Here is a 142,191-nt window from a genome sequence, read left to right as displayed (position 1 = left end):
GCAAAAAGCTAGGCACTGGGAAGGTTGACAAAGGAGGATCCCGGGACCTGGCTGGGTAGTCAGTCCAGCTGGATCAGGTTCTGTCTGAAAACATGGAGTGGAAGGCAAGAGCCAAGGCTCAGCAGTAAAAGTGTCTGCCGTCCAGTCTAATGCACTGAGTCCATCCCCGGGAGTTCATCCTCGGGAACCACAGGGTGAAAGGGGAAAACTGATTTCTGTAAGCTGTCAGTGGCATCCGTGTGCCCACACTCTTGCACACGAACACGCACGCGCCCCCCCCACACAAATAAAAAAATAAATAATAAAGTGCAATTTATTAAAACAGGTGGAGCGAGAGTCTTTGTCATGCATGTGTAACCCCATGCACACTTGTACACACATATGGACATAATCAAAAAGGAGGCTGGACAGAGACAATAGCATTTAGAGATGGCGGTTAGTCTGACAGAGGCACCAGGCACTGGGTGGATGTTGAGAGTGTTCCAAGGTGCCTGCCGACCCGCCGACCACAGCAATTTACCTTCCCTGCCAAGTTACCTTTCTCAAACCTCCCTGGGTTACAGCTTACATTCCAGTGGGGCATATGAAAACAATAACAAGATTATTTCTTTTGTTTCTAGTCTTCCCTCCCCCACCCTGTTTTGTCTTATGCTCACCCCTTATCCCATTATAAATGGGACAGTTAAAAACAGCCCCGTTTCCTGTCTTGAAGAATTTAAGAATTAAGCGATAGAAAAGTACTAGACACCTATAGGTGACATATCTACTTGTTTGGAAACTGATGTGGGATGACCGTCTGTATATGTGCTGCTTTTATTGATTGATGAATAAAGCTGTTTCGGCCAATGGCTTAGCAGAGTAAAGCTATGTAGGAAATCTGAAGAGATATAGAGAGAGTAGGTAGAGTCAAGGGGACGCCATGTAGTTCCCTGCCAAGGAAAAAGACGCCTGCTAGACCCCTATCAGTAAGCCACTGCCTTGTGCTGAAATATAGATTAATAGAAATGGGTTAATTTAAGATGTAAGAGTTAGTTAATAAGAAGCCTGAGCTAATAGGCCAAGCAGTGTTGTAATTAATATGGTTTCTGTGTGGTTATTTGGGTCTGAGCAGTCAGGAAACAAAAGAGCAGTCTCTGCTTACAGAAACCATCATATGCTATTTCTGACACATGCCCTGTAACATTCATGCTCTTTCGACAAAAGAACATATGTACTCTTGCTTTTGCTATGGCCACATCCTGTCCCACCAAGGTCACGTGTTGGAAATTTAAAGCAGTGTCGAGAGGGTGGTCACAGGGTAGGCAGGGGATGATTGAGATGGCAGGGAGTCTGCCCTCACGAATGCATTGATGCCACCATTAGTTGGTGGGTTCCACATAGACAGGTGAACTTGGCCCTTCTCTTTTTCTCTTGTCATGTGATATGTTCAACCACGTTAGGAGAAGGTTCTTGTCAGATTCTGATTCCTCAATCTTGGACTCTCAGAGAGATAAATCTCCCTCCCATCCCTCCCACTTTTTTTCTTTCAAATTACCTGTTTCAGGTATTCTGTTATAGAGGCATGAAGCAGTCATCTTCTCTAATCTGAGAAAAAGTATCCCTTGGATGATTAAAAACAAAAAAATCTTTCATTATTAGTGGGAGAAAGGCAAATCCTTGAGTCAGGAACGAAGCCCTCTGTAGCCTTGAGCTGGGCAGTGTTGCCCTGCCCACCCTGGTGGAGAAGCCTCTGTAGCCTTGAGCTGGGCAGTGTTGCCCTGCCCACCCTGGTGGAGAAGCCTCTGTAGCCTTGAGCTGGGCAGTGTTGCCCTGCCCACCCTGGTGGAGAAGCCTCTGTAGCCTTGAGCTGGGCAGTGTTGCCCTGCCCACCCTGGTGGAGAAGCCCTCTAGGCAGGCAACTCCTCGTCTCGTTATTTGTTCAGAAATGTCTCGGGGAGCTTGTCAGGCATAAGCAACGCTCAATACACGGGAAAGTGAGCTCCCAGAACCAAGTTATCTTACCAAATAAGTTGTCTGCAATTTGTGTTCTGCTTGATCCCTACTGGGGAACAAGAAATAAAGACAGGTCAATGAAGCAGCAGGAAGCTACTTGACAGCTGGATTAATTAGCAGATTTTTATGCTTTTAGGCCAAGAAGCTGAAAGGTCTGAGTCAGGTGGTGATGGTTCTCTTGTGCTGTAGGCCATGATTCAGGAGCTGGGTTTGCTTTTCACAGGCATGTTCACACAAAGACTGTCTTCATTAGCATGAAGGCCGCACCCTATTATCTATTCTGTGGTTGCCAGTATATTCCCCACGGGTATGTCTCTGGCGCATAGACTCGCAGTGAGAATCGGGTCTCAATGCCAGACACACCCATCGACTCAACAAGTTGCCGGCCAGTAACACTCATCTGGAAATTCCTGAACTGATCACACCAGTGGTCTCCAACCTTGAGGACCCGGCGCCTAACAGTTCCCAGTGAGGTGCTACTCAATTGTTGACATTTAGGAAAATTTACCCTTTCTGATGCTCTGGGTGGGGCTGGGGATCCTGCCAAATGTTTTCTTGTTCTATCAGAGAGCTACACCCCTAGGCCTTAGGAATTTCTGCAAATGCTTGTAGCTAACCACCGCTATTTTTAAGCTCCAGAGAAATTCCTTACACCCTCCAATTCACTTGTGTTCCACGTTAGTCCATTCTTATCTCCTGTCTCTGGTCACCTGCGATGACTGCTGTCTGGTTCCAGACTCCGTGGTTTTGTCTTTTTCTAGAATGCCGTTTACGAGGACTAAACAGTATCCAACCTTTCTTGTCGACATCTGAGATTCATCCATGCGCTAGTGTGCATCATGAGCCTGACTTTGTTATGGAGTGATTTTCCATTGTTTATAGGTTCTTATAGTGATGAACATTTGGATTGTATCAATTGTCTTGAGTAAATACTTTGAAGTGTAATGATAGGCCAGGTAAATCCATATTTAGCGCCATAAGAAATAACAAAAATTTGCGCTGTACTGTTGGGACTAAGAAAACAGTATCTCAACCTGTGCTACTTCGATTCTTTTTTTTTTCTTGCTAAATTGGGAAAAATAATGTCTTTGACCTCTAGCCCCTCTCCCATTAGGGACAGCATTGGTGTGGTAGCTGATATTTGCCATGCGCTATGCTCACCAGATTGAAGCAAAAGAACTCGTTTGCCTTCTATTCCCCTTGAGGTCCCTCTATGAGTTACAGAGAAAGAGGTTGAGAAATGCAACCTTACTTGAACGGACTGTGTCATGGGACAGCACCTGTCCTCTGGGCTCATTCAAACTCCAGGGAGAATTATTTTCCAAGCTAGTTTCTGTCTTGGGATCCATTTGCTCCTCTAGTAACTATTTACATGGTAATTATTTATGGGCAATTCTCTGAATTCCCTGACTTGCTTGTATTCCTACGTGTCCTTTTCCCCTTTGATGAGATCATTACATGTGGAACTCTCACAGTGTCGTGTGTAATCCTGCTGCTGTGATTCACTCCTCTGCGTGTTAATACATTTGTGTTTCTTTTCTCCTATTGCTTTATTGTATGTTGTTCCAGCAAACCTCCAGAGGGCAAAAGGAATACTTTCCCTGCATGCCACAGAACTGTTTCCTCTCCCCTAAGAGCAACGTAAGAGACTTCTAGGTGTCCCGCATCCTTGTCTGCTCTTGGCATCATCTGTTTGATTTTGGCCGCTCCAATAATTACAGAGTGGCATTCACTGGCATTTTAATTTATCCTTTTGTAATGAGTAGATGTGCAGCATCTTTCCAAAGGATTATTTGCTATTCATATATACATTTCCTGGTGAGGTCTTTGTAAGAGATTTGTCTATTAAAAATGGAATTGTTTTACTGTTGTTGAAATTTTATACTTCCTTTTATATCCTGCATATTAATTCTTTATCAAATATCTAATTTGCCTTTGACTGTGCTTGCCATTTTCTTAACAGGGTCTTATGAAAATATGGTTTAATTTTAATTTTTCTGTATTATGAATCCTACTATTGGCATTGTATATAAGAAATCTTTGTTTAACAAAGTTCACAAGATTTTTTTGATTTTTTTTCTATAAGTACTATTATTTTCAGCTTTAAAGATCATTTTTGAGGACTTTTGTACATGGATTGAGGCTCTTTGTCTTATTTCATTTCTTTTTTCAGGTCAGGCCTTGCTGGGTATCCATGCTGAACTTTCTGTAGCTGCAACAAATAGGAAGAAAACAATGTGAGTGAGAAGGGGGTGTCTTGTCTCGAGACTTCGCCCATGGCAGCTTGTTTGTGAGTGAGAAGAGGGTGTCTTGTCTCGAGACTTCACCTGTGGCAGCTTGTTTGAGCATAACTGTCTCTTCACAGCAATAAAAACCCTAACTAAAACCCTAACTAAGACAGAAGTTGGTACTAGGGCCTGGGGTATTGGTATGATGGGCCTGACCATGAATTTTCTTGGAGTAATATGTACTTTGTGACTGTGGGTTTGAAAAAGAGTTGAGTGTTTTAAGTGCCGCCTAATGGGCCATACTAGTAGGAGCATGGAAGACAGTGGTGCTGGGTGTGGCTTGCTGAACTGTGGGGATCAAGGGGTTTCAGAGGAGAAGAATGTTAGTATGTGGCCTAGAGACTGGTCTTGTAATAGTTTAGTGAAGAATGTGGCTGCTTTTTGCCCTTGTCTGACAGGTTTTCCTGAGGCTAAAGTGAAGAGTTTTGGATTAATTCTGTTGGCAGAGGAAATCTCAAAACAACCTAGTATACACCCTGTCGTGTGGATATTAGTGGTAACTCTAGTGAAGATGTATAAGAAGGAGCAAGCTGAGCAGGGTAAATTATAAAGTGTAAATTTTGAGGAGAAAAAGAACCCCAGAGTGTGGAATAGAGCTAATTCCTGTTTTCATGGAGATAAATGGGTTAAAAAATGGAATGAAGGGCGAGAGCCCACCCAGCTAAGTTTCCAACCTGTGGTAAGAAACCTGTGGTTAGAACCAGATGTGGTAGGGCACACCTCTAATTCCAGCACTGGGAAGGAGGAGACTAGCCAGTCTCTGAGTTTGAGGCCAGCCTGATCTACAGAGCAAGTTTCAGGACAGCCAAACTTAGGCAGTGAAAGACAGAAAGCTGGTGAAGGTGTAATTGAACGATGGAGCCATGTCCCAACCCCAGCAAGCAGCAGAGCTTGTCAGCTTAGGCCACGTGGTTCTGGTTTTAGAGATAAGGCTAGAAGAAAGGAGTTATGGGATAAATTAACTGAGGCCAGGCATGTGTCAGGGATGTCCCTGAATGGAGGCTCAGAGAGGCCATTGGGTGAAGCTGTGAAGTTGAAGCCCAGATTGCCATGGAGACCCCAAGATGTTTGAGATGCCAGAGATGTGGGACACCTGCCAAGGAGAGCTGCTAACAGGAAGTGGAACAAGACCAAGAGAAAGAAGTGCGTTGCAGTCAACAGAGCTGAAAGGAGTTGGAGATGTGGGGAGAGTTTTAATATGAGACTTGGAGATACAGAGTTTGGAGTTTGCCTAGCTGGTTTTGATCTTGCTTTGGTCTAGGATTTCCTCACTATGTTCCCCTCCCTGCATTTTGGAGTGGTAATGTATGTCCTGTGCCATTATATGTTGGAAGTATGTGATCTGCTCCTTTGACTTTGATTTTACAGGGGATTACAGTTAAAAGATTGCATGAATTTCAGGAGAGACTTTGGACTTTAAAATATTGTTCAGACTGTGACAGACTATGGGAACTTTTGAAGTTGGATTAAGTGAATTTTGCGTTATGATATTGTTACAAGATCATGGGGGCTAGGGAATGGAATGTGGTAGCTTGAATGTATTTGGCCCCCATAATCTCATAGGGAGTGGCCTTATTGGAGTAAGTGTGCCACTGTGGGGGCAGGCCTTGAGGTTTCCTATGCTCAGGATACTACCGAGTGTCTTAGCTGATTTTTGTTGCCTGCAAGAGGTGGCACCATGTTGGCCTGCATGCCACCATGTTCCCCACCATGGTGACAATGGACTGAACCTCTGAAACTGTAAGTGAGTCACTCCAGTTCAATATTTTCTTTATGAGAGTTGCCGTGGTCATGGTGTCTCTTCATAGCAATGAAAACCCTAAGTAAGACACACCTGCTTTTGTGTGTCTAGTTTGTGGTGAAATAAAACCTCATGGCGGCAGAGGGGGCTAATAGAACAAAGTCGAAGTCATGGCAGCCCAGGCACACACACACACACACACACACACACACACACACACACACACACACACTCACACACGCAGAGTGTCGTGTCTTCACTAGTGAACTCTGTCCTTTATTTTATTTCATTGTGTCTGGGTTTTCAGCCAATGAGATGGCAGCATTCATATTCAGGTGGGGCTTCTTGCCTTGGTTAATCCTCTCCAGAAATGAATGCCCCCAGAGATACATCTAGAGATTCATTTCACTAATCTCCTAGGCCTTTCGATCCAATCAGGTCAATGGTCAAAATTAACCATTGCAACTCCAGCCCTTGTAAACTTGATACCTAACCACATCACCTTAAGCCATAAAATTTCACCCCTGGACCTCAAAAGGCTCCTGTTAATCTCAGAATGCAAAATCCATTCAATCTACCCCTAAGAGCCCTCACAGCCTTAACTAATCCATTGTTTCTCTGTCTCCCTTCTGAGATGCCAGGCAACCGTTTACCTTGAGGTTTTGTAAACTTAAAACACAAACAAAACCGTAAATGCCTTCACTGCACACACTATCACAGAGGAAACATTTTCATTCCATAAGTGGGAATAGGTGACTAGCAAGGAAGTATCAGTCCAAAGCAAAACCAAAACCCTGCATGGGAAAAACTGAATCCTGTAACTCCACGTCCAGCATCCTTGGCACATGGTATTGTGATATGACCTCTAATGGGCTTGGTACTTTCTGCCGTACGTCCCACCTCTATGGCTCTGCTGGCTATAGCTCCCTCACAGCAGACATTCCAGTCCACATTCTGAATGGCTCTAAGGTCCTCGTGTTCCTTTTGTGCCTGAAACTTCACTCTCATTATCTCATGTATTATGATCTTGAAATCCTATCTAGAGAACCTGCCCCTGCTGTAGGCACACTTTCTAGCCTCTCGGGCTTTCCTTTGAAACCCGTGTGGAAATCTCCATGACCTTTGTTGTGGAATATCATTTTAAGATGTGTTACATCTGTTTGTGCTGTGGAACATTTGTTTTAATGATACAACGATGTGTTGCATTCTTTTATGTTGCATTTGTTTAACTCTGTGAAGCTGTGTTAATTTGCCTGCGTAAAACACCTGATTGGTCTAATAAAGAGCCGTGTGACCAATAGCAAGGCAGGAGAAAGGCTAGGTGGGGTTGGCAGGCAGAGAGGACAAACAGCAGGAGGAATCTGGGAGGAAACAGAAGAGCAAGAGCAAGGAGTGAGGAAAAAGGGGGGGGCAGCTACACAACTACACAGCCAGACACAGAATATGAAGAAAAGATATATAGAAATAGAGAAAGGTAAAACTTCAGCGGTAAAAGGTAGATGGGATAAATTAAGAAAAGCTGGCTAGAAATTAGTCATGCTAAAGCCAGGTCTTTGTAAGAAAGAATAAACCTTTGTGTGTATTTATTTGGGTGGGAGCTGGGTGGCAGGTCCCCAAAAGAGTAAAAAACCAACAACTACAGACCATGTAACTTTTGCATTTTGCATGCCTACAAAACCAGAATCATGGTGATTGTCTCCAAGGTCTATTACCACCTTGAGGAGTAGCCAGACCCCGTGGACCATGACTCCAACAGCAGCTCAGCGTCTAGATGGAGAGGCGCCTTTCTAGGTGGTCCTGGAAAACAAGGAGCCCTGAAACTCTTTCCAGTGGATTGAAACTTCTGCGTCCTTGAGCCTGCGATAGGTTGGGCCCAGCCTATTCCTAAGATGCTCTGAAGGCGTCTTCGCTGCTTCCCCACTGTAAAGGCATGGATGGCTTCTGTTTGATGAACCTCATCTTTTGATAGCGTACTGTCCTTGGCTCCAATTTTGCACATCTTTCTCTCTGAAAACCCTTGCTCTTCTTAGCGCTAACACATTCTCACTGTAAGCTTGGGTAAACAAATACCTATGTCACAGCCTGAGTGTTGAGCTGCCTTCAAATTCCTTCCATCATTTTCGTTAGTCCATGACCTTTAAACTCAACCTCCCACAAAGCGTTTGAGCATGGATAAAATGTAGACAAGTTCTCTCTTAACACAAGATAAACAGCCTCTAGTCCTACCGGAGTCTGCATTCCCACTAGAAACCACTCTGCACTTGTATGAGCTTTCTGATCCTTTGAATTCTTTCCAGAGTTGATTGTTAGTCTGCCTACCCCATTCTAGGCTCCTGCAGCCTGCACTTCTGCAAAAGTTTAAAATTTCTTTGGCAAACACTTCTAAAATACCCTGTTAGTAAGTCCCCCCCACCTCCTTAGGTACTTACTTCTGTTATGAATCTTATGTACTAGTTTAACTTTCTATATAACAAATACAGTTGAGGTATAACTTTGAGGGAGAAACGTTTATTTTGGCTCATGTCTGCACAGGTTTCTGTTGCTTAGCTTTCTGGATTTGTTTGAGGCTACTGTGCATCATGGCAGCAAGGCATGGTGGAGAAGAGCCATCACTGCATGGTACAAGATAGCCAGGAAGGGCAAGGAGAGAGAGAAAGAGAGAGAGAGAGAGAGAGAAAGAGAGAGAGAGAATCTCATTTTCCAAGATTTCCCCTTGTTTTTGGCAATGTGTTATAGCCTCCCCTAGAGGAGAGATGTTTATTTTACTAATGCCCCAAGCCTCTCTCAATCCTTCATACATACATGTATTTTTCACGCCTGGCAAAACCTACTTTTAAAAAAGTTGTGTATGGGGTTGGAAAGACAGTTCAGTGGTGGTTAGGAACACTGACTGCACTTTCAGAGGACCAAGCTTCAATCCCTAGCACCCACATGGCAGCTCACTACTGTCTGTAACTCCGTTTCCCTGGAACCCAACACCCATGGCAAAACATCAACGCACGTGCGGGTGCGCGCACACACACACACACACACACACACACACACACACACGAAAATTTAAAAGAAAAGTTGTGTATGAGACTTTATTTGCATGTTTCATAATTACCTTGTTTTTGAAAACGTGGTGTTTCAGATAGCAGAGCAACTCTTAAAACCCGCAGCTTTTAGAATTCACACTGTTCAGGCTCTGTTATTCCTAATTGCTGCTTTTTATTCACGAGTGTTCTCAGTTAGGCAACAGTCTCTCTTCTTGGTTGTGTGTGGCCACTAAAGTCTCTTCCCAGTTGACTTAATGTGAGCAGAGAACTGGACAGAGATTTCCTTACATGCTTGGAACCGAACCCCCACCTTCGCTAAGGAATTCTATGCGTGTCGTGGGCCCCGTGCTCAACACTCATCCGGTCAGTTGGCTGCTCCACCTTAGCCTTCACGTCTCGCTTTCTCGGAGCCTTACAATTATCGCAGAGAGAAATGAAAGACTGCTGAGACTTTTCTGAGCATGTGTGCAGTGCACGTCCACCGTTCTCCGCATGCATACAGTCTTCTAGTTTCCTAGAAATATGTTAAACCCTTTCAGCCCTCATGGTTGTCTTGTTTTCTCTTGCCTCAGTCCCGTGCAGTGTGCAATTTGCATGTAACCATGACAACGACTCTAGGAAAAGGGATTGTTATATTGAATGAGTTCTAGGTCAGGTTCAGTGAAGCTCACCTGAGGCCTGGGGATGTAGCACTGTCCTAAGTGCTAGTCTACCCTGTGTGAAGCCCTGGGTTCTAACCCCATCACTGTGGAAACAAGAATAACAAAATGAGGTAAAATGGTGAAAATGATTTGTGGGTTCCATGTTTCATGTTCGCTTTCTCTCTGTGGCACACTGGCAGTAAGGATAGTTCTCATAGCTTGGGTCGGGGATCATTATTGGAGCCTGGGCATCTAGCCAATGGCTATACCACTGAAGAAAATGATCCCTCTCCTCCAGTAGTCATTAACTGCCAGTGGCCACCCCCATTCGTGATGGGACTGTGGTTGGGGCCAGACTTGTGGGAATCCGATGCTGAAAACAGCTGTGTGATCTGACGGGAGTAATGGTCATGTCATGTCCAGGAGACGGCGTTTACAGCACTTGCCCCCGTCAGCAGTCCCATATAGGGCTGAGCACTAAGCAGATCCCATCTGACTAGCTTTGCTCTAATGGTCTTTCCAAAACTTAATTGACTAATTATTGACATTATTGAGCTTGCTTATTGTTTTGTGCTCCCGATTCCATTGTCTTCTGGTGTGTTTGCTATTTGCATCTGAAAATGTGCTTCCAATTTTGTCTTACTACTGCGTTTTTGTTCTTAAATGGTTTAATTTTTAAAACATTGCATCCATGCATTCATTTATTCATTCATTTGTTGCGTGTGTGCGCGTGCACATGCGTGTGAATGTGCATGTTGCCATGTGTATGGGTAGCAAAGGATAACTCTTGATTCTCTCCTTCTGCTATGTGGGTCCCTGGGATTCAACTCAGGTTACTGGCATTGATGGCAAATGCCTTTACCTACTGTGCTATCTTGCATCCTTTGAGTGTTTAAAAAAAATACACCTTTTATTATGTGCGTGCACATGATGTGTATGTATGGGCACAGGTGCCCCAGAGTGCTTGGAGGTCAGATGACAACTTGATGGAGTCGGTTCTCTTGTTCCACCTTTCTGTGGGTTCCAGAGATTGAGCTTGGGTTTCCAGGTTTGTGTGGATAATTACCCACTGAATTATCTCTATGGTCCTCCAGTACTTCCAAATTCTCTTCTCTTTTCTTTCAAAGTTTGGGACCCAGCCCAGGGCCTTATACATGAAGAGGAAGTTCTTCATTATTGAACCATACCCCTAAGCCAGTTCTCATTATTAGAGCCAGAAGAAGGCTCTAAATCTCAGAAGCTACAAGTTTCTGAGTCTGGCAGTCTAGCCTGTAAGCTCTCAGCATTCAAGACTATAGTCTGCCAATAGTAGAAGAGGTGTCCCTTTCCTAGTTGTGACAGTCGAGTAGAGCAAAAGACCCCAGCCAGCTGACTGGTAGAGCTGGTCGTGCTGTATTGGGTAGACACGTCTTTCCCCAGGTTTGTTCCTGATCCTGCAAAGTGCATGGGAAGAAATGTCAGAGGACATTGGCAAATAACATAATGCAAAAGTCTGTGTTATGTTAGATCTCCTAGGCACATGAGGCCTTAAAGAAGCCATGGATTTTCTTTTTTTCCATAAAGAGAAAGACTGTTTCCCTGCTGAAAGACCAGCATGCATCAAAGAAATTAAAACCAACAACGGAAGAGCTACCACTCACGGATGAGGCCGACTGGAACAGCTTGGTACCAACATTGCTTCAAAGATCAGGGCTCCATTTTAGGCCTATGGAGACCGTTCTGGCTGCTTAGCCCTGTGAAGAAACTGATTGGCTGGCATTTCCCCCTCTTCTACGTGGAGCAGATCTGACCTCTTTCCTTGGTATATCCTCAGGACCTTGTCTCGTATGCTTATGTCTTTGTTTCTAACTCTTTCAGTTTCCCTAAAACCCTAGGAGAAATCTGCTTTGGGTTGTACTGTTCACTGTATTCTCAGGTACAAACTTCACACAGACTCTATTCAGTACAACTTTCTCTCCCAAGGGCATCTGATTGGCGTTCGTGACTTACAGCCCACCTCCATGGATTTCTTGCTAGCACGTCAATCTCAACATGTTGAAAATGGGGTCTGCCACTTCTCTCTGCTCCCCTTAGTCCTGGCCCTGCTCTGCAGTCATCTATGAATCTGCAGGACCTGTGCACCGCGCTTACTGCAAGAACTATTGCGAGTGAGGCTAAGGGGAGGAGAAAGGAGAAAGGGTGATGGAAGACAGTAACATTAAGAAGGACTTCACCAAGGCCGTAAAGGCAGGGGAGAGAGAAGGAAGTCGACTAACAGGGAGAGAGGGGAGGGACTTTCAGAATGGATTTCTACAAAATTGAAGGGGTAGAATTAATTCTAGACCTGTCCAATGGAGAGTTAAAACATGTGTTCACTTCCTTTACTTCCTTTCTGGTGTTTTCTTTTCTCTTCCTTCCTTCCTTCCTTCCTTCCTTCCTTCCTTCCTTCCTTCCTTCCTTCCTTCCTTTCTTTTGTTTTTCAAGACATAATATCTCTGTGTAGCCCTAACTGTTCTAGAACTCGCTCTGTAGAACAGGCTGGCCCCGAACTCACAAAGATCCACCTGCCTCTGCCTTCTGAGAGCTGGGATTAAAGGCACACGCCACCACTGCCCACCCTTTCTAGTGTTTTCTTCACCTTCGTCTGTCCGGTAGGGTTAGACTGAATGTTTTGGGGGTGTGTTGAGAGAAAGGACTCACAAATACAGCTCCTGCAGACGGCAGCAGAAGCTGGATTCATTTCCACTATCATTTGTGAATTTGTGTGACAGTTATTACAAACAGCAAGCATGACCAGGCCCTTGTTTCTAACCTGCTAAGTTCTTTCTTTGGTGCTAGGGGTGGAATCCAGGGCCTTCTACAAGTTAGGCAAGTGTTCCACCACTGAGCTCCACCCTGCCCCAGCCTAGCCAGCCTCCTGCTCCTTCAGATCACGATCAGAAGTGAAGACCTGTTTTTCCCACGGAGAGTCATCCCCTGTTTTGCCTTCGGAAGGTAAAGAAACAAGCTCTTGCTTGCTCTTCTGGTCCCAGATTTTTTTTTTTCTTTTTACAGTCATGTAGCTGATTGTCATGTTTTCTTTAGGAGTTCTGTTGCCAGCTCCTTTAAAGTTTGATGGACTCATCTCTTTGAATAATGACATGTCACAACTGTAACCTCGAGACATTTGCAGGTAAAGGCAAGACACGGGCACGCCTTGATTTTGTTTGTGGAAAGGGTGTTCTAGCCCACAGGGGAAGCGGTTCATCACCGTGAGGGAACTGGCAAAGCCATGCTGACATCTGACAGCTCTGAAGGGTGCTTCGGTCTGTGGAGAGGACCTTTTCGTTTGTAAGAAGGACTTAGAGAGCACCTCAGTTCCTGAGCCAGCATAGGCACCCACAATTCCTGAGATAGCTGTCCTCGCTCTCCTCACATGGCTCTGCACGTTAGCTTTCTGGGAACACTGGATTTTTACTTTCTTTTCCAACATAAACATCCTGAGCCAGGACTGAGGTGGAGATGCTTTCAACTGGAATGCATGGCCCAGAGGGCTGGAGGCTCCTCCTCTTCCTCCTTCTACCCCCTTCTTTTTTTTTCATACAAAAATGTAAAAATATTTGTAGAAATAAGTTATTTATCCAGTACAGGCTCTAATTGAGAATTTTCTGTAAATGTGAATGAGTATCAAAACCACAACTCTCTTTGTTGTCTGAGGGCATAACACTGGAAAAATAGGCAGCAATATAGATTAGGGCTCTGTACAACCACTGCAACCCAAAGAATCGTCCTAGAAAAAAAATCCCTGAAGTTCACAGTCAAGAATTATTTTCACAGGGCGTGAGAGATGGCTCAGAGGTTAAGAGCATTGCCTGTTCTTCCAAAGGTCCTGAGTTCAATTCCCAGCAACCACATGGTGGCTCACAGCCATCTGTAATGAGGTCTGGTGCCCTCTTCTGGCCTGCAGGCATACACACAGACAGAATATTGTATACATAATAAGTAAATAAATAAATATTTTTTTTTTTAAAAAAAGAATTATTTTCACAGTTGGATGATGGTGGTAAATGCCTTTTATCCCAGCACTCAGGAGACAGAGGCAGGCAGATCTTTGTGAGTCAGAGGCCAGACTGGTCTACAGAGCAAGTTCCAGGACAGCCAGGGCTACTCAGAGAAACCCTGTCTTGAAAAAAAAAATAATTTCTGTGTAAGAACAACATACCTATCAGTTTTTCCTTACCCTCTACCATGTCGTGTGTAGGTTTCTCAAGCTGGCTTTGAACTTAACCTTCCTGCCCGGCCTCCTAAAGGCTAGGATTACAAGCATTGTTAATACAGCTGGCAACATATCCATTCTGAATAAAATTATACAGAACATATAGCAATGGAATGAATACATGGCTCATTTTAATTTTAATTATTATTATTATTATTATTATTATTATTATTATGTGTGTATGTGTGTGTTTCCCCCACTCAGGTCTCACTATGTAGCCCAGGCTGGCTTCAAAATCACAGAGATCTGCCTGCCGCTGCCTCCCAGATACTGGAATTAAAGGTGTGCACTACTATCTCCAGAATGACTCCCTTTAAAACAGGTCCCAATAGCAGGAAAACCTTGTACATCCCACGTCTGAGCCCTGTGTTCTGTCACCATCATTTATTGTGCAGCGCTCATGACCTTGATGTATCAAAAAATGGGCCCTTCAGAAAGATCCACTTGCCAGAGGGAAGAGTTTCAACTTCTCTTCAACCTGCAGGTCATGGCAAACTGATGGGCAATAATATTTTCAGAAAAGGACAATTCTATATATTTTTCCACATTAAAGTAAAAGTTATAATCTGGTGGATGGAAGTCTCTAAATAAGAACAAAGATGAGAGAGGCAGGAAGGAACTCGGCTGCTTTGCCATCTCCTGTGGGCTCAGGAGGAAGAGTGGAAGAGAGGGGAAAATCGGAGCTGAAGTGTGTGAAGTGTTCACTGCCAGGCTGGCCGCTGTAACTGAGTGCAACTTTTATGCACACTGCTTAGTCGTAGGTCCTGGGGGAGCCACTGAGGAAGTTCTCACTATTATGATTATAGTGTAAGAACAGATGCTGGAGTGTTTAATACTTTTCTTAGCGTTCTAAGTAATTCCCCCCAATCTTATCATTTTAATAATCTTTTATAAAGAAGAAACTCCACCATGCCTAAGGTGACCATGGGTCTAGTCCTTCTCAAGACTCTGATGTAATATAAAGTTAGCAATATTGTCTAAAGCAGCTCGAAACTGTTGAGATGGACTTCCCTACACTGTGAACTGGTCAACCACCAGAAGGCTATGTTGTGACAACTTCAGTATTCAGTTTAAAATATTGATGAACTCATCTCATAACAACTTTGAACTGCTTTTCACCCTTGGGGTAATAAGGATGGAGTCCAAAGTGGTTATGTTCAATAGCTAAATAGTTCTCTTCTCGGTGCTGAGAGTGGACATCTCCAACAAAATCCACTCCTCAGGACCAAAATGTAGCCTTAGGATTTTCCCTTCAGCCTTGAGCATTTCCCAGAAGCCTTCTTGGACTGCTCCGTTTGGGCAGGACAGACCAGCTGTCTGCCTTTCCCATCAGCGTGTTTGTTAGTCATCTCTGAGACGTCACTCCCAGGAATGCCGCAGAAGGAGCCAGAGAACAACTCTCTGTGTCCAGGTTGGACAGTCAGTGCTCACGTAGAGAAGTGTACTGAGCCTTGTGAGGTGAGTGAGCCCGGAGCAGGATCAGGCACATCCTTGTGCTGAGCATGTGTTGATTCAGGAGCATGACTCACATAGGCCATATGTGAGAGCTGTGGTCAGGATGGCACATGACCAGTGTTCCCTCCACCACTCCCGAGAGCATCGACATATCTTCCCAGTTAGTGAAAACAAGGAAGGTAGGCTAGCTCTGAAATCTTCAGCCTGGGAACTAACTTCTCCTGCTCAACTACGTGCCCCTGAATTTTTATGTACCTGCTGTTTTACATGAGTCATTAACTAATGGCTGAAGAAGGTCCCAGCATCTCTAGGAAACAAGTTGCTATGGTAACAAAGACGATAAACCCAATGAGTCATGGAAGTGAGCAGTCACCACAGAGACTGGAGAAAGCAGAGGAAACAAGATCAGCTTAAAACTGCCTACCTAACTCTGGAGGTGGATGCCTGACACTATACATCTGCTAAAACCCACAGAACTTAACAATACCGGGTTTTCCATGGTAGCGGTTCCAACTTCCATTCCCACTATTGGGGTAGGGTTCCAGTCAATTTATTCTATGTTGGCCACACTAATACTGGTACGGCTGATCTTTCTCAATTTTGTCTCCTTGGTGGATGTGTGGTGGTATCTCATTGTAGTTTTAATTAGAGCTGTCTGACCACTAGTGAGATTTTATGATTTTGTATTTATTGGGCATTTAAACGTAATCAACATAACGAGTGTATCTCGGTGTCCATTGTGGATTCGGATGACTAACGATGTCTGAGTATCCCTCAGCAATTGTAGCAAACTGTACCGCAGCAATGATGGAAGCTGCCAATGAAGGGTGTGCTTGCATATTTGCGGTCGAGGTGAGGACAATATGAAAACATTTTCCTTTCCACTCTTTCTGTAAACCTGAAGGGTTCTAAGAATAAAGTGCATTAACTTTAAAAAGAAGTATTTCAATGTGCACATATTATATAACCACCACGTAATTTGTAGAAAAACTTCATGCTGCTTCAGAATCGCTGAATTCAGAAACAAAAATTTATCTTAAAACAGTTTTAATTATTTAAAATTTGTACTTAATTTACATTTTTATTTTATTGCCTGCTTGTGTGTCTGTGTACCACATTTGTGGTGTGTGGGAGAAAGTTAGAAGAGGGTGTCAGATCCCCTGCTACAGGAGTCGCTGATGGTTGTGAGCTGCCATGTGGAAGCTAGAAACCAAACCGAGGTCCTCTGGAAGAGCAGCCAATGATCTTAGCTGCTGAACCATCTTCCCAGACTAATTTCTTTCTTTCTTTCTTTCTTTCTTTCTTTCTTTCTTTCTTTCTTTCTTTCTTTCTTTCTTTCTTCCTTCCTTCCTTCCTTCCTTCCTTCCTTCCTTCCTCCCTCCCTCCCTCTCTTCCTCCCCCTCCTTCCCTCCCTCCTCCCTCCCTTTCTTTCTTTCTTTCTTTCTTTCTTTCTTTCTTTCTTTCTTTCTTTCTTTCTTTCTCTCTTGACATTGAAGCATAGTGCAGATAGAGAAAAATGTACAAACCATCAGTGTCCAGCTCCCTGACTTATTAGGAACTTCTAACACCATAAGCTAGTTTTGTTTGCTTTAAAATTAATAAAAGAGTCAAGCAAGGTCTGCTTTTGGCGCGGGGTGTTTCTGGTCTTTTTGTTGTACATTGTGCTAATGAAAGCCATCTGTGGGGTTTGTGTAACTTATTTTCATTCCTATACAGTTTCCCCCTGTGCGAATATAGTGAAATTTACATCCTTAATGTGGATAACGTAACACATTGTGAAAATGCATACAAACATTCTTATGTCCTTTGTTGAACTTGTGCACAACATCCCCACCGGCTGGGTGCCTAAGGGAGAATTTTCTAAGGGAGCATCTAACTTCAGTAAATAACCCCAGGTTTTATGTGATAATTGTTCTGATTTCTCTTCCCTTATCACCACCAATGTTCTGGTTGCTCTATGTCCATTCCAGCCCTGGTAAGGTAGTCTTTCTCACTTCTGCCCTGTGGTGAGCACATGGTTTTACCTCATTGTGGTTTTAATTAGAATTTCCATGATTACTGATTATTTTAATGTTTTTTGGCCATTTAGATGTCCTTTTTTACATACCATTTTTATTAATTATTTGGGAATTTCACATCATGAGCATGTGGAATGTTCCTTTACACTGTGTGAATATATGTCATTGTGATTGGTTTAATAAGGAAGCTGGCTGACCAATAGCTAGACAGGATAAGGTTAGGTGGAAAAGCCAAACTGAGAATGCTAGAAGGAAGAAGGACAAAGTAGCCAGCAGATGCAGAGAGAAGCAAGATGGGCATGCTGTACTGAGAAAAGGCACCAAGCCTTGAGGCAAAGCATAGATAAGAAATATGGGTTAACATAAATGTAAGAGTTAGATAGTAATAAGCCTGAGCTATTGGCTGAGCATTTCTAATTAGTAAGTCTAAGTGGATATTTGGGAGCAGGCTAGCAAGACAGAAACTTCCACCTACATGAACTTTGATTATACCTACTTTCCATTCCTCTCAGGTCAGCTCTTTACCCTTGTGACTCCCTGCCATCTCCCCCCCACCCCCGCCCCAAAAATCCAATTTGTGTTGCCTCTGTGCTCCCTGGAGCATAGTCAAATCCTCAGTGGCCATCTCCTTAAAGAAAACTGAGTCCTTTCCCAACCCCGCCCCACCAGAAGCCATCAATTGAGGAGAGCTACATTTCAGCATCTTTATCACAGTTTTTTAAAAAGTTCTCTGTGATGACTTTCTGTCTAGGTTGTCACTTTGTCAGAGAAACCTTCTATGTCCCACCTTCTCAATTGTGAGTCTGCAGTCATCAATACCACAGCAAAAGTGACTTCCTTGCTCTTTACAGTCAGGGGAGCACAGATCATAGACTTCCACGTGATTTCTGGTGACATCAGGGACCATGGACATTCACATGGTCCCTGGCTTCAGCACATGCCAAGGACCACAGTATGGTCTCCAGTGGCAGTAAAGACCATGGACATCAACATGGCTCTCTCCCGTAGTATAGGCCATGGACACCATCATAGCCTTTGGTGACAACATGGACCACAGACATCAACATGGCCTCAGGCAGCTGCACACAGTTCACTCATATCAACATGGCCCTGGTGGTGGCCTGGTCTATAAAAATCATCATGGCTTCAGGTGGCAGCATAGATCACGGGCATCTGCATAGCCCTTGGTGGTAACACGAGCTATAGACATCAACAAGGGCCTGGGTTGCAGCAGGACCATGGACCCAAGCATATCCCTCGGTAGCAGCAGGGACCGTGGACATCAACATGGCGTTAGGTGGCTGCACAGACCATCCACATCATGGTCACTGGCAGTGCTTCGTCTTGAACATCCTGTCATTGCTCAGAACCAGGGTGATTGTGCGGCTGGGTTAGACATCATTTAGTGAACTCTCTACTCAAATCTTTTGAACATTTGAATTGGGATTATGTCTTCCTTACTCATTTGCTTTATCAGTTATATATATTGTAAATTAGATCTCCTGGTTTGGGACATCCATTTTGACCTCATTAAGTACCTTTGATAAACAGAACTTTTAATTTTAATATAGCTGACCCAGCCAACCTTTTTCTTATTAATCAAATTATTTTATGTCTTATTTAAGAAATTTTCCATTTCTTAAATTCTTGAATTTATTTTCTTTCCTAAATCTTCTAAATTGTCATTTAAAATAACACCAACCTTTTCACATTTGCTTCTAAATCCTCCAAGAATGCTGTGTGTGTGTAGACACATGTGAGCACACACATGCACACACGTGCACGTGTGCACATACACACTCACACACATACTGAGGAAAAGTTTTTTTCCCAATATGGCTCTTCAGTCGACTACTACCATATTGAAAAGATAGCTTGTGGCTTAGGCACAGCTCAGTGATAGAGCCCTTGTCCGCTATACAAGGTCTTTTTTAGTCTCTAGCGCTGAACCAGAAACGGAAAGACAAACCTCTATCCCTCTCTTTGTGACGCGATCGTTTTAATGAGTGAGGTCTCTGAGTGTGCGTGGAGGCTTCCAGATCCGTTTCCCGCTGGTGCTCACGCATTGTCCTTGCTCCAGCTCTGCGCGGCCCCCTTGTCAAGTGTTCAGTGGAGCAAGTCACCTCCCTTTTCGTTCTTTTCCGGGACATCTTGGCTGCTACTTTGCATTTCCAGTTAGACTTCAGAGCCAGCTTCCTAATTACCGTGATCCACAAATGCATAATCATGCTAGGACCTGCTAAGGATTTTTTTAAAACTGAAATTGCATAAAATCCACAGGTTAACTTGAAGGAAATTGACATCTTTAGTAGATAGCATGCGCTATAGGTCATGAACTCTGTCGATGCCTCCATTTACTAAGGCCTAAGGTTTGGAATACTATTTCAGTTTTTATGCATTTTGTAGCACTATAGTGTTTATGTATTTATAGTTTATAGTGTAAATATGTGGTGTTTGGAATAATATTTCAGTTTTATGTATTTTATGTTTTATAAATGTGTGGGTTATATGTCTTCATGTTTAAAGTTTGTGTGTTTGTCTGCTCCACAACTGCTTATGTGTCCTATAGTTTACCTTGTCTGTTGCCCTGGCAGGACTCTGACTGGTTGTCCTCAAGTATTTGCCTCCGATACCTGAGAATTGGGGACCACAGACATATGCCGCAGACATATGTGATGTGTTTAATGTGTTTGACACTATTTGAAATAATATCCACTGAAATTTCATTTTCTGTTAGAGACTTAAGAGATTTTTTCTATATTGACTTTGTATGTAGCAAACTTACTGTACAGATGTTGAGTAATTTGCTTAAAGGCTTTTTTTTGACTTTTTATAATCTCATTCGTATTTTCTGCAAATATTTTATTCCTTTCTAATCGTTATACATTATATTTCCTTCTCTTCCTTTATTGCATTCTTTTGGGTCCTCAGTAGAATCCTGAATAGAAGTGATTGTAGTGAGCGTCCTTATTATTCTCGATTTTAATTTTTTCATGGCCTTGAGGATTATTCTCAATTTCAAAAGAAAAACTTCAACATTTCACACCATATTTATCATGAGGTTTAAGGTTAAATCTGTTATTAGATAAACTAAGTTTAACTGGCTTCTGACTCATCATCTTCCTGTCTCAGTTTCTAGTGTGCTAGAATGAAAGGCCTATGTCTAGTTCTCTCCCTCTCCCTCTCCCTCTCCCTCTCCCTCTCCCTCTCCCTCTCCCTCTCCCTCTCTCTCTCTCTCTCTCTCTCTCGTGTGTGTGTGTGTGTGTGTGTGTGTGTGTGTGTGTGTGTGTGAGTGTGTGGTGTACACAACTGCCATGGTACAGGTGTGCAGGTCAGAGGCCAACTTGTAGAATCGTTTCTCCCCTTTGACCTTTGAGTTCCAGGGGTCACTGAGGTCCTCAGCTTTGCATCCGCAGGCAGCAAGTGCCTCTCCCCAGGGAGCTGTCTGCTAGCCCCAGGCCCCGCTCTCCTGTGGCTGGCTGCTGGGGCTATGAACTCAACGTTTGCAGGGCAACTCTGTGGAGCCATTCCCCTGCTCCAGTGCTTATCTTGACCAGCTGTTTGGATGGTCATGTAGGTTCCAGATGTTTTATTCTGTTAATGTTATGTTTATTATAGAAGACCTAACCAGTTCTGTATCCTCATAGGAAACTGTTTTTGATCATTCTTTTTCACACCTTTTGAGACTTGTTTAGTTTCCCTAAGATGAGAATCTAGTTCTTTAAGTCCCAAGTTGATAGCGTACAGGAAAAGATTCTGTGGATTTGAGACTTTGTTCATGATATGCTTACAGTATCAGGGGTCAGTAGCCACAATGAGAAATACCATCTTTCCAGGAAAGTTTTCTAAGAGAATTTATGTTGCACGAAAAATAAAAACCCAGAGACAGATATAGGGGTTCAACCTGAAGACCAGCAAAGCAGCCAAGCCACTAGAGAAGTCTCACCTCTACCAAGGCTGGGTGACCACAGACTAAGCTGATTAATATTGCAGTTTATTTTAAAATAGTCCCAGATTATCCCTGAATGGAGTGTAATAAAGGTCTCTTTCTTTAGGGGTAGACTCACAGATCAGCAATCCTCTGCGTGAGTGGGAACTGGAATCGAACCCAGCACCCAAGTGGAATGTCTTCGGTGCCCTCCATTCTCTCTGGACCACAGCAGACTAAACTTCTCTATGTCCTCACTATGTATTCCCTCTAGTGCTGGGATTAAAGGTGTGAGCCACCACCACCTGGATTTGTTTCTGCATTGGTCTTGTGTAGCCCAGGGCGGCCTTCAACACACAGAGATCCAACTGCCTCTGTCTCCCAAATCCTGGGATTAAAGGTGTGTGCCACCACTGCCTGACCTCTAGTGGCTTAGCTTTTCCTTCTGATCTTTAGGCAAGCTTTACTTACTAAAACACAAATAAAATATCACTATAGATTTAAGATTAGCATTCTGAATTTTCCTTGTTTTTAAAAATAAACCTCGGGGCTGGAGAAATGGCTCAGTAGTTAATCTTGCAGAGGACCCAGCTTTATTCCCTAGCACTCACACTGGGCAGCTCACAACTGCATGTAATTCCAGTTTCATGGGGTAAGAACCCTCTTCTGGCCTTCATGAGCACTGCACATACATGGTGCATATACAGAGAAGCAGGCACATGCATGTTGTGGGAGTAATTTCCGCTGCCTCAACCAATAGTCGCTGAAATACGAGCCCATAGTGTAGCGGGGAGCGACTTCTGCTCCGTCAGCCAATAGCTGTTGAAATACCAGCCCACTGGGGCGTGGTATATTTCTCTTTTAAAAAGAGAAACAAATTCGGATCAGGCCCTCTTGGTTTTGGTTCTTGGTTTCGGTGCTTGCTCCTGGCTCCTGCTCCCGGCTCCTGCGACTAGGCTCCCTTCCTGACGGTTTATGGTGTATGTAAGTTTTACCCCCCAAAATAAATAACCCCTTAAAACATAACTGGTGTGGGATTGATTCGCCGATACATGCATGTAAAGAAACATAACTAAACCTGAAAAATAAAGTTAACTATAAAACATATTTTATAAATCTAACTGTAATCAGAGGGTGGAACTGCCATTCCAAATTGTTGTTAGCATATCAGATTCACTTTACAGTAATAAAACCAGCAATTAAGACAAATAATAAGCAAAAATGCAAAAATAAATATATAATTAGGATAGCTCCTTAAATGTAAGGCATTATTCACAAAACTGAAGCTTGGCTTAAACTGGTATGTTTATCACAGTTCAGCAGGATGACACCATCCAGGAAATCTGGATATGGGTCCCCAAATTATGCTGTATTCCTCAAGTCTGTCTCTGTGTCTGAACAATGAAAGTCCCAGTCATTTTCTTTCACACCTCTGAACAAGCAAGAGAAACACAGAAGGATCGAGAGAGAGAGAGAGAGAGAGAGAGAGAGAGAGAGAGAGAGAGAGAGAGAAGCAGCACTAACCCTTGTTATTTGATGAAAATTGCCCAAGGCTGATTGACAGATGGGTGCTTGTCAAACCCTGGGAAGGTTCTAGACTCAACTGCTAATCAAGAGAAATAGCCATGCTATTCCAAGCTTCAGAGAATTTCCGAGGCAAGAGTTAATGACTGTGTTTCCCAGGCTTGAGCAGTTCCTTGCTCAGTCCCGAGCGGTTCATTGCTAGTTCTCACTTCTCAGTGGCTGATGGAGACACCGCTAGAACAGGGCATCCTTTCTCGGTTTCTCTTCCTTCCTACTCGTTGGGACATTCTCAGGTTTAGTGAGGCCAGATAGCGACTTAAGCCTTATTTGTAAGTAGCCCCCTAACATTACAACTTTGCAGCAGCCGATCCTTTGTTTTCAATCTGTATTTATAAAGAAGTGTGCCTTTGAGGTTGAGCTTAGGAAGGGAACAAGCTGGGACACCTACGGACATTTTATCAGTCTTCTTTAGGGTGTCTTCAGAACCAGAATTCCAGATCGGCAAACAATGGGTCCTGGCAATAGCAGACCACACGGTTCTAGAGGTGCTCAGGTCGAGAGATGTAGGCAGTTAAGTGAAAGTTTACTTAGCAAAGCTAAGAGGAGCATGCTAAGCGATGGGAGGGGACTGTCCCCAGCTGTGGAGCAGCAGAGGGTTCTGTGCTGTGGATTTGGAAGACGTTCTAATGAATATTTATGACAGGGATCCTATGGTCATTACTTAAGGTGACTCTTTCTGTCCCAAATCATGGTGGACTGGATCTTCCTTTTAGGGACTTTCTACCATGATTTACATAAAAGGGAAGGGATATAAAAAACCACTGTGTAAACAATATTGTAATGACATCATGAATTCCATAATGAGGACTCAGACCCTTCATGCATTATCTAGGATTCTCTAGAATAACAGAACTTACAAGATGACTCTCTCTATACACTGGCGATTTATTGGAATGGTTTGCAGGCTGTGGTCCAGCTAATCCAACAATGACTGGCTATGAATACAAAGCCCTAGAATCTGGTAGTTGCTCAGTCCATGGGACTGGATGTTTTCGGCCGGTCTTCAGTGTGGAATCCGGAAGAAGTAGGCTGTACTGCAGTGTTCTCGACCTTCCCGCTGCTGCAACCCTTTAATAGAGCTCCTCATGCTGTGAGCACCCTCAATCACAACATTATTTTGTTGCTCCTTCATAACTGTAATTTTGCTACTGTTACGAATCATATAATATGTATGTATGTATGTGGGTGTGCGTTTTCCAATGGTCTTAGGCAGTCCTTGTGAAAGAGTCATTTGACCCCCAGAGGGGTTGTAACCCATATGTTGAGAGTCACTGCTCTAATGACAGTGAAGGAATGGACTTGTTAGGGGGTGAGAGTGAGCAGGCAAAGAGTAAGAGTTTCATTTTTCCATGTCTTTCCATAGGCTTCCAGAAGAAGGCATGAGCAAGGTTAGATATGGATTTAAAGTTTATCTTCCTCAAGATCCAGATTAAAAGTATGTTTTTATTGCAGCCCAAAAGATCTGGATTAGCTGGGCGGTGGTGGCTCACACTTTTAATCCCAGCACTTGGGTGGGGGGCAGAAGCAGGTGGCTCTCTGTGAGTTTGAGGCCAGTCTGGTCTACAAAGTGAAATCTAGGACAGTCAGGACTACACAGAGAAACCCTGTCTCGAAACAACAACAAAAGATCTGGATTGGAGGTGTGTTTTCCTACCTCAAAGATCTATATTAAATGTGGTCAAGTCGACTTTGGTGTGTAAGCAAATGCTATTGTGCCCTACTTTCTGATACAATGGGGGAAAACCTAACTGTAATATCAGGGATATTTAACCTCCAAAGGGGGTTTGTCAGGAGACTGAGCTTCCAAGACGTAGCTGCTATTCTTCTTGGTCACCCCTTACCATGTCTCTGGGGTGGCCTGTGGCAATCCCTCCCTGGAAGAGTTGTTTTAAGCCATCCTTACCCTTAATTTAGTCCGTTGTGTTAGAAGAATTAGCAGAATCTGCGAAAGAAGAACAGTGCCTGCATGTGGTCCTCAGGGAGGCCTCCTGGGTGCTGTCCAGGCTGCCAAGACCAGGCCTGATTTGTTCCTTTTATCCTGCAGCCCCATCCTTCATCTCACCTGGCCAGCTTGGCCTCCTTGTGGCCGGATGCAAGACCTCCTCATTCTCAGCCCTAGCATTCCTGATCCTGTCATTTTAACCCCAGTGGTCCCTTTAACCCTGTATCTGTTTTCACCAATGGAGCCACTGGCTGACTAATAAAGACTTTCTATTGTCTTAAACCCATGCCTGAGCAGTCTTCTATGGTGGATACCCACAACACTTCTGGAGCTACCACTGAGATTTCCCAGGACCATATGCTTACAATAAGTAAATGAGCTCCCCCTAGCCTCTAAAACTAAAACAATAAAAGGACCACCGAGGGACCGCTGCAAGAGTTACACACTAAGTCGGTTAAGAAAGTCCAGCTTCACACATTTGAGGCTGCCTATTTTGGGACCAGCTGAAGGGAGGCAAAAGGAGCCTGTCTCAGAGTACAATTGTTGCCATCCTTCAGAACCCAACCCCAAAGACTAAGAGACAAGGTGTCTTAGTTAGGGTTTCTATTGTCTGTGAAGAGACACTATGACCATGGCAACTCTTGTAAAGGAAAACATTTAATTGGGTGGCTCACTTAACAGTTCAGAGGTTCAGTCCATTATTATCATGGTGGGGCATAACAGTGCAGAGGCAGACATGGTGCTGGAGAAGTAGCTGAGAGTCCTACATCTTGCAGGTAACAGACAGGAAGTGGTCTAAGTCACTTGGTGTAGCTTGAGCAAATATGAGACCTCAAAGCCTACTTCCATAGTGACATACTTCTTTGAACAAGGCCATACCTACTCCCCAACAAAGCCATACCTCCTAATAGTGCAACTCCCTGTGAGATTATAGGGACCAATTACACTCAAAGTAGCACACAAGTTCACGATCTCCTAGCGGTGAACAGGTATTGCTGCCTCTGAATGCCAGAGTTTGTGGAAATAGCAAAGCCTCTATACACCAATACAAAGCAGGTCACTGACCCTTTGAATCTGGACTGAGACCAGACAAAAGGCGTTTGAGGATTTACCACAGCTCTGACTTCAGCTCCAGCCCTAGCACTTCCAGATGTCTCAAAGCTTTTTTATCTGTTTATCTATGAAACAAAAGACAAAAGAGATTTGAACCTAAACTTTGAGGCCATAGAAAGGCCCTGTGACATACCTATCCAAATGTTTGGACCCTGTAGCCATTGGATGGCCCATCTATCCAAGAGCTGTGGCAGCTACTGCTAGTCTAATAAAAAACAAAAAACAAGTTAACTCTGGGACGCAGTGCCATTGAGGGCCTCCTCTGAGAAACACCAGAATGCTGGCTGGTAATACCTGTGTGACCCAGTACCAGGCCCTACTCCTGGACCACTCTCGAATTCAGCGTGAGACCGCCATCAGTCCTGCTGATGATGACGTCTTTCCTGACAACCTGCAGCAGGTCACTCATGATGGTCACGAGATGAAAGATGAATCTAGTATGTGGCAGCCATCTTCTCCCACAACACGGTGGTTTGAACATGAAATCTCCTCACAGGTTCATGTGTTGGATACCTGCTTTCCAGTGAGGCTCTGGAAACTCGAGGGGGCGGGGCCTAGTTGGAGAATGACCACTGGCGACACGCCTTTGAAGGAGATACTTGGACTCCAGTCCTTCGCTTGCTCTCTGCTTCCTGACTGCTGTAAAGCAAAGAACCCCTTCTGTCACACGCCCAGCCAATCACAATAGCCTGCCCTAGCACGTGGCCAAAGCAACCGTGGACTGAGGCCTTTGAAACTGTGATCAAAACCAAAAACAAAACACAAATCAAACAGCAGCAACAACAAAATCAAAATCTTTTCTCCCTTAAGACTTTTGGTTTTCAGGTGTTGGGAGTGTGGTACGGAACGAGAAGGACGGCCTGACGAGAACTGGTCTGCAGCCCTGGGTCTGGGAGGGTGATCTACACAGAGTGTCAAAGGAAGGGTCATCGCATCTGTCTGAAATCTTAGTATCTGCGGCCTGAGGCAGGAAGATCAAGAGGTTCCATACCAGGGACAGAGAGGTGGCTCAGTGGTTAAGAGCTCTTATTCCTCTTAGGCAGTACCTGAGTTTGATTCCCAGCACTCACATTGGGTGGCTCATAACTGTTTGTAACTCCAGCTCCAGAGGATTTGGTGTCTTTTTCTGGCCTCCATGGGTTTTTGGAAACACCTGGTCATACATAAATGAATATATAAAGAATACACTTTTTTATTTTTATTTATTTATTTATTTATTTATTTATTTATTTATTTATTTTTACACAGAAGAGTTTATGAGCAGCCTGGGCTACAGAATAAAACCTTGCCTCAGTGAAGAACAAAGAAGGGAGGTCATTAAAGAAAATAATTTCTATGCTGACTTTCTCCAGGGCGGGCCCTGATTGAATCTACGTGACACGTACCAGTGTCCAATTTGGAATCTCTGTGATATATGTTTACTCCCCGCAACAGCCAGCATATCTTCTATGGTATTATCATATTCCTTATTTCTAGGGCATTTTACTCTTAACCGTTTCTGTGGAGGAAACTGGTGGTTTTTGCAGTACCGAAAGTGAATACAAACTGGAACTATGGGAGAACAGATCTAGACTCTGTCCAAAATCCATGAAAGAGAAAACCAAGGGCAAAGAGTCACATCATGCTTGCCAATGTAAACATCCACAGTTGCAAGGTCAAAACTCAGAAAAAGAGGTCAGATCCTCTGATTAACTCATCCCTATTCCATACCGAAGCCATGTTGCCATTGGAATAAGGTAATAAGGGCAGAGGGGGGACTGGCAAACATTAGCAAATATCATTTACAGCCACCAGAGCTTGTATCCAAACAAAATCCCCAAAGATTTCCCCATGTGTCACAATTTAAACTGGCAGCCCGTGATTATCTCTATTTAGAAATGATTTAAGCAACCACACCTTCCCCATTTGACCACAACACATTTCATCTCCAATTCACTGCACGCAGCAACGAGAATCAACAAAAATGGGGCCTAGGGTACAAATGGAAACTCAAAGAAGTCAGCTCTGTGGCTTTATAGGCTTGGTCATTCAAAGTTTTCCCTACTGTAAAGCACAGCTTATCATGTGGACAAGGTATAATCAGGCTGAATATAATTATTATAATATTTCAGGACTCCTAAGAAAGTAGTGTATGTATCTGTAGTGTCTCCTTACGTCTTTATTAATGGCAGACTATTGATGTCCCATAATCCTTTATATTAATTATATCATAAGGCTTTAGGACATAACTTTCCCAGAATCTGGTTCAGTCAATGCACTCAGGATTTATAGGGTTTGGTCTGTTGTTTATACCTCAAAATCCAAGTTGAATCTGTAGAATAATTAATTCTATGGAGTAAACAAGTGGTGTAGTCAGTAATCTGTTATGAGAAATAAATGTTCCTTTCTCCCTCTCTCTCTCTCCCGTCCCTTCCTTGCCCCAATTCTCTCTTTTCCTTGGCAGACAATCCTTGGCAGAAAATGTTTGAACACTCATGAGGCCAAGCTTCAGTTAGGAATACTGTGGTCCAGGGATGCACAATCTTCGATGGAAAGGGGATGAGTTTACAAGGCTTGCTTTGGGAGCTGCTAGTTAGTATGTGAATGCTTAATTCCAGCTTCCTAAATAGCCTCCTTAATTCACACAGTTCTTACCCATGGCTTTTTAAACATGTAATAACATGCCATCTTTTTTTTTTTCCACTCATCAAAATCAAGTCACCAGGTCCCAATTCACCCTATCTTCTGTTTGATATCCTTGAACTTACTTTTCTGGAATGAACTTTCTTATCTGTTCTATTATGAGAAAGGAGAAATTCCAATTGCTAGTTAGTTATAATGGATCTTTATATTGTAAAAGTAGGACGTATTCAGGGCAAACAGGGTGGAATTGGTTTCAAAATGGGTTGATGGATTCATTCTGAAAATGAGTGCTTAAAAACAATGCCTGAAAATCAGTTGTCCCTGTAGATAATTATGGGATGACACAAGGCCAATTTGATGTCTCCTCAAAACCCATGGAAAGCAGCTGAGGAAAGACATGACCCAAAGACGCTGTTTCCTCCTCTGCCCCCTCCTCGGCTTCCTTCTCCCCCTCCCTTTCCTCCCTGCTCTTTAAACAAGGAGACCATCTTGCTGAAGATTCAAACTCATTCCTTTCAGGTATCTTAATTACACAAGCTTTATGCTAATTATTGTTGTTCTGCAGGTTTGGCAGCTTTACAAAAATCCCAAACGTGTGCACACAGGTTCAGAAACTTGATTTCAATGGCTTGGAGTTAAATCAGGAAGGCATTTCAGATGGTGCCGACCCATCGTCAGTAAGGCTGTCTTTTTTTTTTTAACTCTTGTGTAGCTTGTAATTTGTAGGAATTTGTTTAACTAATGTGTGGATGTGATTAGCTGCCTGCTAATCTAAAGCCCAAGTCTATATTCCTTACTATTTGGGTATGCTGACTGCTAAATGACAGACCGGAAGCCTAAGGAGTCCGAATTTTCTTAAGGGTGCTTCTCCTGCAGGTAGCACAGGCCTTCAGCAACACAGAGGCTGCATCCCCAGTACCCAGCATTCATAGATGGGTGTAGATTCAAAAGTCCTGGCAGGGCAAGGAGAAGAAAGACACTATGTCTTTGTTCCCCAAGTCTGTGGGGCAGATGCTGGAGAAGAGTTCTTTCAGTGAAATCATTTCTTGATTTAAAGGGGTGGAAACTGCCTGTTAGAAAAGGACTTCTGACTCGGAGGACGTGAGAGGTGTGGGTGCTTGACAGATGGGCAGTAAGTGTTATAGGAGAAACCTTTGGCAAGAAGCAGAGCTAATTAGAAATTGGGTTAAGGGTTTGTATTGTTAAAGGAAAAGCATCATCTTTGCTACAAATCTAAATAGCCGGGTAGAGCTCGGAGGAGCAGATAAACATAGGACCAGACCTATGTTTCTTTTCCATAAACTGTTAACTGAAGTTCTGGGGGGAAGGGGGCTACACCTACATTAAACATTCAACAGAGATGACTGACTGGTTAGAATTGGAACATAGTATTTGGGAAAACCTGAATCTGTGTTCCCAGGTAATTGTCACTATTTAGGTCCATTATAAATTATCTATTATTCCCTGTGAGGTGAGAGCTATGCTTTCGTGTCAACAATATCTATGGCAAAGATGTATTTTTCACTATAAAAAAAATAGTGAAGTCATACCAATTGTGGGCTGTCAACTTCATCATTAAGCTTGTATGTTATTTATTGATAGTACCAAACATGTAACAGAGTCAGAAAGCTAGTTAACAATATCACTGACAAGGCATATGATTTGGATGCTGGGCAGGGAACAAGAGCAATGGGTAGAATCTTGGAAGCAGGAAGGAGATGGACGAGTCTGCCCAGTAGAGTCACGGTTGTATCTCTAGTCAAGCTTTTGCAATGGCTCCGCTGCCTGCTCAGGAGCTCTCTGTCCGGCAGGTTTGACACTGCTTATAAAGGCTGATGACAGAAATCTAAGACTTTCTGTCTTTGGAGTAGAGACCTAGTGTTTTCTCCTGGCTGCTAGGGTGGTAGGAAAGAGATTCAGTTTTAGTCTAGCTCTTCGATTCTGAATTATGCTACATTTCTGGTTAACTTAAATTCATGTGTAATGTGCTACATTTTCCTCTTTTTGTTTTTTGGAGGGTCCACCACCTAACTCCCAAATAAATCACACACAGAGGCTTATTCTTAGCCATGAATGCCTGGGCTTAGCTTGGCTAGTTTCTTGCCTGCTTTTTTTGAACTATCCATTCTACCTTTTCCCTCTGTGCTTTTATCTTTCTAACTTCTGTATCTCTTACTTTCCTTCTTTCTCTGTGGCTTGCCGTGTAGCTGGGTGGCTGCCCCTGGTGTCCTCCTCTCCTTGTTCTCTTGTTCCTCTTCTTTCTTTTCTTTTCTTGGTTCGCCTTCTATTCTATTTATCCTCTGCCTGCCAGCCCCACCCTCACTCTTGGCCGTCCATCTCTTTATGAGGACCCTCAGGTGTTTGAGACAGGCAAAGTAGCCCAGCTTCACAGAGTTAAACAGATGCAGCAGAAACTAAAGTCCCCCCAGCACACGTTTGAAAACAATCCCCCCAGCACACGTTTGATCCAGTACTATATGTATCAACAAAGCTTGCCAAGGAGTGGGAGAATACATGCCAAATTGCAGTAAGATCCTAAAACGTGGAAGAGAGGCCTCTTAACTCCCATTTCCTGTTTTCTCTTCAACTAAAAAAGTCACCAAGCAGTTCATACCCTCAGGACTGAAGCAGCAGTGGGAGGCAAGGACAGACTACCGAATGGTCATGTTCATCGGCACTTCAAATAGCTTTCTATACTGTGAAATTATCACGGGAGTTGTTATCTCTCAAACTCCAAGGTGGTTAACGATGATTATAGGACAAGTTCAGTTGCTCTAGGATGCGCTGACACCTAATGCCTGTTCTTCAAATGAATTCGAGGTGACATTTCTGCATTAATAAAGGATCTGAGAAAGAGGTGGCCCCGAGCAATACCTTGATTCTCACTATCTTTTCAGTCTCTCTTCTGTCACCATGCCCCTTTGCTCACCCCACGTAGTCCATCTCCTCCGTCACCATTGTTCCTCTGACTTGACTCACTCCACTCTCTGAGGGAACAGCACCCAGCAGCAGCAGTGCATCACAGACACTTTGGCTTCTCTAGTCTACAATCGACTTGGCAAAAGCCCAGATCTGGTAGGATAAAAGGACAGGGACTTCACACAAGGGAGCTCTTTAGGGTCTTGTTCATTATTCTGCACCTTGGTTATCAGAAGCTTTCCCAGGTGCTATGTGTTGGAAAGGTTTTATCCAAGTAATAACATGACTCTCATCACCGTAACTCCTCATTCTAGGTGCCCACACCACTTAGCGAGGAGAAATCTTGGGGATGCTGAAAACAACTAAACCTTTCACCTTGGGGTTTAAAATAAAATTTCTTCATGATTACTATAGCTGAGGAGTAGTAAAAAATACGCAGAGAGGTCCCTTTGGCAAAAGAGTATTTGATACTCTCTAAAAGGAGATTAATCACACAGTTCTAATTCTCCATGAGATCTTCAGGTAACAAAGAAAGAACAAGAAACACATGGTCAATTATTCTCAACAGGAAACTTAAGAGCTGACAGAGCAATGGAACACCTCTACATCAGCAATAGGTCTATAAGGTGCCACTGGCAAGAGAAACCTAGGCAAAAATTTTTGAAGGTATTTTTCCACTTACAAACAAGTAAGAAAATATCATAGTAAATAGTTAAGAAATTTTACTATTTTTTTCTTTTGTGCTAAACATCAACTTAATCATGTGGATTTCATACAATTCTTCATACAAAAAGCTTATAATTGTAGTTTTGCAAGTGTTTATATTTCAAGGAAGAAAACCCTTTAGATACTAGCTATGTCTTCATGAGACAATTTGTGTGTGTGTGTGTGTGTGTGTGTGTGTGTGTGTGTGTATGTGTGTGTTGGGGGGGTTCTGTGAGTGTTTCTCTGTGTAACAGCTCTAGCTGTCCTGGAACTTGCTCTGTAGACCAGGATGACCTTGAACTCAGAGATCCACCTGCCTCTGCTTCTCAAGTGCTGGGATTAAAGGCACCACCTGGTTTAGGTTTTTGTTTTTAAATGCCAAAGCTGCAAGCTTAAAAGAAAAAGAAATCTACTGAAATTTTAATTGAGCTTAAAAATACCTTTATTGTTGCATGGGGAAGAAAGAGGGAGAAGGGTGGGAGGGAGAGGGAGGAAGACTACATACTATTGTTTTCTTGCACTTAAAAATGAATAATTAAACAAAAAATCATAAATTTTGTAGGTATATGTCATTATATAAAAAATCTCATAAATTTCTAGGTATATGTCATCATGCCATCAAAATAATCACAGGCTAGAATGGAGGACGCATTTTACCACTCCCTGATGAATAAAAAGACGTCAATAGTAGCCTTGGGAATTGAAGAAACTTGAAAGCAGAGAAAGCCTGACTTAGGGTGAAACTAATGACTCTTCTCCTGAGTCCAGCACAGTTCTCCCATTGTTCTCTATGGTAGGGCGAGGAGTCTTTGTTGTCGGGCTCACAAGGCAGCACCTTTACTCAGGACACTAAAAGCATGGAAACATTTCTCTAACGACACATGGAAGCTGTAAGGGGCATTTTTAGTTAGGTATCTTTTTCTCTTCAGGCTAATGTTCAAGCACAGAATCTCATGGATGACAGGCAAGCATCTTACCACAGAGCTTCTTCTTCATTTGAATAGGGGCAATTTATCCATATTCCATATCTTTTACACTAAACTAAGGAAGGCAAGTAGAATACCAACGTGGGAAGAACACTGACATGTAAAAACACACAGAGGACAGAAAGCTCATCATGGGAAGAACACTGACATGTAAAAACACACAGAGGACATAAAGGTCATCACGGGAAGAACACTGATATGTAAAAACACACAGAGGACATAAAGGTCATCACGGGAAGAACACTGACATGTAAAAACACACGGAGGACATAAAGGTCATCACGGGAAGAACACTGACATGTAAAAACACACGGAGGACATAAAGGTCATCACAGGAAGAACACTGACATGTAAAAACACACGGAGGACATAAAGGTCATCACGGGAAGAACACTGACATGTAAAAACACACGGAGGACATAAAGGTCATCACGGGAAGAACACTGATATGTAAAAACACACAGAGGACATAAAGGTCATCACGGAAAGAATACTGACATGTAAAAACACACTGAGGACATAAAGGTCTACAAATGCACAAATTTCTAAACAAACAGGTTTTTCTGAGCACTGTTCCAAGGCCCTGTGAAAGTTTGGCCAGTCTTATTTTAATACACCCTGTTCCACATAAAAACAAGTCAGAACATTTGCAAGGCAAGATGTTGTTTTCCTTTATGTAGCAAGCAAAAACAGCTCTAATATTAGGTTGTAATAATAAAAGGATTTGGGAGCAGCTGATTTTAGACCCATAAAAACAACTCACCCTTAGGCCTCAAGGCATCCAGAATATGCAGTGTACATTGTGTTTCAAGTGTCAAGACAAAGAATCACATCAAGGAGAAAGCGAGAAGAACTTGTGGGCAGAGTCATCTGTGAGCTGGTGAGCAACACCTTTATTCTGATAACATAAACTGTTGTTGGGGTCCTAAAGTCAGCACATGTTTCTTTAACATTTACGTGTGGGATTATTTATTAATAGTCATTCTCTGTTATTTATGGCTTAAGTCGTGTGGAATTCTGGAGAACACAGCACCGCTTAAAAAAAAGTTCTGTGCTTTTGAGAAGAAAAGTAAGGGATAAAAATTTACTTTAAGTTAATTAGGGAATGACGAATATGCTTGAATAAAAAAAAGCCATTAAATGTTTCTTTGGTGCTTTGAATTGTTCTAGCTGCCGCTCACAAATATCACTTAATTTCCCTGTCACTAGGAGGTAGGTATTTTCATTGACCAAACCATCAAATTGAGGCACACGGCAAATAAGACAAAACAAAACAAACAAACACAACAACAATAGAAGCACCGGGTCGCCAGGACTTGAACCTAAACAAGTAATTGCCTGCAACCGTTACAGGTCCAATCACCTCACTGTCTGGGCTCTGTATCAGTCATACTTGGCTGCTTGGGACTCTAATCACCTTTAAGACACCTTTAGCAGACGTTCGCAAAGAGAGCTGTCCCGCCTATTAAAACTTCCAAGTGACTCACAAGTTACTCAGCTGCCTTTCCCTAGTCCGACTGCTCCACCCAAGCTAGCTCGCTGGGCCGTTGCCTAGCAACAGAACATCCGGAGCACCGGATACAGGGGCGCGTTCAGGCTGTTTGTAGCCTCCCAGGGTGTAGCCGAGGAGTTTAGGTCTACACCATCCGAACTCTGGACCGACCCAGTCGACTACTCTGCTTCCTAATATTCCTTCTGCTTTCTCAGATTTGACCAAAACATGTGAGGTGCATCCGGGGTGGACACAGAGCAAAATCGAGGGGCGTGCTGGTAGGGTAAGCGGGAGATCACCGCTCTTCAACGTGCAGAGACGCCCGGGCCGACTCCCACCACGTCTGCGTCCTTACAGACCGCCCTCTTGGATCCCACCGCCAGGGAGCCGAGCGGGCCCCGCGGCTTCCGGCCCTGCCACGTCTGAGGAAAAGCCTCCGCCGTAGTGGACGCGGGGAGCCGCCGCCTTGGCGGGCGCGGAGGCGGGGTTCGCCGGCGCGCCTCCCCGCCCGAGGCCCATCCCCGGGGAGGCGGCTCGAGACCGCAGCCCATGAAGGGAAGCGGCAGGCGGACGCGCGCCCCCCTCAGGCCGGTTCTGAGGCCTAGTGCCGTCCTTCCGCGGACGCTATCCTCCGCCCTCCCCCCCCCCCCCTTGACCCCCCCCCCGCGTGCGCGCAGCTGAACCCTGGAGCGCGCCGGCCGAGCCTACCAATCACGAGCCGCGCCCGCCCGGCCCCGCCCCTGCCCGCCTTGCGGCGGCGGCTCCCGGCCCCGTGCGCAGGCGCGCGATCCGGAGCCAGACAAAGCACATCCGCCCGCGGCGGCCGAGCTAGCCAATCGTCGCCTCTCCTCCCTCGGGGCCCCGCCTTCGGGGCGTGCCTGTCTCCTGGGGCCGCTACGCTGGCTGCGGGTCTGTTGTTCCTCCGCTGTGGGCATGGCTGAGAAAGGTATTGTGCCTTCTCCCTGGGACCGGGCTGCGTGTCAGCCCCAGGGCGTCTGTGGAGCCGGTAGAGGAGCCCTCCCCGGCTGCGGCCAGGGAGCGCGGCCTCCCTGTGGTGCGGAGTAGAGGGCTTTCTGTGGAGAGGGGGCGGGGGAGGTGGCTTTCGGTGGTGGGGACGAGAGGGGAGGGGGCAAGAGTACGAGGAGGGAGGGGATGGGGGGGAGATGGGAGGGAGGGGGAGTAGATGGCTTTTTGTGGTAGGGTGGGGATGAGAGGAGGGGGAGGGGCGGGATGGATGGCTTTCTGTGGTAGGGCGGGGAGGGAGGAGGGGGCGAAGGGGGAGTGGTGGGGGCGGGGAGGGTGCGGAGGAGTTGGGGGTGAGGGAGATGGGGTTCCCGGAGGAGATGGGGCGGGAAACTGGGCGGGGGCAGGGGGAAGAGTTAGATGGGAGAGGAGATGGGGCTGGGGGAGGCTTCTACCCTGGATAAACAAACGGGCGTGGGAGCTGCTTTCTAAGGCCTCAATTCCTGGTTCTAGGCTCAAAAAGCTTTTAAGATTTAAGATGCTTACATTATTCTGACTGTATCGCTTTTATTTACGAAATTATAACAAAATTTAAAAAAATATCTTGGTTAGTTTCTCTCCTCCCTGAAGTGCAAATTTTTGGAGATACATTGCAGGAGAGCAATGAGAGTCAGTGACACACTGGCAGGTTAATTTGTCGTGCAAAAACAAAACCTTGTTTCTCCACATGCGGAGAGGTAAAGGAAAAGCTACGAAAAGGATTAGAATACATTACAGCTACGTATAATTGAAAGAAACTGCTGGCGTTTTGGTGTTTTTGTACAATAAGGAAAATTTTGTTGATAAAAATTAAGGCCAGTGTTGAGATAGTAATTTAATCACCATTAATACTTTTTCTTTTTTAGAAGGAAATCAGGAGTTTGCTTCCAAGATGGAGAACCCACCAGATTCCGCATCCACCAAGATGGAGAACCCACCAGATTCCGCATCCACCAAGATGGAGAACCCACCAGATTCCGCATCCACCAAGATGGAGAACCCACCAGATTCCGCATCCACCAAGATGGAGAACCCACCAGATTCCGCATCCACCAAGATGGAGAACCCACCAGATTCCGCATCCACCAAGATGGAGAACCCGTCAGATTCCGCATCCACCAAGATGGAGAACCCACCAGATTCCGCATCCACCAAGATGGAGAACCCATCAGATTCCGCATCCACCAAGATGGAGAACCCGTCAGATTCCGCATCCACCAAGATGGAGAACCCGTCAGATTCCGCATCCACCAAAATGGAGAACCCGTCAGATTCCGCATCCACCAAGATGGAGATCCCGTCAGATTCCGCATCCACCAAGATGGAGATCCCACCAGATTCCGCATCCACCAAGATGGAGATCCCGTCAGATTCCGCATCCACCAAGATGGAGATCCCGTCAGATTCCGCATCCACCAAAATGGAGATCCCGTCAGATTCCGCATCCACCAAGATGGAGAACCCATCAGATCTCGCATCCACCAAAATGGAGAGTGCTTCATATTCAACATTGACCAAGATGGAGATCCCATCAGATTCTGCATCCACCAAGATGGATAGCGCGTCAGATTCAGCATCGACTTTACCTGACACTCCTGAGAAGAGTGAGAATCCACCATCATCCCAAACAAATAGTTCAGGAAAACAAGTATGAAAATCTTGCTATCCACCCCCATTCTGTTTCAAAGTATTCTGGTAGTGGCAATTTTAAGGATATTGGAATGTGAATTAACGTATAGTCTTTGTTTAGTCTTTACCAGATTTTCTTGAATAAGTTGTATTCATTTTGTTGAATTTCTTGACAGGTTCTTAAGATTATTCAAATTTGATCTGTATAGTATTCCTTAGGGGACGTCTTTGATGGCAGGTCCTTTCCTAAGTCTAGAAGCATTTCTAGTGCTGGAAGGCAAATACTAGGTGCTGAATAAATACTCCTGATGACTGGGAGAAATGTCTCAGGACTATTTTAGGAAGTTAACCTTGAAGTAAGACTAAAGGAGTCTCTGGAAAATAGACATTGGTGATCTTGCTTGAGATTTGTGGAGACAGAAAAGCACCCAGCGAACCTCCTATAGAAGTGTAAAGCCTTTGTTTCTAATTGGTTGATTGATTTCAAGAGTGTTTTCCTATCCGGGCAGTGGTGGCACTCGTCTTTAATCCCAGCACTTGGAAGGCAGAGGCAGGTGGATCTCTGTGAGTTCCGAGGCCAACCTGGTCTACAAGAGCTAGTTCCAGGACAGCCAACACTATGCAGAGAAGCCCTGTCTAGAAAAACAATGTTTTCTTACCATTTTTAATTTTCTGTGTCTTTTTCAGCCTATGAGTGGAACACTTAAAGAAAGGTTAAAGAAAACAAGGGCTTCGTCTCATTCCTTTTGTAGCGTGGTGAAGCGACTTAAAGTGGAGAATGAAGAAAACGACGAGGCCATATCAGAGCCAGGAGCATCTTCCAAAGAGAAAAGCTGCTCGGAGGTCCAAGAAAGTGTGAAACGCATGGACAGTGAATCTGAGAAAGATAGCTCGGAGAGTAAAAACACACGCAAGTCTCAGTCACCTGACACTGGGTCGTCCAGCGCCCTCCAGAGTGATTCTGTGAGTGGGAATACTAGAGAAAGATTAAGGGAAGAGAAAGCAAAATTGACAAAGCAGGTTCAAGAGAAGGAAGAACTTCTTCGGAGATTAAAACTTGTCAAAATGTATAGAATAAAGGTGAGAAGAATTTTGGAACCATTGAATAATTTTTACATAAATTGCAGTAATCTCAGAATTTGGAAATCATTTGGTCTGATAAGCAAGAAACCAAATAACCAGAAAAGAAACCTAGCTTACAACAGCTTTAACTAAAGTAGAAATAATTGATTTAGAGTGAGGTAGATGAGCCCGGTCAACACAAGCTTTTGTTCAATACACATTTGAAGCTTTTTGGCTTTAATTTTCTAGCCAGTAACAAAGTTAGAAGTACACATTGTTAGGAAATTCCTGGGAACAAAAGGGATGATAGTAGAACAATAGCTTTCGGGAGTGATCCTGTATCTCTGAGTGAAACATCAGGAATTTTATTTGAGAAAACACACGATTTTAGGTTTCAGCTCCCGTAGGTTGAGGTCAGTAGAGCGTGGCTGTTTGGAAGGGTGTGACGTCTTTATCTGGATAGTTTTTGCCCATATAACACCTCATTCTTATTTGTGCTTTTGAATTTTTGACTTTTCTAAAAGTGACTGATTTTTTTTTAAGATTTAAAATATTTTTTTTTTAAAGATTTATTTATTTATTTTGTTTGCAGTGTTCTGTCTGCATGTGTACCTGCAGGCCAGAAGAGGGCACCAGATTTCATTACAGATGGTTGTGAGCCACCATGTGGTTGCTGGGAATTGAGCTCAGGACCTCTGGGAGGACAATCAGTGCTCTTAACCTCTGAGCCATCTCTCCAGCCCAAGATTTAAAATATTTTTAACTTGAGAACAGTGTGAGGTTTACAGAAAAAAACGGGAAGGTACAACATGGCATATCTTAAAAGTATAGTAGTAATACAGAAGATTCTGTATTTAATATACAAATTTAATACTTCTTTTTCCCTTAAGGTTAAGATTTGCCCAGAGGTTGCAATGCCATTTATGCCTGGGGTATTAGCATTTACATCTAGATAGGAACTAATTTAGCTGCTTTGATGGTGTAAGTTAAAACGCACGACTATCTGGTTATTGATTGACTTGTTTTTTTCTGTTTCAGAATAACGTGGCTGAGTTAGAAATGTTAATAAAGAAGTGGAGGAGGTGCAGCCAGCAGCTGCTGTATGAGCTACAGTCAGTTATGTCTGAGGACGACGAGAAACTCAGCATCACCGAGCTGATTGACTACTATGGGGTAGATGAGACCGTTGTGCACTATAATAGAAGTGAAGAGGAATTTACAGGGGTTTGAAAAGTGTGTGCTTGTTCGTTTTCTTCAGGCTTTTTTTCTCTCCCTTTTGGGGTGATGGGATCATGCCCAGGGCCTCAAAATGTGCTCTGTTTCTGAGTATATTCTTGATCCCCTACGGAATATCTGTGAGAGTGTTAATGTGAAAAGTTAAGTGTTTTAAAGGGAGGAAAGATGTAAGCTATTGTGGCTTAGAGAAAGGTATCTTGAACAGTTTAGGATACTCTGATACATAAACAAATTATAAAATGAAACTTAGTATTTTGGATATGTTTGGTAAAGAAAATATTTAAGTATTAAAAAATTAAATGATGTTTAAAAGGGAGTTTGGATAATCTGGAAACCAGGTTTAATACATTGATTTTGTGGCAAAAGGTTTTATATTCAGTGTTAAAAAGTAGTTTATTGCATGTCTAAACCTCACCTGGCCTAAATGTAACCTGCCCCTCCTGAGTTAATGAGCCTTGTCTTCAGTTGCTTAATATATCTTTTTGTCCGCTAATCTAGCAAGTAATTAAACATATATATCCACAGTTTTTCTCCAGATTGGTTTATTATTTTTCTCATTTACTCAAACGGCCATCTGTTTCTTGGGAGATTTCATACCCTTATTTCCCTTGTGGAGGTGTTATTGGTGTGAGAGATTCTCTGCAGTTGCCTTCTTAACTTCATCTGTGGTGTGAATTGGAAGCCTGCCTAAGTTAAATCACTAGGATACCTGTCAGCTGTGTGTGGAGGAGTGCCTGAAGTCAGTCCCGTTGCTGAGAATTTAGAATGAACCTAGTGGGAAAAGCGTGTTGCTGTTGCGGAGCTATACTATAACCTTGGGAGAAGCCAGGCTGCCGCCTTTAAGTATAGCAGGTCTGTACACACTGGTAGATGGAGAGAGACCCTTGTGGGTCAGTGTCTTCCCTGTGCTATTTGCCAATTAATTCCTGAAACCCTCATGATTTCTGCTTTGGGGTCTAGAAAAAGTATTTATTAGTTTGTAAGGGGCTGCTGTTCTCGAGCCCTCTAAGAACTTAACTTTCAGCCACCACCTCCCGCCATTTCCATTTGATCTAGATCTCTTGGTGTTTGATGCAACAGGGGACTCAAACCTGTCACACCCCCAACTACCACATACCATGTAAATTTCCTCTTGTGAGTCTAATCTTCCAGTACATAAGGCCATGCTATGCTTGACCTAACTAACTGTATCACTTGTTGGTAATGCATTGTAAAATACTATGCACATAATTGCTGTTCAGCAGAAGCTGAGAGGTGTTGGCCCCGTGAACAGTATCCACAGATGAGGTAGAGTGCTGCACCCTTCCGAAGCACCTACCCACTAAACACAATTTAGCAAGAGTCCTCCAAGCCCAGCTCAGGCCTCAAAACCTGAGGCAGCTGAGGAAGGACCACACCTAGAGTGGTGATAAAACAAATGGCATGGGCTGTTTGGTCTATAGCGACCAGAATTAGCCAGTGGAATTGAGGCCATTGTCTGTTAGCTAATGGAGCATCTAGGCAACTGATCTAACACTTAAATTAGTGTCATGACATTTATACTACTAGAAAAGAAAAAAGCCAGGTGTAGTGTATTGATGGTTGACTCTGCAATCCCATGCTCAGTGCCTGTGCCTCTTACCTTACACCCGCTCTGGGTTCCATCTGCGTGCCTCTCAGAAAATCCTGTCTCAGAAATGTTACCAGGGGTGAATTCTCTGCTAAATCAGTTAAATGGACTCTTTGTCGTTATAGTTGTGAGGAAACTCAGCAAGATGCTGTTGGCCCTGCTCTTCACCTTATCCCATGAAGCACTGGGCACTAAGGGAGTAATCAATTGAACCACCTTGATGGTTTTTTCTACTTCACATCTGTGATAGAAGGTAGTTTTTAATCTTTTTGTCTTTTTATTGAAAATAGCTTTCTTTCCCTCATATTTGATTGCAGTTTCTCTTCTCTCTACTTCCAGTCACCCCTCTCCCATACAGATCCACCCCCTTTCTCTTCTTTCCACTTCCAGTGCACCCACCCCTCTGCCATACAGATCCACCCCCTTTCTATCATTAGAAAACTAAAACAGGCTTCTAGGGAAAATAATAAAGTTTAAGATAAAACTAATAACACTCTGGAATAGGGCAAAACAAAGTGAACATTTTTATTTGAGGTAGACTCATGTAGCCTAGGCTGGCAGCCAATCTCATAATCCTTGGGGAGTACCCTCCTAAATGAAAGATTTTTTTGGTTGCTCTTTTGCTTTATCTGTTTCAGTATATATTAGGTATAGTGTTGTGCATTAAGCTTAAATTTGGAATTTTTTTTTTTTTTTTTTGAGACAAGGTTTATAGCTTTGGTGCCTGTACTGGAACTAGCTCTTGTAGACCAGGCTGGCCTCGAACTCCCAGAGATCTGCCTGCCTCTGCCTCCCGAGTGCTGGGATTAAAGGCCCACCGCCTAGCTTAAATTTAGATTTTTAAATTGCAGAAAAGTGAAGCATAGACCTCACTTGCAGACTATGATAAATGATCCTGATGCAGCCATTTTGGAATACAGCAGACTGCAAACTGTGGAAGGGTGAGTGGATTTTTGTTTGCCAGAGTCTTATTACAGAATTAGTATCATCTACATGAGTAGAATGAACTATTTCAAGGAAATGAACACTTGTTTGCTGAACCCTGCTAGGGTGAAAAATGAGTTCTGCTACATTAGGTAAGGAAAATTAAAAATTTCCAAAAAATTAACAGATTTTTTTATAAGCTTATGTCTTGGGAAAAATGATTTGCTTTTGTTTAATTGGTAAAGCTTCCAAAATTCTGGTAATTTTAACAAAATAAATCTTGAGTGTTTTCTGGCTGAAAAACACTGTTCTTGAATGAATACAAATATACAAATGGTATTTTACTCATTTATTTATGTAGGACAAATAGTTGTATACTGATTAACCTAAACTTAATTTATTAAAAATGTGCAGCTAAGAGGTAACCTACTTAAATTCCGTGATACAAGAGAGAAAGTCGTTTTTATCTAAGTGACACTATTTTGGAGTAACTAGTTTGCCTCCTGCTCTGGTTGGTGTTCTACATGGGAACAAGAGCAGGGAATGTTTTCATCCTTAGCCTTTCAACTTCAGCCTGCAGTATTGAAATCTGCTCAGCTTGCTGCTTGGAGATGTACGTCAGCTTCTGTTTTTTCAGCAGGTTTCCATACCGTTCTTTGGCAATCTTTTCACAAGTCAGCTTAGACCCTAATCCAGATATGGAGAAAGGAATTAGTTGAGTTATTGCCAACACTTTGAGTACAGAAGCAACACCTAAGATCATGTGTGAAAGAGATGCTGGTAGCTTTTTGCTTGCTTTCAGATAACAAGGCTGCTGCTGGTAAAAATACCTACCAATTACCTTTGACTGAAGAAGAAAACCCTCACCCATTTCATTGCAGATGTCTTGTCTCTCGGAGACAGCCACTAGTTCTTCCCGCAGATTGCAGCTCAGCATGTAATTTGCTATGTCTTTCTGATTACTGTATCTTCCCAATTTTTTAATTAATTTTTTGCAGTTTTCTACGTTCTTCCTGTGAGTCTGAAAATTTTGTTCCCATGAAACCCCAAAAACAAATTTGAAAAAAGTTACATTTGGACTTTGAAAATATTTTATCATCACTGAGATAACATACTATATCCCTAGTGTCTGTTGTAGGGTATGTCTTTTTTTTTGTTAAAAGACAGAATGTTAATACTATACTTTAGAAACAAATTTATACTGTCACATTTAAAAACCTTTGCTTCCATTTTACATGTTATCCAGTAAAACCGATTTTGTTATTCAGATATACAAAGAGGAAAAGTTCAAAATGCCAGGGAAACTGTCAGTTTTTGTGTGGCTCAGATCTAACTAATGTAAAAGCAAACCCACATTCATCTACATGTATACCCAGATATTGATCCTAATATCCAGAGAAATGGTGTAGTCTGCAAAGTCAGCCTTCCGGGACCTCAAGTTGTCATGAACATCAGTAAGTTATCAACTTTCTCTTAGGTTCTGTCTGAGTTCATGGCTGAATTATTTGCCCACACAATTCACAGATGTTTCCATTCTAATGATTGAAATGCTTAAGACTGACCTTATCTATAACATTAATTGTTTGCTCCATTATTCCAATCTGAACAGCAATCAGATTCTCGTAGTTTGGTTCGTTTAGGTACTTTAAGAAGGGGAAAAAAGATATACATGTAAAGATAATTTATTTCTTTTAGTATGTAACTATGAGTGGTTTTGAAAATGATAGTTTCATAATGAATATCAGATGTTAAGACTGATTTGGCCTTTGTGCAATGATAGTTACTTGTATTTAACTATCAGCAGACTCACCTATGTGCTATTTTTACTTACATTTCTTCATTCAGTGTCTCGCTTGGGTCACATTAATCATGTTCTAATTAAAGATACCAAAGTAGATACAAAGACAAACATGACCTAGCTAGCCTTCAAGGAAAAGAAAACACATACAAATAATTGATTACCAGGCGGTATGTCAAGTGTTAGCAAATTCAAAGGCAGTTTATGATGGAGTGGAATTTCTCTAGGCTTGGGCAATCAAGAAAGGCTGTTGAAGAAAGTGGTATAAGTTAAAACTTGATAAACTGGGTAGATAGGACAGAAGGAGGGAAAGGGCAAGGAACAGAGGAAGGGAAGAAATAGGAGGAGGAGGAAGAAGATGTTTCGGGTTGAAGAGCCAGTGTGAGAAAAGGTGAACCATCTGGGCGCTTGGGGGATTGCTCAGTTGATAGATGCTTGCTGCATGAAGATCTGTGTGCGAATTCTCAGCACTCATGTGAGGCTCTAACCCAGCACTAGGCCCTGGAGCTGGCTACTCAGCCAGTCTAGTTGAATTATGAGGAACATTCCTGAGAAAGACATCTAATGTTGATCCCTAGCCTCCATACACACCCACCTCCCTCCCTCCTTTTCTCCCTCCCTCCCTTCCTCCCTCCCTCTCTTTCTTTCATTTAAGAATACTGATGGATAAGAGGCATAGTGATATCTGTTCCTCTTATTTGCCCTAAAAGCAAGTTGAAAGACACTGTCCACCATTAAGGACTTCTTAATGTATTTGGTAGTTAGAGTATTGTTTAAAATATTTGGGCAGGGCACTGATGTTGCTCGAATCAAGTAGGACCTCAGTATGGCAGCAGTATACAGATAACTAAAGCACCACCTCAGGTCAAAGCAGTGGCAGAAACGGGAGGTAAAGAAAAGAACTAGCCAAACTGGGATAGACACCCAAGCTGACTCAATTTTAAGTCAGAGTGAGTCTCTAGAGAGAAGAGGAATAAGCAAATTAAGAAAAGAGCCATGAAATTAGCAAATTAAACCTCTGTAAGTAAAAGAACTCGTGTGTTTACGGATCTATTGGGAACATACCTGGCTTGGAATATACTTGTTGTCAGGGGGCTTCCTACTAAGTGACCATTTATGAACAAATGAATGAATGAATGAGATGGACGCGGGGGCGGGGAGACGGGCGCCTTGCCTTTTGACGATCTCGCGAGAAGAACAGCGTCTGGATGTCCCAGGCCTTCTGATTCAGATCTTCCATTTCCATCTCCATTTTCTTATGTTCCCACTCGATCAGATAGATGCCTTTGTGGACTTCTTTACTTTCCACCATGCTGGCAACTTTCTTTTGTCCTTGAGCCTGAAAAAGTCCATCAGCAGTCACGCTGACTGTATATTCAGAACTGAAGCTGGTTTCTGTGGCTCAGTCTGTAACCTGACTGTGAAACCTCCATGTCTTCGCATTGATTCTCTGGATAAAGCATTGGCTAACATGGCTAGGCATACCAGCATCAACCTGGTAGCTAGCAGTAAAGGAAACAGTCAGATATGACACTTAAAACACTCTACTATTTTGTACTTCACTTGGAATACGGATATTCAATATATTCATATTAGGTTATGTATTCATATATTCAATAGTCGTGTATTCGTATAGGTTACTTAAGAACCTATATGAAATTCAGGGATATTTTAAAGTAAACATTTAAATTAATTAAATATTAAATGCATTAAATTTTATCAAATAAAGTATTCAGTTATTATTTAATATTATGTTTAATATTTAACATCTCAATGTATTATCAATAAAATTAAGGAACATCAATATAAATTATTTATTTAAATTAAAAATTGTCCTAAGATTACTAAAATGAAATTACTTTGTCTCTAAAATGAATTTATAGCCACATGTGGTAGCTTCTACCTGTTATTCTAGGACTTGGGAGGCTATGACAGGAAGATTGTCCCCAGTATGAGGTAAACTTTGATCACATAATAAGTTCCAGGCCAGTCTGGACTGTCTTGTCAATCAGTTGATCAGTTTATATAAGAGTCCCACCAGTTACCACTTTTCATTCTTTCTCTTTTTATTCCCTTTCCAAACTCTAGCTTTTTGAGTGTATGCCACTAAGCCGCTCCCCACTGCGTCCTACCCTTCTATTATTTTCCTCTTTTGGTCATAACCTGGTTTCTGAACTCCTTGGATTTCCTACCTTTAATGACCCTTTAAAACTGTATTTCAGTCACCTTAACCCCATGCTCTCACAACTTCATCTGGCTGTCAGCAGCTCAAACATTTTAAAGTTGAAGCATTTCTCTGCTGGGAGAGCACATTGGCCCAGTAGAAGGCATGCTACGTTTATGCTTGGGTTGCTGCAACCAGAGAGGTTGCTGTCGGCATCTGGTGAGCGGAGGTCAGGATGGTGCCAAGCAGCCTACAAAGCACAGGGCAGCCTCCATGGAAAACAGTCTGCCCCTACCCCCGACATCAAGGGTGCTAAGGCTGGGAGCCACTGTTCCGGTGTTGTGGGATTTACTTTACTTCCCCATGTCCTGTGACCCCACCCTCAACCCTCTCCTGAGATTACTCCTGTCAAGTAGTTGACACTGTGCACACATCTCTACCTACTCCTTGGAATCTTTGTTCTTGGGGTGTCTAGGGGATAGTACCCTCGTTTTCTCTACTGCTGTACTAGGAGCTCCTCCATCTTGCCTGGTTCCCTCTGTGCTGCACCTTTTAGAGCTCAATTGGAGGTGCAGACACAAACCCACCAGTTTTGGTTTACCTTGCTTCCTAGGTTGTCTTGAGCAATGTCTCTCCTGGTTTAAATGGCCTGTAAGTGGATATCTGTAGTAATAGTCCACATGCAGCTATTAACATGTGCTCTACAGAGAGCGCATCTCAACTCTCGACTTTGTCAAGTTGGACATTCCACTGGAATGTTTTAAATACATCTCAAATTAACCAAGGCCAAAACTCTTCACTCTAGGACTTCAGCCAAAGTCACAGTCGTCCAGTCTTTTCCACCATCAGTTAGTGATCCTATAATCTATTCAGCTGCTCAACATACAATTTAAATCATTTAAAGGTTTTTCTGCTGGGCTGTGGTGGCACATGCCTTTAATCCCAGCACTGGAGAGACAAAGGTAGGTAGAACTCTGAGTTTGAGGCCAGCCTGGTCGACAGAGCAAGTTCCAGGAGAGGCTCCAAAGTTACGCAGAGAAACCCTGTCTTGAAAAGCTAAAATAAATAAATAAAATAATAAAAAAAATTCTGAGACAAGATCTTGGTATGTGATCCAGTCTGGCATTGAACTTGTATCTTTTAGAAACCAAGCAGAAAAGGAGGAAAACCCACCACAAAACCTGTCAGCCAAGAATTTAAAAGTCTTGAAGTTACAGAAGCCGTGTTTCAGAAATGAAAGCTGGCCCTGTAGTCTGGCTGCTCAGGAGGTGGAAGGATCCCAAGTTTCAGGTCAGCCTAGGCAATGTAGCCAGACCTTGTCTCAAAAAACTTAACATAGGTGTGGAATATTTTTAAATGAAAGACAAACAAGACATTTTGAGATGTGCTATTTGGGTGGAGAGCATCCATTGTTAGTGGACTTCATCTGTAAGAGATGCTAAAGGAAGTCCTTCAAACTGGAATAAGAGAAGAAACACAAAGCAAAAGCGATAAAAAAAATACTGCCTAGGAATATGAATACAGATGTAAATGTAAAATCCAGTCAGGCACCTAATTCTCCTTTTCTCTCATAATCAAAGACAAGGCACACCACAGTCACCATGGATCAGTGATGATGAGTGCATTCTGTGGAAGGGCAGCGAACCCAGCGCAGGGGGAGGGGCAGAGCGTTGGGAGAGCAGAACTTTGGATATTGCTAAAGCTAAGTTGTTATTAATTCAAATTTTCTTGTTACACAGTTAGGGAAAAAGAGAGCCTGCATCAAGAATTTAAATTTATGTGCCAGAAAAAGAACAAGCTAACATAAAAGCTGGCAGGAAGCTAGAGTAAAATGGAGATAAGTGAAATAGAAAATAGGAAAACGAGAGTCCATGAAACTCAAAGTTGGTCCTTTGGAAAAAAAATAGATTATATACTGAGAGTTATATAAACAGTATATAAGCTAAGATATAGTAGAATGGACATTTAGCCTCACTATCTAGAATTTTACGTCCTTTAGAATTATCTAGGGAGATTTTAAAAAATATGTACATGCTGGGCACATTTACAAATTTCTACGGGTGATTCTAATGGCAGCTACTGAGACGAAGCACTGATGTAACTGAATTAAAGTTACTGTCTTAGTCAGGTTACCATTGTTGTGATGAAATACCATGACTAATGCCAACTTGGGGAGGAAAGAATTTATTTAATTTATGGTTCCTCATTAGTGTTCATCATCTAAGGATATAAGGACAGAAACTCAAGCGGGGCAGGATCCTGGAGGCAGGAGCTGACTCAGAGGCCATGGAGGGGTGCTGCTTACTGGCTTGCTCCTCGTGGCTTGTTCAGCCTGCTTTCTTATAGACCTGGACCATCACCCCAGAGATGGCCCCACCCGCAATGGCTGGACCCTCCCCCATCAGTCGCTAATTAAGAAAATGCCCTACAGGCTTGCTACAGCCTGATCTTGTGAAGGCATTTTCCCAGTCGAGAATCACTCTCTCCACTGACTCCAGCTTATGTCGAGTTGACATAAAACTAGTTAGCACACTTACCATGGAAACGAGACCCACTATAAAACATTTTATGTAAAAGGTAACATGTTCAAAAATGATAATTACCCGAATCACAGCATTCAAGTCTTCAATTATGCTCTTATTGATGAGAATTGCATCAGAATATTCCAGAGTCAGCTGGAAATTCTCCAGTTCTACTTGTCCTTGTTTAAGAAGAATTTGTATTGTCAAGTTCACCTGGAATCTCACTTTCTCGTCCTGTAATCTAAATGGAAAAAGATTTCAAAAGAAGTATTTATAGTATATTGAGGCTTCAAACTTCACTTATTATTTGAGAAATGAACTCCTAACCAACCCAGGGAATGCTCCCTGAGTGGCATGAAGACTGTTTCCCCAAAGACACCATTCCTAGAAGTCCCTTTAGGGGCCTCCTCACTTGATCTGGAATTTGAATTGGATTGCTCAAACAACAGTAGGGACAGAATTAGTCACACACTTTCATTGTAAGGAAAAATCTGTAGTTTTGATTGTAATGAAAGGAATTTTAAAATGAAGTAGAAATACTTTGAAAGGCAAGTCTTTTAAAATTATGACTTTATTGGTTTGTTTGGGGTTTTTTGTTGTTTTATTTTTTATTTTTATTTATTTATATTTTTGAGACAGGGTTTCCTCTGTGTAACAGTCCCGGCTGTTCTGGAACTCACTTTATAGACCAGGCTGGCCTCAAGCTCATGGAGATCTGCCTCCCTCTGCCTCCGGAGTGCTGGGATTAAAGGTGTGCCCACCACACTTGGCAATTTTATTGGTCTTTGATAATATAGCAGCAATATTAAGTCTATATACTAATTATCAAATCTATTGCCTACTTTGTATTCCCCCAATAACTTAGATCTAGAAATGATGTATACTGATGAATTTGGGAGCATCTCTGAAGTATTTATTCATGTGGGTTATACATACGACATTTCTGAAGCAAAGACTTCTATACAAAGCACTCAGTAAAAACCACCATGAAGAAAAACACAAACCTGGTGGATGTTTATGGAGAAACTTGTTTGGAAATCTGCTTGGTTCCACTCAGTCTTGAGCCTGGAATTCTCCTCTGGCAGAGTCAGGCTCTTTGTGTTTTTATGTGATGGGCAGATTTACACAAAATTCTATGATTTCCCCCCACCCAAAATTTGCTTCTTTGTGTTAAGAGCACACATGGCAAATTCTCTTTGAAACAAGTCTTGTGTAATAAGGCACACTCTTTAAAATAGAACATTTCAGCAAGGTGCCAGGACTAAGGCAACCAGCTGTGAACCAGCCATGCAGGAGGCCGACTCCACAGTGATAGCCCTGCTTGACTGAACCCAGCTCAAACTGTGACTATAAATGGATGAGCCCAAGAGGTTGGGATTACCGGAGGAGCTCCTGGAACACCTTTTCAATCTCATGCTGCACGGCCTCGTCGTCTTCCACTCTCTTCCGGAGAAAGGTCGTCATTTCCTGGAGGCCGGCGGCCTTCTGTTTGACCTGGTAAAGCCAACCACCAGTGTGTCAGGGCTTTGGGGACTTGATTGGAGACAGCGTCTGTCTTTGACTTTTCCTAACAAGCCTATCTTTCTCAGAGATTAATAAAAGTCTAAATCTCTGCCGGAAGGTGAGTTATGTAAAACATGGCTGACACATTCCACGAGAAATTTAAAGAGTATCAAATTGGCCTCTTGCTGAAAAGGATGTATGCAACTGACGTGTGTGTGTGTTTCATGTACATGTCTATAAACCATTTTAAAATCTGTTCTCAATGCTTTACATGAAACTCTAGAATCATAGACACTTAAGGACAATTTGCTGATCCGATGTATGTGCACTGACTTTAGGGATTAGGAGAGAGGAGACAGAGACGTCAGGAAACAGAAAGGTCACGTCACAGCTAAGCATGTTCTCACATCTTTACGTTACTATAGCCCCACCCCCTCTTCTGGCAAAGGATGAGGCTGCCTCTGGTGAGCTAAACATATTCTGTGCAAAATGAGATCACATCTAACAGCACTGTCCAGGAGAAAAGCGCTGTGAGCCATACATGTAATTGAAATGTTGTCATCATCACATTATAAAAAGTGAAATGGAACATAAACTTAATTTTACTAATACTTTTTATCGAAGACACTCTGAGATACTATTCTGCTTACAAGCAATGTGGAAATATTCACGAGGAATTTTTCATGTGTTTTATGGTGGGTCTGCTAAGCCTCATGTGTTTCCCAGTCAGCCCTTCCTGGTACTGGTCACATCTGTTTTCAGTGCACACTAACTGCTTAGCACCAGGGCCATCATTTTGGACCATGAAGATTTATAGCAACACAAATAATACTACTTGTTTTGTTATGTTATTATTGATATTACTAACCCAGCAAGAGGATCTTAAAACTGGGTTTTCCTAGATGTACTGACAGATGTGATATTTGCTCTTAGTACACTTAAAATAAAATTTAAAACAAAGTTATATACTTTGTATTCGTTTTCCACTTTTGCTCGTCTGGTTGTGCAGAAATGTTCCCAGACGAAGGGGTCCAAACCTTCTGGCATGTTACTGATATTGTCCAGTTCATCCATGGATTTCATTAGCTGGGTAAAGTTGTCCTTACTTAACTTGCCAGATGCTGGTCGCTCTCCATAAGGAACAAGACTGTTCACATCTGCATGTGTTTTCTGTTTGTGAACCCTGGTATTAGCAAGAAAAGATCATAAACCCTTCGTATTCTTACAAATACCAAAAAGAAAACAAAACACACTGTTAGGTAACAGAGCATTAGCCTAAGCCTGACACCAGATGGTAACTTCCTGTGTCCCTTCAGGGTTGGTGAGTGGGTGACTCCAGAGACAAGCACCCACTTTGTTGTTCCCTACTTTAGGTCCCCAAACACGCCCTGGACTTAGAAGCATCCCTTGTTGTTGCTGGCACCCAGTGGCAGCTTTACCCATGCTAGGAAACCCATCTCTTCTGTGTATTGTAAGCAGGCAAACACCCAATAGCAGTGTGTGTGCCCCCTGGATCTGTCTGGCATAGCCACCTCTGGCATCTCTTCAGTAGAATATGCCTGGACATATGGACCTGGAGAAAGGCACTCTTTGTCTATATTAATAACTTAGCTTAGTTTTCTTGGGCTGCAGCTGGGAAGGGAAGAGTGTCACAGAGACCTGTCCCAGGCACGCCCCTTGGAGGTACTTGACAGTGCACAGCCACAGTGAGGGTTCCACCCATGTCTCTAGACGGGTTAGTCGGGTTCTGGAAGAAGTTACTAGCCCAAGGCCAGCTCTGGGTCTGAGAAACAGTGGAATCAGATTTTAAAAAGTTCTATTTGATGATCAAGTGTTTCCCCTGGGTTTGTAATTAGCACACCTCTAGCCAGACCCGGCAACCGATATTGTAATCTATTCACTCAAGAGACAGGAGCAAGAAAATAACTAAAAGTTTGAGGCCAGTCTGGACTACACAGTAAGCTTCAGGCCAGTCAATGCTACATAGTTAAGACTCCATCTCAAGAGATGTAAAGTAAAACAAAAACAAAAACAAAACAAAAAACACAAAAACAAAACAAAACAAAAAAGAAAAGAAAAAGTGCTCCTGAGCTAGGGAGCCTGCTCCATCAGTACTGAGCAGGATAAACATCTGACCTCAACCCCAGAGGCCCACCACTGTGGTACACACCTGTGATCCATCCCAGCATTGGATGGGCAGAGCCTGGGGCCTCTCTGGTTAGTCAGTCTAGGAGAACTGACAGGACCCAGGCCAGTGAGGGAATCTGTCGCAAAAACTAACGACGGCGACAACAAACAACTCCAAAGAGTGGAAGGTAATGGCGGGATCACCCTGGCTTACACACACACACACACACACACACACACACACACACACACGCATAGACACACACGCACACAGATACACACGTACACAACACGTACACACATGCACACATACACACAGATACACGTGTGTGCACGTGCACACATACCGCACACACACACCGCAGAGAGAGACAGGAAGACAGACAGAGACAGACAGGAGACAAGTCCTAGGCTAAATTCCCAGGATTTCTGGGAGCCTGCCTAGGGTGAGAGCCAGAGTTTGTATCGCTCACATAAAACTATCTCACTCCTTTGTGACAAACGGCACACTTCTTCTGTACTGCATCTGTTTGAAAATTTCAATTTATTATGTTAGCAAACTATTCCAATACTCCTCCCGGCTTAGAAACTTTTCAGAACTCTAGCAAATCGCTGTTTTGTGCTATCTTTCTTTTGCATTTTTACTTTAAACTTTATTATTAAAAAACATTGCAAATAAAAACTTTGTCATGAACATAGCCACATGAGATTCTCTGAGGAAAAGCAGTTTGTGGTCAGATACATTGGGAAGATGGTGTTGACTATTTTCCTATTCCTGGGAATCCAAAGGCCACTAGCAAGTTTGGGGAGGCTCAGCAGTGAAGAATGCCATTAGCTGCAGAGACCGGTATTTCCCTCCTGCCCCGTGTGTGGTCTTATAAACCTGTCTCATGCTCATGTAAAGGTCCGATTTACACTCTAAAGAAGACTTAGGTTGTCTAGAAATGTGTCTTGGGAAAATCTGTGCGCCAGCTATGGCTTAGGGCTTTTCCTATGTGAAATAAGAACATAGACACTTAGCTACTTTTAACAGGGGGCAGAAACCATTACACTTCATTTCCTGTTGTAAGACACCACGTGACCTCAGGACGTTTAGTTGATTGTTTCTATCTAATTGGGAAAAGGTAAAACTTTGTAACTATATTACTTTTTGACATTTGTTTACTAGTTTATTTTTGTGCATGTGCACACATGTACGTGTGCCGTGGCGTACTGTGGAGGCCAGAGGACAGCTTGTTCTCATCCCACCACGTGGATCCCAAGGATCCACTCAGGTCCCCAGGCTTAACCCTGCTGAGCTATCTCTCTGGCCCCTGCCCACCCCGTCCCCAACATACGATAGTATAGGAGAAACAAACCTTGGCCGGCGTTTAAAAAGTTTGTAGAGTATGTCCACCTGGTGACCAGAAATTTCAGAAAATTCCTTTTTGAAGCTGCGATCCAGAATCTAAGGATAAACACATTGTGCCCAGAATTGCAGACACAGAAGTTTCTCGTTGGTTAAGACAACCTCTAAGATGCAGACAGTGTCACTGGGACATTAAGACCTGACTTTTACAGTTGTTGGAGAACATCCACTTTCTATGCAAAGACTTCCTTAACGGGCTGTCCCCAGGGAGCCTGCCAGTGCGCCAAAAGTGTTACCTTATAGAACAGACTTTAAAAGCATCTAGAATAGTAGTGTCCACAGATAGTATTTATTCAGAAAACACGCAAGTCACCGTTCAATCCATTTCACCTTCTTCCTTCTCCACCTCATTTGTTCCATCCATTGCTGTTACTGGGGCTGTTGTCTCTGCCACACACTGCTGGCCCTACTACTAAGTTGCTCTTATGAGCAGCGCATGGACTCCACAACCATAAGCTTGAGAGCGCTTAACTTGATGACCTCACTTCTAATATTCTTCTACAAGAAAAAGCTTAACTCAGGGAAATCTTAAAAAATTGTTCTAACACACAGATTCTACAGAAATGTATAGCCATCCAGAATGAAATTCACTCACAGCTGAGTGAAAGAGAACAATCCACGAAGAAATTAATTTCGGCCCTGTTCACCTCCCTCTGCCAGTCCCAAGTGCAGCAACCCCGCCCTGTCCCGGGGATGTGCCCGTGACTCACTTTGTCTTCGGCCACCAAGTTGTCATGGTGCTCCTTGAACACATCCAGGTCTTCTCTAGCTTTCTGGATGGCTTCTGCAGTCTTGCTCTACGGGAACGGCAGGAACAGTAATTGGAACTGGAGAGTCCTCAGGTTAGACAAAGCCATAGGAGTTTTTAGCAAGAATAAGAAACCTCATAGGATGCGATAGAGCGAGAGCTGGCGCCAACAGGCATTACCCAGCCGCACTGAAATGCTCTCCTCCCGTATCCAGGGCGTCTAATAGCCTGCAGGGGTGTTGTGATACGTCTCAGATACAGTCTTGCTATGTAGCCCAGCTTTCCTTTAACCTGTGCTCTTCCTGTGTTAGCCTCCCAAGGGCTGGATTATAGGAACGAGCCACCATGCCTGGGAAAAAGTTCTTGGCATGTATTAGAAACCACCTTTTTCTTTTCTTTTGGTTTTGTCTTTGACACAGGGTCTCTCTAAGTAGCTCTGACTGTTCTGGAATGTGTTATGTAGACCAGGCTAGCTTTGAACTCAGAGATCTGCCTGCCTCTGCCTCCTGAGTGCTGAGGCATGCACCACCACTCCTAGTCAGACAGACTTAAAAGTGAGCACATAAGCCATTTATGATGCAGCATTTATGTGTGCACACTCGGCTTCATCAACAATACTGATGCCTGCGGACACTGGCTGAAACATTACGTATTAATAATCAGCATTGATACGCATCTCCTTAATAAACCATATCCATTCGTGTTTCTACTTAGTGTTTCTGAATATGAAAGTTTTCATTCTATAAGCTAACCCATCACTTCAAGGTTCAGTGACATTTGGGACTACCACATGGTCCATAGAGAACGATAGTCCGAGAACGGCCTGTGAACAACTTCAAGGACAGTGTGCTTTGATCAAGGTCCTATAGCCAGGCCATGGTTAAAAGCTGTATTGTTGTTGTTCTTGTTGTTTGAGACAGGGATTTTCTATGTAGCCTTGGCTGTCCTGGAACTCGCTCCGTAGACCAGGCTGACCTCAAGCTCACAGAGATCCTCCTGCCTCTGTCTCCTGAGTGCTGGAACTAAAGATGTGCCCCACAACTGGCTGGCAATAAAGCTGTATTTTTTTAACTTCAGTCGAGAAGTCTTGGTCTTCTCTTCTATGTCATTTTGAAACTACAGTGTTCTGAATCTGAGCTGCAAAATCACATCACCTGATTAAGAGACTGACATGGATACTTCACCTGGTCGTCTAGCAAAGCCCCAGACCTGGAACTGACTCTGAGCATGGCTGAGTAGGAAGGGCAGAAGGAAGACTATGGGGCAAAACAGCCAGACATCATTGTGATGGGACTCGCTTGCCTCTTCAAGGTGTTCTTCTTGTCTCAGAAGATTGCTTGAATAGTGTCGAGTCTGTGACTCTGATCAAATAATGCTCTCGATATGGAACCTGTGTCTGAACGAGCAAGCCGCAGAGGACACCCGAGAGGCCCGGACTTACTTTCTCCTCTTGCTTCTTCAGAAGGTAATTGTTCAGGAACTGCTCCCTGGAGCTCAATTCTTCATCCAGAAGCAAAGAAAACACAAGGTTGTTTATTTTCAGCTCCTCCTGTGGAAATATTAGGAGGAAGAATGTTGAAGGTCAACATTCCTAGTGGAGAAAGAACGCTCTATTGTTGGTCATAGACTTGACTCTAACCAGACAAGCTTATGAGGGGAGGAGTCCCTTAAGTGAGTGCCTTGAAGAAAAGTCACGTAGGAACTTAGTTTTTGGCTCTGTTCCCTCATCCACCACCTTCTTGTAAGCAAATCACATACACAGAAAAATACTTAACACCAATAAATTATTCAGTGAGTTATGATCCAGGCCGATGCTCTTATCTTCATTACTCAGTTAGAAAGAGTCAGCTTCTCCAGGCCAGAACCAGGAGTCATCAGAGGTCCAACCCCGACAGTGACTACTTTTCCACTTCAGCCATAACAAACTCGCATGTTTCTGTCACTCTGCCTTAGTGTGAACGCCTGGCACAGTGGCATAGCTCACCCATTAACAATATTTTGTCACGTCTCCTAAATCTCTTAGAACCTTTGCGTCTCCTTATGTCTCCTTCATGCCTTTTGTAGCAATCAGCAGTCTGTGGTTGCGTGTCTCCCCAGCTGAGTGCAGGTTATAAAATCCCCAAATCCCTTCTATGCCTTGAAAACCGGCAGCTGGGTCCAGAGGCCTGGTCAGACCTTGGCTGAACCCTTTTGGCAAAACCGTGGGTTATTCTGCACTGTCTTTTTGGGGTTTGTAGCTCTGGATGCTCAAAGCACAAGCCCAGGATACCAATCGAGACGGCAAAATGATCATTGCCTGTTTTCACTTCTTCCTTTTACTAATGGAAATATTTTATTATTTATATTTTATTTTATTTTTTTCGAGACAGGATTTCTCTGCATAGCCCCAGCTGTCCTGGAACTCCCTCTGTAGGCCAGGCTGCCTACCTCTGCCTCCCAAGTGCTGGGGTTAAAGTCGTGTGCTACCACTGCCCAGCTTGAAATATTTTATAAAGAGATGTTCCTACTTACCATTTTCTTGTCTAGGGCCAGGAGAGTCAGTCCAGATATTAGCTACTTTACAGTTTGGGACACTGCACTTGTTGTCGCTGTCTGGAGGCGACAGATGCTGGTGCTGACTGTTAACTTGAAAGGCTCCAGGGTCAGCAGGGAGGGACCTCTGGGCATGAGTGTGGGGAATCATCTGGATTACCTCTGGAGGGAAGACTCATCTTGATTGTGGTGGGGGTCACTTATTAGATAATGGATCACAGGCCACATAAAAGGAGGAAGAGGTGTTGGCAACACACGCATCCGTTGCTGCTCTGACCGGATGTAAGGGGATCATTGCTTCAGCCTCCTGATGCTTGGACTACCCTGCCGTGGAGGACTGTCACTCAAAACACTAAGCTAAAATAAACTCGCTCTCCCTTTTGTCAGAGGATTTTATCAAAGCAGCAGGACAGGAAACCGAGACAGTGACCAGTGGGCATTTTCTTCTTCAAATGTCACAAACCCAGGAATTTGGAAAAGTTTGAGGAGTTTCAACAAATTGCAATAACAAAAAAATACATAACAACAACAGTAATAATAATAAAAATAATTGCTGTTGTTGCTGTCATTGTTGATGCTGGAGCCTTGCATTTGCAAGGCAAGTGTTTTACCCCAACCTTTAATTTTGATTGTTAAATGGTGTCCTTTAGAGCAGAAATGACCGTAACTCCTGAGTCCTTTGGACATTTCCTGGTAGTCTGGTCCCCCCCCCCCATCATGTGTACAAGAAGATATTCTAAGCATGTTTAAGAAAACTAATGGCGTTATTGAAGCATTTTCCATAGACCGCGCATTGCACCCCTTACCGTGTATGGTGATGCTTTGGTACATGTGCACATGTACCATCACTAGTCAAGTTTAGAGCATGCGTCCATTCCTATTTTATATCCATTTCCCCCAGAATCTCTCAGAAGTGACCCCCTTTCCCTGAAACAGCTACTCTCCCTAAAGTGAGCAGGAGAGAGAGGAAGTGGAGCAGAGCCTGTCTGTCACTGGGGGGTGGAGGGGTAAGGGGGTGGAGTGGGGTGAGGGTAGGGGTGTTGGGGCAGCTGGAGAGGGACTGTGGAGAGGATTGTGGAGGAGAGGATTGGGGCAGGGCCTCAGGAGGGACTGGGGAGGGGCCCATCAGCATGCAGGGCCTCAGCACCGGGTCAGCATGGTCAGCATGGTCAGCATGCGGGTCAGGGCCTAAGAGCGATGGATGACCCACAGGCTACTTGAAAGGACAAGATCCAGAAACGAAGCTTTCATGTACCTGGTTGACAACCATCTCTGCCTTCACTCTTCTATCGAAGAGTCTCTTCAAGTGCTCGTCAAAGTTCTGGGTGCTTTCTTGGATAGAGTTTTGAAGTTTCTTCAGTTCTGCTTCTAAAGACTAAATGGGAGGCAATAGAATAATTAAGTGTTTGTCGCAATTGGTGTTTGCATTTTGACGCCTGGAAGAAGCAGAGGGAAGGCAGAGAAGTACTACCTGAACCTCAAATGCTGCGTGCTTGGAACTTTTGCTTTCATTTTTCATTTGATTTCCTTTTCTGTGTGTATTCGTGTGTGTTGTACATGCATGTGTGCATACCTGTGTGTGTGTGTGTGTGTGTGTGTGTGTATGTGTATGCATGTGCCTGCATACACAGGTGTGAAGGCCCGATGATGACGTTGGGTGCCCCGAGTTATCACTCTGTTTTATTCCTTTGAGACCACTAACCCTGAAGTTCACCCTTTGGGGTAGGCTTGCTGGCCAATGAGCTTTCAGGATATGCCTGTGTCCCTGTTCACCCTCCACCCCCTCACTTCCCCAACCCCGTGCCACAGCACTGGGGTTACAGACATGCACAGCCATGTCTGGTTTTCTTAAAGTGAGAACTAAGAATTTGAATTCAGGTTCTCATTATTTGTGCAATAAGCACTTTAACCAGGAGACGGAGCTGTCTGCCCAGCCTGGATGTTTGAAAATTACATTGGAGGAAAATAATGTTAAAGATCACTAATCGAGTAGGCCTAGTAAACTGAACTGCAGCGAATCTTTCCAGAGAAATTCTGACTGCAGAAAACAATTTATACATACAACATTTGAACATTTGGCCCCCAATTTTTATCTTCCTCTCCTCTTTTTGAATACCTTGATTTTTTATGTTATACATTTTGTTTTGATATTTAAGTAAAAATATTTATGTGTGTGTGTGTGTGTGTGTGTGTGTGTGTGAGAGAGAGAGAGAGAGAGAGAGAGAGAGAGAGAGAGAGAGAGAGAGAATGTATATATTTGTGGATTTGTGGGCAGGTGCACATGGAGGCCAGAAGAGGGTGTTGGATCCCTTGTAGCTTGTGCCCCAAGCATCATGCATAGCCTGATGTGGGTGCTGGGATCCAAAGTCCCATCCTTATGATTGAGCACTAAACACTCTTAACCTCTGAGCCATCTCCCCAGCCTTCTGGACTTTAGTTCAATGTCCGGTGTTTGGGAAGAAGATGGGGTGTGTGAAATGAAACAAGATTAGCTCTAAGGAGACCTATGTGTCAGCGTGAGAGTATCAGATGGCGCAAAAGTAAGACAACATGGAAAAGCTTTAGAAAAATCCAACTGGGGGTAAATCTGTATTTTGTGTTTGTGTTTTGTTTCTTTATTCGCTGCATGAGAGAAGGTGCAGAGGAGGCAAGGATACTGTGCTTGTTAGTTTTCTGTCTTGGTACAAGCTAGAGACATCTGGGAAGAGGAAACAAATTGAGGGGTCGTCACCATCACATAGCCTGTAGACAAGTGTGGGGGGATTTTCTTGATTAGTGACTGATGTGGGAAGGTCCTGCTGACTTCCCGGACCCACCCTGGGCGAGTGGTCCTGGGTTGTACAGGGAACAGGCAGGGAGAGCCATGGAAAACAAGCCAGCAAGTCGTGTTCTTCCTCAGCTTCCAGGCTCCTGTCTTGAGCCTTGCCCTCCCTTCACGATGGGCTACAAGCTGTAAGATGAAACAAACCCTTTCTTCCGACTCAAGTTGCTTTGGGTCACTTTTGGCCATGATGTTTTATCGTGGCAACAGAAAGCAAACCAGGACAAATACTGAACTGAATAAAGGCTGGGGCTTCACCAGAGAGCTATCATGGCCGCTCAGGGAAGTGAGGGCGAAGGCAGGAAACTACATTAAAACATGGAGTGAACGCAGTGTAAGGGTCACTGCGTGTCCTCATGATAAACACCATGACCAAAGCAGCTTGGGGAAGAACATCAGCTTACACGTCCTGCTCACAGCCATCAGGGAGGAGAGTCAGGGCAGGAACTGAAACCGGGGCTAGGCAGGGACCATGGAGGAAGCCTTCTGCCACCCAGGATCACCTGCCCAAGGGTGGAACTGACCTCAGTGGGGCTAAGCCCTCCCACATCAATCAACAGTCAAGAAAATGTCCTACATACACGCCCACTGGCCAATCAAATGGAGACATTTCCTTGATTCCCACTTGAGCTCGTGACAAGTTGACAGAGCTACTCAGAACTCCACCCTTCACTCTTTAGGCAACTATATCCCTACCTTTCTGAACCTTGATTTCTTCCACGATTATTAGCTCCTTGGGTTCTTTAGGCTTTTGGCTTTTAAACTTAGTTAAAAATACAAGGGATAACTACAGTGAATAAAAATAGACAAGCAAGAGATTAAAAGTTGCTGCAAAGACAGTGCCATGATAAAGCTGGTCAGTTGTACTATCCTGTCTTGAGTGATGGTGTGGTTTTACTGCTTTCATAAAAGAATAGTATTTGCTCTGTTATGTAACACCGACATTTTTGGGGGGTTCTTACTATGTAGCTCAGGTTTCTTAGACTCTCCCTGATGCGCCTGCCCTGCCTTCCAAGTGCTGGGATTGTAGGTATGGACCATCATGCCCAATTACCAACAACTTTTATATCTCTTCTACAGTGCGAGACATTTTCACGTGGGGATGTTTCTTTGAACTGGGAAACCATAAAAGTGGAGCTATAGTGCAGAGCCCTCAAATAGGAACCGAACTATGTGTCACGCTGGTTGTGGTTTTCTCTTCTCAAATTCTCTCATTGAGATTGAGATTGAATCAGCCCGAAGCACTACTGAACTCTAATCGCCGTAGCCAAGACTTGAGAGCAAGCCCTTGTGGTGTCTTGCGTGTGCTAGGTGTTCCTTAAACATATGGAGAGAGAACAGAGGATCAAACGAACGGTAACTGGTGGGAAGTGTTGACATCAACAAGAACTTTAGAAATATTATGTATTTCATTTTTTAAATGTCTCCAGCCCTCAGTTTTTTCTACTCCAACCTCTAAGTTCTCAAAGGGACTTTAGGTCAAATCATTATCCCTAAGCTCTTAAAGGCATTAGGAAAAATTTGACCTAGTGAGTCTAGAGATGTTTTCATTAATTTTCTGTTCTTCTAACCTTTCTGTACTTATCTCTTTCTTCATTTAGATCCTTGACTTTTTTCTCATACTCTTTGAATTGTTTCCTTTCTTCTTCACTCCACAAAGCTTCAGCTTTTGCCATGAAAGCAGGCTGAGGGATCACCTGGGGGCACAAGGAGAGAGCATGTTCTCGCACACGTGAGCTGCACCCATAGAGCACTACCCTAAACACCTCCCAGCGCAGGTGGCACTTAAAAAGGGAAACATTAAGGGGGATAACCTGATGCTTAGATGGAAGGATGTGGGAAAGCCTTACAACGGGTTCCTATGATTCTGAGAGGATGGTGGTTGTTTTAGGGTTGCCCAGACTCTTAAGTAACAGACTCAGGTGGTGCTGGTATCTTTGAAGCTTGACCTGCAGGAAGACCTGGAATGTCCCTGGTGTGATTGAACAACTGTAGGTGAAGCAAGATCACTAAGCACTATGCTTGTTTGGTTGTTGTTGTTGTTCTTCTCCTTCTCCTTCTCTTCCTCCTCCTCCTCTCCCTCCTCTCCCTCCTCCTCCTCTCCCTCCTCCTCCTCTCCCTCCTCCTCCTCTCCCTCCTCCTCCTCTCCCTCCTCCTCCTCTCCCTCCTCCTTCTCTCCCTCCTCCTTCTCCTTCTCCTCCTCCTCTCCCTTCTCTTCCTCCTTTTCTCCCTTTCTTCCTCCTCCTTCTCCTTCTTTCTCCTCCTCACTCCTCCTCCTTCCTTCCTTCCTTCCTTTCTCCTCTTCCTCTTCCTCCTCCTCCTTCTTTTCCTTTTCTTACTTCTCCTTCTGATGGTGGTGAGTGTATGTGAGAAAGGAAGGCAAATTTGTTGTTGGCCCACTGTGGCATCTTTCTAGGTAACTGAATACTGGGGGCAGTAGAATTTCTAAAACTGAGTTTTACAGGAAACAAAATGATGAACTTTAAGTAGCTCTTTCTACCTCACTTCATTTTCCCCAAAGATGGCCAAATAGCTCACCATTCTCAAGATGTCTTCCTTCTTGACTTCCAGAACTCCTCCCATCATGTCCATCAGGCCTCTTTGTCTTGCATTGGAGGCCTGGAGAGAACCGGAGTCAGAGAAGGTAATTAGAATAGACAGTTAAGGACAGTCAACAGAGTCAGCGTGTCAGGCAGCCACCTGCCTGCCACTAGAACGATTCCATTTGGGAATTGGAAGTGACAGGAACGGGGAGGGAACAGAAGGGCAGTCGCTGAGATCCAAATGACCTCTGGATGTGACAATGCACGGGTCTTTCTAGGATGGAGAGACGGCTTTGGGCACCACTGAGCAAAGCCACATACCTGTGCTTGATTCAGTTGCTCCATTTCAAAGGGTGTGGTCATTTCTGTTTTTGATTTTTGCCATGGAGCAAGGTATTTTTGAAGTGAAATCTGAAAGAGAAAGTATAGGTTTTTTGTTTGTTTGTTTGTTGCTAGTTTCTATAAAAATATCAAGTCATATTTTTCTTCCCCATTCTGGGAAAAGTTAAGAGGGGAGGGCGGTTTAAAAGAGCCTTGCAGATTTCCGCCCAATTTCCTGCCGTAGGATGAACGTCTAGAACGAGAGCTCGGAAAAATGGGCCCTCGCTCGCCTCCTAACTCTCGGGTACCGACTCCTCTGAGGAAGAATTTACTTAGATAAAGGCAGAATGGCGGGAATCAGAAGAATCATATAAGTCATACCCAGAAAGATAGAGCTCTGTCCTACAGTTAAGAGCCTGGGCGGTCAAGGAGTCCTGAACCAGAATGTGCGGTCAGAATAGGAAACTCACTAGACGAGGAGGTGAGAGAGAGGCTCTGTGGGCTTTGCTCTCACTAGTGGCCTGAGCAGCTGTGCAGGGGCCGGGCAGAGCGAGGGCATCACAGATCTGGCAGAACAGTTGCTCTCCCGAGTGCAGAATGGCTTAGAGCTAACGCCAAGCAGAGCTGGGGGTTCACTAACATTGCAAAAGTGATTGCCAGGACAGGGCCCTTAGAGGGTGGCAGGGTGAGGTCTTTGCTGTCACCTTGCCCCAGGTCTCAGGGTTGCAGCAATAGGCAAGGAAAACAAACACACAAGTGGAGGGGAAGCGACTGTCCTCTGAAGTGTGACAACGGACAGTGTGCAGATCTCAGCTCTTATTCATTAACTACTTCTCTGTGCCTCGCTTTTCCCATCTGTGAAATGGGATCAAGCTTGTCTAATCACACATGCATCCCAGTCTTACTGGGGCCCTTAGAATGGTGTCTAGCGTTGAACATAGATCAAAAGTGACAAAAAGTGTCACTTTTTGCCCCCACGATTATCTTTTGCCCCCAAATAATTTCAGTTTATTTCATATGAGCCAGAGATTTCCTCTGTGTATTTCCTCTGTATTTTTAATTCTAAGAGGATGGATATGTAGTCCTTTCTAAGCACTTTGGCTTTTTATTTTCAACTGCTTCTGTGGACGTTGAAGGCTATCCATCCATCCTGTCTCCCTGGGGCCTGTATTGCTCCAAATGACCTTGAGAATTACCCGTACTCCATCAGCTTCAGTGGCCTGTTGGGTTTCTACTTCTTGTACCTGTACCCAAATTGGGCCGGGAAGCTCCTTTTCAGGCGTACTCAGCATTGGAACCAGAGTCTCACCGAGACGAACTGTCCTCTCTAGTAGAAGAGATATAAAGTGGGATTGCCAGAGGGGGTTAAACCGCAGAGACACGAGCTGCGGCTGAAGACGGTCTTCTGGACACCCCACAATGTCCCAGCCTTGGGCTCCTGCTCTCTCTGGGTTTGATATTGAGATCATCCCTGGATCCATGGGAATTCTTTCTACTGCTGCCGCTAGGCCACCTGCATCTGTTTTCTGTAACTAAGTGCTGCCTAGCACAGCTGCTTCTAAAACCAGTGCAGACAAGAGGATGGGCAAACCAGAGCTGGTAAGATCTCCTAAGACACAGGAAGGGATAAGATGGCTGGCCTGTACCTCATCGTCTTCCACAACAAGGGCTCTTTCTGGCTTCTCGCAGTCTTCAAACACTGGTTGCCAAACTTTTTCTTCTAGTTCCAGGTCTGTAATAATTTCTTCAATTCTAACATTCCTTTCTTTTACGCGTGCAATTTCAATCTCTTTTTGTTTATAGGCAGCATCAAATTCGCTGTTGAAAGCCATTTTTACCTTGTAAATGATATCCTGAAATATCAATAGGTTACTGAAGATGCATCATGTCTTATGTCTTTTCTGGTAACACGATCCCATATACAACTCTAAGACCATTCCAGAAAATATCATTTAGGAAGGTCAAAATTGTCTCCCCAGACTGGTATTTACAGCAAGTCATTTCTAGGGTTAATAATATACAGGGGTAGCTAGCTGGGTTTGGATTAAGGATGCAGCAATATTTACACCCTAACCGCCTCCTTCCTAAGATGTGAGCTATAATTCAACATGCAGGTCTGCTGGGAAGTGCTGACGGGTGCTTGGAAGCTTATTGGACAGTTCTACTTTTTTTGCATGTCCTTAAAAATCTACCATAAAAATTTTTAAAGAAATATACAGAACTCAGCACTTCTTCCTTGGAAACTTGATGGAGGAGATGTGGAGAAAGGAAGCAATGGTGTTTGCAGAGTCTTGTAGAGAAGGACCATTGTGCCTGTATGCTTCCTTTATAGAGTTAAGTCATTCTCGAATAGAAGGGGGAACATGAATAAGCCAACTAGGTCAGCCAATAGCTATGGGGATCCAAGTGGATTGCCCCAACTCAACCCAAGTGCTAAAGGTTCAACTCAAAGTGGCAGCTCTGATTCAAACTTAAGTTTATGTTAAGTCAAAGTCTGGTCCATCAATTTTTCCCACTAAAGATGAAATCATTAAAGTAGGCTGGGAATAATTTTAACACCTAGGACTATAGGTATTTTGGGCTCAAATGACCTCCTTAAAGATAGACAGCAACTGTAAGAGGGGCAGAAGCCAATCAGTGGTGATTAAGCAGTTCTGTGTATAAATAAAGAGATGTGCCATGGGTAGGAGGAGGAGAAAAGAATGGGAAGCAAGGGATGAGCCCAATGGGAAGGGGGACAGAAACTGGAGACACAGCTGAAGAACTTTGGAGAATGGGAATAGCTAATGGAATTTCAAATGACTTACAACCTTAGTTATTGATTTAAACAAAATATTTACTAGAGTCTTCTCATTCCAGCTGTATTATGAGACTGTCTCGTTTGGCAGAAGTCAAGGAAGGAGTGGGAGCTTGCAGCCAGAGGAACCTCATACTTATTTTAAGGTCATCATATTTCTCTGTGTTAAGTAGACAGATCATATCCTGACTTTACAAGATCCAGAGTGGTGCATGGGTTACTGGGCACATGGAATTAAAGTATTTCTTTGAGTCAACTAGTGTTCTAAGAGGAGCTTCTGCTGTGTCTGTTAACAGAAGCACAACAGAATGAAAAGCATTCCCTAGAAAACTTGGCATCATCAAATCCAGTTTGAATGCAGTATCTTTTGCATACAAGCTCTGGCTGTAAGACATGAAAGCTAGCCATCTGTGTATTTCTCAAGGGTTACAGAGGTATCACTTGACTACTGCTATGTTTCTGTGTGAGCCCTTGAAAGGAACCTTGTGGGGAAATGTCAGAGATTTTTTTTTAATTAAAAAAAAGAAACCCACTCACTTTTAGTAATATAATTTGGTTGATTTTCTCCTCTCTTGAATGAAGTTCCAATTGACTTGTCAACAGAGAGGTATCTGCCCCAAAATCAGTACTCAAACTACCAAGTAGGTAGTTGGGCAGACTGGTGTCTTTTGCTACATTTTCTTCATCCTCTTCTTCTTCATCCTCCTCTTCATGATGCTTTTTAATCATAGTGGTCGAAGACTGGACCTCTACAATTTCCTTCCGTAGCTAAGCATAGGGAAGAGATGACATGGAGTTCATGCAATCAGAATTCCATGAAGGGCAAGTTTTAGGTGATTTAATTATTTCAACAATCATTGTAAGAGGTTAAATTGTTTTGCCAACAATTTGGCTCAATATGATGGATGCTGAGATGGCTACAGAAGAGATTAAAGCTTCAGAAACCGACTCACTGTAAATCAAAACAATAAAAGTCACCCTTACTAGCCCATAGTATTTACGTTTCTGCGTCAGGATGATACCTGCTTGTAAATATTCTGAGTTTCTCTTGGTACTTAAACTAGAAAAAAAATATCTTCTCCTCATATTTTATCAAGGAACTTGTTCACATGGGATTAGAGAGTGTAAGTTGATTTAAGTATGCCTTCATTTTACGTTTCAGAAAAAGAGAGGGTACAAAGTTCTGGACAAAACTAAGTTATGCCACAGGGACAGTTTTTACTGCTTTGTTGGAGACTGTTGTTTAGAAATTGTAGCTGGGATTACTTTAGGGAAATCATAAATTTCATTGACATAGATTTGGTTTCATCTTTGGTCAATGACCATAAAGCATGGCCCCTAATATGAGGGAGGACAGAGAAGGGATTGTAGATCCAGACAACCTCTGAGCAGGATGTGAGAAGCGCCCAAGGTACATCATTAAAAAATCAAATTCTCATATTTGAAGACTAATCAACATATAGGATATAGACTCCATTTTTATTATTTGGATATAGGATTATATATTTATGAGGATACAGCCTATAAATTGACAAGGAATATAAATATACAATATATACAAACTTAATATTAATTTAATCTCAGCGCAAATCCACCTGATAGGGACTGTCCTGGCTAGGATTTCTTTTCCTTCCTTCCTTCCTTTCTTTCTTCCTTCCTTCCTTCCTTCCTTCCTTCCTTCCTTCCTTCCTTCCTTTCTTTCTTTCTTTCTTTCTTTCTTTCTTTCTTTCTTTCTTCCTTTTTTCTCTTGTTTTAGTTTTTCAAGACAGGGTTTCTCTGTAGCTTTGGAGCCTGTCCTGAAACTAGCCCTTGAAGACCAGGCTGGCCTTGAACTCACAAAGATTCTCCTGCCTCTGGTTCCTGAGTGCTGGGATTAAAGGTGTGCGCCACCGCCCAGCTCTAGCTAGGGTTTCTATTGCTGTGATAAAACACCATGGCAAAAGCAACCTGTGGAGGAAAGGGTTGATTTAGCTCACACTTCCACCTTACTGTTCATCATTGAAGGAAGGAAAGACAGGAACTCAAGCAGGGCAGGGACATGGAGGCAAGAGTGGATGCAGAGGCCACATAGCGATGCAGCTTACCAGCATGCTCAGCCTGCTTTCTTATAGAATCTCAGGCCACCAGCCCAGGGAGGGCACCACCCTCCATGGGCTGTGCTTTCCCACATCAATTGCTAATTAAGAAAACGTTCTACAGCAGGTTCTTATGGAGGCAATTTCTCAACTGAGGTTCCTTCAATTCCAAAGACCCTAGCCAGCATGGGGACCCTTAATAAATTACACCATGTATGTAAACACACGCCCATGTTTAAAGTGGTACCTTTAGACACTCTGCCTCGGTCTTCTTTTGCTGCACAACTCTGTTCAGCTGCTGCAGCTCTTCTTCTGTGCGCGCTTTCATGGGGAAGTTCTCAACCACATAGGGGATGTGGAAGCACTCGGGTGGAAACCAAGATGATTAAGTTCATTTCTACTATACTTGTGGGCATCAGGGGAGCATAGGGGCTGTTTCCTTTCATTAAAATCAATGTGGAGGTTATTACGCAATGAGTGGAGCTGACCCCGGGACCTTCAGAATGAAGCGGTATAATGCTGTTCTTCTGGGCATGCCCTTTGCATAAAACAGTGTGCTTTTGTGAAGGGATTCATTCTAGAGCAATGATTCTCACGACCAACTTTCCCCATATCCTCCTTCTCTCCCGGATATACTGGGAGTGTCTCAATGCCTTTTCTATTGCTACTTTAGTAGTCTGAAGCTGTCCCTGTTAGTAGATAGAGGCCAAGGAGGGTGTAAAACATCTGTCAGGACATAGGGCAGCTCTGGTAAAAGAATTGTCTGCCTCCACCCGTGTCGCTCGCGCTACCCAATTCCATACGTGTGCCGTGGCTGTGAACTTTATCACCCACGTGGGGATAGGCAGAGAAAAGCATATTTGAAAGAGGGAAAAGGTGCTGTTAGTAGCTATTTAAGGACGTGCACATAGAGCGAGATGTTTGATTACCCTATACAAAGAGATAAGAGAACGGCCGTTTAGAATACATGAGGGTAAGCAGAGGTGTAAATGCAGACAGTGTCTTGTCTACCTTTTAATCTGTGTAGAGCATGGTTAGGTAGCCTTTTGGGGTGGCAGGCACAAAGAGAAGGATGCAGGGCAACACAGGACAGAGGAAAAGACACTAAGAGCAACCTGGAAGTGCACCGTCTTCGAAGCGCATGAGACTGAGCAGAGGGAAGAATGAATTAAAGAAAGGTGTCAGAACTGGTGGAATCTGGGCGCGGGCAGTGGCAAGGCCACAGAATGCTCTGTTGTGTGGATTTTCTTTACTTTTTAAAAAGTTATGTGATGGAATTTTTTAATGAGAGTTCTCATCATTTGGGATTCTGCACCCGGGGTTGTGTATGCATTACCTTCAGGGCTCGGCCCTTCACAACCATGGAATTCCAGCACTCCTCCCGGATGAGCTCAGTTAAATAGCTCTTGGCCAAGTTATGCATCTCCACCTCTTTTCTTATCTTAAAGTAAGAGGAAAGATCAAAGTGAAAATATGACTGTTTAGAGAAACCTACGCCATCACCAGCTTGCTCACTCGTCAGAGCTGCCCAGTTAGTGGGAGTGTTTACAGAATTTCCACAGCTGCCCTACTGTGGTGAACTTCTGGGCCACGCAGTCCTATTTTGAGAACACTTCCCAAGGCTTGTGTTAAGGCTTAGATTCCCTGCCTCGAAGACTGCTGGGTCAATACGAAGTCTGTAAGGGAGGCCAGATGAACCGTGAACAAAAGGGGCTGTGTGGACAGACACCCACTAGGGGTAATGAAATGACCCAGAATGACTGACCCAGATAGATCTGAAGAAGTCAAGTGCCATGTCTTCCTGGGTTCTCTCTGTACAGACACATGCACATGTGTATATATGTACACGCTAGAGGACAACACCAAGTGTCTCCCCTCAGAACACCATGTTGTTTGAGACAGAATCTCTCACTGTCCCGGGCTCTCCACGTAGGCTAGGTAGCTGGTTTGTTGAGTTTCAGGAACTTCCTCATCTCAGCCTCCTCAGGGCTAGGACTACAGAGAGAAGGAGCCACACCCAATTTTCTTTTGTTTTTAAGTCTTTCTAGTCCCCTCTCCCTGTTTTATCAAAAGAAGAATGAAACCCATATTTTCATATGATTCAGCAAGATATTCAATGCTAGCTTCATTCCTGTCTGCACATATGAAGGGCCAGTTCTTGACCTGTGTCTGAAAAGTTTTACTTAATTCCTCTTTTATTTATGTTTACAATAAAGTAATATCCACTTATCTAGGGAACTAGATTATTTACTTTTAAAAAATTTATAAGCATATGTGTAGTTTCAGCTGATATCCCTTAATAGATAAGCAATTAAGTGTCCCAGAAAACACGGTATGAAAGTGAACCACAGCAGTTCTTGTTCCTCAGGCCCCGTCTACCAACTTCCTTGTGCTTCACTCTGGCGGCAGGATTATTTACAAACTGGTTAAGAATAATCTCTCATGTGGTGACATTTTATTTGTACTTCATTAAGTGAAGCTTGCCTGAAGATCACTAGAGGCCAGGCAGTGGTAGCCCACACTTTTAATCCCAGGACTCAGGAGACAGAGGCAGATTAGATCGCTGTGAGTTCAAGGCCACCCTGGGCTACACAAGGTTGATCCAGAAACAGATCCAGGTGCTGGTGGCTCAGACCTTTAATCCCAGTGTTTGGGAGTCACACACCTTTAATCCCAGCACTCTGGAGGTGGAGACAGGAGGCGGAGAGAGGAATATAAAGGGGAAGAGACAGGAACTCACTGGAGTGTGGAGTCTGAGGTTTGGTGGAGACAGCGCAGCCTGAGGATCTCCCCTTTGGTCTGAGCATTGGTAGAGGTAAAAGGTCTCTCTAGTGGCGTACAGCTCTGCTTCTCTGACCTTCGGCGTTAGCCCCTGTATCTGACTCTCGGTTTTTATCATTCACGCTACACTCTCAGATTAATTTCTTCACATTCCTTTTCATTTATTTTGTTTGCTGATCAAATGACTGTTGGCTCTGTGCTCCACTTCTTTTTTATTCTGATCCCTGGAGTCAGTGGCTAATACGGTTGTCCTTGACTCCAGTCTTTTAGCCCCTGTCCCCCACCACCCGAGACTATTCCCTCAACTCTGATAGGGGAGTTCAGCCAATCACATTTTGTTTGTGGGGTGTGTCGCCCTTAGGCTAAAGCTTGCCTATAAACCTGGCAAGTGCTTTCCTCTCTCTCTCTCTCTCTCTCTCTCTCTCTCTCTCTCTCTCTCTCTCTCGCCTGGCTCCTGTGTCCTGACGGATCGTTTGGATTCTGGTGTAAGCTGGTATAAGTCTTACTTCTGTTTATTAAAGCTGTATATTTTGTATTAAGATAGTCTGGGGACTTTTCATTACCGATTGCCCTGCGACTTCACAACTCCCTTAGATTCTGTGTCCAGGAAGGTGACTGCCCTCTGTGTCTTTCTCTACTGTGGAACCCCAGTGGCTGGAGCTGTCTAGAGTCCTAGGGTCATTGAGACCCCTGACTTGGGGGTGCCACTTCTCTCAAGGACTCACATTCTCTCTCACTTCTCTCAAGGACTCCCAGTTGTGCTAACAGTTAGGTGGGCTTATGGTGCCAGGCATTAGTGATTCTCTTCGGGAGTTAAATCTAGGGTTGGGAGACCTACATGGGAAGAGCCTTTCTCAGCATCGCTCTCTTTTATGTCTCTCATGTCACCCCTGGGGACTTCAGGGAGGCCCTTTCATACCTTTGCCACCTCCTCCTCGCTCTCATCGTGAAGCCTCTCAAGCTCCTCCAGGTCCAGGCAGAATTCCTGTTCCTCTAACTTTGCAATTGGGTCCACTCTTTCGTTTTCCTCCATCATGCCCGTAATCTGAAGTTTGAAATGCAGAGGCGTGTTGGCACACTAAAACAGGTGTTGTGTTTCCTGAACACACTAGGGAATAAGGAATTCCAGTCTAGGCTTATTGTGGTTATCAAAGTTTTAGGTCTGCTCTTTAGAAGTTCATTCATCTAGTAACAAACAGCAGTTTGTCACTGCGCTGGAGTGGACTCCCTGAGGAGACAGATCTCTGGGCAGGAAGGTCAGGAAGTTCGTTGCTTCTGGAGAGGATTATAGAGAATTATGTTGGTTAGGCTAATTAAGGTAGGAAGATTCTTGGAGAAAGTGGGTGGCTCCATTCTCAGGAATGCATACGTAAACAGGTCAAGAAACAGTAGAAGGAGGCCGTTTAGAAAGGAGGCACACACAGGAAAGGCAGGGAAAGTGCGAGCACCACGCGAAGGGAGTAGGACAGAGGCCGCTTTTAAAGAAAAAAAAAGTCAGTGTATAACTTTGAAGAAAGTAGGCATTAAAATACAACGTAAGATGGGGCACTTGGAGGAAGTAGAGGGAGAATGCACTGTTTGTTTAACATTGAAGTGTGACACAGCTAAGTTTTGACCCTATCAGAATACCCTGGAAACCTCCTCATACGGTGTGAAACAAAATAAGATGAAAATGTAAATTTTGATGGAAGGCTGATGCATTTCAGTGCATGCAACCATGCACTTACAGTTCGAGAAAGCTCCTTGATTCCTCTTTTGATCTCTTTCCTTTTCTGTGAAAACAGTCTGACCTCGTTTTTGATGGCCTGAAATGGAGCAAGCACCTCACTTAGTAAGGCGGGAGAAGATGACGGGAGAATGAGGAGCTACGCTGGTAGATACATGGGCAGCACTTCTTTAAAATGGAAAGAGATCATTTGCAAAGACTATAAAATATACAGGGGGTGGGGCATGGCTCACCCAGAAAAGATTTGCCACACGATTGAGAGCACCAAAGTTTGTATCCTCAGAAACACACATAAATGCCGGACGGATGCGGCAGCCTACCTGTAATTCCAGGCTCAGACGGCGAATCCCTAGAGCAAGCTGGATAGCAACACTAACCATATGGGTTAGCTCTGAGTTTGACTGAGTCCCTGCTTCAGTGAGTAAGGGAAGAGTGGTGGAGACTATCCCCAACATCCACCTTGAGCCGTCACATGGACAAACATATGCACATGAGCCAGCACACATGCATGCACACATGCACACGAGCCAACACGTGAATATGCATTCAAGAAAGAATAAAAAGCAAACTATAAAATCATATCCCTGTGATACTTGCTTAAATCTAATGGTTTGCAAATGACCACTGAGACAACATCAAACTGATGTCCATCATACAAATTGGAAATGAGTAGTGAAAATCAAAGAGTGACTAGCCGACGAAGGAACACTAGCCTGATATGCTCGCTCCTTGGCCTGAACTTGAGTGAGCCTGGATCCAGACTTTGCCTTCAGCCTGCTGCTCACTTTATAATGTCCTCAGCTACAGTAGCCTTTCTGTTTCCAGCCCACCCTTTTAAGACAACATCCCTCAGAACACAAACATGGAATCTCACGGGTCCTCCTTGGTTTTGGCTTTCCTGGATACTTTTGTTGGATTTCTGGTTAAGTGTATATTTATATATTTTGGTTTTTTGAGACAGGGTTTCTCTGTGTAGCCCTGGCCGTCCTGGAACTCGCTCTGGCTTAGGTGTGTATTTGCTTTTAGGAAAGTCATTTGTACAATGCAATGTACTGCAAGCAGTGTCTCACATAATGTTCTAACTCTCCCCCTAGGTTTCCATAGAAACAGAATGCAGTGGGCACATCATAGAGTATTACTTCAAACCTGTTTCATGTTTTATACATATCTTCTCATGGGCTGAGTATGGTAGTGCATACCTTTAGTCCCAGCACTCAGGAGGCAGAGGTAGGTGGATCTCTGAGTTTGAGGCTATCCTGGTCTATGGAGCAAGATCCAGAACAGATCTATACAGAGAAGCCATGTCTCAAATAAACAAACAAGCAAGCAAACAAACAAACAAATACCTCTTCACTTTTTTGTTGGATCCAAGAAATTTCCTTGTCAGAATCGATGGCTAATTCCTCTTGTGATGAGTCCAAGCTCAGCTTTTTCTAAGAGAGATTCGAAGGAGACAGAAAGTTCTCACAGACTGTCAAGTTCTTCTCTCACCTCACCTCACTGAACCCCTTTGCACTGTCTCACTTAAAAAGAACCACAGACACGCGCCTGCCTAGATGCTTTAATCCCCACACCTCTGTCCCAAGGAAATAAAGATGTTTTAAAGACTGATTGTTGTGGAAATTGCTTTGACTATGTAAAGATATGTTTCATTTGTTCATGCTGCATTTGTTTACTGAGGTAAGGATGTATTGCATTTGTTTCACCTTGTCTGCCTAAGGCATCTGATTGGTCTAATAAAAAGCTGAATGGTCAATAGACAGGCAGGAGAAAGGATAGGTGGGGCTAGTGGGCAGAGAGAATAAATAGAAGGAAGAATCTAAGATGGAGAAGAAGAGAGAAGAGAATGGGAAGAACGAGGGGGATGTGCCTTGCTGTGGGATAATGCTCTTGTACCCTGTAAAGATTTGTCACTTGTATTGGTTTAATAAAACACTGATAGGCCAGTAGCCAGGCAGGAAGTATAGGTGGGGCAACCAGACTAGAATTCTGGGAAGAGGAAAGGCTCAGTCTGCAGTCATCAGGCAGATGCAGAGGAAGCAAGATGAGAATGCCCCACTGAGTAAGGTGTATCAAGCCGCATGGCTAAACATAGATAAGAATTATGGGCTAATTTAAGTTGTAAAAGCTAGTTAATAATAATCCTGAGCTAATAGATCAACCAGTTTATAATTAATAAAAGCCTCTGTGTGTTTTGTTAGGACTGAATGGCTGCAGGACGGGGAGGCACAGAACTCTGTCAACAATGCCTGAGGTCAGAAGCCAGGCAGCTGCCAACCAGTCAGACAGAGACATCAGGAAAGATATACAGAAGGAAGAAAGGTAAAAAGCCCTGAGGCAAAAGGTAGAGAAAGAGAAACAGGTTTATGTATGTTAAAAGAGCTAGCTGAAATGAGCCTGGGCTAGGCTGAGCACTCTTAACTAATTATAAGTCTCTCACGATTTGCTGGTCTCCACACATCCTATACCAAGCAACTTGTCCCTCTGTCCTGAGTTCTCTTGCCCCTCCTCTCTGCAAGGGTCTGATTTTAAGAAGAGGCTAGCCCAGTGAACGTTGTTTCCCTGCCGTTCTTATTCCACTTGTTCACTGATCAGTTGCTCGTCTACTTATGATCCATCTCCCTGAGCTCCAGAAGCCCTACTGGAGTGGGATATCAGGAAAGAAAAAAGTCTTCACCGTCACTGGTGTCTGACCTAGACCACCACTTTGTAGATACCCAGTCGTTATTTGTCGAACCCCTTTCTGCTCTCTTGTGATAGTTTCTCTTCTGTGGTGGGTTCATATATAAAAATGTAATAGGCAGAGGCAGGCCAGTCTCTGAGTTTGAGGCTAGCCTGCTATATAAGCAAGTTCCATGACAGTCAATACTATACAATGAGACTTTGTCTTAGAAATAAAGACCAAAACAAGACAAAAACCAACCAACCGATAACTAGCAAGGAAAGTGTAAAAAACCCCAAGCGACGCCCATCGCTTCAGAATGCCCAATCAGCCTGTGTGAAGGTCTAGCAAGGTGTGAAGAGTTTGAGAGCAGAACTATTTCAGGGGCTTCCTTATATGATATTTTTTATGTGAGCTCATCACAATAAAGTGATTTTTATTTAATTTTAGAAAGTATTTGTTGAAGGATCAAATAAATATTTCTAGACAGACCCTTCTTAAATTATGAATATGATATGAAGTAGAGAGACTGCTTTGACCAAACACCAATATTGGTTAAAAAAATTTTTTTTGAGAAAGCCCAGATCTTATAGCTTAAGTGAAATTTGAGATATAATATTTGTGATCCTTTTAAGAAAAGATGAGTTTTCTGACAGATGTAGCTTATATTCTAGTTGAACAAACACTGGGCAGCTGGGTAAGAAGAAGTAGCATGCCAGGTGATAGTGGCACACACCTTTAATCCCAGCACTCGGGAGGCAGAGGCAGGCAGATCTCTGTGAATTCGAGACTAGCCTGGTCTACAGAGTGAGTTCCAGGACAGCTAGGGCTGTTACACAGAGAAACCTTGTCTTCAACAAACAAACAAGCAAAAAACCTGAAAACTTCCATATTATCTATAAAGAGGGAGAAAGTGAGCTAGCTACATTGGATTCAGTTGGCTCCTCTTGCTCCACATCTTGGGAAACTTCTGATGCGGCTAAATATTGATTTTCTTTTTCCACCATCTTGCTCAGACTGACTATTAGTTGTTGGCAGTGTTCAAAGATCTCATTTGCTAAGTTTGCTCCAAGCCGCCTAATATGAGAGAGAGAGAGAGAGAGAGAGAGAGAGAGAGAGAGAGAGAGCACAGAATCACACAATCAGTTTAAGATAATCACACTTGGCAGTGTTCTTCTCAAACAACTACACAAAGAAACCTGGGGAGTTCTCCACGGTGACCTTTAGTCACTGGACCTCTATTTCTCAGAGGAGGACCCTTTCGTGGACCTGACCCTTCTTGGGTGGTCTCTCCTTATGTTGTTCTGTACCCTCGCCTAAAATGGCCTTTGGCCACCACATAGAAGAGCCACTGCTGTAACTGAGCCCCCAGAATGCACCTGGATTCATTATATACACTGATCTCATTATTTGATTTGGCCCTCAGAGCCCAACCTGAAAGGCTATTTCCGTGCCACACACTGAGGGATCTCCAGCTTCACACTTCTACCACCGGGAGGGCTTGAGGAGAGGCCTGCCTGGGCCTACTAACTCCTCTGGTTAGGTTCTCTTGTTACCTAGGAAAGGGGGCCACCAGGTGAATCGCCTCCATTAAACTGGCCTGTGAGCATGTCTCTGGGGCATTATCTTGATTGCTGAGGTAACAGGGCCCAGCATAGAGTGAGCAGCCACCCTTTGGTAGGTGGGTCTGTGTCGTATGCACAAGCGAGGGGAGGCGAGCCAGCAAGCAGTGTTGTTTAAGCTCCCGCCCTGAGTTTCTGCCTTGGCTTCCCTCAGTGGTGGACTACACAACTCTGCAAGCAGAAAGAAATCTTCTCTTCCCCAAGTTTCATCTGGTCATAGCGTTTCTCAGGGCAGCAGAAAAGCTAAGTAGGACAGGAGTTGGCACTCTGAGGCCGTTCGAGGGGAGGGCACCCGGATAGGGGTCTCTCAGGGCTTCACAGAGGCTGCCGACCGCCAGCCTTGAGTGACAGTGTTATAGACAGCTTAGAGCAGCGGTTCTCAGCCTTCTCAATGCTGTGATCCTTCATAGCGTTCTTCGTGTTGTGGGGACCCCAACCAGAAAATGATTTTGGTGTGGCTTCATAGCTGAAATTTTGCTATTGTTATGAATCATAATGGAAATAATTGTCATGCAAGATACCTGGTATGTGAGCCCCCTCTCACAAAGGGGTCATGACCCAGGGTTGCAAACCACTGACTTAAAGGTTTCATTGAAGGTGTATGGGTCACAGGGTCATAAGTCCTGGACCAAGGTTCCAAACAACTTTGTTGAGTGTGGGAGTTCAGGTGGCCTTTTCTAAATAGAGCGCCTACACTTGCTGTGGCTGGAGACACTGTTTATTCAGTGGCTGGAAGGGGCATGTTATGACTTATTTGATGCAAATTTCTATTTCACTCAGGGTTTTCATGTATGAAATGGATATGATGACACTATTTTCAAACAGGACCTTGAAGTAAACAGTGTCCCAAATGTTATGGTACAAAACCCCCACGGTATTGAACGTTTCCACAATGTTACCAAGGAAGGCCATGTTTTAAAGGTACTGTCGCCCGAAGGGAACTGCTCGTCAGTAAGTGATGTCCCTCAGCGGCTCCCATGAGACAGCCTTTAAAGTCCAGGCTGTCTTTTGGGCGTCACATTGAAACACAGGTTGGATCAATTCCCGAAGATGGCGATGACTCCCCCTAGGACATCTTTTCAAAAGCTATCAACCAATCCTGAGGCCATACTCTGGACAGCTCCTGGGGAGAAGGGAACTCTCACACTTAGGGCCATTGAGGCTACTAGGAGCCTCAGGGTCAAGTTCCTACAACAAGAAATAGCTCCTATCCCTCAGAACTTGATCTCACTCATCCCAGTTCACACCTATCCTTCTAGATCCTTCCTTCGGAAATGATGCTTCTGGCCATGTTTCTTCCTCATCCTTCTCCACCCTGGGGCTTCCCACAAGGCTCCTACAGCAAGCACGGTGTGTGCCCTCTCCTCCCGGATCTCTGCGTGTAACAGTCTATCTCTTGAGATACTGGCCTTCTGAGTTTAAAACACCACAGCACATAGCATTGCTGACTGTGCGCCTTACGTACTTCCACTTGAGGTAGGCGAGGGTGCCGTCATCTTTCCCATTCACCAGGATGTGCTGGCCATCCATGGACATTTTTATGTACTGGATCCCGTGCCCCTGGTGAGAATGACTCCGACACCGAGCAAACGTTTCCTCCATAGTTTTAGGGACAGAATGGAGAAATTATAAATGCAATTTCTCCAGCATTTTTCCAACATGATCATATATACTTTTGCTAATGGGTAATTTTGTTGAACTTCTGATGACGTTTTAGTTGGTACAAAGGTAGTTCTTGGCAGTAAACAGCGCCTAAAACCTCTAGTTCACCCATCGTTGATTTATTTTCCCACTACTTTGTGTAATGTGCAAGGACAGTGATCAGAACCAGTGGCTTAAACCAGGCAATCAGCCACTCTGTCAGCCAACTTGCTGAAGGCTATGGAGTTAGGGGAGGGACCTTAAGTGAGCACAGTTAGGATGCCTTCAAGGGTCAGAGGTCCATGGGCAGGCCCGTAGGTGGACTCAGACAAGGGTCACGCTGCCCCCTTCTGCTCTTTACGAAGGGTTGAGGACAGCAACAAGCCGAGGCCCTCCAGGCAGAGTGGCTTTGCTGCCAAGAACATCATTTTCAAAGCAGCTTCCCTTCCTTGAGTCCCCAGCAGGCAGGGAGCAGGTTCCCTAACTTCACCACAGAGCACTGGACGTTCAGAGCCTCCCAGGAAGTTTCCAGGGAAAAGCTTAATGGTAGGAAACTGGGCAGGGGCTCTCTGCAGTGCCCTGCCCATGCTCTGTGTGCGCCATCTGGGGTTCCCCCTTTAGAGGGGCAGGCCGACTGGAAAAACAGAGAACATTAACATGCTCAGTGAGTGAAGAAAAAAGAAAGAAATTGGGTCAGTTTTCCTAAGGAAGCGGATTCCTCTTCTACGGGTTTTGTTTCTGCCTGAAATCCATGTGCATGCTCCATGCTGAGAAATGATCCCTATTTAATTACAGGTATGTGTGCATAGATGTATGTGTGCGCATGAGCATGGGAGTATGTGTGGGTATGTGCACAGGAGTATGTGTGGGCGTGAGCACATATGTGTGTGCATGTGCACAGGAGTATGTGTGTGTATGTGCACAGGAGTATGTGTATGCACGTGCACTGGGGTATGTGTGGGCGTGTGCACAGGCATGCAGTTGCTCATGGGGGCCAGGGCATAGGATACTCTGAGACAGAGTTATAGGCCCTTGAGAACCATTCAGTTCAGCTGCTGGAATCAAACTCGGTCCTCTGGAAGAGAAAGTAGAGCTCTTAAACAGGGAGTCGTTTATTTTTGTTTTTGTGTACAAGTGTTTTGTCTGCATGAATGTATGTATACCATACGTGTGTCTGGTGCCCACGGAAGTCAGAAGAGGGCACCGGGTCCCTTAGAACTGGTTGTAAGCCACTGAACGGGTGTTGGAAACTGAGCCCGAGTCCTCTGCGAGAGCAACAAATGTCTTTAGCCACTGCACAAACTCTAACACCCTCCCATCCCCTGATGAGATATTCTTTTTAAAATTTACCAGGCTGAAAATATCTCGGACACAGAGAAATCCACATTTGGCTATTGTCAGGAGCCATAATCCATGTGAAGACATGTTGATCATTCCAGATCCATACTGTTTGGTTTGGACTTTTTGGTGTGGCTTAAGTACACAAACACCAATGTGATTCTGCCATTCAAAGCAAAGAACAACATATGGAAAAGATCAGGCCAGTGGCAACTTTGGTTTTGTAGGTATGCGTTACATAAGGGATCGGGTTCAAGTCTGAGAGTACTGTCCTTGGAAAAGAGCCTATATGGGAAAGAGTTGGCACCTGTGTTTGTACCATGTATTAATTATGTCTCTACAAATAAAAGCTGGTTTGCCAGCCAAGAAGCATGTTTGCTTGTTTTGATCCTGGGATCAAACCCAGGCTCCTATGCATAATAAGCAAGTACTCTTAACCACAGAGCTACACCCCAGCCCAGGAATGGCTTCTTTATATGTAATTCTGCCACTGAAGATCCAAGCCTACACTGAGGGTCTTTGTTTTCAGCCGTTCCTTTTATATATCATCACACACAAATCAAAATGCAGGTTGTCAATGTCCTCACTATGTGTCCCATGCATCCCTATCTCCATCTTCTAAAATGACCTTCCTTTTATCTCAAATGTCCTCCTCAACTCCATCTCATCACCCCTGTTCCGCATCCCCCTATCGCCCTCCTTCCTTAGGGTGAACATGTTATTTTTCTGTATCCAAATCTGAATCATCCTTCAAAGTCCAGCATAAATATTGCTTCGTCTATAGTAGTTTTTTCGAATCTTCTGCTACCACAAACAACTTCTTTTTCTCAATTTCTATGCCTAATACCAGCTACACTGAGAGAAAAGAACTGAGAGAAGATTAAAATAGTTTAGAGAAGCATGGGGTAGAGTTTCCTCCCAGCGACCTGAAGACAGGCATCAGTGGGATGCTGAGTGCCAAACTGGGCTACGAGGAGGGGCTCCAGAATGGGAGAAGTTTGGAGAGAAGAAAGAACACGATAGAGACATAGATTAGCTATTTTGTGTGATTTTAGTTAGGACCCAGGTGTAAAGCTTCACTGGAAAGTTTACACCATATGGCCACTGGCATCTGTGACTTCAGAGCGCTAAACAAATACTCTGTCACCTGCATGTTTGTCTGACAAGAATGCTGTAAGGGTGCGGCCACTCAGCTGTATTCGTGATGGGTTAACCAGTAACTCCCGTGCAGCTAACTGAAGGCGATGCTAGTTCTATAATAAAGCCATATGCTGGTCAAATCGGTTTGCCGAGGCAGTCAAGAGGGCCTTGTCTAATAAACGTGACCTCAGTCTTGATGGCTGGAGTCTGGCGTACCTTCTCGGGAAGCAGATAGCTGCAGATGTACGGCACTTGGCTGCAGAAGCCGTAGATCTTGTCATCTTCAAAGCCGAGCACAGCGGAGGACAGAGAGTGCTCCACCTCGTACAGTAACTTGTGGATGAAGTTGTCCTTCAGCCTTCCCCTCTCATCAGAGAAGGTGTGAGAAACTAAGAAGGGGCGGGGGGAAGGGGAGAGCGCCAAAGAGCCTGAGATTTCACGCTGGAAATCAGTGGGGACAGTTATGAAATGCAAAATGAAAAATTTGAACAGTTGAGTAGTAGGAAAAAGGCTACTTGGTGATTTAAGAAAATGTTAAAACAAGTGACCTCAACCAGAGCTACTTGACACTTAGAGCCAGTAAACGACACGTCATAGCCTTCATTTCAGAAATTATAAATTATAGACGGTAAATGATACGTCATAGCCTTCATTTCAGAAGTTATAAATTATAAATTATAGTCAGTAAACGATACGTCATTTCAGAAACTAGCTTAAAAACTAACATTAAAATAGACACAATACCAGGATTTTTTTTTCTTGTTTTTCTTTTGTAAGGGTGTTACTGGCTTCAAACATGCAACAATCCTGCCTCAGCCTCCTGAGTTCTGATTCTTCCCTCCCTCCCTTCTCCTTCCTTCCCCCACTTCCTTTTTTATTTGAGACAGGGTCTCACTATGTGCTCTCGTTGGTTTCGAGTTTGCATACAGATCAGGCTGTGTTGGAATTCACAGAGATCTGCCTTGCCCTGCCTTCAAAGAGCTTGAATTAAAAGCTTGAACCACCATACCTGGCATTAGTTTTTTCTTCAGATTCTTAATTAAAACATGAAAGTATTTTGAGTTTTTTTTTCTTATTTTCTGTAAGTCTATATTTGTAAAATTTCTAGTTAGATAAATTTGTCATCTGAGACGAAAAGAATATCTGTTAATCCAGAGAGCTGGTTTACCTACACTGTAAAGCATTTGAATTTCACTATGAATATTTTAAACTGCAAAACAAGAGCCATTGCAAAATGACAGATCAGCTTGGCTTGGCAGCTGGTCTTGTTTATTTTTTCTGACAAAAAAAGGAAGGAAGGAAGGAAGGAAGGAAGAAAGAAAGGAAAAAAATCAAACAAACATTCCTGAATCCTGAGGCAAGAAGGAAAGTCCCCATCTTACACTGCTTAGACTGCCCCCGCCCCTGCACCGGCCCCCCAGTATTCATTTTTTAAGTTATTTAAACGAGGGCAGCTACTTGACCTCTTTGCCAGAACAATACCAAACCAAAAGAAACTAGAAAAATCACCACAGCAGCACATCTGGGCCAGAAAGAGGCGCCGGAGGGCTGGGAGTCTGGGGGGCCAGGAAGATCTGGGGGGCTAGGGGGTTGGGGGATGGGGGGCTGGAGGGTTGGGGGCTGGGGAGTTGGGGACTGAGGGCTAGAGGGCTGGGGGGCTGGGGGCTGGAGGGCTAAGGGACTGGGGGACTGCGGGGCTGAAGGCTGGAGAGCTGAGGGGCTGGGGGCTGGGGGGCTGGGGGCTGGAGGGCTAGGGAACTGGGGGGCTGAGGAGTTGGGGGGCTGGAGGGCTGGAGGGCTGGGAGCTGGGGGGGTTGGGGGGTTGGGGGTTGGGGGGTCTGGAGGGCTGAGAACTGGAGGGCTGGGGGCTGGAGGGGCTGGAGGGTTGAGGGCTGGAGGGCTGGGCTGCTTGTTTGTGTCACCTCGTGATAGCATGGTAGGCAGCGTGAAGTACTCCAGCCTGCTTCTTCCTGTTTCCGGAAGTGGGGACAGCACCAACACTTGCACCACGTCCGACTGCGGGAGGGACACCGTGGATATCTGCAGAATGTCTCTGTTCGTCTCTGGAAGAAATGGGTCTCTGGTTGACTTTTTTTTTTTTAAACCACAGCTCCTTTTTTTTTTTTTTTAAAGAATTAACTTATTTATTTTATGTGTATATATATATATATATATATATATATATATATATTCTTGTCTACATGTACATCTGCACACCCAGAAAGAGGGCATTAGATCTCATGACAGTTATGAGATGGTTGTGAGCCACCATGTGGGTGCTGAGAATTGAACTCAGGACCTTTGGAAGAGTAGAGAGTAGCCTGTTCTCTTAACCATCTCTCCATTCCCCATCTCTGGTTGACTTTGAAGGCTCTGGCATCATTCTCATTAAGATATAATTCTACTTTTCCCTAATTCTCAGTATGGTCTTGTTAATATTTAATATCTTACACACACACACACACACACAAAGTTGTATTTTCCTGTGTCAAAACAGGGACACTATTCTTCATCCAATCTCTAGTAGCATATTTTATTAACTGATTTTTACAGTGACTTTTAAGCAGGAGTTACGGGACATTTCTAAAGAACTGCTAGGGCGTTTTTCTGATTAGATGTCTGAATTGCATTATGCAGCCAGGTGGGTTTAGACCTTCTTGTGTCCAGCAGGGGAGCCTTCCCAGGTCTGCCATCTTTTCTCCTCTCATCTGTACCCTGTGTGCCCATGTCCTGGCTCTTTGAACAGCTGTGCCAGCCAGTTCCAGGGCTCTTACAGCGGGCAGCCTCACACACTGGCATTCTTGGCGTCACTACCTGTGTAGTGGAATCGCACCTGGTTCTGAGTTTGGTGCTTGGGACACCCTGCTCACTGACTGGGCCCTACCAAGTTTATCTCGCACGTAACACTGTCTTCCAGAACAAGTAAGACTAAGAGCACCTCAGAAGATCCAGCTGCAATGACCTTATCCTGGATCTTACCTCTCTCTCTCTCTCTCATTTATTTCCATCGTCTCCCTTCGTATCCTGGCATCGCTGGGACGCCAGGGTCAGCCTCGAGTCCCATCTGTGATGCTGAGCTCATTAAGACAGCAGATAGGCCACCACCCACTGCTTTTCATCTCCTTGTGTCTTTTCTGAAGCCCTCTCTCCTTCCTGCAAGAGGTCCCGCCTTCAGCCGGGGACTTTCCTTGCTCTTGACAGTTGCCACATTATCATTCAGGCTCTGGAAATTTGCCGCTTCATCTTGCTATGCACCGACTCCCTCCGCTTTCTCATCCATTCCCTCCATGATCCGTCTGTCTGTCTCTCAGGACCCCTGCTGACCGAGCAACACGCAGGGGACCCCTGAGCCTGCCTAACTCTTTCTGTCTTCCTTGAGCTGTTTCCTCTCTGCGTTCACATTCTGCTTGCAGTTTCAGTGAGAGGTGAGGAGCATTTCTGCTGGATTCCCAGCTTTTCCTCTCCTTATAATTTCAAAATGTTCAGACTAATTAATTCAGTACTAATTAATTCAGTAGCTGATAGAAGACCATCAGTTGCATACCAGACAACTCTAATATTCTAAATTTCTCTAAATACAATATGGGGATTTAACTTCTATTTGAAGTATTCTTTTTCAGAAAAATATGACATATGTAATTGTTTTGCTATAATTTAGAATTTTAGCTTTGAATTCTTTGGCAAAAAGTGACCTAAAATTTAGACAAACAGGTGTGCTGTAGGGCGTACCAGTGTATCCGAAAATCTTAAACGAGCTTGAGGGTCTGGCATCAATAACAAAGATGTTCCCTTCGACTGTACCGACCAACAGGAAATAGCCTCGCTGGTCATAGCTAGGAGAGAAGAAATCAAATGTCAAGATTATGCTTGCTTCATTAGCTCGAGGGTGTGTGATTTTGCAGGATGTTGGACCACAGAAGCACATTCCAAAGCGACCACTCTTACAATGCGTGACTTTTGCTTATGTATTCATTTATTTTACGATGCTGGGGTGGGACTGAGGGACTTGTGCATCCAGGGCAGGCCATCTACCATTAGGCTACATCCCCAGTCCTAGGGTTTGTGGTTCTAAAATATTCTCTGCTCTTATAAAAACCTCCATTTACATGTTGAGGTAGTCAGTCTCCTCAGAGCCAATGCTACCCCAAATTTAACTTACAAATACGCAATTAGGAAGACTCAGGAGGGCTGGAGATGTAGCTTAGTGGTAGAGGGCTTGACTAGCACACATGAGGCCAAGGGTTCAAACCTCAGCACAGAAACAAAGCCAAACTAACATCTAGTCAACCAAAACATGCTCAGGAAAGACAGGCAGGTGTTATAGGGTAAACTGGTAGGATGCATTGGCAGAGGTTTGCTGGTGATGGGTGTGACATTCCAGTACCTTACAATTGCCACATGGATGAAGGGGAGGAACGTACTGAAACATTTCTACAACTTTCTCAAAATAAAAAAAGATTTGAACAATATGAATTGGAGAAGAAAAAGAAAACAGAAAAGGTCTGAGAAAGAGGCAGCCCACACAAGAAGACATAATACAGAAGAGCAGGGCAAAGAGGGAAGTCACTCCGGCTTCCTCTGTGCTGGAGCCCACGGAGATCAGCAGGGACAGTCTAGACTTCGTGAATAAACTGGTTTCATCTCGGAGATACAAGGTACATTCCTCACATGCAAAGTAATATATGCCAAACATTCAAATGGATTTAAGGATAGAAATCACCTAATCATCTCAATGGCACAGAAGAGGCTTTGGCAAAGTTCAATGTCCTCTCATAATAAAGGCCTAACAAGTCCAAGGAACTCAAGGAAGGTATCTGCGTATAATAAAGACTACAGATGACAAACCCGTAGTCCAAATTCTAAAATCTGGGGAACACTGAGAACATTTCTACTAATACCCAGAAAGCAAAAAGGATGCCAACTCCCCCCACTCTATTTAATGTGATTCCAAAAGTCTTAGGACAATAAGACAAGAGAATGAAATACAAGGAATATAACTAGGAAATGAGAAAATCAAAACATCCTGTTTGCAAGTCACATGATACTATACTTAAACGACTCTATAGACTCTACCAGAAACTTCTTTGATTAGGCAACACTTTTAGCTAAGCAACAATATAAAATCCACACACAAAAAATCCAGTAGCTTTTATGTATGCCAATAAAAAGTGCTGAAAAAGAAATATGGATAAATATCCCATTCACAATACAATTAAAAAAAATCCCAAGAATAAACCTAAGCATGGAGGTGACAGACCTCTGCAATGAAAACTTTGCAGCCCCAGAAGAAAGACGTTAAAGACACTAGAGGATGGAAGACCGTTCATGTTCATGGACAGGAATCAGGGTTATGACAACGTCTCTATTACCCAACGTAGTCTTCAGGTGTGACACAATCCTTGTCAAAATGTCTGTAACTTTCTTCACAGAACTAGAAAAAAAATCTTAAAATTCATATAAAAACATGAAAGATCCATGAATACAAATAGTCATTTTCACATACACTTTTGAGAGAGTATTCCACATCCTTAGATATCAGGGAACTGCAATGGAGACTTCCTTGAGATTCTACCTCATTACAGTTGGTATGGCTATCATCAAGAGAACAAAGGCAAGCAAGGATGCAGGGAACCAGCAGCCCCTGTCCGTTGGGAGTGGAACGCTAAACTTGTGTAGCAGCAATAGAAATAAGTATGGAGGCTTCTCAAAAAACGAGGAGCCGAAATAATATATGACCATGTCTTGGATAATAGTTTCCCTGGAGAGAGTCACATCTTCCTTCTTGAAGGAAAACTTCTGAAAACCCTGGGTGTGGAAAGGGATGTTTGCGCGGTTGAAAGAACAAGATACTTTAGACTGGATGTTTCCAGGAGGGTGAAATAGGGTCATCTAAGGGAGGGTGAAACTTTCTGGACTACAGCAAACTTTGTTAGGCTCAGGCAGTAAACAACTCAGCTTCAGGAAGTCCCTGAAAGTGAACTGACCAGGCTCACTTGGTCCCTCCCTTCCAAAGCAAGTGGAAGCAGTAAGTCCTGCTGAGAGACTGGATCAAGCTGAGCCTCCCACAGGTTCGGCCCAGTCCCAGCAGCTGAAGGAAACAGACCTGCTGAGGTGCTTAGAAGACAAGGAGGCCCGGTGAACCGCCTGGAAGAGGCTCAGACCATCTGAGCCGCCTACAAAGAATGCTCTCCATCCTGTGGAGCTTCCTACAAGCTGTGCCCCAGGTTTCCAACTTTTGCGAGCTTTCCCAGCCTAGGCTGAGCTTTGGTGATGTAGTCTTTGAATCATTTCTGCTTCCTATAAGTAACCCTCATCCATTGTCCTGTAAGAAATGCTGGTTGGGTTTTTGTTTGTTTGTTTGGTCAACTTGACACAAGCCAGGGCCATCTGGGAAGAGAGAACTCAACTGAGGAAATGACAATATCAGAGTGGCCTGTGGGGGCGTTTTCTTGATTAATGATTTGTGCGCGGGAGGGCCAAATCCACTGTGGGTGGCGTTGTCCCTGGACAGACAGTTCAAAGCTGTATAGGATAGCAGACAGAGCAAGCCAGTAAGTAGCATTTCTCCACGCTCTGCTTCGGCTCCTGCTTCCAGGTTCCCGCCCTGACTTCCCTTCGTGATAGACTCTAATGTTTAAGATGAAACAAACCATTCCTGGCCTCAGCCATCCCCTCTCCTGCCAAAAAAACCCCAAACAAACAAAAATAAAAAACCCCAAACCACAACAATGACAAAAAACAAACTAAAACAACAATAACAACAAAAACAACAACAAATAAATGAGAACTCAGGCTGGAGAGGATGCAGAGTAAGGAGAACCTTCATCCGTCGCTGGTGGGAGTGCAAACTTCTACAGCCACTATGGAAGTCATCGGGAAGCTGGGAGTAGATCTACCTCAAGGTCCAGCTACACCACTCTTGGCTCTTGGGCAATACACAAAGGACAGTTCACCCTGTCACAGACACACTTGCTCGTCCATGTCCATAGCTGCTCTGTTCATAGTAGCCAAAAATTGGGAACAACCTAGATGCCTGTCAGTGGATGAGTGGATGAAGAAAATGTGGCACAATTACACAGTGGGATACAACTGAGCTGTGAAAAAAAATTCATGAAATTCTCAGGCAAATGGGTGGAGCTAGAAAAAATGATCTTGAGTGAGGTAACCCAGACCTGGAAAGACGAATATAGAATGTACTTGCTTATATGGACATGTTACCTGTTAAGTCTTCAATAAGTAAGCTACAGTCTGTATAACCACAGAGGTTAGGTATTGGATAAGGGACGAGGGGAGATGGATGGAACTCCTTAGGAGGGGTAAATAGAATAGATAGTTATGGATAAATGAGAGGGAAGATTGTAACAGGAGAATCTAATAAGGAGAGGGAGGGAAAGGAAAGGAAGGGAGGAAATATGGGGGAAGGATTGCCAAAACTAAGGGTCATTTGGGAGGCCATAAATATAAATCCAATATAGTGGAAACTTCCTAAACTCTTTCTATATATGAAGACAATCTAAATGAAATTGCCAAATAATGGAGGTGACATAGCCCCAAGTGGACATCTCATCACCAAATGAAACTTCTGGTACTGGGAACGGGTTGCATCTAATCAAGTTGTTGGCCAAAGGGACCTCATGGGAACCCCCAAGCAACCCAGGCTATTGCCAAGGCTATTGGTTGCTCTCAAACTGACAGCATCACCTACATAACTCCTTGAACATGGAAAAGTCGAGCTGGTGCCTACACAGACCACCCCTACTGACTAGCATAGCACTGGAAGGTGCTCTCGATGCTACCAAAGGAGAAAGGGAAACAGCGACCCAGCTACAAACCCTTAAATCGGCAGTAGTGTCCTCCCTGCAGCGCTAGTGCAGCAGTGGCAGGAAGCTTGTGGGAGTCGCCGACCAACATGACCGGACTGAAGGACCCTGCCATGAGGTGGAACCCATCCCTGGCCAAAAACTCGAGACTAGACAAATCAGAGACCGTAGGTCCCCAATACCACCGCTCTGCTGAAGGAACGCAGTCGTAATGCCATTTCTGCTGATGGCATTCTGCTATGCTCATAGGTGGGTGTCTTGTTGAGCCCCTATCAGAGAAGCTTCCTCCTGCGGTAGATGGGGGCAGATACAGAGACCAACAGCGGGGCAGTGTGTGGAGAGCGAGAGACCTTGGAACACTCAGCTCTGAATGGATGTGTCCATAAAGTTGCCCTGTCTTAGGACTCAAGGAACCCTGTGCAAGAGGAGATATCAAAATTGTCAGAGCCAGAGGATGGGGAACACCGAGGAAACACGGCCGTCTGAACACAGCGGGACGGGCACACACACGAATTCAGAGACTGGCAGCATGCACAGGGGTCCCAGTGCTGACAGGAGTGGACGTATGTCCCCTCGCCAACCCGGGAGCTGTAGAAACAATCTCCAGTTGATAACTACTCACAAGTGGATAGCTAGTTTTCTCCAGCACTCTCACTAGGGATACAAACCACTCTTAAAGGTAGCCCCATGTCCAGCGGCAGATGACCAACACTAAAAAATTCAGTGGTATCTTTGGAGGTTCTTTGTCTCAACGTTTACTCAGGGCACTTATTTTTTAAATTATTTTATTTACATTATAGGTACTTTGCATATATATTATGGCTTTCACATTTGTGTTTTTATGGGATTCCTGTGTGTGTCTGTGTGTGTGTGTGTGTGTGTGTGTGTGTGTGTGAAACCATGTCTCTCTGTCTATATGCATTTCTTGTTATGGGATTTCTGTGTGTGTGTGTGTGTGTGTGTGTGTGTGTGTGTGTGAAACCATGTCTCTCTGTTTCTATGCATTTCTTGTAATGGGATTCCTGCGTGTGTGTGTGTGAAACCATGTCTGTCTGTCTGTCTATATGCATTTCTTGTTCTTTTTCCTTGGCTTTTTCCCCCTTCTAGTTGTTTGTTTTGTCCTATTTTGATTTGTTTCTGTTTTATTTCATTATTATTCTTTAGACAGCTATTTGTCTTCTAATGAGAGTCAGAAAGGGGGTGAAATCTGAAGGGAGGGGAGGTGGAGAGGCTCTCAGAGGAACTGGGGGTGGATAAACCATAATCAGAATATTTTGTGTAAAAATATCTATTTTCAGTAAAGAAAAATTAGAAAGAAAAAGAGGAAACAATCATTGTAACGGAACATGAAACCGTGACATCTTTAAGAAAATGGGTAGAAGTGGAAACTCTTAAGTTAAACTAAGTAGGCCAGACTCAGAAACACAAATACTACCTGCTTCATCTCATTCTAGATTTTAGTGTGTGTGTGTGTGTGTGATGAAACTACACGGGGCCATAGAGGAAGAGGGATCCTAAGGAGGGGAGGAAAAGGAGGAGATATGAAACATGAAAGCAGAAAATGGATCTTGAGGGGCAGCTAAAGGGGGCTGGGAAACGGGAGCAGAGCACAGATGGTGAATGATAACAAAGTATGAAAAAGTTAGCACACATCTCATTACTTCCCATAATAATGTAAAAATCAGTAGAAATACCTTTGAGAATATTGCTTCAAAGGATTTGGAGTAATTTAAACGTCCACCAGGGTACTACTGTTTGAGAAAATGACGAGGCTTGTATGTATTATGGGACTCCACGCCACCAGACAGAAGAATGAGGTTGGACTTTGATGGTGATGCTGAACATTCCCCAGTGGGGCTGGGGAGACAGCTCAGTTGATAAAGTGCTTGGCCCTCAAGCATGAAGACCAGAGTTCGAGCCCAGAACCTGCCTGACAGAAAGCCATAGTGGCCTCTGTACATGATCTCAGAGCTGGGGAGGCAGAGACAAAATCTCTGGCCCTGACTGGCCAAGCCACCTAGCCTAGCCCAATCAATGAGTTCTAGGCCCAGTGAGAGAACCCTTTCCTCCTAAACAAGGTGGATGGCATCTGAGGAGATACCTAAGGTTGGTCTCTGGCCAGCATACTTGCTTGTACACATTCGTGCGCCCTCACACAAGAGCACACACTTCAACCTCTCTCGTTATTTGACGACCATGTAAGTGAACAGAAATACTGATCTTCATGCTTATTTGTGGATAAAAATGTCTTTGTGAAGAGCGACATCGGAACCGGGTATTAGGCTGCCCCTGGGAGCGAGCTGTGTGTGAGGCACTGTCTACTATACGTGCCTTTGTACTTTTCAAGCGCTGAACCGAGTGATCGTTCAAAATAAATGAAATGTGTGGAACTGAGAAAGGAAGGTTGCATCGCTGGAGCCCCGGTCCAGAGCTGCCTGGTGAGAGCGTGGGCGGTGAAGGAGATGCTTACGTCAAGATCTTCACCGGTGACTCGGAGAGGAAGATCTTGTGAATCACCCGAGGGGCCTCCACGTTGTGGATATCCAGGAAGTATAGATAGCCATCCATTGTGCCCACGACAGCCGTCGCGGAGGAAGGGGAGCATGCTAGAGCTGTTGCCTGTTTAAGATAAACCCCAGAGAATGAGGCCTGCCCCACGTATAAGAAACCTACGGGGCTGGGCACGTGACTCAGGTCGGTAGCCCCAGCTCTTAGCGAGCCCCAGGCCCTCAGTTTCATGCCCCGCCCCGCCCCGCCCCGCCCCGCCCCGCCCCGCCCCGCCCCGCCCCACCTCAAATGCTTAGAATTTTTTATAAGCTTGAAAGCTTGCACTGGTACTTATTTCTTTTCAGAAAGTCAGCATTCCTGAATCGGACTAACTGCGTAAGCAACCACGGGAATATCTCGGTGGTATTTTATGCTAAAACTAGAAAGATAAAACCTAAAGAGAAAGCTAAGCTGTGGTGTCACAGGGAAAAGGGAAACGCGTGGTCCCTCGTGTCACGGAAATGTGGCGTCCACTTAAAGATTCTAAGTCTCATATACAAAAGGATGCAGAATTGGACTCAGAAACCCAAGGACATGTGTATTGGGGTTTGAGAAAGAAAACAACAGGGCAAGCCAGACGGGGATTTGTCGGTTGCTGTGAGGACAAAGACAATAAGATCGAGTTGGGGACAGGCTGGTGACAGTGTCCAGATGACTCTCGGAACAGATCCTTCTTCTAACCAAGTGAGCTTTTATTTTTTGGCGTGAGTTTGCGGGTGCAGTGTGTGTGCGTGTGTGAGTGTTCACATACATCTGTACATGGGTGCATGTGTAGGCCAAAGACGGTCATTAGCTTTCTTCCTGGATTGCTCTCCAGCCTGCCAGCTTGCTCCACTGGGGCCCGTTTCTGCCTCCCACACACCGGAAGCACAAGTGCCCATCACACCTGCACAGTATTTACATAGGTATTGGAGATCCTGGTCCTTATGCCCGCACCGCAGACATTTTAATTACTGTGCCTCCACCCCTCCTTCCCCCAGCATGTGCCTTTACCGGGCTCCCTTCAGTGGGCTCTTATTATTACATATTAATTGAAAACCTTAACAGGACCTCTCTAGACTGTGTGTTTGTGTGTGTGTATGAGAGAGAGAGTGTGTGAGAGTGTGTGTGTGAGTGTGTGCGCGCACGCACATGTGGGTATATGATGCTCCTCAAATAAACAACTGAAACTCTCCTCCATTCTAGAGCTATAGTGAGCTACTCAAAATCACAGTAGCCAAGGGAGTCTTAGGTCCTCTCTCACAGGAGACTGGAAGGGAAGTTTCTGTAGTGTGGGCCTCTAGCCATGATGGCGCTGGGTTGGAGAACCCACGGAGAACCACTGTCTAAAGTGTTCACAGGGAAACAGCCATGACAGAGGCAGAAACATGTGACTTCAGCATCACTGGGTCTGTCTAATGATCATGTCTCTGTAATGTGGGATCTGCCATAAGAAAAGACCATGTCTCCCGAGCAGAAGCTGGACCACAGCCATGTATCAGCCTGGCTTAGAGCTCAGTGAAGGTTGGCCAAGACCTTCTGACAGTGGCTGTATTCCGCCTTGTCCAAGAGGAACAAGGTGAATCCTGGTTACACAACCTCCTGGGGGTTTTGTTACACACTTGCTTCTTGTCTGCAAACAGAGATGATTGTTAGCTCTAAAAGTTCTACTAGAAATTGGTACATACAAGCCTTTGTCACACAGGTTATGTGAAGTTTTTGATTTCATGGCTTTTTAGACAAGACTTTTAGTTGTTACATTTCTGGGAGGGAAGGTATCATTTATTTATTTATTTATTTTGCAACTTGTAACATTTTATGGCATGATATTTAATATCATATCTTATATAATTGATAGACATAAGTCTTTTATCATTGAGATTTTTAGTTTTGTAGGGGAGAAGGGCTGGAATTTCCCTACCTTCTAAAATGCAATGGGAAAAAAAATCCAGCACGTTTGTTATTTATTAGGTCTTTACAGTTTTTCGCATTATTTTTATGCAAAATACTCTGTGGATTGTGCAGGAGTGATGCATACTGAACAATGTGCCGTGGGTGTTGGCCAGCTAGCGTCTAGATGACTTCTTCCTATGAAAGCCTTGAATGTCCACTGAGAAGCCCCTACCCATCATTTCTGTGGGATGAATGGGACCCAGCTTCAGGGCTGAGCTTATGCTGAGTAGCACTGCTCCTCTCCTTATTCACAGGGCTTACTCTCTTCGGGACCTTCAGGGAAGGGGAACTTCTGCTCTGTCTCCACCCCTCCCTGTGGGATGGTTCCCTTCTCCGACTGTGTGATGTGAGGTCGGCACTGTGCCAGGTGGGTTTGACTAAATCAGGGCTTCGTAAACTCTAACTCTGTGTGGGTGAAACAACGCAGTGGCTGAGATGTGAGACAGGAAGGTGAGTGGTATCAGAACAAATATTTTAAGCACTCATTTATCAGGTTCACTTACGGGAGTTCCCAGCAAAATCCTGCTTGCACAAGTGCAATCTTCTATCCACAAAATAGCAACTTCCCCTGAATTTGTGAGCGTCTGTGGGAGAAAGAAAGGTAACAGGACCATTAGACTCTGTGAAGGGAAGCACGTGCTAATCGTCTAGTAGTTAACCTGGGGAGAGGTCAGTTAAAAGTTCCGCTGTTCGTGCAGGTTATTAATAATTCATAAATTCAACTCAGTTCTTATTTTCGGAAGAAATGTTAACTATTACCTTTTTAAAAATCCTCCTGTTTTCTTCTCTCTCTCCCCCTCTCTCTGGCTCCCTGAAACAAGGTTTCATACATAACCCAGGCTAGGCTTGAACTTCCAGTCCCCCTGTGAAATATTCTTTCCACTGTGTGAATATACGTCATTGTGACTGGTTTAGTAAAGAAGCCAACAGGCCTATAGCTGACAGGGTAAGGTGAGGTGGGAGAACTGAACTAAGAGAAATCTGGGGAGAAGAGAGGCAGAGTCTCAGGAGTCAGGACGAGATCATGCGATCCTGAGCGAGCAGGATAGGAAGTATGTAATGAGGTAAACAAGCCCTGGGGCAGTGCATAGACGAATAGAAATGGGTTAGGTTGTAAGAGCTGGCTGAAAACAAGCCTAAGCTATTGGCCAAGCATTTATAATTAAGTCTCTGTGTGGTTATTTGAGAGTGAGCTGACTGGACGGAAATCTCTGTCTACATCCCTCTACCTCCCTTCCCACATGCTAGGATTACAGCCACAAAGTATCATACGTGAGGTCCCTTTGTGTTTTTAAAACAATTATCTTCAGCAGTTGAGGGGCAAAGGGAGGTGGATCTCTGTGAATTTGAGGTCAGCCTGGTCTATATAGTTCCCCACCAGCCAGGGCTACAATGTAAAGATACATTCAGTGGGCAAAGACACTTGCTACCAAGGCTGATGAGCTAAATTTGATCCAGGGACCCACATGGTGGGTGGAGATGACCAACTCCCACAAACTGTCCTCTGATGCCGTCATGTGACGGCATGCATGTGCATGCACACACACACACTCTCACACATGCATGCATGCACACAATACATACTAAATAATAAAAATGTAAGAAATAAAATAACTTATCTTTTTAACAGGCATGGTTCTGTGGTAATAGGAACCACAGACAACAACAGAGACTCTGGCTGCTGTAGGGCTATGGACACAGACATGACCCTCAGTTGCAGTCTGGGCCCAGATGTCACCATGGCTCAGAGGCAAGCAGGCCCCCCACATCAGCTTGTTCCTCACCAGCTATGCTGCTTCATCTCTCATTCTTTTTTTTTTAATATTTATTTATTATGTATACAATAATCTGTCTGTGTGTATGCCCGCAGGCCAGAAGAGGGCACCAGACCCCATTACAGATGGTTGTGAGCCACCATGTGGTTGCTGGGAATTGAACTCAGGACCTTTGGAAGATCAGACAATGCTCTTAACCTCTGAGCCATCTCTCCAGCCCCCCCCCCTTTTTTAAAATTTATTTACTTATTTATTATGTATACAATATTCTGTCTATGTGTATGTCTGCAGGCCAGAAGAGGGCACCAGACCTCATTATATAGATGGTTGTGAGCCACCATGTGGCTGCTGGGAATTGAACTCAGGACCTTAGGAAGAGCAGGCAATGCTCTTAGCCACTGAGCCATCTCTCCAGCCCCCTCATCTCTCATTCTTTCCACAGCAATGAGCCCACCCGCTTCTCTTTCCCATTTCTTCACCGTGGATTGGCTCATCAGAATCGTGTCTACCTGCCCAGCCCCTTGTGGCGCCAGGTGGGCCTGTGGAGGTCTTCAGCCCACACAGGGCTGTGAGAACCCAGGCAGGCCAAAACAAATTATCTTTAATATGATTTAAATAACACAACCAGGTTAAGAAGAGAAAAATAAGGAACTAGAAAAATATGACTTAGTAGTTAAGAGCAGTGACTGCTCTTCCTGAGGACCGAGGCTTGATTCCCAACAGCCACATGGCAGTCTACAACCCTCGGGAACTCCAGTCCCAAGGATCTGATGTCCTCTTTTGTCCTTTGCAGACACCAGGCACATGTGTGTCTACAATCATACATGCAGGTAAAACACACCGATAAAAATAAAAATAAAGTGAAATAGATATTTTCCTCAAGATCATACTTCAAATAAAAATCTCCCGGAAACTCAATGGGATCATTGCCTAATGATAATGATTAAGCCTATCAACAGGAAATTATATATTGGTCTTTTAAAATTCTTTGACTTTTAGAGCACTCTTAGGACTATAGACGTTTTGAGAAGCAAGTACAGTGGATCTCCAGCCCCCACCCACACCGAGTTCTCTGTGGTTAACAGCTTCCATGAGAGTGGGGCACAGGCTACAGCAAATACGTTCACACTGATAGTTACTGGCTAATGTCTATAGTTTACATTGGAGCTCCTGCAATCTTTCTGCTGCTCATTCTGAGAGTTTTGATGAGTTTGAAATGGCAGGCATTACTGCACTGTATATACAGAAGACGGTTTCTCTGCCTTAAAAATAGTCTCCTCCTGACTATTCCTAGCCTCCCTCACCACACTCCTGATAACCACTGATCATTTTTTACTGTCTCCAAGGCTTTGTTTTTTCCAGAAAATTCTGTTAGAGTCATAGAACATGTAGGCTTTCCCACACTGGCTTCTTTCCCTTAGCACTATATACTTATGGCAACTCCAAGTCTTTTGGCGGTTTGACAGCCTTATTTCTTTTTATTGCTGAGCAATAGCATATTGTGTGACTGCTCCACAGTCTCTCCTTTCACTGGTGGAACAACACCTCGGTTGTTTTCTGAGTCTGGGTCATGATGAACAATGCTGCTGTAAACATTCGCATGCAGCTTATTTTTGGATGGCATTATGTTTTCAGCCCATTTGGATAACTACGAAGAGGTATAACCACCAAGGCATATGGTGTCTGTCTAGTGTTGAAAGAAACTGACAAACCAGTTTCCAAATCGGCCATACCTATGTGCAACGAAGGAGTGCTTCGGCTGCTCTGCAGCTACCTCCTGTCATGGCCAGCATTTCAGATGTTAAAGATTCTAATAGTCTTACTGAAACTTGATATGCCATGTTTTGCTGATATCCATGGGAGGCCTGCTCTTTTCTGAATAGAAGCAGAGGAGTAGGGGAATGTGGTGGGGAGAAAGGGGAGTCAGATGAGGGACTTGGGGCTGGGAGGGGAAACTGCGATCTGATTGGGATGTAAAATAAATAAAAATAAAAGAAAGTGAACAATTTCGCTCATAAATGGCAAAAAAGCATGAAAAGACTCCACACTAAAGAAGACATATGGGCAGAAATAAGTATATGAAAAGAAGCTGGGAACTCATCCTTAGGAAATGGAGCAATGAGCTGTCACTGCCTCTTAGGATATCTAAAATCTAAAGTGACCCGTGGTTTGCTCTTCGTGTAGTGTTTTCTCTGGCTTAGGTGTCAAAGGAAAGCCTTGAAGGATGAGTTAGGAAGGATTTCTTCTGCTTAGAACTTCTAAATGGCATTATGGAGAAGTGGAGTTGTTCTTTTCCTTATCCATCTGGTCCCAGAATTTCTATTTTTGGAACGTTTATTATTAATCCAATGTCTTTGACATAGGGCTTTCAGAATATCTCTTTCTTTGAATGTGGGCTTTGAAAAACTTTGCCTATCAAAGATTTAGTCTAAAGATACTCAGTTCACGTGGATAGAAATTTGAACCGTGAAACACAACAACTTTGATCGTACAGTGTCTCAGTAGACCATTTCTTACCAGGAAATGCTTGGTCCCAGGTGTGATGAAGTCCATTGCCAGGACTTTCCCATCACAGGATTCTAGGACTTTATCTAGCGCTGGCTCTGCACCAAATGTGTAGATATAAACAGTCCCCTGAAAAAGCCACACAAAGAAAAGAAAACATATAGTTAATGTATATGTCATTAATTCAATGGTCACTGTGAGCAACAAACACACTGTTTGGGACTAGGTGATGGGAAATCATGACCTAAACAAGGTCCTTGAGGGGCTTAAAACATAGAAATCTTACTTATTAATTTAAATAAGTGAATGACTCAATGCATCAATAATACAGCAAGAGTCAAACATGTGGGAGATAAGGCCAGGAATGGGATACGGAATCTATGCTGTGAAGGGTCATTTCAAACATGGTGTTTGGGGTATTTACTCAGCATGAGAAACCACCATGGGCTATGAGGGACTAAGAGAAATGCTCTGTTTGTATCCACGCTGTGCCAAAAATACATTGTTCATCCCACCACACACAGAGGATACATTGTTCAGCCCATCACACATGTAGAGAATACATTGTTCATTCCATCATATATGTAGAGAATACATTGTTCATCCCATCACATGCAGAGAACACATTGTTCACCCCATCACACATGTAGAAAATGCATTGTTCATTTCATATATATACACACATATATACATATACATACATACATACGTGTAGCTATGTTGTTAGACACCTATATGTTTTGCATGTTCATACATTCTGATATATTTCTTATTTTATCATTTGAAAATAAGGGATTTTAACTTCTGTATGATTTTTCCTCATGAGGATTTATTCATCTACCGCCAACAGAGTGCCACTAGACGTCTTCCAGCTGGCATTTGAATGATGCGCGTCCACTCTTTTGTGCCATCTATCAGACCTTGGTGTGCTGTTGCAGTGACGAGCTGGGCTTTGCTTCTCTGATTTTTTTTTTTTTACCTTCTTCTTAGGATCTTTGCTTTCATGAAGTACATTTATTTTTAAGAGTTTTCTGTAGTAACAGCCTGCTGCTCTTGGTTTTAGAGTATCTGAAAGCGTATTTGAAATAAATTTTCTCTTTAACTCACTTAATTTTGAAAAATGTTTTGTCTTGGTTTTTCAAATGGGTCATCTTGGGAACTGGAAGTGTGGATGTCATTTTGTTCCCCTTGGGATTTACTGGGTCTCTTAAATCTGTGACCCCCTCTCTTTAATTAGCTCTGGAAAGCTATGTTAATGTCTCCTGGAGTATTACCTCTGCCCCTCTACCCAGGACTTCAATCAGACATGTTATTTTTTCTCAGTATAATTCACATCTCTTCTTCCTTTGGGACTTCCTTTCATTCTGCTTGTCTAGGCCACGGTCTCGATAATCTCTTTATCTATATCCCAAGTTAAGTTTCTGCTGGGTATGCTCATTGAATCTTTTAACCTTTATTTTTTATTTTATGCGCATGGGGTGTTTTGCTTGCTACATGGGTGCCATGGCCTCATGGAGGTCAACAGAGATCTCTGATGCCCTGGGACTTGAGTTACATAGTGTTTGTGAGCTGCTTTGTGGGCGCGAGGAATTGACTAAGAGCCTTCTGGAGGAGCACCCAGCTCTTAACTATGAGCCATTTCCAGCCCCAGATATGTTCATTCAGTGCTTCCTTTGTTATGTTTTGTGTGCATGTGTGTTTTAGTAGTTTTATTTGGCTATTTTCTTTTTCTATTAGGACACGTTTTAAAACTAAGTTCTAGTTCACAACAGGTATTTTTATTTTTTTATTTATATATAAAACATAATACCATTGTTTTAACTTCTGGTAATTACCAGAAATTTAGTTCTTCTCATATTTAAAGACAGAATATTTAACTTTATTTGTAATCTGTCTACTGTTGTTGCCTAACAATACTGGGGATTGCTAATCTTGACTTTTGAGAGTCATTTTATGAATTAGGGGTCTTTCTAACTGTATAACTCATAACTATACACTGATTCCTCAGCCTTCTCTTCATACGGAATTCATATTTAGGTGGGTTTACTAGAACCAAAGTCCAAGGGTGGAGATTTGATTGGCCTGGCCAACCAGAGCTCAGACTTCTCCTGACCAGAGTGCCTTACACAGGTAGATGGGTGACCAAGTTAGTCTAACACATCTGTATTTCAGGACAGTTCTATTTTCTAGTTGACAACTTTCTTCCAAAGTTACCAATAGGACAGAAATACAAGCAGCAGTAGTGGAAGGCACTAAATACAGGAAGTCTGTAAGAAAAGAGAAACAGCCAAGAGACTTGGAAGGCAATATGAGGGGCGGCCAGGGGAAGCATGTGGGACTCTAGATGCAAGGCAGGGAGGGCACAAGGAGAAAGGGGAAGCATGTGGGACCCTAGATTCAAGGCTGGGGGTGGGGGTGGGGGAGAAGGAGCATAGGGAACCCTACATTCAAGGCGGGGGCAGGAGGAAGAGGGAGCATGTGGAACCCTAGATTTAAGGTGAGGGTGGGGGGAGCATATAGGACCCTAGATTCAAATTTGCTCTTTTCTCTGTTAGTGTGTATCCATAATCAGATATTTTTGGGTGGGGGGCTCAGGACAGGGCTTCTCTGTGTAGCCCTGGCTGTTCTGGGGTTCACTCTGTAGATTAGGCTGGTCTCAAACTCAGAGAGATTCTCCTGCCTCTGCCTCTTAAGTGCTAGGGTTGAAGGCGTGCATCACCCCTGGCCAAACATGTGGTTTTTATTCTGGTCTTTGTTCATAGAGTCCCGATGGGAGGAGACTCATTGCACAACACACCCTGGCCTTTATTCCCATCACACATGACAGTGTCTGAAGACCGTGTCGAGAGCAACTGTCTAATAAAGTACCTTGTCCGTTTGAATCAGCAACGTTTTGTAACTAGGGGAGAATGCCAGATGTGCCACTGGCGCGTCAACCTCAACAAAATTCTTCACCTGGTACTTTGAATCTTTGATGATGAACGAGTATATTATGCCGTCCTGCAGACCAAACAATGAGAGAGACACAAGTCAGTCTTTGCCAATGCATAGTCCGTTTTTGTCATCAGACAATCCAAGGCTCAGGGACGACATTGCCGTTCCCTGTGTGAGAGACCATTTGTGTTTCCATCTAGAATGTATTGTCACCTTCAATTCGGACTGCTTTTAACCGTGTCCTTCACTATGCAGATGGCAATACAGATGAGACACAGTTTGTATGGCTTGTGTGTTAATTCTCCGCATTTCAAAGGGTGTTCATCCTAAGGGAGTTTTTAGGTCACTACTATGTACAATTATTAAGCACCTCTGCGACACAAAGGTAGGAGTGCGTCTTTTATTTACTTTAGGTCTTCTTCTCCAATTCCCCATACGGTGCTAGAACATGGCAGGCATTCAGTGAGGATGGCTGGTCAGCCAGGTGCTGATGATAGACTTAATGGAATGATTTCAATAGTGTGCGAGCTCTTTTTCCAATAGTTAAGGAGCTTGGGGAGAAGGCACCCAGCACTTTCTGGATTGGAACTCATTGTAACTAACGCAGACTGCGGCTTGGGTGCCGGTGGAGACGTACAAGCTGCTTCCCCAGGCTCATTATCATTCTTTAGCCCGGCAGAGCAAGACAGTGGCCTTGAAGAAGGTAAGAATCTTAAAGGCCACCACTGCAGACTAAAGGTAAGAAAAGGGAGGCAGTTGTCTTTGACAACTTCAGAAAGGAAGACGTAAGTGGAGTGTAAGCATAGGAGATGCTTACGATGGCTTCTGCTTGGTGGGACCAAATCGTTCACCCTAATGTCATTGCCTCACGGGTGTCAAGGCGAGCCATGGGAGAGCAAAACACAAAGCTAACAATGTCAGCTAGACCTCCTGAGATTGCAGAGTAATGCTGTCACCAACCTTGACATTGATGACACTGAGTACAACTACATGGACACACATGATCTGCCCACATTGAAAACTTCCTGGGACTGTGTGTCCTAGTAGATAAAAGCATAGGCCTTGGGTTCATGTCCCAGGTTCACTTCCTGGTAACCACTAAATGACGTGGTACTTGCACTTGTACAAGGAGTGTGTCAAATTCCTACCAGATGAAGTTTTGAGAATTAATAGTACACTTTGTATGGTGCCTGGCACAAACTGTGGCTAACTCCATCTGCTCAGGCAAATGGAGATTAGTATTCTGAATCTCATTAGCATCTCTAACAGGCAAGAGACCTAAACTCATATCTGACAACCCAATTCATTATTGTAGAATCAGGCACCATCTGGGCTGCGGAGAATTGGGTGTTTCTTTCCCCTGGGTGGGAGGAAGAGCAGCAGATCTTCAAAGCCCTCTTTCGTTTATTTGCAGCAACACAGACATGATCATTCATTACCTGTCTTCTCTTTTTGCATGTGGTGGAAAGTTGTGCTGGTCATGTTTTTATCATAAAATTCAACAAGGAAATAATTGTAATTGCTAATCTGGAAGAGCCCAGCATGCCAAAATACGGCTTATAAACATAGGCAGCTGCAAGGGGAGCTCTGTGTTCTCATGACATCAAGGAATTCTGAGAGATAGAATACATTACAATTCCGGAAGTGAGCACGCCGTCCTTCTGGTACACCAGCGTGAGTGGACTGAGAAGTTCGCCTCCATCTTTGGGGAAAAGACAAAAAAGAAATTAGACATCATAATTAAGAGGGCAGTGACAATGAACAGTGAGAGCTGCATGGGAATGTGGAAGTCAAACAAACTGTGTCGGAGGTCTAGACTACTGACCTGTGAACTATATAAAGAACTATATACTAAATACATTTCTGCTTTCAGGAAAACACTGCCAGAGATTGGGAAAGACTTATGAAATCAAAACCATATTATTATTGGACTGTGTCCTTAAGACTTGTGCTTTTTATGGCATGTACATTTATATCAATAAATAAAACATATTAGGGAGAAAAGTTCTTCAAAAACTTTTATTAATAAAATATTAATTAATTAATAAAATACTGTCTTTGCGGCACAAAAAACAAAACCATGTTACCAGTTTATACAGTGGTATGTTCCTTGTGTTTTAACAAATAAAACCTGCTTGAAGATCAGTGCAAAGCAGCCACGCTAGTCAGCCACACAGGCCAGGCAGTGGTTGCACACACCTTTAATTATCCCAGCAGCCACACTAGTTAGCCATAGAGGCCAGGTGGTGGTGGTGCACACCTTTAATCCCAGTACTAGAGAGGAATATAAAATGAGAGGAGACAGCTCTCAGTCTCAGTCTCAGTCTGAGGATTTGTGGGGGCAGGCTTGTTCATATTTGGTCGGAGGTAGAGGTAAGGGTCAATGGATGGGACTCTTACCCCATAATTGTCTCTGGGTTTTTCTGATTCGTGCTACATTTGGTGCCTAACATTTGGGGTACAAATTTATGAGAAAGTTGTTTGCCAATGACTTTACAGCCACGGGCATGGGCCAGAGCTACAAGCGGCTGGAGTCACTGCCCTACTGGCTGGATTTTTCTTGTTTCTCTCCTGGTGGACTTTCTCTGAACCCCCTTCTCGGGCTGCTGCCAAACTAAGTGCTGCCTTGAAATCCAGTGAGGCTTCTACTGTTCTACGTAGCAGCAATCACATCTTCACCAACATCGTCTGCAGACTTGGTAAGATATTTGGAATTATTAAAAGGAGGAATTACTTAAAAGAGAGAGTTTTTTCCCCACATTAAAAAATGGGAAACATCATTACATTGGCAGGATTTGTGTCTCTGTATGATCATATGCTGGACAGTTTGAAAATGGAAGGATTAAATGAGAAGATAGCCAATTTAGATGGGATTTGTGCAATGTCAGTTATAATAAACATTATCAGCTCTATCATTTTTGTTTCATCACTAAAAATGGTGGTTAATCTGAGTGCTAAAACACAGGCCTTAGAAAAACTTAATAAAACACACCACAGAGATATTCAAATCCAGACAGAGGAATTTAATAGAGAACCAATTTCAGCATTTCATTATAAGAACTGAGAGGAACAGCCTAAGATTTTCAAACAACCAACCTTAATATATCCAGTAACCGTACAAGAATTGCCAAATGACCGAGTAAGAGCTGAATGGACTCCTGTGCCAATGTTAGATTTAGGAGATTCGGGGAAGCAATAGTCTCATGGGGCACGCATTCGCCTTTCATGAATGTTAGACTCCTGGTCAGTCTGTAAGAGAATTATCCCTAACAAGTGCATAGAGCTGGTTAAAGCTGTTTCAGAGCCTGGTCCACGATGACAATGCAGTACATGGTTCAGGGAAGAGGCTAAGATGATTGGACAGCAGAGTAAAGCTAGAGTTAATGGAAATCTCCCAAGATTAAATTCTTGGAGAATGAAATTTGCTACTGTAGAAAGGTAACCTCTGTACGATGGTCATATCTGGGCTGGTTTCAAACTCGTAATCCACCTGCCTCAGCCTCCTGAGTGCAGGGATTACAGTCTCTTTAACCACCAAATCCAGTTGATAAGTACATATTTGAAAGCATTTATAACACAGTAAAAAAAAAAAAGAGTATACAGGAAAGGAATTGTGGACAATGTTTAAGACAACTGAAGCCTGAGTGTATAAAACACATTAAAAATGTGACAGGTATTCAGAGTGAGAAGCATTGCTTTATAATTCATTCTACAAGTGCTTGCAGAGGCCACTTGATTATGTGGAAGGATTAAAGAGTGTCACAAGCCTCTCAGTGACCTCAGCCAGCTGATGACCTAGAGGGAAAGGAGGCTGGGGGCCATTGTGGTAGCCCATGGTGAGGCTCCAATTGTGTTACAGTGCCCACGCTCTCCAGTGTGAGCAAATGGGCCAGAAGGTTGGGGTGGGGCTAGGGAGGGTCCACAGGAAGTGAGAGGCAAGAGGGAAATGGACATCTCTAACAAAGGCAGCAAAAGAACACAGGAATGATGAGAAGTCTGATCAGGTTGAAGTGGAAGGAAATGAAGACGGAGGGAGCCGACAGAGTGTCCAGGTAGATCCTCTGTAGAGAGGAACAGGGCTGCAGGGCCAGTCACAGTGAGGAGGGGCATATGGGAAAGCTTTGCCAAGGAAGTGTGAGTCAGGGGTTGGGAGAGGGAGTCCATGAAAGATATTTTAGTTGTAGGAAACCTGCAAGAGGGAGAGATAGGGGAGCCAGATATTGGGTAAAACGGAGAGCAGAAGCAGACATTGGGTAAGACGGGGAGGAAAAACGGCAAAAGAACAAGGAGGCAGATCTGTGAGAAGCCAGGAAAAACACTGGTCAGTGAAACACATCCTGAGTCCAGTGGAAAATGAGTTCAGCGTGGCAGCTGAGAACAGGTGGGGCATCAGAAAAGCACGGACTCCGAGTCGGGTGTTAAACGTGGGTCTTCAATATGGGCAATTTGATGGTAATCAGCTGTTTGCTTTGGGGTGGATGTAGATTAATGTCAGAAAATGGTATTTGTTGCAAAAATCAAGGTGTGAAAAGATGAGCTGGATGAGAGAGTGCACGGTGGTGCGTGTTTGAGTAGCCGGCCCCATGAGGTTCCCTTCCCAGAGCCCCGGTGGGTGGGGGTGGGTTCTTGTGGTCCAGGTGCTACTCTGGCCACAGCTGATGGAACCAAGAATGGGTGGATATTCGATGTAAGGGAGAGCTGATAGCATGATCTTGAGATAACAAGGCACATGAAAGGGTTTTAATCTGCAGGATGGCGGATTTAAAGAGACAGCTGCCACAGGAAGGGGGGTTGAAAGGAAGAATGGGAGGCAGAAAAGGACATGGTTAGCTAACCAAACAGAACGGGAAAGGTTACTGTTTCAGAGATCAGAACTGGAGAGTCCAAGACCTTGGTCCCTGGATTCAGGTGTCAGCCCCACAGCTTTTATGGATGTGAGTTTGTTGGGTTTGAGCTTCCATGTGTGTGGTGGGAGGGAGGGTAGGTGTGCCACAATTTGTATATAGGTATTCTGGGGATCAAACCTAATTGGCAGGCTTGGTGGCAAGCTTGGTGGCAAGCCCGTTAACTTGTTGAGACATCTTACTGGCCCATGAAGATGAGGAAGGTTTTTTTTTTAACCCTGTGTGTTGTGGAGTTACAGATGTATCTCTTTATGGTGTGCTGAGACTTTCATGATATGAACATATAAAATGGTATCAGAACACTAAGGGCCTATTAACACTCAGTAAACAGTGATTAGGCACAAGAAGCATCCACAGGACTTGGTAATAGAGGATCAAACTGAGGAGGTGATGGAGGAGGGTCATCTATCTATGTGTTACTTTCATTGGTTAATAAAGAAACTGCCTTGGCCCTTTGACAGGACAGAAAATTAGGTAGGTGGAGTAAACAGAACAGAATGTTGGGAGGAAGTAGGCAGTGAGACAGTCGCCATGACTCTCCTCTCAAGAGACAGATGCAGGTTAGGACCTTTCCTGGTAAGCCACCACCTCGTGGTGCTACACAGATTACTAAATATGGGTTAAAGCAAGATGTGAGAATTATCCAATAAGAGGCTGGAAGTAATGGGCCAGGCAGTGTTTAAATGAATACAGTTTCCGTGTAATTATTTCATGTAAAGCTAGCCGGTGGGAGGCGGGAAGTGGCCCACCATTCCTTTTACAATGTGGACTTGCTGTGTGCCTAGAACTGTGCTTGACTCAGGGGCTCAGGCTCCGGGCTGAACTGTGCTGATCCCAGGCATGATCTATCATAATTACCATAATAATAGCGCAGTTAAGGTCTAGACTGGGCAGGAAATAGGTGGTACCATATTACCCCTACGTGGTGCAAACTAAAGATTTTAAGAAGCGCTTAGCATTTTAAGAACTGCTCCTGGACAGTAAAGAAGTACAGATTCACAATAGGACAGATTCAGACATAGAAGACCTCTATATGGGTCACAGTGTTGGATGACTGTATGTAGGCTTGGGAGAGAGAAGAAAAAGAATATAGAGAATAAAGTTAATGCCTTAAAAAAGGGTAAAGTCTTTAAAGAAACAGAGTACAGATAGTTATAGATTAAAAGAAATAAAGAAAAATAAGCCACTTAAAAATGGAAAATTCACAGAGAGTCGGGATTACATATATTGTGATTTCTTCAAAATTTTTGACTGTGAAGGAGCTAAGTACAGAGAGACATTTTATTATATGGGCTGCCAAGCTAAACCAGAATGGATATCATAAGGTTATTATGACTTCAGAATTTGGGTCTAAAAATATGATACTTTGGGAAAGAGGCTCTTCTTTTGTTTTCACAGAGGATGAGACTCTGTGGATTGCTTCTATCCCAGTATGGTATGATAGACCACATCCTCCAGAAAGGTTGCTGAAATCATCCTCAAAAAATTACTTCATTCAACTGCCAACTGAGATGAACCTCACACACACAGGTTATACCATGAAGACCTGATTAACAGCACCCCTATTCAGCACGAAGCAGTTTTGAGAGAAATAACTGTGCCCATATTTCCAGATATTGTTTATAAATGTTCTTTTACATTTAAAGGGGGGTATGATATAGGTATGAGTAATTTGCATAGGTATGGATTTTAAGGTCAGTTTTGTTATATGTATATGTATTTCTGCTCTTGATTGAGGTATTGTGATTGTGTAGTTCGTTTAAAAATGTATAATTAGGAAATATAGGTTGTTAATGGATAATCGTCAACAATAGTCAAGCTTGGAGTCATGTTAGATTTTCTAGATGTGCATAGATACATTTCAGATAGGCATTCTTCATATCTTTCAAAGACTAGAGAATATGGCATTTAATGTTTTAATAACTTAGGGTTTTTCATGACAATGAGACACATCTGCTCCTGGCAGCACCAATCTACTTCAAGAGGAAAATGGGCATCGAAGAGGCTACTTATGGAGTTTGATAGCCATTTGGGCAAGAAACTGCTCTTGCCTGGACTGATGCATAAACTGGACACAAAGAACCCGCAGAGAGAGGACTGCTGAACTTGCCTAAAGGTGAGATGGTCTTTCAGGGTTCCTGATTCATGAAAGAGTCTGTGAGACATTCTGCAGGACACAGCAGATAGTGACTGAACTGCCTTTAAATTTCCTGCTTCATGGAAATGTCTGCTGGAAACTTTGGACCTGAAAGCTGAAGATGGATGCCCCAAAGGTACAGAGGATCTTTGGGTGACTGTCCAGGCAGTGAGATAGATGTCTCTGTCATTTCTAGAGTTTGGAAGTTGCTTATTTCTTGTTTGCTTAGGTAATAAGGAGGCCTCAAGATTTCTCTAAGAAGGGAAAATGAGGGACCAAAACTGTTGTGGGATATTTGTACCTTGTGTGCAGATTATATTGCTGTGACTGGTTTAGTAAAGATCTGAATGGCCAATGGTTAGGCAGGACTTCCAGGGAGAGAGAGGAATAGGAGGAGGAATCTAAGCACACGGGAAAAGCTTGGCGACATGGAGAGGAAACAGGAGGTACAAGATGGAAGAGAGGAGGTGCCACATGATAGGATGGAGATTAATATAACTGGGTTAATGTAAGTTATAAGAGCTAGTTAGGAACAAGCCTAAGCTATAGGCCAAGTTTTCATAACAAATTAGCAACCCTATGTCATGATTTGGGAGCCGCTGGCAGGCAGAGAAAGACTCCACACACAGTATGCGAGGCCGACTCCACAGCTGTGCTTCAGCACTGTGGGCAGAGCAGTTTCTTACCCAGTAGTGATATCTCCTCCACCTTCTGGAGCACAGTCACCTTCAGAGTCTCTGTGTTAATCGCCAGAAGATGACCCTCTTCACACCCAACGTACAGTTCGTTCGACGGAGTCCAGCAATGCATGGTCGGATGAAGCAGAGGATAGATATCATCTTTTGGCTACGGGAGAGGAGAGCATTCACGTGTTAAGACAGCAGCCGTGGTCAAGGCCCACAGAGACACCCAGCATCACAGCTGTCCCCAGACACCAGAGTGAATGGCCAGAGGGAACGCGCTGACCTTTCATCCTCAACACCAGAGTCAGTTCCCCTTTCTCCAGTTTTCTCTGCATATTTGACTTCACCACCAACACCTAAGGCCATCCTGCTACACTCAGAGCTCTCTCTTCGCAGACTCTGATGAAGTTTTGATTAACACCCCATTAACTGTTTTTTAGTGGCCACCTTTGGCTCTGGTCCTTGGTTGGCTACAAACACCCCCTTTTCAGGAAGGACTGTCATAGCGCCCTGTCTTTTGGTCTTGCAAGGGTCAGAGGTCATCTTGGGGCCTCCACTTGACTGTCTTCCAAAGGCAATGAGATGACCTTTGGTCTGACTCCATATCTGATCATTCCATGTGCCTTGATTCCATAGGAAAGGAAATGCACACAGTCAGCAGATGTCAGCAGAAGTTGACTTGGGCCCTGGAAACAGTTTAGACCAAGTTGAAAACAAGTTGGGTTGTTTTCCCCTATAAAAGACTCGGGAGTGGGTATTTCAGGGTTTGTGGACCACACAGATTGAAACATGTGCCCTTGCTTTCTTTTTCATAACCCTCCAAGGTGTAAAATCTATTCTTAGATTTGGGTCACAAAAAGAGGCCATAATTTGTTCAGGCGTGCCATAGATGCTGATATTAACTCCCCACCCCCAGCCTTCAGCTCTGTGCACAGCAAGGAGAGGCTGTCCCGTGTCTGCAGGGCCAGACTCCAAGGCCTCCTCTCAGTAAGCCTTGAACAGACCACACAGTCTCCTCACTGCAGCTCTAGGTGGCTTTGACAACCATGTCAGAAATGTTGCCCATAGCGCCAGATTTTGCATGGAGGATATTAGAATATGGCCTACATTGTTCCTTCTCCCATCTCCCCTTCTTCCTCCCTTTCCTCTTTCTATCTCCATCTCTCTCTCCTCTTCTTCCCCTCTTTTTATCTCTCTCCCTCTCAACTGTTCCCTCTCTTTCTCTCCCTCTTTCCTCCATGTCTGCCCTCCCCCTCCTTCCTTCCTTCCTTCCTTCCTTCCTTCCTTCCTTCCTTTCTTTCTTTCTTTCTTTCTTTCTTTCTTTCTTCCTTTCTCCCTTTATTTTTCTCTTTCTTTTTCTCTTTTTTCTCTTTCTTTCTTTCTTTCTTTCTTTCTTTCTTTCTTTCTTTCTTCCTTTCTTCCTTTCTTTCTTTCTTTCTTTCTTTGTTTCTTTCTCTGTTTCTCTCTTTCTCTTTCTTTCTTTTTTGACAGTGCTGGGGCCTCTTCCATGCTAAGCAAGCATTCTACCACTGAACCACATCCCTACTCAACTTCTTTCTATTTAACTATTGAAACGTACTAGTGTGTGTGTGCATGCACACACATGCACTTATGTGCAAACCTGCAAATGCATGTGTGTATCTCTGTCTCTCTCTCTCTCTCTCTCTCTCTCTCTCTCTGTGTGTGTGTGTGTGTGTGTGTGTTTATACACTTTATTTTTCTTCTGGTATCCTTGTACCCACTGACATAAACTTTTTTAACAAGGTAAAGGCCAAATTCCTAGCATGCTTAGATTATTTAAGAATTCTCTTTTTATGCAATGGTGTCACACGCCTTTAATTCCAGCAAAGCAGAGGAAGGCGGATCTCTGAGTTTGACTTAGGCCAGCCTGGTCTACAGAGTAAGTTCCAGGACAGCCCGGACTGCACAGAGAAGGCCTGTCTCGGAAAACCAAAGCAAACCAAGTCAAGAACAAGAAAGAGCTCCGTCTTTTATGCCCTTCTTATGCAGGTGCTCATTCATCTAACCAGCTTCCATCGAGTGTTTGGCTCTTTCCAGACAGTGCTCCAAGCATCCATGGGCGGTAGTGAGTGACAGAGAAAGCTCCATTCCCTTACAGAAGTTACTGACTAGTTAGGGAAAGCATAGTAAAAAAGAAGTTGCAAAGCTGAACGTGGAGAACATGCTGAGAAACACGATGGAGTCAACCGGCGCAGGAGCTGGAGTTGGGAAGTACTGGCAACCACATGTTCGTAAGGCGTCCATTATGAACTCCTTGCTGTGCTAGCCACCTTCCTAATAAATACCCAATTGTTTGATAAAGACAACACATTGCTCTTTTAATTGATGAGATATTTGTAGATTCAAGGCAGTGACAGCAGCAGACCCACCAGATTCGCGACTGACGTATGTTGTTGATACTGCGTACGTTGATGTTACACATGTGCACTAGCCCTTGGTCATGGGGCAGTCAGTGCATCTAGTCTAGTTTCTTCTCAGCGGGACCGCCGTGTAGAGGAGAATCAGCGAGCAGTCGAATCAGAGAGTGACTGATGCTGAGCCAGGCACGTGGGTTACAGGAGCAGTGATGATACAGCTCCCCCTGGCCGAGTGAGGAGAGTGGACAGAGAAGGACCTTGAAATACCACCAAGGCAGTGGTCAGACGGAAGATGCAGCACGATGATGTTTTACCTGGGAGGTGGCTTTAATTGCATCATCGATTTAGTTCATGTCTTCACAGACTTGGATAGTTAGGAAGTGAAAGCCTGAATCCTGCTTTTTAAAACGCACCACCCGCTAACCAAAGGGCTTAGACTGTCACCAATAAATGGCTTTTCTGTGGTATCTGACTGAGTGACATTCACTGAAGCAGGGGACTTAAACCCTCTCGAGTGGCTCTGATGACTTCTGACAGTCTAATCCTAGGAAAGACTCTAGTTTGACACAGCTAAGTGTAGTTAACATTTTATCTATCTTCTATCTATCTATCTATCTATCTATCTATCTATCTATCTATCTATCATCTATCTATCTATCTATCTTCTATCTATCTATCTATCTATCTTCTATCTATCTATCTATCTATCTATCTATCTTCTATCTATCTATCTATCTATCTTCTATCTATCTATCTATCTATCTATCTATCTATCTATCTATCTATCTATCTTCTATCTATCTATCTTCTATCTATCTTCTATCTATCTATCTATCTATCTTCTATCTATCTATCATCTATCTATCTATCTGTCTATCTATCTATCTGTCTATCTATCTTCTATCTATCTATCTATCTATCTATCTATCTATCTATCTATCTATCTTTTATCTATCTATCTATCTATCTATCTATCTATCTTCTATTTATCTATCTTCTATCTATCTATCATCTATCTATCTTCTATCTTCTATCTATCTATCTATCTATCTATCTATCTATCTATCTATCTATCTATCTTCCTTCTATCTATCTATCAATCTATCTATCTATCTTCTGTCTATCTATCTATCTTCTATCTATCTATCTTCTATCTATCTATCTATCTTCTATCTATCTATCTATCTATCTATCTATCTATCTATCTATCTATCTATCTTCTATCTATCTATCTTCTATCTATCTATCTATCTATCTATCTATCTATCTATCTTCTATCTATCTATCTATCTATCATCTATCTATCTATCATCTATCTATCTATCTATCTATCTATCTATCTATCTATCTATCTTCTATCTATCTATCTATCTACTATCTATCTATCTATCTATCTATCTATCTATCTATCTATCTATCTATCTATCTATTTAGAGATAGGATCTCACTGTGTAGCCCAGGCTAGCCTGGAACTTTTGATCCATCTGCTCCTGTCTGTCCAATGCTGGCAAAGTACATCAGTATCCAGCTTGCAAAATCTTAAAAAAAAAAAAAAGACAACCCCCATTCCCAGACTCTCCAAAATAAACTCTACCAGTCTGGCTCCCTAATACCGGGGATCTGTATGTGAAATAGAGGTAAGGATTAAGACCTGGGAGTTTTCCAGCTGCAGAAAGTTAATCTACAATTAGACATGTTTTTTTTCTTTTTCATTTTTTGTAGGTTTGATTGTATATTTTCTTAAATAATATAGTTGTTTATTTAAGAATAAAGGTGGAGGCCCAAGGAATGTAGAGTAGATGTCATGATTCTTGGTCCTGCATTTCAAAAGAAATGTGTGTGTGGTAACTGTGTCTAAAAACATCGACCAACTCAGCCTCCTTTTCCAGTCCTCTGGGTTCACACTCTTGACATTCTGACCATTTCAGGACCAAAATGGAAAACCAGAGTCCAACTTTGTACTGCATTACAAGTTTGATAAAAAAGAACCACAAATATGTTGAAGAATATTTGCATGCACCAAAGAGATTCTTATTTACTGAATTCTGTCCAAAAAGGGGGGAGGGCAGATGGAACAAGGAAACCAAACCCTTGATCATTATGTTGGATCTGCTTTCTGCCCAGATAACGTCTGTTTTTGATCCCCCCCCCCCAAATTGGATAAGTTTCTAATGCCCAGAATAACTTGCACAATGTGTATCAGGCCTATTTAAAGGCTTATGATGTGCCATTCCAGAAGTAGCTACATAAAAGAAAATGGGATTACTTAATGTCTGTAATCTTGTAAAAATCCCCGGCTTGCCAATTTTTGAGACACTTACGTAGATCAGGTCATTATTTATTTCTTTGCCATTAGTACCCAGGCCACAAGAAATGACAATTTTGGAGTTGGAGAGATGGCTCAACAGTTCAGAGCACTGGCTTCTCTTCCAGAGGACCTGGGTTCAGTTCCCAGCACACATGTGGCAGCTCACACCTGTCTGTAACTCCAGTTCCAGGGGATTTGATGCCCTCTTTTGGCCTCCTTGAGCACTAGGCATGGTACAGACATATATGCAGACAAAACACTCATATACATGACAGAAGTCAAAAGATACGTTACTTTAGGAAAGAGGTTTTGCTTTTGTTTCCACAAGAAGTGAGAGTCTATGTATTCATTCTTAGTTAAAGAAAACAAGGCTTGATTGAGGAAGATCCCCTGAGAAATCTCCAGTGGGAACAGATGATCCTATGTTTCAGAGCACCTCTGTTGCAGTTTTCTCTGAGTTCTACATCCAGAACAGCTTCAAGACTCTGGCTGAGAGTATCAGGCCTCACGGAATACTCCAGTAAGGACTTGACCATAATCCTAAATTTTCATTGGGCCCCCATAAGATTATCTGCACCCCCTAATCATCAGGAAATTGCCTGGAAAACCATGTCCACATTCACAAAAAAGATGAGTTATGGATGTTTGTCTTTGTTCAGTGTGTTGATTATATGTTGTTATGGATAATGGTCAAGACAAAAGCTAAACAAAAGAAATTAGATTCAAGGTTCTTGTTTTGAAAAGAAAAAAGGGGGACTATAGATATGATGGGATAAAAGGGTAGGTTATTGAGTTTACTCTGAAAAGAAAAAAAGGAAGATACAGATGTGATCTTGTTTTGAAAAGAAAAAAAAAGGTCAGGCAGGGGTGGTGTACACCTGCTAGTATTTGGGAGGCAAGGCAGGTGGATCTCTGTGAGTTTGAGGCCATCCTGGTCTAAAGAGCAAGTTCCAGGACAGGCTCCATAGCTATAGAGAAACCCTGTCTTGAGAAAAAAAGAAAAGAAAAAAGGGAGATATAGATATGATAGGATAAACGGGTAGATTATTGAATCTATTCTGAGAAGAAAAAATATAGATATAATAAGATGAAAAGGTAGACTATTGAATCTACTTTTAAAAAGCAACCACTAGTTTTACATTGGATTGGACTTTTGCATATTGTACAGATTTTGTATATTGATACAAATTTGAGATTACTTTTGTTGAAACACATTCTACAGACATTTCTAATCTTGTTCTTGGTGTTATACCTATATAACTCATTTAACAATGTAAAGCAAATTTCTAGTCCTTGAAGATTATTATTACCAACTGTTTAGGATAATAAGGAAATGCAGGTTCGTAGTCAGTCACCTAGTATAATCTAACTTGTAGTCACATTAGGTATGTTTTCAAAGTCAAACAAAGATATATTTTAGATAGACAGGTCATCTTCAAACACTTCAGAGATTTATAGAATATGGCATTTAAGATGTTTTAATAACATAGGTCCTTCTTTTTGTGACAATAAGAAATGTCTGCTCCTGGCAGCACCAATCTACTTCAGAGAAGTATGAGCATTGAAGAAACACCACATGGTGTTTACTTTCTTTGTGGCAAAATAAGTCACTGAGCATGAAAACACCCCTGCCTTGACTGCTGCCAAGGTTGTCCTAATGAGACAAACAGGATACAAAGTATCCTGCTTCACAGAAAAGTCTATTGGATATGCTAGGCCTGTAGGCCAAAGATGGATACCCCACCGTTACAGATGAACTTTGGGTCACTGTCCAGGCCACCAGCTGCTTCTGTCATTACTCATGGTTTTTTGGAAGTTGCTTGTTTGCACTTCCTGCTTACTCAGTTAATATTGTTTCCTTCTGAGGTCTCTGAGGAAGTTAAAGACTAGATAGTTATCATTATCATCTCCTTTGTTTATAAGACTCAGAAAAGAAATTCACTAAAGAACTGTAAAGTATATAAGGTTGAGAGATAGTAAAAGATAGTTTTAGATGGTAATGCAAGTTATTATAGAAAATGAATAAGGTACAAGACTTTGAACTCACCAAGATAGGATAGATATGGAGTATTTTCTCTGAATTTGTCAAATGTAAATGAATGAGACATTGTTGATGTATTTATTGCCTGTATATATTGTATATAGTAATATATATTGTACTTATTGTATAGTTTTTCTTAGTTATAGCCTATTGATTTTAGACAAAGGGGAAATATAGCAGTATTTCAATAGTATTTTAATAAATAAAGTTTGCCTGGGGATCAGGAAAGTAGAACAAGCCACACTGATCAGCCACAGAGACCAGGCAGTGGTGACACACACCTTCAATCCCAGTAGTCACACTAGTTGCCATAGAAATAGGGCAGTGCAAGCCTTTAATCCCAGTGGTGCACACCTTTAATTCCAGGACTAGAGGGGATTAGAAAATCGGAGAAAACGGCTTTCAAACAGTCTCATTCTGAGATTCCTGGAGGCAGGATGGCCATTTCAGACTGAGGTAGAGTAATAGCCAGTGTGTGGCTGCTTTGATTTTTCTGGTCTTCAGTTTGAACCCCAGTTTCTCTCCCTGAGTTTTTATTAATCATGCTTCAATTAAAATTTCAAAATACTTAAGAAAACAAAAAAAATGACATTCAAAGGAAGGAAGTTGAAGCACTTGAGATATAACTTTTCCTGTACTTCCACTCATTGGACAGCTGCTAATCAATGCTGCACCCTTTTTCCTCACCGTATGTATGTATAGAAGATGAAAGACAAGCTACTGGGAAGCTAGATTCTGAGTTAAACTCTGCGGAATGTGCCGTCTGTATGATGTAGAGTTTTAACACCACGGCATTAAATGTCTACTTTCAGAAAATGGCGAGAACGCACAGGGCAGACGCCCGCAGGAAATGAAGCTGCTTAGTTTGTTTATGAACCTTGTTTAACACTGCAGTTCCGTGTCAGTAACTCATTTTTTTCCTTCTGTATGTGGTGTGTGTGCATCTGCACGTGTGTGAAGGAGCACGTGTGTACTCTCAGAGGCTAGAGCTCAACAGCAGGTGTCTTATTTCCCTTCACCTTACTGGATTCTCCCTCAAGCCAGAGCACCTGATTAGGTCCCCTATGCTGAATTGACAGGTGCACATGGTTGCACCCCGATGCTTGTCTGACACAGGTGCACACAGCTGCACCCCTACCATGGACTGACAGGAGCACATAACTGCACCCCGATGCTGGGCTGACAGGAGCACGCGGCTGATCCCTACCCTGGATTGACAGGTGCACACGGCTGCCCCCGTGCCCAGGATTAACAAGTGCACATGACTGCACCCCTATTCTGGGCTGACAGGTGAACACAGCTGCCCCCTGCAGACTCACATCTGAGTTTACCCACTGTGCCATGTCCACGGCCACTATACAGAGGCATTTAAAGAGGTGTTTCATAGCTTCTTCCAAAAGCAAAGGACAGTTGCCTGTACTGTAAATGTTTTACGTTGGACCCATTGTTTAGTGCCAGTGTGAAATATTAGGACTGTACACATTTACTGAAAGTGGGAGAGGGGGAGGGGGAAGATAGGAGAAAGCGAGAGAAATAGAGAGAGGAAGGGAAGAAGGAAGGGAGGTAGAGAAAGAGAGAGAGAGAGAGAGAGAGAGAGAGAGAGAGAGAGAGAGAGAGAGAGGGAGGGAGGGAGGGAGGGAGGGAGGGAGGGAGGGAGGGGGAGGGAGATTGGGTGGTTCCAGGCACCAAATGACAGACTGTCAGACTGAATGCCTTGGTTTTTTTATTTTGCTGCCCTCTTGTGGCTGAGAGGGGGTGGTTCATTTTCCAAAGCTAGAACCAGGACCAAACAAAAATTAGCCATGCTTCCTTCTTTACAAAAGTGAGCCCTGTGGTGTTGGTGCACATTTTTAATCCCAGGACTCGGGAGGCAGAGGCAGACAGAGCTCTGTGAGTTCGAGGCCAGCCTGCGCTAGTTCCAGGACAGGCTCCAAAGCTACAGAGAAAATCTGTCTCGAAAAACTAAAAAAAAAAGAAAAAGGAAAAAAAAAAGGGGGAGTGGGGGAACATATTATGAACTTGTCTCTTGTCTGCCTGTCACAGACATTTTATGACAATCTTGTTTTTCCCTGTGAGTTACTTCTAACGCCCACGTTCATTCGCAGTAGGGCTGTTTCACTTGGGCGGCCTTTGTCCTCTGCTTAGCTTCGCAGGCCATCAGTGGCCCCGAGCGGTGGTGCCCCTCCTCTTCATCCCAAAGGCCTTGCCCCGTGACTTTCTCCCTTGTGTCCCTCCTGACCATTGCTCTGAACCACATTTAGCATGTTTGCTTTCATCCATCCCTCTCAGTCTCTCAGACATGCCTCTCCCCAGGGCCTCTGGACACACCATCCCCTGCACTAGAAACAGCCCTTCTGCTTGTAACAGGATGGACCCCGTGCTTCAAGTCTCTGAAAAGAAGCTGGCTGTGTGGCAATCCCTCCCTGGCCACCTCGCCCCGCTGTCCCAATTATCACCCTGTATAAGGAGTTATGTCTCTCTTTGCTTTGGTTGTTAGTCTGTTCCTCAGACAGGATCATTCCTGCCTGGCCACCAGGGGTCCCACAGCCTGGAAGAGAGTCTACTAACCAACCAGAAGGAGCTTGATGTAAATGTCCCTCAGACTTCTGCAGCTCCTCCCCTTCGCTCCCAGGTGTGACCTGTGAGAGCTACATTTTAACATTTACATCTTCATCCCTGACAGGAAGCCTGCTTGCCAACTCCCACCCTGGGTCTCTACTTGGCTGCTTCTCAGTCCCTCAACCACACTGGATCCTGATTTTCCAGACTCAGGCATGTGGAGTCTTTGCTTCTTAGGAAATGTAGTAACAATCAGCATGGTCCTCAAAATCAAATGAGACCTCCCTTCCAAGACTGCCACCTAGGAGCGAGCAAGAAAATTACCCTGAACGTCTGGGCCTCTTCGCCCACCAGCCCGGCAATGGCTGACAGCGGCAGCACAGGCCCGTAAATGAGATCCTTGGGCAGTGAGGTGGGGAACAGCAAATCCGTTTCATTGACGAGAGACCCGTCTTCCAGAGGTAGCTTGACCAACCTGGAGATAAAGGAGACATCGAAACAAATGGAGTAATGAAAACCAATTCCGGGTGGAGGCTCTGCGTATCAGCATGAGATGGGGAAGGTGTTCTGCCACAGAGACACGCGAGAAGGTGAGGGCCAAGAAACAGGTTTCAAAACACCTGCCATAAAGTGACAGGCTATGTGTAGCTAAAAATGAAGTGCATGGGGGATTATTGAGACGATCCTAAGTTACTGTGTGAGGCAGAAACTGTAAACTTCAATGTTTGGGGTGGGGGTGGGCGCACATCTGGGAGCTGAAATAAGCATGCACATATAGCCGGAATCCAGCTGCTACCTCTGCAATGTCTGATGATAAAAATCCATCTTGTAGTTTATCCTATGTCTGTTTTCAGCCCATGATATATTATCAAGAGGGTTTGGAGAATTTATGGCATTAAGCCAGAGGCTTCTTGGTTGTGGTCTATGGGTGGAGAATGGTCACATAAATAGAGTATGTTGCCTGGATGTGTGACTGAGAGCATCTGGGCCCTGCCGGTCCTCTTAGGTGTCCCTTACTTCATTGGTATATGAAGAAGTCAAGGTTCAGAAACACAGTGGAACATTTGAGGGACTCACAGGAAGAAAGGGTGTAATAAGTCAGGTGCCTATCCCAATGCAGCTCTGGTGGACAACACCGGCTCTGTTAAGAGATAGTGTGTGACCAATGACTGGAGACAGATTGTTTATTCTCTAGGCCCTTGTGAAAACAACTTTGACGGAGAAAATGTGCTAACCACAACTCTTAGATGCCTCCGGTGTGAACAATTGGCTTTTTTTTCTTTTCCAGTTCTTTTCTGACTCCTGGGATGGTTTTTCAAAAACTGCAGTTTGAAGATTATATATATCTATATATCTCTCCAGCATCCCTTGGTCTTCACTGAAAATGGTCAACGCCGTGGTACTATGGGACTCTGAACTCTATGCAACAAACATCCATTGTCAGCTATCACTATTTGGTCCAGGACGTCCTGTGACACATTTCTTTTTAAATGAGTAACTCGCATGACTCTACTCTGTGGACGCTGGCTCGAATAACATGGCTGACTGTGTACTGCGCTCTGCATGCTTCCTATAGCCAACAAATGCTGATTTTAGAGTCTTTGGTAGAGTACCAAAAAAATGGGAACAAAAGTCACTGGGGTCCTTTCTTAGATAATAGTAACATTTAAAAACATTCACTTGAAGGCCACAGAACAGGTGAGTGGCCCTTCTGCAGCTAAACTGTCCCACTCCCTAGATTCTGTTCTAATGACCAGCCCTCCTACCTCATCACCAGCTCTGAGGCCAGGTCCTGCTTCCAAGCATGAGGTACTTCCCAACAGGCCACACCAGTCAGAAGAACAGAGATTCCCTGCTGTAACAAAGACCAAACTAACCCCAGAAAGTCAGCTCCCAGCTTGATCAAAGGTCACACCAACTACCAGAAATCCAGGCCACAAAGACTAGAAAGCCAAAGACGAAACAGAAACCAAGGAACAATACACATATCAACAAAGAAAAACTCAGAAAGCAGGACCTAGCTCTATAACGCCCAAACCCAGATGCCTAAATGCCAGTATAAGAATGCAATCAACAACAGCCAGGGTAATATGGCACCATCAGACTCCAGCTATTCTACTACAGTAAGGCCTGAATATTCCAGCTCAGCTAACCCCCCCCCCCCCCCAAAAGACCTTAAAACAACATTATGATAGTGATAGAAGTCCTTAAAGAGAGAAAATAAAAACTTTTTTCTTTCAAAAAAAGAAATTGAGGAAAAGACAACCAAAAATTTGGAGGAAATCAATAAATAAAGAACACCAGGAAGAAAAGCAAATGGATGATAGGAAACTATTCAAGACCCGAAAACTGAAATAAAAGCAGAAAAAATAGCCCACAAACTGAGGAGCTTCTGAAAATGGAAAATCCGGGTAAGTGAACAGGAACTACAGACACAAGTGTCACCTACAGAATACAACTCCTTCATCATGAAAGTCTTGGAGGGATCAGGGATACAAAGAACATACCTAAACATAATAAAGACAATTCACAGAAGCCAACAGCCAACATCAAATTAAATGAGAGAAGCCCAAAGCAATTCCACTAAAATCAGGAACAAGATGAGGCCGTCCATTCTCTCCGTATCCATTCAATCGAGTATTTGCAGTTCTCGCTGGAGCAACAAGACAAGTGAAGGAGATCAAGGGGATACAAATCGAAAAGGAAGAAGTCAAAGTATTGCTATTTGCAGATGATATGATAGTATACACAAGTGACCCCGAAAAGTCTACCAGAGAACTCCTATAGCTGAGGAACACCTTCAGTAAAGTGGCTGGCTACAAGATTAACTTAAAAAAAGTAGCCCTCCTATATACAAATGACAAATGAGCTGAGAAAGAAATAAGGGAAACACCACCCTTTATCATAGCCACAAGAATCTGAAATATCTTGGAGTAACTTTAATTACACTCAAGCAAGTGAAAGAACTGTATTATCAAAACTTCAAGTCTTTGAAGAAGGAAATTGAGAAAGATATCAAAAAATGGAAAGATCTCCTATGCTCATGGATCAGTACTTTTCACATAGTAAAAATGGTCATCCTACCAAAAACAATCTACAGATTTAATGCAATTTTCATCAAAATTCTGATGTGGGATGCCCCTCTGTATGCTGTGAATATGTTTTATTACCAATGGTTAATAAAGAAGCTGCTTTGGCCTATAGCAGGGCAGAATACAGCTAGTCAGGAATCCAAACTAAATACAGGGAGAAAGAAGGCAGAGTCAGGAAGATACCCCAGTCTCCAGAGAAGCAAGATGTGAGGTAACAAGTCACAATCCTTGTGGTTAAATATAGAATAATAGGAATGGGTTAATTTAAGTTTTAAGAGCTAGTTAATGATAAGCCTGAGGGGCTAGTAGACCTAACAGTTTGTAATTAATATTAAGCCTCAGAGTGGTCATTTTAAAAGTGGATATGGGACTGGGCAGGAAAAGAAATCTCCAGTTATACAATTCTTTACAGATCTTAAAAGAACAAAACTCAGCTTCAAGAGGAAAGACCAAACAAACAATTAAACAAACCAGAATAGTTAAAACAATCCTATACAACAAAAGAACTGGAGGTATCACTATTCTTGATTTTAAGCTGTACTTCAGAGAAAAAGTAGTAAAAGCCACATGGTATTGGCATTAAAAACAGACACATGATCAATAGAGTTGAATTGGAGATCCAGACGTCAATTCACACACCTATAGACACTTGATTTTTGATAAATAATCCAGAAATATACAATGGAAAAAAGAAAGCATCTTCAACAAATGATGCTGATCTAACTGGATATTGATATGTAGAAGAATGTAAATGGATCTATAATTACCATCCTGTACAAAACCCAAGTCCAAGGATCAAAGACCTCAATATAGAAACCAGAAACACTGAGTCTGATAGAAGAGGAAGTGGGGAAACAGTTTAGTAGTGTATTATTTGTATTTTAAAAAATAAATCTTGCTTGAAGACCAGAGGCAAATTAAAGCCACTAGAGTTCAGGTAATGGTAACACACACCTTTAATCCCAGGATTTGGGGAAACAAAGGCAGAACTCTGTTAGTTCAAAGCTACCCTGGGCTACACAAGATCAATGCAGAAACAAATCCAGGTGGTGGTGGCACACACCTTTAATCCTAGTCCTAAGGATTCATGCCTTTAATCCCAGCACTAGAGGGAATATAAAACGGGAGGAGAGAGAGGCTTAAGTGGCTTAGTCAGCAGTCACCCAACCTTGGTAGGGGGTAAGACTTCTCTAGTGGCTTGGCTGCTTTGCTTTTCTAGTTTTCAGGTAGAACCCCAATTTCTGTCTCTAGGTTTTTATTATTCATGCTACAGAACAACTTTGAACACACTGACACAGGAGACAACTTCCTGAACAGAACACCAATAGTTCAGGTACTAAGATAAAGAATAAATGGGATCTCATGAACCTGAAAAGCTTCGGTAAGGCAAAGGACACTGTCTAATAGGACAAAATGGCAGCTCACAGAATGAGAAAAGATTTTCATCAACTCCACATCTGACAGATGTTGATGGCTAATATCCAAAATATATAAAGAATTGAAGAAACTAGACATGAACAAACTAATAATACAACAAAATGGGGTACATATCTAAACAGAAAATTCTCAACAGAAGAAACTCAAATGGCCAAGAAACACTTAAAGAAATATTTAACATCCTTAGCCATCAGGGAAATACAATAAAAATGACTTTGAGATTACATCTTACACCTGTCAGAATGGGTAAAGTCAGAAACACAGGTGACAGCTTATGTTTGAGAGGATGTGGAGCAAGAGGAACACTCTTCCATTGCTGGTGGGAGGGCAAACTTGTAAAACCACTTTGGAAATCAATATGGTGGTTTCTCAGAAAAGTGGGAATCAATCTACCCCATGACCAACTTATACCACTCATGGGCATTTACCCAAAGGACACTCTATCCTGTCACAAGGACACTTGCTCAACTATGTTCACAGCAACTTTATTTGTAATGATTAGAAACTGGAAACAACCTAGAGGACCCTCAGCAGAAGAATGGAAAAAGAAAGTGTGGTACATTTACACAATGGAATATTACTCAGCTGTTAAAAATATGACATCATGAAATTTGTAGGTAAATGGATGGAACTTGAAAAACCCATCCTGAGTGAGATAACCTAGATCCAGAAAGATAAACATGGTATGTACACATTTGTAAGTGGATATTAGCTGTAAAGTAAAAGACAATCATGCCATGACTCACAGACCCAGAGAGGCTAAGCAATCAGGAAGGCTTAAGGAGGGCACAAGGATCCCCCTGGAAAGGAGCAATAGAATAGATTTTGTTGGAGGACTGGTGGCAGGTGGGGTTGGGAACAGAAGGGATCAAATGGTGAGAGAGTAAATATTGGGAGAAACAACTGGAATTTGGGGCATTTTGGGGGCAAGTTGGAAACCCAATGGAAGGGAAACTCCATGGAATCTGTAAGTGTAATTCTAGCAAAGACTCTTAGTAATGTGGGACACCGATCTGAACCAGCCAACTTCTGTAATCATGTAAGGCCTCAAGTGGAGGGACTAGACCACCAATCCAACCCTAAAATCTTCTACTACTGATATGGGATTCCCCTCTGTTTTCTGTGAATATGTTTTATTATCATTTGTTAATAAAGAAGCTACTTTGGCCTATGGAAGGGCAGAATATTGGTAGGTGAGAAAACTAAACTGAATGCAGGGAGAAAGAAAGCGGAGTCAGGGTCATATAGCTGCCCAAGAAGAAAGATGTGAGGCAACAAACCATGAACTTCATGGTAAAATATAAAATAATAGAAATGGGTTAATTTCAGATGTAAGAGCTAGTTAGTAATATGCCTGAGCCATTGGCCAAACAGCATTGTAATTAATATAGTTTTTGTATGATTATTCGGGTCTGGGTGTCTGGGAAATGAAATTGCAGCCTCCATTTACAACCTACAGTTTGTCCTGTCTGCAGGGTATTCTGGGACTGGAGCCCAACAGAGTCCTCATCAAAGGGAACAGAGAAACTTCATCTAGCAACCAATGGGAACAGATGCAATGTTCCACAGCCAAGCATTAGGCAAAGTTCAGGGAATCCGGTGGAGGAGGAAAATGCAGGATCAAAGGAGCTAGAGGGGTCAAGGACACCAAAAGAATATGGTTCACAGAATCAATTAACCAGGACTCATGGGGGCTCACAGAGATCAGGAAGCCTGTCGGGGTCTGACCTAGGTCCTTGCATATATGTTATGGTTGAGTAGCTTGGTGTTCTTGTGGGACTCCTAACAGTGGGAGCAGGGGCAGACGCTGACTCTTTTGCCTACTCATGGGACCCTTTTCCTCCTGCTGTGTTGCCTCTTGAAGACTTGGTTTGATAGTATGTAATTGGCATTATAGTGACGTAATATGCCGTGCTTGGTTGATGTCCCTGGGAGGCCTGCTCTTTTCTGAGGGGAGACAGACGGAGGTTGGATCTGGGGAGAGGAGTGGTAGGAGGAGGCTGGAGGAAGTGAGAGGGGGCAAACTGTGATAGGGATGTAATATATGAGAGAGAAATTTTAAAATGTATTAATTTAAATAAATCAAATTTTGCAAAATTAAACATGCTGGAAAAAACTCTTAGAGGACTTGGGAAGTCAAAGAGAATCTGAAGTGTGAGCAGCCACTCCAAGCTTATTACAGATACTGAGTACTGTTATAATTTATAATACACTGTGTGTGTGTGTGTGTGTGTGTGTGTCCATGGTTGTGAGTATTGTTTGAAGCCACTTAATTCATCAAAGAGGCCCAATGATGTCTGTGAACGCAAATGAAGACCACGTGGTTGTGAAACAGCACGGGCCCCCACCTCATCTTGAAGTGATGATCCTGGTTACTTCTCTCAATGGTCCACACACTCACTATGCTTGAACTTGACAAACACATTTGATGCCAGTTCATGGGATTGAAGGATATCTGGCTCACGTCCATTCCAGGTTGTGACTTCTTGCACAAGATGACATTGGATTCCCAGTTCCTTAAAGGGAAGCAGTATTCGAGGAAAAATTAGTTTGTTTTAATTTTACGTTTGGGAAAATTCTTATTATGAGACAACTTACATCAACTGAAGCATAATTTGTGATACAATTTATATAGCCTATGACACAAACCAAAATTTTTAAAATGACTATATTTAAATGAATTCTCTAAGAAATGAAATACTATATATGTCTAATATTGCACGATTGTACCAGGGTCCTCACTGATGACAGCAGATTATTTACTGGTGTTTTAAAAATTCTTTTTAATATCAAGCACTTAATTTTGCACATTTGAGAAAATAGCCTCAAATCCTGATAGCTAGGTCCTTTGCTAGAGGGGTGGAAAACAGAAACACACCAAAATGTGGAGGTTGCTTCACTCTTGGGGCAAGCAGAGCAGGGATTAGAAAGCAGACCTGGTGTTTCCTGAACTTGCCTTGCTCCCTGATCCCCCTGTCTTCAAGGCTTCCCATCCCATCCCAACCCCTTGCCCATCATAGCTAGAATCTTGTCGGAATCCCTGGCTCCCTCAATCTAGCCCAAATATAAGTTGTATACTTTATATGTGAATAGTTCAGTATACACCACCATCAGTTACATCTCAGTAAAGCTGAGGAGGGAGGGAGGAAGGGAAGGAGGAAGAGAGAGAGAAAGTTGTGGTAAGAATCAAACTCAGGGCATGAATCATGATTGAAAACATTCTACCAGTGAATTACATCACCAGTCTTCAATAGTGTGAGCCCTCCCTTCCTCTTCCTCTTTTCTCCTCCCCCATCTCTTTCTTTCTCATCCCTTTTGAAGGTTTTATACTACAGAACAGGAGCCCAGGTTGACCCCAAACTGTGTAGCCAAGGTTAGCCTCCTATCTCACCCTCTCAGGTGCTGGAATGACAGATGCACACTAACACATGAGGCTGCTTTCGGTGGCTCAGCAGTTCTGAGCACTGGATGCTCCTTCAGGGGATCTAGGTTCGATTCTCAAAACCCAGCCACACACAAAATACCCACTAAGGTAAACTAGTAAAGGAAAATAAAATGGCGCGTGAGTTCAATTTGACTCCCTGAAGTGGGAATCTTAGATGTTTTAGGTAGACATGCTCATGTACAAAGCTGGCCTTAATCATCCCAGGAACATTTGCCCTTCTCATTAAACAAAGCAAAACAAACAAAAACCAAATCCCAACTCCCTGGAGAGCTTCCTGTCATAGATGGCAGAGAATGTATCTACAAAGTTGGCTACATGAAAAGGCCCAGCACATCACTGCTGCGCTAACCCGTTTCTCTGCCCAGCTGGTCAACGTGGTGGAATGTTCCACCCTGAACACTCACTAGTAACACCACGAACTGCTAACTTTAAGATGATGTCGAGTACACAGACTATCCTAATTTCAACACAGGCAGAAAACATGCTAATAACTCAGAAAAACCACTTGCTTTAGGGAAAGATGAAACTTATATACATCAAGTCATTGCTTCACCTGGTTAAGGAAATGCTGCATGAGGAGGTTTGAAAGAAAATGGCTCCCAAAGGGCGTGGCACTATTGGGGGGTGTGGCCTTGTTGGAGTAGGTGTGGTCTTGTTGGAGGAAGTGTGTCATTGTGGGGGTGGGCTTTGATGTCTCTTTTCTCAAGCTTCACTCAGCATGACAGTAGATTTCCTGTGTCCTTCTGATAAAGATGTAGCCAGCGCCATGCCACCATGCTCCCTGTCATGATGATAATGGACTGAACCTCTGAAACTGTAAGCCACCACCTCAATTAAATGTTTTCTTTGCAAGAGTTGCCATGGTCATGGTGTCTCTTTGTAGCAATAAAAAGCCGTAAGACACTGCACATGTCAGTACATAGGGAAAGATGGCAATTCAGTTCTAAGACCATGCACATGTCAGTACTAGGGAAAGATGGCAATTCAGCTGTCACAATTTTTATCCTGACAAATTTCATACCTGAGTATAAAAATGATATTAGATCATGTGACTAGGATGTTCATTCTTCCCAGCTTCCCTTGTCTGGGAGTTTCGTGAGTTTCCCCAGTGAAACTGGGGGAAGATGGCAGTGTGGGGTACTGACTTACCAGAGGGCCAGCTCAAACTCGGGAAGAGACGAGTAACTGGCCAGGTAGGTGCCGCAGTAACTGAAGCAAAGCAAAGTGTAGTCCAGGAGGATGTTGCCTAAAATACAAAACCCATGACGAGAACTTGACTGTCACATCCAGATGAACTCAAAGCCTCACAGAAAGTGTTCCTTTCCCAGTGATTTGCATATTTGTACTTTGTCACGAAGTGAGTGGCCTCCTGGCCACCTAAGATTGCAAACAGAAAGCTCAGGGCACAGTTAGGAACCGTTTTCAACACTTTTGTTGGTGATGGCTTTGTCTTGTTTTCTTTCAAACAGGGTCTTCTATGTCATTGAAATTAGCTTCAAATTCATAATGCCCCTGCCTCCGTCTTCCAAGTGTGAGGATAATATAGAATTATTCTACCACATCCAGTAAAATCTATTTTTATTAAGACCATTAGGTCACTCACTGTCTTTAGACTTTGGTGTAGTACTGAGCAAACTACACCATAGTGTCCCAGCCTGATTTGAAATGAATGACCCTAATGTCTCATAAATGTGAGACATTGGGATTAAAACAGTTATGCAAGCTTCAAATGTTTTAGGAGGTTGTAATAACTCTAGCTAACATTTTAAATAGGTGTTATAAATAAGGATTTATAATCCTTAGACCATATCTGGCCCTCAACTCAGTTTCTTCCAGTTCTTAGAACAACTTTATATGTCTAGCTGCAGAAAAACAACATTGCTTTAAAAACCTTAGCAATGAGATGTTTACAAGGGTCTCTTGGGGAGGCTGAATGAGGAACAGGTTCATCTCTGTTTTCTAGGACAGGGCTGATTTTCTCTTCACTGGCTTGTCTTAAGTGCGGTTGCACAGGCCCAAGGTCAGCCTTGATATTAGCACCTGATTTCTTGTTCTGAGCATTCTAATGACTGTTTCCATTTTTATACTTACCGTGTGTGTGTGTGTGTGTGTGTGTGTGCGTATGTGTATGTGTGTGTCTGTGTGTGTAGGGTGTGACATGTGTGCAGATGTTTGCAGAGCCCAGAAGAGGCTGCCAGACCTCCTTTAGTTGGAGTTACAGGTAAACTTGTGACTGTTGGGATCAACTTGGCTCCTTTGCAGGAGCAACAAGTGTTCTTAACTGCTGAACCATCCCATCTATCTATCCAGCTCATACTTCTCATGTTAAACTGACTGTAGTATCCTTAGAGTGTGACTTTGTCATTAAAGTTACTAAACATGGCCTTATCAACAACAACAACAACAACAACAGAAAGGTATTTATTGAGTATGTAATGAAAAAAATAAACATTCTGTGGGACGAGACCTCAATACAAATAATACATATTCTTTCTTTAGTTTTCCTATAATCAACATTTAATATCAAGTAAGTTCTGTTACACAATATAAATATTACTATACATTCAAAAAATTTAAATATATGATATTTTGAATATAATTTTTAAAAGTATAGAGAGAAAAAATATGTACCTTTGTGACCCTAACATCAAGTTTGGCAAATTTCTTTCTGCTCTTGTTTTCTTTCAGACAGTCTCATGTAGCCCAGGATAGCCTTAGATTCACTATGTAACTGAGGCTGGCCTTGACTCCAAATCCTCCTGCTTCCTCCTCCCCAGTGCTGGGATTACAGGTGTGTACTACCATGCTCAGTTTCCTTCTCCTATGTGTTTACATGTAGAAATACATGCAGATATACTTTCTGTATATATAACTTCTCTGTAGTTGCAATAAGTGTTGGTTGAATATTGTGCACAAAATGCTTCATCTAAAAATATAATGTGGATCACACAAAGTGTTCTATTTTACTGATTTCCTTGTTTACATCACATTAAGGACTTTATCGTGTCTTTAATATTTCTTCAAAATTTTGCTTTGTAATGCTCGCAATAATAACCCTTCATGAAATTTTTAACATATTTACTGTTCACATGACAGGGCTGTGGGCTGTTGTCTTTACAATTACAATACTCTTAACTCCTTTGTATAAAACCTATGATCATATTCCAGACCACTGCATTTCTTAAAATTGCGCTCTAATTCTCATAGCGACCCCAGGAGGGTTCTATCAGTGTATGTTCCCACTGCCAGCGAGCAAGAGGCTACCAATTTCTCCACACTGACTGGCTCCAAAAACACTGGTCTCCACGGACACAAACACAGCCCCCGGATTTACATCACACTACAACTCTCCCCTGGACTGCTGCCACCTATGCTGTGTACTGGCGCTTGTGTATGTGGATGACCATGCCTGTCTGAGGCCATCTATCTGGCTGGAGTCTTTTTCTCTCTTCCCTCTTCTACATGGGTGCTGCGGTTGAATCTGCTTAGTAAGGCTTATCCAGCAAGAACTTTTAATCTGGAGAGTCATTTGTCTGGACCTAAGCCACACTTTAAAAAACAAACAAAAACAATTTTGAGCCAGGTCAGTTTAATATAATCGATCATTTCTAATTTGTGATCTGTCTGAGAAAGTGCCTTGTCATTCGTTCAGTCTTTCTCTTACTGCTTCCTAAACGGTGTGAGGATATCCGGTTATTTCCCACCCATTTTCCTCATTCTGTTACTTGCATGCTAATTTTTGTGATCTCTCTGATGTTTTACTTTTGTTAGTAAATATGTCAATCGTTTTAAAATCCTTGACCTGAAATAGAGTATTCTACCATATTTTCTACTACTTCTCAAAAAAGCGTGCTTCTGCTGAATCCTGTTTCCACGGGATATGTTCTAATGAGCAAGATGTCTGTCTTGACATGTTAGTTCAAATAGTCAGTTTTTCTGACATCATGCTGAACAATCCACATCCCTGGGATTGTGAGTTTCTTCACTATTGACGTCACTTTTCCAGATCTGGTATTCTTCCCAGCTCCACTGATCTGGGGTCCCGCATGAAGGCATACCAGTCTCCTAATTCCCTAAGCTTTTCAACGTCACAAAGACCCTCTGCCTTGCTACCTCCTTCTTTTATTTGTTTCAGAAACACTTTGGAATTATTTAAGGACTCTCTACTCTCTAAAACAATGAGCCTATGAGTGACTTTCTGTGACAAATATTAGAAAATATTTATTTATAATAATAATAATGATTTCTATCCTGGAATATGTCTCCATGGAATCATATACTTAAATATATATTGTATAACTCTTTAATATATATTTAAGTCTGGGTCCCTGATGTGTCTTTGAATTATTTCTAAGTATTTAATCTACTTATATGGGTGTTGATTCTGAAATAAGTATCCTTGATAAGCATTTCCTCTTAAGTTCTAGCAGACTATTGCATAATTTCCTGTCCCACAGCTATACATTTTTGTCAACAATTTTATTGTACTGATTAGATCTTCTGGTTGACACTGAATGACCCTGATGATAATAGATATCTTTGATGATTTGTTTTTATTGTGAATTCTTCTAGGGATGTGCAATATGAATGTTGGCTACTGGTTTGAATTAATGTCTGATTGCTTGCCTGGGGCTGGAGACATAAACTTAAATGGAGGTAAATGGAGGGCATCTTTTTGTTTGTTTGTTTTTGAGACAGGTTTTCTCTGTGCAACAACTCTGGCTGTCCTAGAATTCACTCTGTAGACCTGGCCAGCCTCAAACTCACAGAGACCTGCCTGCCTCTTTCATGCCTGAGTGCTGACATGAAAAGCATGTAATGCCTTGCCTAGCAAGCTGGAAGCATTTTAAACACGAAGTGTGGCTACAGTCCATACAAACAGTTCCTGATTTATGATTTGATTACGTCTTCCAGAGGGCTGTGGGGATATACGGCAGGTGACAACTGGGACTCAGTAGGTCAAGCCACAGACAAGTGACTCTCTGTGGGGGAGCCCCAGTAGGCAAAGTCTGTGGGACCATGGAAACCAGTTGCTCCTGTCTGTAATTTCTCTCATGTTTCCCTTCACTTCTTCCTAAGAACTTCATTCCTTCCCTAATAACAGCTATGGGTGTTTCCCACTGCTTGTGTGTTCATCCCAAGTATGTGTTCCATCTGTTGGGCACACACATAGCTGTGGATGGTCAGGAAGATGATCTCTACTTAAAAGTGTGTAATTTTGATAAGTAGAAATAATACTAGGATATTTTTCATTACTCTGACATAGGAAAGTGATAGTATTCTCAGTCACAAAGACAGTTAACTTTTAGACTTCAGAACAAATTCAAAGCAAACTGCTTGCCCCTAGAGAGAAATACACGAGGTCAATTTCCCAGGTGTTTGTTGCTGATGCAAGGTCAGGATTGAGTCAACTTTGGTAGACATAGACATTATGCAGGAATGGACTTTCTGCATGTACTTCCTATCACTCAAGGTCCCAGCTAACTAACTGTTATCATTAAGTCTTGAATTTCAATGCCATTTTCTATCTGGGAACCCTCACCAACTTAGAACTACGTGCATGACCAAGTGTTACTCACTGGATGGTCAGTGTGACCTCCCAACTCTGAGAAAAATTGTGTGACTTATCTTGTGTTATGAGAGTGGGTTGGGTACTGAAAAAATAACATGTAATTGTCCAGAGTGTGGCTGTGACGGAGAGGAAGCTGTGTTGAGCTTTGCACAGAGCTGCTGGAACAGGAGCGGTGCAGAGTGTGAATGAGGGGTGTGTGCAGGGAGATGTGAGATGTGTGAAGGTATGTAGTTATGTGGAGAAAGCGTGGAGAATGCATGTAGAATGTCACTGTGTGGAGACAAGGAAGATGAAGCTATAGATGTAACTGCGTGTAGAGATGTGTGGCCATGTAGGAGAGACGTATGTATGTAAAGAGAGATATGTAACTGTATGGGTAAAGAATGCAGCTGTGTGGAGACAGAGAATCTCAGAGGGGATTATTTAAGATGAAGTCAAAGAGGAAGTTACCATCAGAAACTGTCCGAGTTTCCTTATTTTACTCTCAGATAGAAAAGTCTAGCCCTCACCGCATTCGTGAATTTTTTTGCATTCCCTGGTGCTGACTGGAGGCTGGTACCCGAGTCAATAACAACCTTCATTAAGGTGACTTAATCTGTGAAGAACACAGACCGATTTCTCTAGAAATAACACACAAACTACAGAGATGGTGCCTGACTTGACCCAAACACCTGTGTGACCCACATGGTTCTGAAACCAAGGCTCCCCCAAAGACAAGCTTCCTGATTGTTCTGCACGTGGACTTTTCATTGTTAGTTTGGAGCAGGGTCTCATTCTTAGCTCAGGGTGGTTTTAGGCTGTGGATCCTTCTTCCTCAGTCTCCAAAAGTCTGGGTTACATGTGTGTGTAATCACAACACTCAGACTTAGGTGTGTTAAATGGGGGCAGGTATCAGATAGAGATTCCTGGAGACACACAGCAAGCTCAGTCCATGGAGGCCAGCTGTATCTGTGAATGATTTAACAGCAATACAAAAATAACAGGTAACCATGGACAAGTGCTTGCTGCATCACCATAAACTTAACAGGAAACACCACATTTAGCCCATTTTTTTGTGGTTAAGAACACTGGGGTTTAGACGTATTTTTATTAGTTACACAAGCGCCAGTTCATGTTAGAACTTAGTAAATCACCAGGAAAGAAGAGGAAACACTGTCCCGGAAAAGTCAGTTCTCTAACCCGGTGTTTCTCACAGTTTAAAATGCACACAAAACACCCGAGAAGGACTGTTAAAGCTAAGCTGTTGGTTTGGTAGGTCTGGGGTGGGAGCTGATCTGTGTGTTTTTGAGGGAGTGGCTGTTTCTTCCTAACTTGCCTAGGCTGGCCTCCTGCGCATGGGCTCAAACAATGAGCCTTCCTTTTCAGCCTTTAAGTTTCCGGGTGCCCAGGCATGTGTCAACATAGCAGGCTGTTTCTGCCCTTTGGAGTCGTTTCTGAGGTTGCAACAGTGTTGGCAGGAAGCACAGCACACTTTGAATCAGAAGGCGATTGCCGACTCAATGAACCTTGTGGTGATCAGCCTGACTGTTTCTATTTAAAAGAACCTTTTCACAATATAAACCACCTTCACTCATTAAAAACTAGATTTGATCACAGAAGAACAGTCTTGAGTTGCCAGGTGTGGTGGTGCTACACCCTTCAATCCCAGCTCTCAGCGAGTAGAGGCAGGTGACTTTCTGAGTTCAAGGCCAGCCTGGTCTACAGAACAAGTTCCAGGATAGGCAAGGCAACACAGAGAAACCCTGTCTCCAATGAAAACATAAACAAAAACTGCTTCAGTTCCAGGGGTGGGAGGGCGTTGCGGGGAGGGTCTCCCAGATACCTTTTAACTTGTTTTTTCTGGACAGTGCAGGAAAGCTGTATATGTAGATGACGGGTTTTAGTCTGCGGTCAGAGAAAGCCACAACTTCACCAGGAACGTTGGTTGCCACGACGCCCACAATTCCATTAATACACTGGAGCACAGTCTTCTTCTTGGTTTCAAGGTTAATGAATATTACGTAGTTCCCAGAAGGGTAGCAGATGGTGTTGTCGTTGATGAAATGGACGTTCTGACTCGGGAATCCTTGCACCCATCTTTGAGAAAAGAGAGCTCGCCGTCAATGCAATGCCTTTGTGTTTCCTTTTTAACACAGCCACTAGAAAAACATCGGTCCATTTTTAACCCCCTTTCTGTTCCCATCGCTCAGATAACCACACGTGTTCACTATGGAAACCAATATGAGTCAATGAATAATAGAAATTTAAAGATCAGTAGGTCTTGGGCCGGTGAGATGCTCTGTAGGTAAAGGAGCTTGAAGAAAGCAATGTATCTGGGCTCTTTTCTTTCAATTTAGTTAAAAGATTCAAACAACAAACAATCAAAACTCAATGAAGCCAGGACTGGAGAGATAGATAGCTCAGTGGTTAAGAGCACTGGCTGCTTTTCCAGAGGACCTGGGTTCAATTCCCAGCACCCACATAGCAGCTCACAACTGACATCCTCACAAGGAAATACATACAGGCAAAACACCAATGCTCATAAAAAGGAAGTTTTAAAAAGTCAACTAGACAAATTAAAAAACAAAACAAAACCCTTTGAGTGGAACAGCACACTATATGGTTGGAAAACACATCAAGTGCCTGGCAGTTTACACATATGAAGAGTATGTGCTCTGTTTCAGACTTTAGATACAGATAAACGCGGGAAACAAAAGGATACAAAATCTATGCCAACAAAAGGCTTAGAACATACATGAAAGGCACATGTTAGGTGAAGTTTGTGCGGTAAACCCATAGTGAAAGGAACGTCTGAGATAAGGAAAATTTCATTTTATTTAGATATTATGGTGGCAAGAGAGTGAAGGACATAGGTTTCCTGAGTCCCTCAGGAAAGGGAAGAGAACAGTAGTAAAAGTGAATCGCGAGCAGCACCCAGAACGTGGAAGAAAAGTCCTGTTATATGGCTCTTTCAGATTTCCAAGGGCCAGCATCAATGCACATAAATCCGGAGTGAGAGGGAGGGAGTAGGGATCGATCCACCCTCAGTTGATGATAATCGCCTAAGACGATGCAGGTGAAGGGGTTAATATGCAGGAGCCACGGGTCTCAAAGTGCAGAAAATACCGAGGCGGGAAGAGGCGCAGAAACAAAGGGAGGAGGAAAAGAAATCCTGGGCGGACAAGCGAGGGTCCCTGTAGTGGGAAACCGAGGGGAGATCATCCGGTGGGGGCACCAAGGGGGTCGCACAAAGGAAGCTGCCAGAGGAGGAAGCTGCCAGAGGTTGGGGAGGGGAGGAGAGAGGAGAAGCAGAGCGAGTCTGCCGGAGGGCCCGAGGGGTGGGGGTCGCGACAGGTTTTTCTGCAACCCGCCCCGCGCGGCCGCGATGTCGCACCTCACCGACAGGGAGGCGTTGGCGAAGTGCGTGGGGACATCTTCGCGCTCCCGGCCTTGCGCCATGGCTACCCTCAGGCCACTCCGGGCCGCGGCCGGCCGTTACTTCGGGGTCCTGCCAGGTCGGGCTTTGGCGCCCGCGGAGACGCCAGTGTTTACACCCGTAACCCGGAGACCGAGAGCCCCGCGCCCATTGGCTGGTGGGCCACGCCTATACGGGGAAGCGAGCAGTGGGACCCTTGGATTTGCAGGCTGCTGAGGCTCTGCCCTGCCACAAAGAGTTTCCGTATAAATACTTGTAAAAACGGCTCTTGGCTTTGCATGCTGGCCCGGCCACATTGCTCCTAGCGACACGTCTGGAAATATTTATTTATTTCCCTCACTGCCTGAGCCCACTTTCTACCCAAAGGAAGGTGAGAAGCAGGAACTTGCCTAAGTGCCAAGGTCTCAATGGTCCTGTAACTTGTCCCCTCTTATCAGAGGAGGCAGTCAAAAATAATCAGGCCAATGATAGGCCATGCTCTTCCCCCCTCTCCCCTTCTCTGTCCTCCTCCTTTCCTTCCTGGGGCTTCACCCTCGTTTCTTCAGGGTCTTTCTTTCTTACCAGGTTACTGTCAACCTAAAGCAAACAAAACAAAGCCCAAACAGAGGTTCTCCAAAGAAAATACTATGTATTCGGTAATGACTGATCATGGTCCCGGAACAGTCACAACACAATTAAGTGTTCCAGCTCTGAAGGAAAGGACTTCCCCAATGGAAGCGTTACAGCTTTGAGGGAGAGGGCTTCTTCAGTGGAAGTACTACAGGTCGGCTAGAAATGGAAGCTTGACAACCAGGAACCATGGAAAGCCATACCGCACTACAAACCTCATCAAAGAGCTTTATTGGGAGGGAAAAGCCCAGGAGGGTGACTGGCTCTGCTAGGGCAAGAAGCAGACGGACTGAGTAGAAGGCAGGATTTATGGAGGGTTTCCCAGGGTTTGGGGTTTTTCAGGGTGGCCTGGAATTGGCAGGAATTGTGGGGCCTGATCTTGGGGCAAGGTCAGGAATTGATGGGATTCTTTTTCTTGGTCTTGGGATGAAATCAGGGTTTGGGTGTTCTTTCCTTGGCCTTTGATTCCGGGGCAAGTCAGCATGTTCTTTCTTAGACGCTTGTCCTTACCACAATAAACTACTGGTGTTTTCAAGTAGGCGAAGCAAGGGGAAGTTTTAAAGAGAAAAACCAAGAAGACTATATTAAATATTTGAAACAGTAAGCGTCAGCAATGACATTTAACAACGAGAAAGATGAGGTAGGACAAAAAGATGGAAAACCATGGAGACATGGGAAAGGAAAGGGCCTCTAGCTGGAGGCTCTCTCTCTGTTGCTCTCTCTCTCTCTCTCTCTCTCTCTCTCTCTCTCTCTCTCTCTCTCTCTGTGTGTGTGTGGTCTGGTCTTTACCTGAATTAGGACACTCCTCCAATCCCAATTATGTGAATTTCTCAGACTGATTTCACTGACAGGGTGGAGATGTGAAGCCTTGCTCCTCTCCCTCTCTTCACAGACAGTGACAGTAAATGAGTTACTTCAGAAACATAAATGATCACATTTGTGTATTTACATGTGCCAGACTTTATTTTAAAACAATAAACTCACAAGTTCCATCAATCCACTGGCTTTAGTTAATCAAGTACTCCTAGTTTACGGTGGTAACTGTGGCCATTGGCAATCTCAGTTCCATTCTAAATGCTAATATGAGCTCTCGAGTTATGCACCATTTTACACATACACACACACACATACAATATATATTATAGAATGTGTGTTTATGGAATGACTAAGAAAGAGTTAAAGAGGCTGAAGGTTCCAAAGGGGCCTCAGTGAAGGCAAGAGTGGAATCCATACAGATGAAAAGAGACACATGAGCACCACCAGGGACCCCAGGCACCCAAGTGTTCTGACGTGAGACTCGCACACAGAGCTCCAAGCAAGGCTCACTGGGCTCCCGCAAATGGCAATGGGTGGACTGGGGTGCTTGATGCTGAGCTGAAACCCCACAGTTGTTATAATATGGTGTCATTCAGGGGAAGGCACAGCCTGAAAGCTACTGTCCTATGCAATTGCTGCAGTCTGAGGCCGAACACACATTGAACAGACAGATGTCTGGCGGAAGTGCTGTTGTGTGAGGGTCTCAGTGGCCCCTATGCAGGGTTGCAATCTGTAGGGTTTTTTTTATTTTGTGTGTGTGTGTGTGTGTGTGTGTGTGTGTGTGTGTGTGTCTGGTAACTGTTATCATGTGTACAAGACCCACTCTTTGTAAACTGACTGGACTTGTTTTCTTTGCTTAAACTTCTACTAGTCAATTCAAGGCATTCTGATTCTCACAAATTACAGTTTTTCACTACAAGTGGAGGTACCCCATCCTTCTAGAGGGCATTATTTAAAGGCAAAAACCAGAAAATTACATTAGTACAGTGTAGGATGACAGGTTTAATCGTGATTGACTCGTATCTAGGGACTTTTCAGAAATTTTATATTTGAACCTTGCCTATTGCTTGTCAAGTTTTCTTATCGGCTGACCTTCAGGTGGGGACACTCTGTGGTTCTCTGTACAGGGCTACTCTGTTACTTTTGCCCCTAGCCATTTCTGAGGACTGGAATGTTTTATGGGAAATAGCTTATTCAAGACTCAGTTGGAGGCGGAGGACAAAATGGAGAAGCTTTGGTTCTTTACTCTGAATCTTGTAGTGTCTGAGGGAGTAAAGATGTTGAGAAGCCCCAGGGTGGAGGAGGAAAAAGTACAAATTTGCTCTAACAGTTCACCTGGCACTGTAGTCTTGAACAAAGCATTTTCAGATGATCAACAGTCTAGAGGCAGAGCTAAGTAGTAGGTTTTCTGTAGCCCAATAATAGGTTTCTCTGCCGAGGCAATAAGCCAGATTAAGCTTCAGGGGAGGGGCTGCAGCAATGGCCAAGAAGAAGGAGTTGGGCTTTTGGGTGCCTTTTCTTTGTTGGAGATTCTCTGAGAGGGTGGGGTTTGGAAGAGAGAGCAATAGGGCTTCTCAGACCATGCTGGAAAGAGCTGGAGGTTCTGCCTCAACGCTAAGCAGTGTCAATGCAGTGGAACAGACATAGTGTGAAGACATCAGGTCTTCTACTCCATTCTACTGCTTATCAGGTAGCTGTGTAGGCTCTGGGAAAGAGTCAATGTTTGTAGCAAAAGTCTCGAGTTTCTGCAAAGTAGGGCAACCATTGCAGTACACAGCAAAGGTGCTATTTTAGAGAAAACCTCTAAAATTAGGGATTCTATAATGCATGGCTTAGTGGCATGACCTTGAGAGAAGGTTGCGATTCTGCTCTGAGGAATCATCTGCCATGTTACTTGGCTCTGGACACTGACTAAGGGCTTGAGGGGGGATAGGTTTCTTGCTAACACTTTCTCCTCTTTGCTTGCCATTTGTGTATCATCTGAAGCCTTGCTGGTTTTATCTTGCTTTAGTCCTAAGGAACTCATAGAGTATAAACATCCTGGCCGCTGCTGACAGCATGTTTCTGCTAAAACTAGTTAAAGCTGCAGGTTTTTGTTGTTGTTGTTGTTGTTTTGTTGTTGTTGTTGTTGTTCTTTCGCTGGGTTCCCTACATGTCTCAATTCGTCTTAACATCCCACAAAAGCTCAAAGACAGTGACACTTTCAGCACATTCTATTTTCCCTCCTGTGATGTGACTTTCTGCCGATTGCTTTGTCCTCCCTGGTGTTTCATGTTTCTCTGTTCCTTTGGACTAGAGAACTGGGCTCTCCCACACAGGAGCATGCTCTGTGGCTTCCCTGCCAGGGTGAGTTGACAGTACATGCTGTGTTGTGTGACAAAAGCTTGAGTCAACAGGAAGTCAGTGCTGAGGGAGTAGTGATTGTGCTTGGCTTCAGATCAAACAATGCGAAAAGAACCTTTGATATTTGGGAACTGAAGGCAGGAGGACTGTGAAATTAATGCCTGTCAGGGTGACACAGCAAAAGTCTGTCTCAAGCACAACAAAGTGGATGTTTACATAAAATGTGCACTACAGATGTGTGGTCCCATTTCACAGTGGGTGCAAATGGAGAGTAGGTGCAGTTGGTGAAGTGTGTGTTTGTTCTTAGTTTACAACTAAACTCAGGTCTCCTGAAAGATACAAAGCTAGAAGGAGGGCTGCGAGGGAAGCTGACTGAATTAAATATAAGGTCAAGTGGGAAGGGGAAATATCTGTCAGTTAAATCATAGCAGCATTGGAGGACTTTTACTTTGCATGAATAAATCACTCTTTTAAACCCAGGCAAACTGTTTTCATAACACAGCTCCTTTAGAATAGATTTTTTTCCTGTTTTAATCTGTTGAGTCTAAGAAAAGGAAATTGCATGTGGCATAAATTGAAATATTGCTTCAGCCTGCTTATTTTGAACCCAGATCATCTGAAATGCATTTTAGATCATGCCTGTCGTCTCCAGAGCTGTTACCTTCCAGCACTAACTACCCTCTGTGCCTATAATAGCTTTTTTTTTATTTTAAGGACACAGCAAATGTGCTCTCTTACTCTCTGGGGCTTTTATTCCAAGCCATGGGCATCTGTCCTGTGGGTTCAAACAGCAGTACTGTTTCCACCCAGCGAACCGCAATTTGGGACAAATCCCTGCTTTCAGAGGTGTTAAACCATGAGGAAATGTGACTCTGAGAAAAGACACGGTATGGTAGCAGTTTTCGGAGAGTCTAGGGCCAGACTGCAGTTGGGAAAGCAGCTCTGTCCTTTTAAAGTGTATTGATTTTGAGCTAACATCTGAACTGTCTTAGTTAGGTCTTCATTGCAGTGAAGAGACATCATGACCACAGAAGCTCTTACACAGGAAACATTTAATTGTGGTGGCTCATTATAGTTCAGAGGTTCAGTCCGTTATGGTGTGGAGTGTGGAGATTGCAGGTAGGCATGGTGCTGGAGAAATGGCCCAGTGTAAAGGACACACTTCCTCCAACAATGCCACATGCCACTTTCTATGAGCTCAGTGGGGCCAAATACATTCAAACAACTACAGATCTCTAAGTTTCTCATCCATTAGATGATCCTATCAACAGCACTCAATCCTCTCTCTCTCTCTTAAACAGGTGAACAATGACCTAGATTATCTTTGAACATACTATTCTGCAGCATTTTAATTTAATACTATATATTGAATTTATTTATACTTGCATAAACAGCTCTACTTCACTTTTAGACAGTTGCCTTTTAACAATGCAAGTTTTTGTATTCTCCCCCCATGAGGCAAAATATTTTTTATTCATTTCTTTGGTGTAAATTATTCTTTGATGACACCCTTGACCTGAGATTCTTTACCATAATTCCTAACCCTTGCACAGATGAAGCCAACCACTCTCCTTGGCTGTCCGTCTACACCCATTTATCAGAGGCCTACCTATTCTCCTGATTCCTTGTCTTCAGCCTTCATTGTGCTGCTGTGGTGCTCAGCACAAAGTTCCTCTACCAACTTGACATACACAGGCTCATCCCTGTTGGATGCAAACACACAAAGATGGGCTTGGCGCTTGTCTAAGACAGCGTCACATATGCCACATGCTAGGCTCTCGTGGATGAGGGCAATCTTCAGCACCTCTTGAAAAGCAGCATTAATGTCCCTTACACCTCCAGCAGCAAAGCCTTCCTTGGCCATGGCGATAAGTTATGAGTCTTGGCAGTGACAGGGAAAAGATGCTTTTCTATTGTAAAGAATCAGTGTCTTAGCCATGCATGGTGGCGAATGCCTTTAATCCTAGCACTTTGGGAGGCAGAGACAGGTGGATCTCTGTGGATTCAAAGACTGGTGTACATAGTGAGTTCTAGGATAGACAGGACTATGAAGAGAGACATTTTCTCAAAAAGGGAAAAAAATAACTTTCTTAAAATGTTTTTCAGAATAACATATAGTAAAATATTGCTACTGTGAGGACCAGCCTCCAGGAGCTCTGTGTTTAAGGGAACTCTACAGAGTTGGCAAACATCAACCAACTTGACTTTTCTATCTGAGGGAGTAAAATTTAATTCTCTGGGGCTGTCAAGGAGTGTTAAACTTAACTCTCTGGGGTCAGTGAAAAGGGGAACACACACACACACGCACACACTCACACTCTTAGGGCATTTCTCTGGTTTTTTTTCTCTCTCTCTCTCTTGTCTTTATTTTTCTTTCTCAGCTTATATAACCCAGCCATATCTTTTAAACAATATAAAAGGTACAATTTTTGTACCTTTTTCACTATTTTTCAAGTGAATTATTATAATGGATACAGATAAAAAAGCGTGTTTCCCATTCCCCTTACATGAGTAAACATCCCTTTTACTATGGATTATAACAAATTATTCCAACAAGCACATACATTAATATACAAGCAACTGATAGTGTAAGCGAGCAAGGTATTTTTTCTCTGGCTCTTTGGCAGCCTGCATTTTGCAGTTACAAAGAAAGGATCAATCACTTTATTACTTATCTCAAAAGATAATCTTATAGGCAATCTTAAAAGAATAACAAACCTAAACTTTTACTTGTGAAAAAGAACGATCTCTATCTAAATCCTCAGGGAACATACTGTTTTTCATTGACAGGGTTTTAATATATATATTTATATTTAATATATATGTTTAATATATATGTTTTCCATATATATATATGTGTGTGTGTGTGAGAGAGAGAGAGAGAGAGAGAGAGTGTGTGTGTGTGTGTGTGTGTGTGTGTGTGTGTGTGTGTAAGCTGAGGGCAGAAATGGGCACATGGAGTTAATTGTTATTCTTGATCATCAACCAGTCCCAGCAAGAAAGATTCACCAGTCAATAATAATTGGGCTGCTTTGTTCTTGCTCCCTGAGCTCAGTGAGTCCCTCACTCAACTATGTGACTTTCTAAAATTATAGATTGTTTTCTTGGTTCTTTTTTTTTAACCTCAAAGCTAACAAAAACATCTCAGCCTACCCCAAAGTCATATATAAAGCTTTGTTTTAAGTATGATGCACCCTGATACCTGTGAACTCATCTCTCAACATTAAGATTAAAAGAAATTGAGCTAGCTGGACTTCTGTGACTCAGCTGTTTCTCTTAATTCTTGACCTAAGCTACAGTCTACACGGCTCCTTATGAGAAACTCACCTGTCCTGGGTGTGTGACACTTCCGTGTTTACCTTTTATCCTCTGCAGCCTCTGCCTTATCAGGGGCAGGGCAACACCATATCTTGCTCTTACCTATATTAGTTTTCTCATTAAGCAAACCTCTATTAGAATCCCTTACTATATTTATTAAAGGCCATGAATCATCAAAATCTTATTTAAACTAAACTATTATTGTATAAAATCATTGCTTCAGTTAAACAGTACAACTTAGGAGGAAATCATCTTCATAATAATCCACAGGTAAAAGTGCCCAGTAGAACAGGATATTTTCAAGAGATAATCACATTACATGAAGGGCAGTGGGATCTCCCCATGCCCATTCACACCATGTCAGATACTAGAGAAAAATGGTACTGGCAAACATGTAAGGCATAAGAGCAGCAAGTGACATTCTGGGGATGAGGCTCCTGGGGCCTTGCTATCCAGGATTCACTCATCAGAGCTTTCCTTCCTGGGGGGCCGACCCCCTGAGGTCAACTGCCATTTGGTGTTCTCCTCTGACATGGCCACTGGTAATAAGAAATATACAAAGTTCTCAAATGACAGCAGAGCCTGCCGTGATCATGTCCCTGCCCCCACTTCATCCATGTCACGGCAGTGCCACTGTCTAGAAGACGTCTTCCAGCCGAACAAAAGTGGCCAAAATTCTTGAATCATCCCCTTGCACAACATGGACTGGTCCTCCCCCTTTCCATGTTGACCAAGGTTACTGTCCTGCCTGGTCCTGCAGTCATTCAGTCCCAAAGAAAAAATACATAGAGGTCTACATTAATCATGTAAACATTAACTAGTAAACATTAATCATGTAACAGGTCTACATTAATCATGTAAACATTAACTAGTTGGTCTATTAGCGCAGGCTTCTTATTAATTAATTCTTATATCTTAACCCATAATTCTTTTTTTTTGCTTTTGTAGGTTTTTTTGCTTTTAGATTTTATTTATTTATTTATTTTATTAATTTATAAAAATTTCCATGTCTGCCCCTCCTTCCACTACCCTCCCACTCCCCCCACTCCCTCATCACCTCCCTCTCCATCCCTAGGAGCAGTCAGGGTTTCCTGCCCTGTGGGAAGTTCAAGTTCCTCCCCGCTCCCTCCAGGTCTAGGAAGCTGAGCATCCAAACAAACTAGGATCCCAAAAAGCCAGTACATGCAGAGGA

At 43.5% G+C, this 142,191-nt stretch overlaps 2 protein-coding genes and 1 pseudogene across 5 annotated transcripts; 1 reads left to right on the top strand and 2 right to left on the bottom strand.

The window, feature by feature from the left end:
- The first annotated feature begins 35,489 nt into the window (after positions 1–35,489).
- Positions 35,490–40,151, top strand: Sfr1 (SWI5 dependent homologous recombination repair protein 1). The gene is made up of 4 exons (XM_087907823.1): positions 35,490–35,644; positions 36,567–37,348; positions 38,017–38,409; positions 39,430–40,151. The coding sequence occupies exons 1-4, from the start codon at positions 35,632–35,634 to the stop codon at positions 39,619–39,621; spliced, it is 1,380 nt and encodes a 459-aa protein (XP_087763949.1). The 5' UTR covers positions 35,490–35,631; the 3' UTR covers positions 39,622–40,151.
- Positions 40,152–42,494: 2,343 nt separating this feature from the next.
- On the bottom strand, positions 42,495–134,061 carry Cfap43 (cilia and flagella associated protein 43). 4 transcript variants are annotated; one of them, XM_087907819.1, is made up of 38 exons: positions 133,872–134,058; positions 132,321–132,574; positions 126,076–126,172; positions 123,830–123,997; positions 117,277–117,427; positions 107,670–107,829; positions 101,577–101,644; positions 99,877–100,008; positions 97,021–97,137; positions 93,232–93,312; positions 90,720–90,868; positions 84,159–84,262; positions 82,352–82,492; positions 80,646–80,818; positions 79,302–79,451; positions 77,776–77,906; positions 75,615–75,765; positions 73,373–73,459; positions 72,028–72,105; positions 71,220–71,345; positions 68,856–68,960; positions 67,767–67,883; positions 65,982–66,212; positions 64,294–64,500; positions 62,648–62,737; positions 62,322–62,402; positions 61,355–61,480; positions 58,218–58,337; positions 55,872–55,979; positions 54,393–54,479; positions 53,633–53,721; positions 51,117–51,330; positions 50,026–50,138; positions 48,726–48,885; positions 45,133–45,297; positions 43,723–43,803; positions 43,028–43,181; positions 42,495–42,847 (listed from the first exon to the last, which is right to left on the bottom strand). In XM_087907819.1, exons 1-38 carry the CDS (start codon positions 133,934–133,936, stop codon positions 42,681–42,683), a joined length of 4,998 nt encoding a protein of 1,665 aa, XP_087763945.1. In that variant the 5' UTR covers positions 133,937–134,058; the 3' UTR covers positions 42,495–42,680. The 4 variants fall into 4 exon arrangements, with proteins under 4 accessions (XP_087763945.1, XP_087763946.1, XP_087763947.1 ...); XM_087907820.1 differs by having other exon boundaries at positions 133,877–134,023; XM_087907821.1 differs by lacking the exon at positions 43,723–43,803 and having other exon boundaries at positions 133,872–134,061.
- Positions 134,062–139,173: 5,112 nt separating this feature from the next.
- On the bottom strand, positions 139,174–139,545 carry LOC148121301 (small ribosomal subunit protein eS12 pseudogene; annotated as a pseudogene).
- Positions 139,546–142,191: the final 2,646 nt, after the last annotated feature.

This window comes from Myodes glareolus, chromosome 7 (genome assembly GCF_982192425.1).
Source record: "Myodes glareolus chromosome 7, mMyoGla1.1, whole genome shotgun sequence".
NCBI classification, from domain to species: Eukaryota; Metazoa; Chordata; class Mammalia; order Rodentia; family Cricetidae; genus Myodes; species Myodes glareolus.
This window is presented reverse-complemented; position numbering and strand designations above follow the sequence as displayed.

Coding starts and splice junctions, on each gene's coding strand:
- Sfr1 (XM_087907823.1), top strand. Junction 37,349..38,016: donor CAAATAGTTCAGGAAAACAA/GTATGAAAATCT, acceptor TGTCTTTTTCAG/CCTATGAGTGGAACACTTAA. Junction 38,410..39,429: donor TCAAAATGTATAGAATAAAG/GTGAGAAGAATT, acceptor TTTCTGTTTCAG/AATAACGTGGCTGAGTTAGA.
- Cfap43 (XM_087907819.1), bottom strand. CDS start 133,936: ATGGCGCAAGGCCGGGAGCGCGAAGATGTCCCCACGCACTTCGCCAAC. Junction 100,009..101,576: donor GCGTGCTCACTTCCGGAATT/GTAATGTATTCT, acceptor TTTGGTCTGCAG/GACGGCATAATATACTCGTT. Junction 73,460..75,614: donor AGGAGCCAACTGAATCCAAT/GTAGCTAGCTCA, acceptor AATCTCTCTTAG/AAAAAGCTGAGCTTGGACTC.